Source organism: Trachypithecus francoisi, unplaced genomic scaffold, assembly GCF_009764315.1.
Source record: "Trachypithecus francoisi isolate TF-2019V2 unplaced genomic scaffold, Tfra_2.0 Lachesis_group17, whole genome shotgun sequence".
Lineage (NCBI taxonomy): Eukaryota > Metazoa > Chordata > Mammalia > Primates > Cercopithecidae > Trachypithecus > Trachypithecus francoisi.
In genome coordinates, this window is record NW_022681462.1 from 39355295 (window position 1) to 39498953 (window position 143659).

At 42.9% G+C, this 143659-nt stretch overlaps 3 protein-coding genes and 1 pseudogene across 10 annotated transcripts; 2 read left to right on the top strand and 2 right to left on the bottom strand.

The window, feature by feature from the left end:
* Nucleotides 1-1154: 1154 nt before the first annotated feature.
* LOC117062909 (mitochondrial import receptor subunit TOM6 homolog) lies at nucleotides 1155-15559 on the bottom strand. 4 transcript variants are annotated; one of them, XR_004428615.1, is made up of 2 exons: nucleotides 15092-15559; nucleotides 1155-1206 (listed from the first exon to the last, which is right to left on the bottom strand). XR_004428615.1 is itself a non-coding variant. In XM_033176776.1 (2 exons), the coding sequence occupies exon 2, from the start codon at nucleotides 13967-13969 to the stop codon at nucleotides 13745-13747; it is 225 nt and encodes a 74-aa protein (XP_033032667.1). In that variant the 5' UTR covers nucleotides 13970-15339; nucleotides 15417-15540; the 3' UTR covers nucleotides 13409-13744. The 4 variants fall into 4 exon arrangements, 3 of the variants coding, with proteins under 3 accessions (XP_033032667.1, XP_033032666.1, XP_033032665.1); XM_033176776.1 differs by lacking the exon at nucleotides 1155-1206 and having other exon boundaries at nucleotides 13409-15339; nucleotides 15417-15540; XM_033176775.1 differs by lacking the exon at nucleotides 1155-1206 and having other exon boundaries at nucleotides 13409-15336; nucleotides 15417-15524.
* Nucleotides 15560-15642: 83 nt separating this feature from the next.
* On the top strand, nucleotides 15643-71866 carry LOC117062879 (ribose-5-phosphate isomerase). Of its 5 annotated transcripts, none has more exons than XM_033176758.1 (10): nucleotides 15643-15979; nucleotides 22451-22511; nucleotides 24075-24130; nucleotides 52958-53017; nucleotides 55175-55239; nucleotides 56619-56687; nucleotides 57471-57612; nucleotides 58914-59013; nucleotides 70270-70331; nucleotides 70898-71866. In XM_033176758.1, exons 1-10 carry the CDS (start codon nucleotides 15701-15703, stop codon nucleotides 70967-70969), a joined length of 966 nt encoding a protein of 321 aa, XP_033032649.1. In that variant the 5' UTR covers nucleotides 15643-15700; the 3' UTR covers nucleotides 70970-71866. The 5 variants fall into 5 exon arrangements, with proteins under 5 accessions (XP_033032649.1, XP_033032651.1, XP_033032652.1 ...); XM_033176757.1 differs by having other exon boundaries at nucleotides 15644-15985; XM_033176759.1 differs by lacking the exon at nucleotides 70270-70331 and having other exon boundaries at nucleotides 15646-15985.
* An 11874-nt stretch (nucleotides 71867-83740) lies between these two features.
* LOC117062908 (ankyrin repeat domain-containing protein 36B-like) lies at nucleotides 83741-110658 on the top strand. The gene is made up of 5 exons (XM_033176773.1): nucleotides 83741-84291; nucleotides 89017-89123; nucleotides 90932-91066; nucleotides 93800-93872; nucleotides 110170-110658. The coding sequence occupies exons 1-4, from the start codon at nucleotides 84184-84186 to the stop codon at nucleotides 93813-93815; spliced, it is 366 nt and encodes a 121-aa protein (XP_033032664.1). The 5' UTR covers nucleotides 83741-84183; the 3' UTR covers nucleotides 93816-93872; nucleotides 110170-110658.
* Nucleotides 110659-123112: 12454 nt separating this feature from the next.
* Nucleotides 123113-125304, bottom strand: LOC117062888 (annotated as a pseudogene).
* Nucleotides 125305-143659: the final 18355 nt, after the last annotated feature.

The following is a 143659-nucleotide window of genomic DNA, read 5'->3' on the forward strand; positions in this document are numbered from 1 at the left end:
TTCAAGGGATCCTCCTGCTTTGGCCTTCCAAAGTGCTGGGATTACAAGCATGAGCCACTATGCCCGGGCCCTGCTCCTTGATTGTAAATCCCTGCTTGTCCTTTTTGGAGTTGGAATTGAGCCCAATCTCCCTCTCCCACTGCAAGACCCCTTTGCAGTGGTCCCTATACCTATCAGCATGGCTCCTCTTGGATGAGTCTGCCTCATCATTTTTCACAAGTGGCATGAGTAATTTTTTTCCTTAACAGCATTAAATGCTTAGACACTTAGCCTTATCTCTAACAAATGTTTGGTCATTTAAAAAATGCACAAAGTCATGGTGGGAAATTGACATAAAAATTGAAGGCGCTTGAATTGAAGAGACCCTGAACTTTCTAAACAACGTAAGAAAAACATCCTAAGAAAGCTAGCAATTTGTTTTGCTTTTATCCTCCCTGAAATAATAAAAACAATTTTCATTTCCTGAATCTTCCTTTTCCATGAATAGTGCTTTATGTCAGTCTATATTTAAATGGCAATCAAGACTTGCCCTGCTTTTCTAGTGAAGAGAACAAAGATAGCCGACCTCAGGTCTGTTCCTCTCTAACTTGAACCTGCCTTTATGTGATGTTGCCCTAGGCCCAGTGGCCTCAGCAGCTCCTTCCCTATAAGCTCTCACTGGGCATGATGTTGGGGAGACCAGCAAGAAAATAGTTGCTGTAAAAGTTATCAGAAACACTGTATAGAGCACCCAACAGAGCCAATGGTGTGCTTTATAAATGGCAAACTGTTTCAGAAATGCAGAAGGAGAAGCATGTTGGATGGAGTTATCTCAGTCCATTTTAAAAAATCATAGTTTCTTGGTAGGATTGTTAAATGTGAAACTGCTTGTGAGCTAATAAGAGTGAGGAATTCCAGGCTGACTGAGGTAGCATGAGGTTGAAGGTGGGGAGTTGGAGGATGAAAGAAAGGAGGTGTTAAGGGCTGGCACCCTGCATTCATTCATTCTGCAAATGCTGGGATCCAGCAGTGAATGAGGAAGGTGAGTTTTCTGCTTATATTTTAGAAGGGGGGAGTATAGGCAATAAACAAACAAAAGATTACATAATGTCAGCCAGGCATGGTGGCTCACACCTGTAGTCCCAGCATTTTGGGAGGCTGAGGTTGGTGGATCGCTTGAGTTCAGAAGGTTGAGACCAGCCTGGGCATCATGGTAAAGCTCCATCTCTACAAAGAAAATACAAAAATTAGCCAGGCATGGTGGTACGCACCTGTAGTGCCAACTACTAGGGAGGCTGAGGTGGAGGATCACTTGAGCCCAGGAGGTAGAGGCTGCAATGAGCCATGATGGTGCCACCACACTCCAGCCTTGGCAACAGAGTGAGACCATGTGTCAAAAATAAATAAGTAAATAAGTAAAAACATAACGTTGATTTAAAGCAAGAAGGTGAGGCACAAAGTGTCATTTTAAAGAGCTTACTTGAGCCATGAGGAGGACTCAGTCCCAAGTAATCTTGGATGTGAGCTCCATTTAGCCTTTGTTAACAGGCAGGTGTTTATAGACCAAAAGGAAGGATAAGGAGTGGACTGATACAAAGTTGTTTGTCAAGGATTCTCATTGGTTTAAAGAAATAATGTTGATTGGTGATTGCCTATATGTTGTTCTTTGGATGACAAGTTCCAGGAATATGGAGATAATGGGTGAGGGTTACATTATGAAACTACAGGAAAGGAAAGGAAAAGAAAATGCCTTTAAACAATTGCCTCTGGGAATGGGTGCAAGAGAGATGGGATGACTGAAGTCCCGTGCTCTCTGGGCCTGATACATTTTACACACCTCACATTCCTCAGACAGCTCTGAGCTATTTTTCTTTCTTGATAACAAGATGATGACAGAGCACAATAGAATAATTTGATGGAAGTGAGGGGGAGATGGGAGGGCTGAGGATTGGGGCAGTGGTACTTTATTAGTAAATCAGGGAAGACCTCTGTGGCTAAACCTGAATGAGGCAAGGAAGTCAGCCTTGTGAAGGTTTTAAGGGCCTAGAGAAAGTTTCCTTTTCACCCTCTGAAGGGTCACTGAAAATCAACAGACACAAGGCAGATTAATGGGAGAGAAGGAGTACAAATGTATTTGATCATCATTTTACACGACACAGGAGTCTTTAGAATGAAGACTCAAAAATACAGAGAAAATTGCCCATTTTTATGCTTAGATTCAAGAACTATGAATAGCCATGTAGAAATATGATCGTATATAAAGGTTATAATCTAATGCTAACAGACCGAGTGGGGAAACCCAGCAAGGCCTGTCTGCTTAGATGACTCTTGGCTTCTCTGTGGAGCATTCCTTCCTTCTGGATATGGGGCAGGAACTTCTCTGGAATGGTTATCCCTACATTGTAGGTCAGGCAATTTCTTTATGGCCAATTTTCACACAGAAAGGTGGGGGAAAGTTGGAGTAATATTTTCAGGCATTATGGCTTGCTTTCGGGGAAAGGGGTTCTGGTTTCTATGACCTGCTTTGGGGAAGAGGGATTCTAGTTTCTATGACTATCCTGGGGGAGAATGAGAAGCCAGAGACTGGAGGGCAGGAGAAGGTCAGAGAAAACTTTTGCTTCTGCGACCTTTATCTTGGTGTATCATTTTCTCACACTCAACAAGGTCCATGGATGTGTGATCCAGTCTTAGAAAGTGCCCCTCTGACTTTTCTAGAGAATTTATATACTCACACAGCAGAATAGTCTGTTTTCCTCCTCTCACCTCCTCCTTGAGGGCTAGAGCTGATTCCTCTGACGGTGTGGAAAGGAACGTTTGTGGATGTCTGCTCCTCACCCCTACCTCAGCAAACTGGCAAAGCTTGGTTTCCTTCATCCTTCTCCTCTTCCACCCATATGGATCTGAAATTTCTTCCAGCTCCATCCAGAGAAAACAAATGGATGGAACTAAATGACAACACTGACAAAGAGGTGAGCTCCAGAGAGTGCCTTGGCAAACCAAGGAACAACCAATGTGGGTGGGGGTACTGGGAGCTAGGGAGTTCCTTGGGGGTAAGATAGGTCTGGAGAAGGTGATCATGTGGGAGTTCTGGGAATGGATGAAACAGGTGAAACAAGCTGCACAAGATAGATGAGGTGTTGTTATAGTGGGTAGCTAGTCAGGCATGAGCGGGGCAAGAGAGGGCTCCCCATAACCCCCACCAAAAATGTCAGGGGATCATCAGGTGATGGTCAGGCAGCTGCTAACTGTTTCTCTAAAATAACTGGCTGCAGCCCATGCCAGGGAAAGGCAGTCTCTCAACAGATAGAAAAAACCTGAAACTGGTGATCAGCAGCTTCATGATAAGATATCAGGAGTTGGGCGACTGGGCTCAAGCATGCACATTGAGGCAAAATGGTGGAGTTGAACTGGTATATGACCTCCTAGGGACATTTGACTGGTAAGGGAAGAATTCCTCAAGTGAGCATGCCTACAACTCCAGTCAACACACTGTGCACGCTCCCCTCCCAAGCGCTAGCAGGCCACCATGCATGCAGACAGCCCACCCCAGGGAAGAATCAGGGGAGAACGAACGCAAGACCCTGGAAGTATGTAAACGTATAAAACCCTAAGTCAAAAGGTCAAACCACGCACTGATATTTCAAGTCACCCACTTGGCCCTCTTCCAAGTGGACTTTCCTTCCTTTTGTGACTTCTCTAAAGCTTTTAAACAAACTTTCATTCCTGTTCCAAAACTTGCCTTGATCTCTCCTGCCTTCCATCTCCTCAGTCAAATTCTTCCTTCTGAGGAGGCAAGAACTGAGGTTGCTGCAGACCTGTATGAACTCACCACCACTAACATACTTTGGTGCTGTATGACTCGGATAAGTTCCCTAGTGGTAAGAGACCTATACGCCTTGCCTACTTCAGCTGGAGGCATTCAACCACTGTTCATGGTTTCCTTCTCCTTTTTGCTCTCCTGCTTACTAACCAATTCCACAAACAATTCCTCTCAGCTACAGTGGCTCTACTCCCCCCAGCTGATCTCTCAGCTCACCCTGATGGGTAGCTCATGGGAGTGGGAAGGACCTTGGGGTCCACACTGAGTAGAACTAATGGCCCTCCTGGGCAGGAGGCTCATGAAAGTGATAGGGCTAAAGTTTAAAAGTGTGCAATGTCTGGGTTTCCCTCTGCTTTTTTCAACTAAAATCAGCTTTCCCCCAAGAACCTGCACTGCCTATTCTCCTGTTTTCTCTGTGTGTTCTGAAATGGCCTTGAACACCCAGCCAGACCATCTGCCTTGGGGGCAAGTCTGGCTCTTTGCTTTCACTTCACATGCCATGTGACTTCTTAAACACACACTCCCGTTATTCACGTGTCTGTGGCTCTTGCTGAATTTTCATGGCAGAAAAGACACAGCAGATAGCCCCTGAGATTTATACTTGTTTTTATCCTACCAGCTCAGATGACCTCCAACCCTTCCCCTGTCTGCTGGCACATTGCTGAGACAGATACTAATTGGAACTCTAGCTCTGCCAGCTCCTTATAATTTACCATATGCTTTTTGTTCCTGTTACACCACAAGGCCAAGTTTTCCAGTGGCTTTTGAAGCAATTTGTCTGCCTACATAGGACCTCACTCTGGCCCTTTAAGGATCCCACCTACTTGCTTTTTTTTTTTTTTGAGTAAGCTCCCATTGGGAGGAGGACAAATTCTTCCTTTACCATTTGCGAGTTCTTACCCCAAGCCCCAAGTACTCTGGAGTTTACTCCTTTATGTCAAGAGGGCAAATAAATGTTGCCCTCTTGAATCCAAGGGCTGCTGTATTTATGCGCACATGAAGTCTTTCCATGAGTATTCCTCTCACTTCCTCCCACTTTCTCCTGTAACTTCCATTTCTCTAATCACTTCCATGCCCTTCTTAACATGCATCAAGACATTCAAGGTCATATTTGCAGGGAGGGAAGTCTAGCCCCTTGTAGCAGTTAGCTAAAAAACAGGCTTCTCATCTACTTAAAGAACACGGAAATGGGAATATAAGAAAAGAGATAATCACTTTGTTGCTAAAATGCTGAAGTGAGAGTTACTATAGGGTCATGGAGACAAGGATATAGGCTGACCCAAGGCAGCAGGTGCAAGAGACCCCTAGGACAGAGATGAAGTTTTGCCCTAGGCTAACAGATTACCATTAGAACAGAGAATAAGGCAAGGTTAGGGGTACACAGTAAGACCAGTTCATTCCAGAACCTCAGGGATGAACAGAGAGCCCACTCTTCACTCCAGTATCTCCTCTGTTTTCAAGTGGGTAATTGTGATGAGATGGACCGGTTTATTCTGGAACCCTAAGGACAATGGGGGATGTCTCATTCAGAATAATAGGAAAGCAGAGGAAAAACTTTTTCCCCTTTTTCTCCTCTGTTTGCCCTTTGCAGATGGGTAACAGCATCTCCACATTAAAGATCATGCCCTTGGATGCACCCCCTAAAACTGGGAAAAGTCTGATTCCCCCAAACCTTAAAACAAAAAACTAGTTTTCCTTTGTAATACTATTTGGCTTAAGAATGGACTGGGAGGAAATTGCAAAAGTCAGCCTTACAACGCAGTACCCTGTGCAGGAGGTCCTCAGATTAGCCACCTCAGTCTTTTATAAATGAGAGCAGAATAAGGATGACAAGACTAAGTAAAAGGAGAAACACAGAGAAAGGAGGTGGGTTCAAGTATTGGCTCCCCTGCAAGCCCACCAGCCTCCTTCAGGTTGCCCTAAGGGCACTGGCATTCGTGTGGGAAGCCAGGCCACTGGAAGACAAAGTGCCCTAATGGGATAAATGGGAAAAAGCGTCTAATGGCTTGCCTCTCTGCCACAAGCTTGGCCACTGGAAATGAGACTGCCCTGATGGGCCAAAGGGCCCTTGGGACAGAATCCCAACCCCTGATAACCTTGAGCTGAAGGTGCTCTCTGCTAGAGCTGCCTTCCAAATCACACATCATCACCAACAGGACAAAGCTGAGGGCAACACTGCAGATGGCAAGTAAAATTATAAATTTCCCTTTTGGGTTCAAGAGCTGCCTACTCTGTGCTAATATTGTTCTCTGAGCAGCTCTCTTCCAAATCCTGTCAGGCAATGGGGGCAAATGGCACCCTCCTCCAAAAGAAAAGATTTGCACCCCTTTATATTACTTAAGGGACTGATTACTATTCTCCCACCATTCCCTGGTAATGTCCTCACACGTCTTTGGGGCAAAAATACACTTTCCAAAATGGGTGCTCACTCAATATTTAGCCAGCCTCTGAATTCATCTATCTGTCTGATAGCCCTATCTCTCCCCGCAAAATTACCTAATTCTTTAACCAATAACTTCAACCTGTACAGTCCTACCTCAGGGGTTTATAAATAGCCCACATTTATTCAGAAAAGTTCTAGTGAAAAATCTAACTGAGCAAACTCTTGAGCAGGGGATAACTTCTGCAGTATGTCGGTAACCACCTTATCTGCTCCCCCTCCACAGGACTCACATAGCAACATGCAGTACAAACCTTAACTTTTTAACAGAAGGAAAATGACTTTTGTCTAATTCAAAGGTTATAAAGGTAAAGTGGTATTTCTGGTAAAGAAGGATATAAAGAAGAGATTTTGTAGGAAAAAAAAAAATCTCATATGGTTAATTCTTATCCTAAAGTAAAATGACTGGTGGTTTAAAAAAGGGATGTTTAGGACAAGTAAAAAAGTCCAAGCATGTTGTAGGTGGTCTAAGTTGTTAAAAAAGATTTGTGAAAGGGAATTTATGAAAGAATGCTATACAATTTTAAAGATTACTATGCCTTCTAAATGCTTCACAAACTGGCACTATGGTTCTTAACTCTACAAATTCTCTGCTTTAAATAAAGCTAGGTAAGGCCTGGGAACATGCAGAGTTAGTTATGCTGAAAAGAGTCAAATCTTATCTGGATTTCTGTCTGGTGTCCTAGGCTCCAAACTTAGTACATAATTAAAATCATTTACTTACCAGTTTTTTCACCAAAAGTAAAAATTGCTGAGACTTAACAGTGTAACATGTACTTGAGGCTACTGGAAAAATAGTTTTACATGCAAGGTATGTAAGGAAGGTAGAATGTGCTTTTGGGAAAAAGTTATAAGAAGTCATGGGAATATGGATTTTTCTGCCCACTTTAGAGGGTTAAAGGATTGTTTTAGAAGGCAGTTTATAATCAGCTATGGGAATCTAACAGGTGCTCTTAAATGCAGGTTTCTGATAACTTTGGATATTGTGACATTATAATAGAGGAAAAAACTTTCAGGACTCTCATGGAGAGCTAAAATATTCATGAATATGAAGCAGAACAGGAGTTAAACTGCATGGACTGAACCAAGAAAACACTAAAACAATCCTCTTGTTACTTTTTGCTTAAAACATTGCTAATCCTTTGTTTTTCAAAGCCTAGAAAGCTTTTCTTTCGAGCTATTTACAATTTTTAACAAATGAGCAAAGCATACCTTTGTAAACAAAATTTGTAGCATATTTCTCTCTTCCAGATTCCCCAGAATTTGGAAACTATTTGTGAGTATTGCTAACTTATGGCAAGATAGTAATTTGCATAAGTGCAATAAGAATCTGTTTTCTTTTGCAAGGACAAAATTGAAGCCAAAATTGAACGGTGTGCTTTCCTTTAAGGAATCAAATTTGACTTATACAGCCAATAAAGCCCCCCTAGGGAAACATACCTTATCTACATGGTGCCTGTAAAGGGTTCCTGACCTGTAGTAAGTAAAGAATACCAGTTTCTGACAGGCCCAGGAGTCCCAGGTTATCTGGGGACCTCAAGAGGAAAGGAGTTTATTCAATTCACACAGGTTATTTGATGGCACCAACCCATGGCTGGGCAAAAGTCTTATTTGAGATTCCTTATGGAACAAAGTTTCATCAAAGCCAATTTAAACAGGAGCCTATATGGGAAATAATTATTCTTGCTGTGCTTTATGCAAATAATTAGGCCAAGTATAATAAGTCTAAAGTTTATTTTGCAAACAAATTTGTCCTGTCATGATTTGTTTTTAATAAAAATGAGAACTGGAGAGAAAAATTACGTTTATTTATTTTGTTTTTATTTATTTATTTTTTGAGATGGAGTCTCTCACTCTATTGCCCAGGCTGGAGTGCAGAAGCATGATCTCAACTCACTGCAACCTCTGCCACCTGGGTTCAAGCGATTCTTCTGCCATGGCCTTCCGAGCAGCTGGGATTACAGGCGCCCACCACCACGCCCAGCTAATTTTTGTATTTTTAGTAGAGACGGGGTTTCTCCATATTGGCCAGGCTAGTCTCAAACTCCTGAACTCAAGTGATCTGCCCACCTTGGCCTCCCAAAGTGCTGGATTACAGGCATGAGCCACCGTGCCTGGCAAATTATGTTTCAAGTACTATGGTATACCTGTTCTTAGATTCTAGTCTCATCAGCTGTTTTTGAGTTTTTCTCTGCAATTTAGACTAACTCTCATTCCTGTGAACCAGCTAGTGATCTCTGGCTGCAGCTCAGAAGAAACAAAAGGGATGGGTAACGTACAAATCTGGATGAATATTCTAATTCTGGGCACATACTGGAATTGGCTAGCAACCCAATAAACCCAAGTCTTGGCAGGTATGACTATGGCCACCAGTTACATGGGTGTGCCGGCAGGCTTGGGATTTTTTGAAGCTATCTTCACTTTCTTATTTCATTTTAATATTCTATTAAATCTAATAACCCAATTTGTCTATTTTCATCTTCAGGCCATCAAGCTCCAGATAATCCTCAGAGAGGGATACCATCCTCTCAATATTCAAGAGTCACCCTCTTACAGGGGACCCCTAGATGTCCATCAGGGATACATGATGGAGATAAAATTCTGCCCCTGCCTCCCTTGGACCTGGCTGGATACTGCTTTCATCAACCCATGGAGCCACTCTCCTTCCCTGACAGCTAGCAACAGGCCAACAGTCACAGAACCACCACTGCCCCACCATCAGCAGGAGGGATTTATGAAAGGCTGATCATCCATTTTTCCTAAAGAATTGAGGTCTTGGAATCTTGAGGGGAGAAATGCTACAGTGGGTAGCTAGTCGATCATGAGCAGGGCAGGAGAGCACTCGCCCGAACCCCTACAAAGAATGTCAGGTGACCATCAGGTGATGGTCACGCAGCTGTTAACTGCCTCTCTAAAATAATAATTGGTTGCCACCAGTGCCCGGGAAATTCAGTCTCCCAACAGATAGGAAAAACCTGAAACTGGTAGTCAACAGCTTCCCAATAAGATCTCAGGAGTTGCACGAGTGGGCTCAAGCATGTGCATTAAGAGGAAAAACGGCAGAGGTGAACTGGTATATGGCCTCCTAGGGACATTCAACTGGTAAGGGAAGAACGCCTCAAGTGAGCATGTGTACAACTCCAGTAAACACACCATGCATGGTCCCCTCCCAAGGGCTAGCAGGCAACTGCACATGCAGACAGCCCACCCCAAAGGAAGAATTAGGGGAGAAAAAAATGCAAGCCCTGGAAGTTTGCCAACATATAAAATCCTAATTCAAAAGGTCAAACCACTCACCTGTCTTTCAAGTTGCCTGCTTGACCCTCTTCCAAGTGGACTTTCTTTCCTTTTGTTCTTCCTCTAAAGTTTTTAAACAAATTTTTATTCCTGTTCTAAAACTTGCATTGGTCTTTCCTATTGCCTAATGCCTCCTTGAACTCTTTCTTCTGAGGAGGCAAGAATTGAGGTTGCTGCACACCTCTATGGATTCGCCACTGCTAACAGAACCTCCCATGTAATCCCACCTGAAGATTCTTTAAGGCAGTTTCTCAATGTCAGCACTATTGACACTTTGGTTGGGAAAATTCTTTGTGTATGTGGCTGTCTGTGCACTGAAGGATGTTTAGCAGTATCCTTGGCCCTGACTTATTAGATGCCAGTAACATTCTCTCAATTGTGTCAGTAAAAAATGTGTCCATACATTGTCAAAGATATCCATGAGGGGAGGGGCAAAAATCATTCCAAGTTGACAATCACTGGTGTAAAGACACCAAAAGGCAGGTGATCCTTAAGCAAGGAATGGTTTTATACAGCAGTAAGGGATTGTTCTATACACACTTTTTCTCAGAACCACATGGTGTTGGTCAACTAGTAGTAAGATTTGGTTTTGGTAAATGGACTGCACTATGCTGTTTTCCAGTGTTACATGCATAGCAAGGTAGTAACACTGATGTATTAACAAAGACTTGCTTTGATCATTAGACCACTGTGAATAAGGTCCAATCCTCTTTCAAGGCCCTAGTCAAGATTGCTAGTAGACAATAAACCTGCCCTTGTGAAAAGGGGATGGAGCAAGGCAGGCCAAAAGTTGAGGTTCCAAAGGGTCATTCTAACAGTGTGAGAGTGGAGGGTGTGAAGTTGGGTTGCTATGTCTAAATGAGTGAAGCTGTTGAGTGAAAGTAGGGTGAGCCAAACTCTATTCTGAGATAAATCTGAGCCAGCATCTTCAGTCTCTGGCAGGATCCTCAAATCCATTCCAATATCTAGTTTGTAGCTCTGTACAGTCTTCCATGGAAATCATCTTCAAACCGTACAAACTTTGAAGTGAGAAAAATGTACAAACTTTGAGAAAAGTGAGTGAGAAAGGAGAGGAAATGGAAATGAGGAAGTGGAAAGCAAGAGTTTTTCCTGCTTCGCTGAAGCCTGGGCAGGCACACAATGATGGCTATGTATCTTCCTGGTGGTACCTACATCCCAGCTGATATGGTTTGCTCTGTGTCCCCACCCAAATCTCATCTTGTAGCTCCCATAATTCCCACGTATTGTGGGAGGGACCTGGTGGGAGATAATTTCACTGTGGGAGCAGGTATTTCTTGTGCTGTCCTCGTGATAGTAAGTCTCACGAGATCTGATGGTTTTAAAAATGGGACAAGCTCTCTCTCTTTGCCTGCTGCTATCCATGTAAGATGTGACTTGCTTCTCCTTGTCTTCTGCCATGATTGTGAGGCTTCCCTAGCCACGTGGAACTATACATACATTAAAGCTCTTTCTTTTGTAAATTGCCCAGTCTCAGCTATGTCTTTACCAACAGCATGAAAATGGACTAATACACCAGCATTAAGTGAAGTGCCATGGTGCCCATTGCCTCCGTTTCCTCTCAGACTGGACCACGCTGGGACTATCATGGGAGTGAATAACTAAAGCCCACGCAGGCGCAGGCCCTACCTCTCACCACTATAAATAGGGTAGAATGGTGGGCTCTGCCCTCTAGGATCCTTCATTCTGGTACTGATAACTCTTTTCCAGGAGTTCCTTGGAATCTCAGCCCAATTTCATTAGGTTTCTTGAAAGAGGGAAGAATAAACCCCATGCGGTTCTTTCTAGTGCAATCTAGTTTTAAAAAAACAGACTTTTTAGTGCTCGCTTTGGCACTACATATACTAAAACTGGCAAGATACAGAGATCAGCATGGCCCTTGTAATTAAAAAAAGGCTTTTTATTGGGTTAAATTATAAAGTAGATTGATCTTACTTTATCAGACCCTGAATCTGGTCCATCATCCAAAACCTGTGCACTTCCCTTCATTTAGTACTTCCTCATTCATAGTTTTTTTCCCTCTTAACCATTTTGTCTTAAGATTTACTGCTATTACTTATGGCTTTAAAGAGAAAAGGCATTGGCCGGGCGCGGTGGCTCAAGCCTGTAATCCCAGCACTTTGGGAGGCCGAGACGGGTGGATCACGAGGTCAGGAGATCGAGACTATCCTGGCTAACACAGTGAAACCCTGTCTCTACTAAAAAAAAATACAAAAAACTAGCCGGGCGTGGTGGCAGGCGCCTGTAGTCCCAGCTACTCGGGAGGCTGAGGCAGGAGAATGGCGTGAACCCGGGAGGCGGAGCTTGCAGTGAGCTGAAGTGAGCTGAGATCCGGCCACTGCACTCCAGCCCAGGCGGCAGAGCGAGACTCCATCTCAAAAAAAAAAAAAAGAGAAAAGGCATTACCTGTGTGGTTTATACAAAGTTCATGGCTATATTGGGGGTGGGGTGGGGCAATCAATAAATCCCCATCTAGGTGATTCTATTAGGTCAGGGTTTGGTCCTATAATCAGTGGAGGTTCATATCCCAGCTTCGCTTACAAGCAGTGTGACCTTGAGTAAGTGAGGACTTTTTTTTTTTGAGATAGAGTTTCACCCTGTCACCCAGGCTGGAGTGCAATGGTGCAATTTCAGCTCACTGCAACCTCCACCTCCTGGGTTCAACTGACTCTCCTGCCTCAGCCTCTCGAGTAGCTGGGATTACAGGCACCCACCACCGTGCCCAGCTAGTTTTTGTATTTTCAGAAAAGACAGGGTTTCACCATGTTGGCCGGGCTGGCCTCAAACTCCTGATCTTGTGATCTGCCTGCCTTGGTCTCCCAAAGTGAAGACTTCTTTTATACCAATGAGGATAACAGTATCCACTTCTTTTTTTTTTTTTTTTTTTTTGAAATGAAGTCTCACTCTGTCTTGCCCAGGCTGGAGTGCAGTGGTGCCATCTCAGCTCACTGCAGCCTCTACCTCCCAAGTTCAAGTGATTCTCCTGCTCAGCCTCCTGAGCAGCTGGGACTACAGGCGTGTGCCACCACACCTGGCCAATTTTATATTTTTAGTAGAGACAGGGTTTCACCATGTTGGCCAGGCTAGTCTCGAACTTGTGACCTCAGGTGATCCACCTGCCTTGGCCTCCCAATGTGCTAAGATTACAGGTGAGAGCCACTGTGCCCAGCCAGGAGTTAACGGTATCCACTTCTTGAAGTTAGGATTAAATGTGATAAAGTCTGCAAAGTACTTAGCATCGTACCTGGCACTATTATCAATAATTATGCAAATGAAGTGTCATCAGAATGCGATACTCATATTATTTCAAAGATCGGCATAGTCTTCAGCCCTAAGAACCTGGATTTCAGAATGTCCATGAGAATCACTAGGCATGAATAACAACCTAAGAAAAGGATTAAAAGGGGTACAGAAATGGAAAGATGAGTACAACATGGAGAAAAGAGAGAAGGACAGAGAACACAAACAGGCACAGACAGACCTTGCCACCCCCAAAACAGTAATTGAACAAGGCACTGTCCACTTTATGAGCAATAGTCTCTGCCATCAAGGGACATGTCTTTTGGGTGAGACAGTCAAATGAATAGAGCAAGATAGTTATGAAAGAGAGGTTACAGGTGATTGGGAGCACTGAAGAACAGCCAACTCAACTAAGAGTAGTGTTTAGAGTTGCAGAGTAACAAGTAACAGAATGAAGTCTTGAAGAATATCCAAGAGTTAGAAGGGTACAGAGTGTACAAAAACACGGAGGTAAGAGCATGGACGCAGGGACTAAAATTTTGTATGGCCGAAGGTGGAGTGTAGGGTTAAAATATGACATCTATTTGTTATTTATTTATTTATTTATTTATTTATTTTTTTGTGTACGGTATTTATTTCAAATGTTTGTTAAAACAACACTGTTATTTCTCAGGACAAGAGCAAAGATCACCCCCTGCAGAAGCTTGGGAACTATGTACAGAACTTTATAGAACAGAGGCCATACTTTAGTTTAAGCCTGTCGGCTGACCAGAGAATGGAATTCTGCGTGGACTCAAGGAACAAAAGGAAACTAGGCAGGGAGAGGGAAGAAAAGTGCCCATCTGAATCAAACTTCAGCTGCCATCAGGGCACATCTTGTGGTGGTCACAGATTGTAGGCTGTTTTTTGGAAGATTCGGGTTCAGCACAGGATTCCATTTGTCTACTTGGCTACATCCCTGGCTGAGGTGCCATGAGGTCAATGTCACTCAAGTTCCTGGCCAGCCAAACTCCCGCAGCAAAGAGTCCCAAATTTAGTATCAAGTTCCTCCGGAAGTCATTCCTATCTGTGGCAAAGCGGTAGACGCCCCGAAGCCAGTCTCCCACGTTGTCTGGTATTTCGGGCGTTTCATTAGCCAAGCCAGCAGCGCTCACCGGGACCCCGCTGGAAGCCATAGTAGGCACCTTCGCATGCGCCTCGGTGGAGGAACCGTATCGGCGTCGCGGGTGAATACATCTATTTGTTATTTAAAGTGTTTTAGATATTTGTTGAGGACCATCTACAGGTCAGGAAGTTTTAGGAATGGAAGATTCTGTAGAAAGACACCCAAAGTCCGTCTTCTCAGAATGTTCTTTTCTACAGAGGATATATGATAAAGAAGTACAAAACGAAGGAAATGAATGATGGATGGAAGTTCTGTGATGGAAATACAACCATGGGCAAAGTGATAGAGGAGGCGTGGGTAGGAAACCCAATTTAGATGAGGTGGTCACTTAGACTTCTTTGAGAAGGTGGCATTTCAGCTGAATCAGAAGGGTAGATGGAGCAAGCAGTGCATAGATGGCCAGGCTGGCAGGTAGAGCATTTAAAATGGTTCAAAGGTCCTCAGGATGGGGGTGATGGGGTAAAGCAGAGACTAGCTAACATTTGCTTCATCATTCTTTTGGTGTGGGTGCCGAGGAGCATGAATAAGGTGAAAGACTGCTCCTAAGGAGATACATTAAAGGTGTCACACTTGCCTACAGTAGCCTTCAACTTTGCAGACCAACAGTAGTGGGAGTCCAGTCATACGGTTCTGCATGTTAGCCAGAACCTTCTGCTATGTTCTGAATTTGGCCTAAATTGAAGGATTCAAATATCATCTCAAACAACTTTTCCTCCTACAGACAAAGGTGAAGATTCAGGAGCTCACAGCCTCAGGGGGCAAAGCATAGTTAAGAAAATCTAGGTGATAAGCGGCAGTTAACAGTGGCCCATACCAGGGACTTGCGCTCACAGAAGAGTTTTGAAAGCCTGGAATGCGTTTGAAGATGAGTTCATGAGCAGACAGAAAGGATTCCACTAACAGCCGAGAAACACAAAGGTCATGTGTTTTTAGGGACCTCCAAGTGGTCGGGAAGGTTGGGGTCAGTATTAGTTTCTTTGCCTGTAAAATGGGGGCAATAAGAATTCCTCGTCCCTTAACTATTCTCAACAGCAAGAAACCTTAAAGGTAGAGAAGAAAAGATAAATCTGTTTTCACAGTAAGTCCTTGTTAGTCACCAAGGATTGCAGGATCGCTGCAAGGGCACACTCACCTGTGCAGAACCAGTTTCCAAATGGGCGGAGCAAGGTGCAGCTCCGCCTGCTCCACCACTAGGTGCAGAAGAATGTCTATGGCAGGGGGTTCTCAACTTGTAACCTTGGGTCTGCGGGGGTCTAGATGGACTTCAGCTGGCGCCCGTGTCGCATGTGAGTTTCCTGGGTAGTAGTAGCCCCCAAAGGGCCGCGTCGTCTACAGAAGTGCCACTACTTGGAATTCTCGTCCAAGGCCACGTTCTCACTGCTGGGAGAAACAACAGGGTCAGGTCTAACACTCCTTTCTCGGATGCATGGGCGAACAGAAATATCCCTGTGCTTCACCTAATCGTGGCCTGAGAACACTTCCCGCGAGTAAGCAGTCACCACACTGATACTCCCACAGAGCGAATGCCGGAGCCCGTCGCCGGCGATTGCGCATCTCGTCGCGGAGAGCATTATGGGGTTGGTAGTCCAGACTGAGACGCAGATAGCGGTCCTCGAAGCCATAGAACCACACTTCCCAGCAAGGACCGCGCAGCAGGGCACGCAGAGTGTGTACGTAAGCGACCAGATTTCCGGGGGAGCCGGGGGCGGGACTTCAGCGGAGGCCGGAGCGAGGCGTCGGGATGCAGCGCCCCGGGCCCTTCAGCACCCTCTACGGGCGGGTCTTGGCCCCGCTGCCCGGGAGGGCCGGGGGCGCGGCCTCTGGCGGAGGAGGGAACAGCTGGGACCTCCCGGGTTCCCACGTGCGGCTGCCGGGGCGTGCACAGTCCGGGACCCGTGGCGGTGCTGGCAACACAGGCACCAGCTGCGGGGACTCCAACAGCATCTGCCCGGCCCCCTCCACGATGTCCAAGGCCGAGGAGGCCAAGAAGCTGGCGGGCCGCGCGGCCGTGGAGAACCACGTGAGGGTGAGCACCTGGGGACGTGGGGCGCGGGAAGCATGTCCTCGGCGTGTTGGGCTCCTGTTGCGCTTTCTGGGTGCTGCCGAGGCGCGCCTACGTCCTGGCAGGGCGGGGGCTGAGTGAGAAGGTAGAGAGTGTGCACTTTACCCGAGTTTAGACCCCTCTTCCTTGCTCCTTAAAGACCTTTTAGATGTGGAATCGGTTGGGGGCGAATCTTCTAATATTTGAGCTTTCTAAAGACTCCTTGTCCAGCTGGAACAGTTTGCAAAGTGGAGCCTGGTGTTGTCTCATGTTTGGAATGGGGGCTAGAGGCACTTGCCTTGTGGTCTCCTTATCAATAAATGGAAAATGGTGGGCTTTGGGACTGCGGAGAGGTTTTCATTTCTCTTTACTGACCCGGAAGCTGGCGGAGAGTTGGTTTGCTAGTGCTTTGAAATTTCAGTCGAAGGAAGTTCTGGGCTTGGTGCGCGCCGGCCCGAGTGAACTCCTGGAGGAAAGGGAAGACCCGGGGCTTGAAACTTGCTTCTTTCCATAGGGCGGGGTGGACTAAGTCTGGAGGATGCTGGTTTATTTTTTAAGGCGGGGCTATAGAGATGTTTAGCTGTTACTCAGTCAGGTCGTGGTCCCTACTTGTTTGTTAAGTGGCATGGTGCTGTTAGTGGAGTTTTGTTTTTTTTGTTTTTTTGTTTTTTTAAATCCAGGTGATTTTGCTGTCAGCAATCAAGTTAATTATCTTGATTGTAATAAGGAAGCCAAGTGGAGTATATCTGCCCTGTGGTGTAGTTTCCTTGGTCTTACTGGTTTTTTAATTTCTCATTTCTACTTATTAGAAAGTGGTATTAGAGTCTCTTTTCTTCTCCAATAATAGTTCTTTACATTTGTTAATGCTTTACTCAACAAAATTATTTTGCTTAGATGATGTTTGATGAGCTTCACCACAGCGTGTTTGAGTGGGAGTGGACAGTGTGGTAACCTGTGGCTCAGCCAGTTCTGTGGGAGGGATGTCCCAGTGTTCCCTTCTACCCTTTCCACTGCTGCCCTATTCTGGTGTAGCCTGTTGCAAGTCTGATTGGCAATAGGATTTTCTATGGGGATTAACAGAGATAATGTAAAATGTGTTAATTTGACCCTACCTTTGGGATTCAGTGCCTCAGTTGTAAAAGTGAGACAATAAGCTGAAATTTCAAAATGTCTGCATAAAGTGAATAGCTAATAGTCAAATGTAATTCACATGAGAATACAATTAGAAAAGCCCCATATCTAAGTTGTCTTGTTAATGAATTTACGTTAATATTTGGTGGCACATCTCCCTGACCTTTGTGTTATAGTTATGTATTTGATTAAATAAAAATCTGCAAGCCCTGACCTTAGGCTAGAGCCCCAAAACACTGGATTCTGACCACATCTCATGAAGTTAGGTGATTTTGGAGAGATCTCCAGTGACCTTTTGGGGGCACCTGTTAAAGTCATATATGCCCTTCAGGGTTTGGCTTAAAGTCCATTTCCTCCTTTCAGTTTTTCCTTAGCATCCTAAGGAGAGGAAGATTTCTTTTCCGCGATTCTGTAGCACTTCATGCCTCTTATGTGCTTTATGTTGTATCTTATGTTTTGGTCATCTGTGTGTTCATTTCTTCCAGCCCCTTAAAGGGTAAGCTCCTGGAGGGTAGTTAACCTTCATTTAGCATTGGTCACAGTGGGGCCTGCCCAGTACATACATGTTCAATTGTGTGCAGTGTGGACACAAATATGAAAGTGTTGGGGTTATTGGAGGTTCTTTGTGTAGAATCTCTGGGGAGTAGGGCTTCCTGTTCCCTAGTCCATTGGAGTTCCAATATGTCGACCACTTCCATGTCTGGGTGGATGGAAAACATGGAGAGTTCTCAGGTGAATCCTTTGTATAGCCACCCTGGGCCCAGCTCTGTCTGTTTCTGGGGGTGTAGCTACCCAGGATGGGTCGCCATTCAGAACTAGGCTCTTCTGAACATCTGTAGCTTCATCCCTTTGTTCTCTTTGGAGCCTAGGCTTTGTTTTTTGACTGGCTTGGTTGAGGAAGCTGATGGGCGGTGGTTCTAGTTGGTTAGCAGAAGTAGTATTTCCAGAGTTACTCCATTCGACAAGCTGAGGGAAGTTCTGATGTTGCACATACATGTGGTTTAATATTGCCCATTAGAATGGGGCCACTCCTCTAGCAGGGCCTGCTTGGCAGTCTTCTGCTGTTGGGCCACCTCATAGGCAGCCTTTGGTCACCTCTGGTTGGCTTTGGCAAAGACACTGATTCCTGGGCCAGTCATTTGATTCCAAGACAGCAGGGACCACATAGTTGAAGAGCTTTAGGCCTGGCAGGGCCTTGCAATTCCTGGTCTCTTCCAAAAGGCAAAGAAGGAACCTTACACAGAGCTTGTCTGATTCATCCGAATTCACCTCTATGCCACCTGCCTGCTGGGACTGTGAGTGACATGAATGTATGGCTAAGCTTGGTAACCAGGAATCTGGTGATTGAATGACTGTAAAGCTAGAGTTCCTAGCTTCAGGTCAAGTGTGAAGGTCAGGTTAAGTCTATCTAGTGTGATATTCTAAACACACACACATATACACAATGTTTTTATCCATGGCTCCTGGTTCATAACTCTCATAACTCTTACTACAGTCTTTTGTTATATTTGGGGTGCTTTAGGGCCCAGAGCAGGCCTCAGAAAACAGAATCTTCCTCTCTTACCTTCTGCCCTCCTTCTGCTTGCTCCTTTGTCTCCCCAGTGCTTTTCTGTCTTGGAGCTGGCCATAAAGAAATTCTGTGACCTATGTTGTCTGATTGTAGGTCATTAAGATCCCCATTTCAGGCGGGTTCCTCTTCCATACCCTGGAGGAAGGAATGCTGCAGGTGAAGAATCTGAACAGACAGCCCTTGCAGGATTCCCCCAGTCAGTCTGCTAGTATTGGATCATGCCATTTTTGTCCAGTCACATTTCTAGGCCCTTATAATTCCTGGTCTTTTCCAAGATCCAATCATATCTATTCGATAAAATCTCAAAAAAAAAAAAAAAGGCTCAAGAGGACAGGATTTGGAAGCTTCTGGAGAGCAAAACATATGAAGGTCCCTGGAGGATGGTGTGCCTAGAGAGAGCATGGAAGCTCTGTGCTCCTTCTTACATGCCTTTACCTATGCATCTCTTCATCCATATCCTTCATCATAGCCTTTATAATAAACTGGTAAACATGTTTCCCTGAGTTCTGTGAGCCACTCTAGCAAGTTAATCAAACCCAAAGAGAGGGTTGTGGGAACTCCAACTTGAAGCTGGCAAGTCAGAAGTTCTGGAGGCCTGAACTTGCATTTGGTAGGAAGGAGGAGGCAATCTTGAGAGTTGAGCCCTCAACTAGTGGAACCTTATGGTATCTCCAAGTAGAGAGTGTTGAAATTGATTTGGAGGATACCCAGCTGGTGTCTGCTGCAGAGTAGATTGCTTGCTTGGGATATGGGGAGAAATCCCCATACATTTGGTTACAGAAGTCTTCTGTGTTGATAATTGTTGTGGTGTAAGAGCAGAGGAAAAAGTTTGAGTTTTTCCACACTGAGACATAGGACATTTTCTCATTGCTTGAAGATTTTTATATGTGAGATATTTAGCCATTTTGAATGTTTCTGTGCTGTGATGTGTCATTTACTTGTCTTGAAGTCCTTGCCTTTGGAGATTGTCCAGGTAGCTAAACAACTGCATTAGACACATTGCCTTCTTGAGAGCATTGGCACAGGTGGAATCCTGACCTAGTGCGAACCCTGTTCTGATAACCCAAGCACCTGATGCATTCAGTGACTTTGGAACTGTGAGCTAGTAAAAGCAGTTTCCACCAGGTCAGTAACACAAAAGTTGTTGGGTAAAGTCTTCTGTAGGTAGGAGAGGCTATAGAAGCATTTTTAGTGTACATGTATGTGGTTGTGGGGACATTAGTATTTGATTTTTTTTTTTTTTTTGGTAACTCTACTTATTGGTCATTCTTTCTAATCTTTTCTAGTTATAGAGGTAGTCTAACTGTGAGAAGGACCATATCTAACGTGAGGCCTACGTTAACTGGCTGACTTTAAGTATTCCTATGGCCTTTGTCCTATGGGGAATGAAGGATTTTAGTTGTGGCCCTGTTTGTGCTGAGGGCCGAAGCTTCAGGACTTTTCTTCTTCCTAAAAAGAAGGTTTTACTATGGGCTTTCCTTTGTCAGATAAATTAGTTGTTAATCAGTTGTTGGAAATCTTAAGAAATTTGAAGTAGATTGATGTTTCAGCAAATTGAACTTCCAGAAGTTGCTTATTCGATTGAAATGGCTCATCTTGTAATCCCAGCACTTTGGGAGGCAGAGGTAAGAGGATCACTTGAGGCCAGGAGTTCGAGACTAGCCTGGTTGACAGTGAGACTGTGTCTCTTAAAATAATTAAAAAATTAACTGGGCATGGTGGCATGTTCCTGTAGTACTAGCTATGTGGGAAGCTGAGGCAGTAGGGTTGTATGAGCCCAGGAGTTTGAGGATGAGTTTGTATGTGTGTGTGTGTGGGAGGGGGGGCATTGATATTATTTATATGTATTGTAAATATATATACAAGATATATATCTTGTATGTATATTTAAAACAGGTAAAATCACACATATATAAAATGAATATATGTCAAAGATTTTATTTAACTCACTAAATTAGGGAACTGGAAAAGTTATTAGAACCTGTTCATAGGTGTCTTAGTCCATTTTGTGCTGCTGTAATAGAATACCTGAGACTGAGTAATTTATAATGAACTGAAATGTTTTGGCTTATACTTCTGGAGGCTGCGAAGTCCAGTATCAAGGTGCTGGCATCTGGTGAGAGAGAACAGATGTTGCGGTGCTATGGGTGGGCACCAATCCCATCCATGAGGGTGGAGCCCTCTGACCCAATCACCTCGTAAAGTTCCCACTTGTTAGTATTGTTATAATGGCAATTAACTTTCAACATGAGTTTTGGTGGAGATGTTCAAAGCAAACAGGAGAAGTCAACCATAAGCTCATATGTAGTAAAAAAAAATCTTAAAATGAATTTAGAAGATCTGTTAATAATTGTATCTCATAGAACACTATTAATTTGCTTTTCTATGAACAAAAATTACTTGCTTTGTTAAAAGTTTTCTGCAAGTTAAAGTGTATCTCTATAGAGTCGTCATATATCTTAAAGACAAAGGCACATACCTTCTTCGAGTCAGACAATACAATCAGGTTCCAGCATCCCATTGGAAGGATATCCAGTAGTCTCTTTTGCTCATTTCAAAGTCTTAAGTTTTTCCTTACAATATTGAACTCATCTATAAAGTGTTAATAGTGGGTCTCTGGGTCATAAGTGATTGTTGTGAGATTTGACTTTATATTAACATTTATAAGCCTTCTTGGTAGGTGCTTAATAAATGGTAGCTGCCGCTTTGGTGTTCAGTTGACTTTGCCTTGCACCGGCAGGAGATAGATGTCAGGAAGTTGCTTAGGCACTGAACTCCATATTAGTTCCTGACTGTTAGTACCCTGGCCTCGTTTTGCTCTTTGTGGTCTAGTAGACTCAGCTGAGCTTTTACGCTGTCTTTGGTCTGTTTGTAGGTACCTTTGTTTCTTAAGGTGGTAGGCTCGGTATTGTGATGTCTGCTTGTACTTTGTACTCTGGAAGTGCTCTGCTCTATTACGATCCTTCCTGTTGCAGATGAAGACAATTTTTCATGTTCTTAACTAAGCCTTTGCCCTCTTCCCATTTTCTCTGAGGCAGGCTCATGCAAAATGAGCACCCCGTGGTGTCACCTAGGCAGATGCTGACATACTTTATTATTTTGAGGTTACTTCAGGCCCTCCCTTTATCTGCTGACTTTGGGAGAGCTCTAGATGATGGGCCTGATGTGTCTTGTGGTGCTACCAACTTGAAGGTGCCTGTGGAAGACACTGAAGCCAGAAGCCTTAGCTTTCCTCCTTTACCTAGGCTCCAGGCTCTATTGTTTGTTTTTTTTTTTTTTAAGGTGTTTTTCTAATTACCTCCCTGGGGTTGGCCAGGAATCTTTTTCTTTTCTTTCTTCTTCTTCTTTCTTTCTTTCTTTTTTTTTTAAACACACTGTTGCTGGCTTGAAATGTTGGGGATCTTTAAGTGTTTATATGCAGGCCATTTCTATGAGGGTGACACAAGTTGCTATTCAGTTGCAAGTAATTGCACCAATTATGTGGTAGAATGGAGGGAGGAAGTGGTGGTGTTGACAGTGTCAGAAATGCAGGGAGGAGGGCCTTGCTGAACATTTGTCCACCATGCGTTGGTTAAAGTACAGCACTGAGGTTCAGTGTTTATGTTCCTATAAAATAGGCACAGTACCTGTCTTGCACCTGTGTTGGTGAATTGCTGTTCATAATAATTTTATAGCTTTAGGAAGTGGGCTGACAAGGGAGTAAAATATGGTATTAATAAGTTTTGTTTTTTCTTTCCCCCTTTTGTCAGAATAACCAAGTGCTGGGAATTGGAAGCGGTTCGACAATTGTCCACGCTGTGCAGCGAATAGGTACGCTCTCTCACTGTCTGCTGGATGCTTTGTGGGTGATGATGGGGTAGGGAGGTAGAGGAAAGGGAGGAAGTGGCGCACAGGTTTGGCATTGCCCTTTTGGCTTCAGCAGTAGAGAGCTGGAGAGAGGGACTACCTGAGGTCAGTTGAGTGTTTCTGCTCTTTTGTGGAGAGAGTGAATCTTGGGCCTCTTCATCCAACTTTGAAGGATGTCCTTGCCTTTGTTTACTCTACTCAGCTGGAGGGGAGGAGCTGACTTAGCTCGAGGTCCCAATATAATTTTAATCATGTCGATGGCACTGTACCATTGAGGCCTGTGTGTGGCCTTAGACTTCCTCAGGCAGATAATTGAGGCCACAGTGGGTTTGCCCTGTCCATGACCCTGGAGTGGATCTGGGGCTCCTGCCATTGATGGCTGGTTCCTGCAGGTGCTTATTTCACACTGATTACGGTGTCTCTATGCTTAGGAAAGGCTCAGGAATTATCAGCCCCTGTGGCTGCTCAACAGGTTTTACCGCCCTGCTCTTTCTTTGTAAGAACAAAGCCCAGAGGAGAGGCCTGCCTGAATGCCGAATTCTTCTAGGTGCCAAGGGGCAGAGCCCAGGAAGGAAAGTCCAGGCACACTTTGTTATGAAGGAGTGGTTGTAGTGCTGGTGTGATGGCTTCTGGAAGGCTTCTCATTGGCCAGATTGGAGCTTTTGTGTTACATACCTTTCAATCTTTTTTTTTTTTTTTTTTTTTTTTTTGAGACAGAGTCTCGTTCTGATGCCCAGGCTGGAATGCAGTGGCCGGATCTCAGCTTACTGCAAGCCATACCTTTCAATCTTAACCAAGTATCTGGAGAATACTTTCAGGGCACAGGAGTTACTATGGATTTTGTAATAGTGGCACCCAAACCTCCCAAGATGCACTCAGTGATTAAAAAGACTGGAAATTTTAATAAGAGGTTTTTCCTGAAGTCTTTTTTTTTTTAATCAAACTTTCCTGAAAGATACAAATCCAAATTGAAAAAATAAATCTCCTTTAGCCACTCTCTGGGGCCTACAAATAAGTATCTTTTTTACTAAAATGCAAAAGTAAAGTTCTGGCTTTTTCCTAGAAGAGGCAATATAGGGGAGTTAAGACTGTGTGGCTAGACGGCCTGGGATCATGTCCCAGCTGTGCCCCTTATTAGCGGTATAACTACCAAATTACATTACCTCTCTGAACCTCAGTTGCCTTATCTGCAAAATGGGGAAAATAATTTAACCTTTTGGGTTGTTAGAATTAAGAGTTCATATATACAAAGTCCTTAGAATGTTGTCAGGCACGTAACAATAGCAAACACTGACTCTGCTTTCTGTGGTCAGTGCTTACCTCTCCAGGCTTTCTTGTGTCGCTGTCTTCTGGTGTGTGAAGTATAGTCACCAGCTTTCTCCCACCAAGGAGGGGGATGCAGGGTGAAAGGCAGCTATCCCTGGGAAATAGATCTTCCCTTGTCTGTTGGATTTGAGCAAACACATATGACAAGAAAAATAAAGTAAGGAGAGTGAAAAACTGCCAATGTGGCTTTTGTTTCCACAGCTGAAAGGGTGAAGCAAGAGAATCTGAACCTCGTCTGTATTCCCACTTCCTTCCAGGTATGTCCTGCTTTCCATCTGCATCGTGACAGCTTCTGCTGTATCTTCTGGTTCCCCGAGGTTGTGGACACATGGCCTTGTCTTGTACCTCAAGGTTGTTCTAGGTCAGAGAGTCCAGGAATAGGAGAGTTTATTGATCAAGTATTCCTTCTTGGAATTGTAGTTTTAGGTGCATTTGTTTATTTACTCGGAGAATGTTTCAGTGCATGTTGAGTTTAGGTACTATGGAGTATGCAGGGATGGCCAGGTAGTCCCTCTCCTCAAGGAATATTATTCCTGTTTATAGGTGAAAATCAGGCTAGGCCAGGTGTGGTGGCTCATGCCTGTAATCCCAAGTACTTTGGGAGGCCAAGGTAGGCAGATCCCTTGAGCCCAGGAGTTCAAGACCAGCCTGGGCAATATGGTGAAAGCCTGCCTCTACAAAAAATACAAAAATTATCTGGGTGTGGTGGCTTGTACCTGTAGTTCCAACTAGGTGGGAGGCTGAGGCGGGAGGATCTCCCTTGAGCCCAGGGAGGTCCAGGCTGCAGTGAGGTGTGATTGTGCCAGTGCACTCCAGCCTTGGCGACAGAGTGAAACCCTGTCTCAAGAAGAAAAAAAAGAATCAGGCTAAAAGGAATTAAGCAATGTGTCAGTAATACAAGTACATCATAAATTAGTAGGAGCTGATGGAGGAAAGCAGTGGAGCCAGTTAAATATAGGGAGAGATAAGGAAAGAGCAGGTTTTGGGAAGTAGAAGGGAAGACAGTTGCTCAGATGGAGCCAACTCTTATCCCTCATCTGGCCATTGCAGGGAGGAGTATGTGTATAATCTCGCGTTGGATTTGTCAAGGTGATACTATGCACTGGGGTAGGAGGTGAGATTTATGAGTGACTGATGCTTCCGGGACTTTATGGACTTAGGCTTGGGCAGCTGGGTTTCTTAGGAAACCCTCCCAATCCTAGAGGCACAGAATGCTGGCAGCCTGCAGCCAGCTTTGGTGAAAGGAGAGAGGTTAAGGTTCCTTCTAAACCAGACTGGCCTCAGCTTAATGGTAGGGAGCAAGGCAGAGATTCCAGGTAGACAGGTTAGGGAGTTGGATAGTGCATACTGTTGGAGCTTCCTTGATGTTAAATCTCTTGGAGACCTTAAACAAGGTGAATGGCCACCCAGGGGACTGAAGGCAATACCTTAAGTGTTTTATATTGCTTTTTTTTTTTTTTTTTTTAATTCTGCTGTCTTGAGGAGACACTTTTAAAGCCTCAGTGGCTTGTGGTGGATTTTTTTAGTCTTTTGGAAAGCTAATTATCTAATTTTTCCAACTGACTTGATCATCAAGTACTTTTATTTCTTAGTTAATAAATTACATTGGTGTTTATTTTTAAAGTTATATATGCACGTGCATGGAAGAAAAAAATAATTCAAGTCTTTTTATTTAAAAGAGATAAAAGCACACTCCCCTCACCTTCCCTGAGATGACCACTACCTAGAAAGCACACTCTTCTCACCTCCCTACCTCTCACCTCCACTATTTCTTGCTCTTTACATGGACATACTTTTAGCTCTTTTAGGTGATTGGATATTTGCTCCAGTATTTTGAAACTACATGCTTTTCTTGATCTTTTTAAATTTTTCTCAACTAGGTTGACCCAAAAGGTTAAAATAACAGCTACTATGGATTTTAGTCAAAGTTAATTTTATTCTGAGCCAAGTTTGAGGACTATAGACCAGGGACACAGACTCAGAGCAAACTGGGAGCATGTCTCTTTCTGTTGTAATTCAGTAGGTCAGAATTAGAGGAAAGAGTATGTTGGATAAAACAGACAATAGAAGACCACCCTTACATACATTCTGTGGCCGTAGTTCAAATTGATGAGCTAACATAATTTTGGCTGGAGTTTTATTCTTTTGGTAACATTTTTGCAGTATTTATAGTATTTGTAACATAGGAATATTAGAAAGACATTTTCCTGTCTTCTGAGCCCTCCAAACTGTTCCAACCTCTGCCTGTTACCCAGTTGCAAAGTCACTTCCATATTTTCAGGTATCTTCTCAGCAGTACCCCACTCTGCTGGTACCAATTTATTCGTCCATTTTCACAATGCTGATAAATACATACATGAGACTGGGCAATTTACGAAAGAAAGAGGTTCAATTGGACTTTTCATGTGACTGAGGAAGCCTCACAATCATGGTGGAAGGCAGGGAGGGGCAAGTCCCATTCTACATGGATGGCAGCAGGTAGAGAGAGAATGAGGAAGATCCAAGAGCAGAAACCCCTGATAAAACCATCAGATCTCATGAGACTTGCTACCACGAGAGCAGTATGGAGGAAACAGCCCTCATGATTTAATTATCTCCCACCAGGTCCCTCCCACAACACATGGGAATTATGGGAGTGTAATTTGAGATGAGATTTGGGTGGGGACACAGAGCCAAACCATGTCACCTGTATACCATATATTATTTTGAGCAGGGTATAGAAATTAAGGGTCATCTCTCTCACCACTCCTGTTCAACATAGTATTGGAAGCTCTGGCCAGGGCCATCAGACAAGAGAAAGAAAGGGTATTCACATAGGAAGAGAGGAAGTCAAACTGTCTCTGTTTGTAGATGACATGATTCTGTATCTAGAAAACCCCATCGTCTCAGCCAAAAAGCTCCTTAAGCTGATGAGCAACTTTAGCAAAGTGTCAGGATACAAAATCAGTGTGCAAAAATCATAAGCATTCCTGTACACCAACAATAGACAAATAGCCAAATCATGAATGAACTCTCATTCACAGTTGCTATAAAGAGAATAAAATACCTAGGAATACAGCTAACAAGGGAAGTGAAGACCTCTTCAAGGAGGACTACAAACCACTGCTCAAGGAAATGAAGGGACACAAGTGGGAAAACATTGCATGCTCATGGATAGGAAGAATCAGTATCATGAAAATGGCCATACTGCCCAAAGTAATTTATAAATTCAATGCTATTTCCCATTAAACTACCATTGACATTCTTCACAAAATTAGAAAAAACTACTCTAAAATTCATATGGAACCAAAAAAGAACCTGTATAGCCAAGACAATTCTAACCAAAAAGAACAAAGCTGGAGGCGTCATGCTACTGGACTTCAAACTATAGTAATCAGATCAATAACCGAAACAGCATGGTACTGGTACAACAGACATATAGACCAATGGAACAGAATAGAGATCTCAGAAATAAGACTGCACATCTACAACCATCTGATCTTTGGCAAACCTGACAAAAGCAATGGGGAACAAATTCCCTATTTCATAAATGGTGCCAGGAGAACTGGCTAACCATATGCAGAAATTGAAACTGTACCTTTTCCTTACACCTTATATGAAAATTAACTCAAGATGAATTAAAGACTTAAATATAAAACCCTAGAAAATGAAAAACACTATAAAAACCCTAGAAGAAAATACCATTCAGGACATAGGCACTGGCAAACATTTCATGACAACATCAAAAGCAGTTGCAACAAAAGCCAATATTGACAAATGGGATCTAATTAAACTAAAGAGCTTGTGCACAGCAAAAGAAACTATCATCAGAGTGAACAGACAGCCTACAGAATGGGAGAAGATTTTTGCAATCTATTCATCTGACAAAGTTCTAATATCTGGACTCTACAAGGAACTTAAACAAATTTATAAGAAAAAAACTGAACAATCCCATTAAAAAATGGGCAAAGGACATGAACAGACACTTCTCAAAAGAATACATTTATGTGGCCAGCAAACATGAAAAAAAGCTCAACATCACTAATCATTAGAGACATGCAAATCAAAAGCACAATGAGATACCATCTCATGCTGGTCAGAATGGCGATTATTAATAAGTCAAGAAATGACAGATGCTGATGAGGCTGTGGAGGCGGGAATGCTTTTATGTTGTTGGTGGGAATGTAAATTAGTTCAACCATTGTGGAAGATGGTGTGGCGATTCCTCAGAGACCTAGAGCCAGAAATATCATTTGAATCAGCAATCCCATTACTGAGTATATACCCAAAAGAATATAAATCATTCTGTTCTAAAGATACATGCACATGTATGTTCATTGCAGTACTATTCATAATATCAAAGACATAGAATCAACCCAAATGCTGCCAATGATAGACTGGATAAAGAAAATATGGTACATATACACCATAGAATACTATGTAGCCATAAAAAGGAACGAGATCATGTCCTCTGCAGGGACATGGGTAGAGCTGGAAGCCAGTATCCTCAGCAAACTAGCATAGGAACAGAAAACCAAACACCACATGTTCTCACTTGTAAGTTGGAGCTGAACAGTGAGAACACATGGACGCAGGGAGGGGAACAACACATACTGGGGCCTGTGTGGGGAGTGCAGCAGGAGGGAGAGCATCAGGATAAATAGCGAATGCATGCAGGGCTTAATACCTAGGTTATGGATTGATAGATGCAGCAGACCACCATGGCACACATTTACCTATGGAAAAAACCTGCACATCCTGCACATGTATCCTGGAACTTTAAATTAAATTTAAAAATAAAGAAATTAAGGGTCATATTTATATGATTTCAGGATTCCAAACATTTTGGGGACAGCACAAACTTCCTGAATTTGTTTACAGTGTAGAACTGAAACTGGACTCTTAAGTACTATTATTTAATATGGCCTATCAGCTCCCCATTGGGAAAATATGAGTATTATTTTTTAAAAATCTCTATTCCTACTAACACTATGTTATATGTCTATTATCCATGCAGGGTGCTAGTGCTGTAAGAGTACAGTGAATTAAGCTACATACCCTTGGTAGTAATTTTCCAGGAAGAAGAGGGTTCATAATGTTTGTGCATAAATGTATACCTTGTGTTTCTGCATCCAAAATGGTAGGGCACATTTTAGAGGCCACTTCAGTTTCCATTTGGATTAGCATGGTCAGTAAACCTTGTTGAGTTTGGACGCATGCTGTTTTCCATCACTGGGTTTTGGCATGGCCCCTTGTTAGTTGAGTAGTTGATTTACCTACTTAACAATAGTGTCATTATCTTTTTGTGTAGCTTCCCAACCCATACCTTCCTTCTGAAAGAATATTTCTTTTAATCTATTTAGACTGGTAAGTATTGACTTTTCTTGTGGGTTTTTTTTTTTTTTTTGTCGTTGTTAAATACATTTTTAGCTTGTCCTAATATCTCAAGTCCTGCCTTTATTGCACGTAAGGTTCTTTTTGCCTTAGTTGGCTAGTGCTGTTTTATCCACTAAACATGTTGTTGCCATTGAGCATTTATAATGGAAATGCAACGTGAGTACCAGTTACAAACCCAATAATGTTGGGTGCTCCAAGTTAAAGTGAGAGGAGCAGTAGTTACCCCTAGATATAGTTTAGTTTGAGTATACTGTAAGACTTCTCACATTCTCCCTGCTAACATTCCCAAGTATCCTCTGGTGGTACCCTTGTCCACCAAGTAGCTCTTACTATTTGATTTCCAGCTTCATTAGAATGTTGTATAGACCAGTCACAAAAACAAGGTCCCTGACTCCTAGGACAAGAGATACTATGGCAAGGCACATAAACTGCAGCTAAATGTCTTCCGTCGTATCCAGGAGTTTGTATAGTAAGTGATCATCTGTATTCACAGTAACATAGTGATCTATTTGTAAAGTGTTAAAAATTGCCAGACCAGCCATGGAATTGGGAAGAACTTCCTGGATATCTTTCCCTAAATGGGGGCCTCTTCATAGTTTATTACGCCTGAAAACTGGTGCCATGGGCCATGGGAACATTGGACTGATTCTAAGAAGTTGATGTCAGGGTTCCAGTATCTTCTTGATATTGAAAAAATGTCCTACTTTCATGTCAGTTAAACAATTTCCCAGTAAGAGGAATGGGAATCAAACAAATGAGGGGGTGTTAGTAGAAACTCAGTCATCATGCAGGAAAATACAAAAACAAAAGGTATATGCAGAAGAAATTCATTGTGAGTTGAGGCCTGGCCTGGTAATTTGGGCAATGTTATCTAGTCAGGTCTTGTCTGCTTCCAATCCTCAGAGGTGTCAGGAATCTTAGAGATCTTTAGTTGGAGATCTCCAGTGGACTTATAAGTTCATGTAGTTGTTGGAGCTTTCTTTAAATGAGAAATGTGGATCCAGGAGTCAGCCTTCAAGTTTTGCTGCACAGCAATTAGTTAACAATACCTGATAGAGTCCTTTCCAGTGAGGTTCAAGTGAGTCTTTTAGTTGATGTCATTTCCAGTAAAAAAAGGTCCTTTGGCTAGACATGATGGTATGTAAGGTCTTTGTCTTCCAGGAGTACACTGTAAAAAGAATCTTTTATTAATTTCTTTTGGAGAAGGAAGTTTAGTTAAGCCTTGACAATAACTGAGTATAGCACCTTTCAATAAAGCTGGTTCATATAAATTATTATCCTGTTTCATAGGTTGACTTGTAATTATCTCGTAATTGATGTTATCCAAGAGAAGTTGCTCTTGAGTTAAGCAAAATCAATGGAAGAGCCTTTGGCCCAGTATGGAAAGCTTTTGTTAATTTTGCCAGCTGGATGTTTATTATTCCATTTATTTGTTCCACCAATCTAGAAGACTAAGGATGGTATACTGAATGAAAATGTTGGAAAATGGGCCAGATTTTACAAACTGAGTGGACTATCTTTCTAGTAAAATGAGTTCTTCTCTCGCTATGTAATTTGGAAGGAATTCCCCAAGAGGGAATTATCTGCTTCAACGATATTTTCCTCCCGTGTGTACCATGACTTCTGCAAGGAAATGGTTCAACTCAGTGAGAGAACATACAAATCATAACCAGGACCTATTTATAATCATGGGCTGGAGGTAATTGGATAAAATCCACTTGCCAGATATCAAAAGGTCTGGTGGGCAAAGGAAAATGCCCTTGATATCCATGAAGAGGCTGTCCTGGATTATGTTTAGGACAAACTGCACATTTAGCATAAGACTTATGAGTGATTGTGGGTGACTGTTTCCAGGATTACTGTTTTTTCTTAGGCAGTCATTTTCTGAGGTCCCTAGTGAGTGAGCTGACAGAAATGTTGTAATACAGGAAATTGAAATAAATTCCAAAGACAAAACAAGTCTGTTGTTGAGTCCATACTATAATTTGCAAGTGGGGGAAAGGTGTGTCTCCTTTGTTGGCCATATGTGCTTTTCCTTCTCTGAACCCTTTTCTTGAGCCACTTGGAGTTCCTTTTCAGTGGAGCTCATTAAAAAAAAAAAATAACCACCTGTATAGTTTCATCTGATATTAGTGTTAGAACAGCCTTTGGCTGCTGCATCAACAAAATACTTTTTCTCGGAAGGGCTGAATTTGGAGTGTCCAAGAATCTTAATGATAGCTTCTTTTTTTTTTTTTTCTGGGAATTTCTTAGTAGGGGGCTCTAAGTTCTGCCTCGTCCTGGGGGTCTAAACTACTGAAGGGTCTCCCTTTGGGTCAGGATTTTCTCTAAAAGGTGCTATCAAAACTTCTGTGGGTGGAGGAGGGAATAAGGAACATCTGATCTGGGCAAAGTAGTTCTTTTTTTTTTGAGACAGGGTTTTGCTCTGTCACCCAGGCTGGAGTATAATGGCATGATCATAGCTCACTGCAGTCTTGGCCTCCTGAGCTCAAGCGATCCTCCTGCCTCAGCCTCCTGAGTGACTGGAACTACAGGCACATGCCACCATGCCCAGCTTTTAAAAATTTTTTTGTAGAGACGATGTCTCACTATGTTGTGCAGGCTGGTCTCGAACTCCTGGGCTCAAGTGATCCACCCACCTCAGCCTCCCAAAGTGCTGAGATTACAGGTGTGAGCCACTGTGCCCCGCCAAGGCAGTTCTGAAAGCAAAGAATAAGAGGGCTGAAGGAGCAGGTGGAGGGGAGGAGGTGAGACAGTGGGAACGTGAGACAGTTTTCTCAGTCAAGGAATAGTTTCAGGCCGGGCGCGGCGGCTCAAGCCTGTAATCCCAGCACTTTGGGAGGCCGAGACGGGCGGATCACGAGGTCAGGAGATCGAGACCATCCTGGCTAACACCGTGAAACCCCGTCTCTACTAAAAAATACAAAAAACTAGCCGGGCGACGTGGCGGGCGCCTGTAGTCCCAGCTACTCGGGAGGCTGAGGCAGGAGAATGGCGTAAACCCGGGAGGCGGAGCTTGCAGTGAGCTGAGATCCGGCCACTGCACTCCAGCCTGGGCGACAGAGCGAGACTCCGTCTCAAAAAAAAAAAAAAAAAGGAATAGTTTCCAAGATCTTGCGGTTCACCTCCTGTATGGAAGCAATTTTATCATTACTTCTTTTAGAAGCATTTAAAAACCATTGTAGTAACTATCCCATTCTTTGTGTTTAATTTTTAAGCACAACTTTCCAGTTGTGCACGTAAATAATTCAATTTGGGGGTCTTGAATGAGCCCCATTTTGGCCAAGTTAAGCTAATTTAATTTTCAGTGATGTTGGTCAATGAGTCAAAAAATTTATAAGATGCGGTGCCATAATTTTTAGTCACAAGCCTAGCTGGTATCTTGGAACATGGTAACTCTCCCTCAGTAGCTTCAACTTCAGATGTCTTGTTTTAAATGTCTCTCCTCCCTTCTCTCTTGTCTGCACCAGATTAGGAACGTGTTCAGGGTAAAAAATGTGTTGCTTATGAGCTTCACTCCTCAGGCTCTTACCCCTGTGTTGGTCTGCTCTCTTAATGTGTTTCAGGAGAAACTCGCCTGCTGTGGCAGTGAGGTGCCCTGAATGCTAGGTGACCAGCCTATTATGAGAGTTCCCTGGAAGAGCTATTACAAATTAAGTGTTTTTCTGTTGATTGTGAAGCCCTTTGGAACCACTGCATGTCATGAGGAATCTCCTCTGACCCTTCCACGGGATTGTTTGTCACCTAAAAATACCTGAGATTCGGGCTGGTGGGTGCAAGTATCCTTTATATTCGGAGCAATTTTATCTCTATTGCTCTTATATAGAATGTAAAGGATTGGTGCAAACAAAGGAGCTTTTGAAAAGAAAAACACTCAGCTAGTCAAAGACACCACCGCAAGGTGGTCAAGCAATAGCTTGGTTTGATACGTTTTAGGGAAACATAAGACATCAATCAGTATGTGTAACATGTGCTTTGGTTCAGTCTGGAAAGGTGGGGCAACTTGAAGCTCGAGGGCAGAGTTGGGGTTTCCAGGTCATAGCTGCATTCAAAGATTTTCTGACTGGCAATTGGTTGAAATAATTAGTATCTAAAGACCTGGAATCAATAGAAGGGAATGTTTGGGTGAAGATAGTGGGTTCTTTCTTATGCAGATGAAGCTTTTAGGTAGCAGGTGTCAGAATAGATTGTAAATGTTTCGTATCAGACTTAAAAAGTGCCAGACTCTTAATTAATTCTCCCCTGCGTCAAGGAAAAGACCTGGAAAGGGAAGGGAATTCTTTACAGAATGTAGATTTTTTTCCCCTGCAGGAGACAGCTTTACTGGGCTATTTCAAAATATGTCAAAGAAATATATTTTAGGGTAAAATACAGTTTCTTTCAGGACCTGCTGTCATGTGATTCTATACTAGAATCAGATTGGAATTTGGTGTCTTATTGCTACAAATAGTTTGTTTTGTTCATCTTAAGATCTGTTTTAGCTGGGAGTGGTGAGGTGTGAGGATTGTTTGAGCTCAGTTTTAGACCACCCTGGGCAACCTAGTGAGACCCTATTTCTAAAAAAATATTAAGAATAAAAATCTGTTTTAATGTTAATGGTTGTCAGTTGTGCCTGAATTCCAAAGGGAAGATGGTATAATGAGGCATATCTGACTCCCCTTTCCCATCATGATCTGAACTTGATTTTCAGGTTTTCTTTGGAACTCCCCTGACTCAGAGTAAGGGTCCATCAAGTCGGTTGGGAGGCGTAGAATTTTGTTTTTGGTTTACAATGTATATAGGGTAAAAAGTTACCCAGTGTGCAGGTGTCTCAGGATCTGGAGAGAAATGATTGATTCTCTCCTGCATTTATGCTTCATCTGATAGGCAAGAAGATTACGGTCAGCGAATGTTAGTGAAATGTTTGACAAATTCCAGCCTTGCAAGTGAGAGTTCATCTTTAATTTATAGGCCTGGTTTCTTTTACCTGTGTGTTCAACCTGCAGCCATCTTGAGCTGCTTTTAAAATTCTTTCAGATTTTCTTTTTCTGACAACTTTAGGTAATTGTAATTCTGAATGGATAAATGGAAGATGAACATTTGCTTATTCTTTACCTTGCTCTCACAGTTCATCCTCCCTCTCCTCTCCTAATTGTCCCAGTATAGTTACATTTTAGTTAGATTTTACTTGTTTTTTTACAGAATTGTAACTGCAGGAACCACACAGTGTTTTATGTATGATTACTTTTCCTTGCCTGCCCAATATTTTATTTTCCCCAAAGTGGTGAAATCTGTTTTATCCAGCACAGTGGGCATCCCACTCCATCAATTTCATCTGCTTTGTGAAGGCTTTCTGTGTCGTCCAGGATGGTCAACTGCAAGCTGCTCTACTTGGCTGCACTCTTGGGGTCTCCCTTCACAGTCAGGAGATTTCCTTCTCTTTTGTCTTGTTTTGGATTGCCCTTGCTGCTGCTGCTGCTGCTACTGCTGCTGCTTTTTTTTTTTTTTTGAGACGGAGTCTCACTCTGTCGTCAGGCTGAAGTGCAGTGGTGCAATTTCGGCTCACTGCAACCTCCACCTCCCAGGTTTCAAGTGATTCTCTGCCTCAGGCTCCCAAGTAGCTGGGACTACAAGTGCCCGCCACCACGCCCAGCTAATATTTTATTTTTAGTAGAGACGGGGTTTCACCATGTTGGCCAGGATAGTCTCGATCTCCTGACCTCATGATCCACCCGCCTCGGCCTCCCAAAGTGCTGGGATTACAGGCGTGAGCCACCGTGCCCAGCCCTTCTTCTTCTTTCTTCTTCCTTCTTCTTCCCCCTTCTTCCTTCTTCTTCTTCCTCCTTCTTCCTTCTTCTTCCTCCTTCTCCCTTCTTCTTCTTTCTTGTTCTTTCTTCTTCTTTCTTCTTTGTTCTTTCTTTTTTTTAAGATGGTGTCTTGCTCTTGTCACTCAGGCTGGAGTGCAATGGTGTGATCTCAGCTCACTGCAACCTCCGCCTCCCGGGTTCAAGCGATTCTCCTGCCTTAGCCTCCTGAGTAGCTGGGAGTACAGGTGCCCGCCACAATGCCCAGCTGATTTTTTTGTATTTTTAGTAGAGATGAGGTTTCACTATGTTGGCCATGACATTTTGGATGTCTGAATATATATATATATATATTTTTTTTTTTTTTTTTTCCAAGCTACGAGTAGGACTTTTTTTTTTTTTTTTTTTTCCGAGACAGTGTCTTCTCACTGTCACCCATGCTGGAGTGCAGTGGTGCAATCTCGGTTCACTGCAGCCTTGACCCCTTGGCCTCTGGCCATCCTCCCACCTCAGCCTCCTGAGTAGCTGGAATACAAATGTGTGCCTCCACACTGGCTAAGAAAATATCTTTATGCGACTTTTCCTCAGTCAATCATTTGACTCTGTAGAACACTATGTTAAATACTTTCTTAGGAATTTTGTAGGCATTTCTCTGTTGTCTTCTGGTTTTTAATTTGCTGTTGAGGAGGTAGATACACTTCTGATTTGTGATCCTTTGTGTGAAATCTGTTTTTAATTCTCAGAGAACTCATGTAACCTTTTGTTATCATGTTTTTCTCCAGCATTCTGAAAACACCATGTTGTGTGTCTTGGTGTGGATCTGTTTTTGTCCAGTGTGCTGGGCACTTGCTGGGACAGCTCATCATCTCTGCAGTTTTGGGAATATTTTCCCTATTATTTATTTCATTTTTCTTCCCTCTGTTTTTTTCTGGTTCATCTTTCTGGGACCTTCTTGTGACTTTGGTGTTTATGGACAGTCTTATTTTGTCCCTTTGCTTCACTTTTAGCTTTGTCTTTTTCTGACACTTTTACTGAGCTTTCTTTGTTCTCATGTGTTCAGTTTTTAACTGCTTTTTTGTGTTTTCTGAAAATTTTTCTTAGTAGGATCTTGTTTTTGTTTTATGGTTCATTTTTTTTTTCTTCAATTTCTTCTTTGAGGATGTTAATGATTTTTGTTTAAGGGACTTCTTCTTGTGAAAGTTTCCTCAGTTGTTTTTTCCAGTTCATAGGAGGTACACTTCACAGTAAAATTGACTCCTTTTAAATATAATTTTTAGTTTTGACAAGCACAGTCATTCATGTAACAACCAACACAATGAAAATATTGTTGGATTGTTTGGTCTTTTGTTCCCTATCTGCTCATTTCTTGTTTTTGTTTTGGTTTTTTTGGTTTTTTGTTTTTTTGTTTTTTTAGACGGAGTCTCATTCTGACGTCCAGGATGGAGTACAGTGGTGCGATCTGGGCTCACTGCAACCCCCACCTTCTGGATTCAAGTGATTCTCTTGTCTCAGCCTCCAAGTAGATGGGAATACAGGCACCTGCCACCATACCTGGCTAATTTTTTTGAATTTTTAGTAGAGACAGGGTTTCACCATGTTGGCCAGGCTGGTCCCAAACTCCTGGCCTCAACTGATCTGCCCGCCTTGGCCTCCCAAAGTGCTGGGATTACAAGTGTGAGCCACTGTACCTGGCCCCTGTCTGCTCCTTTGAAGAGTACTGGGCTACCTGATTGTCAGCCAGCTCTCAGGATGAGGATTGTCTGTCAGGTCATTACCTTGGGGAACTCCTGATGTCAGATCATTTGTCTTTCCTCTGGCTGGTCAGATGTCCTAGAGAAGGCTGCCCCATTTCTTTCTGGGAGGGGTATGCATGGCTACCTATGGCCTGGGAGTCAAGTGGGTAAAGAGGACTAGAAGATGTCTGTCAGTATTCTGGAAGTAAACTTGCTTTTAATTCTCTTATTTTCAATATAATACCTGTGGTAGATGAGAGAAAGTGCCTACAACATTTTGCAGCATCTCCTGAACCTAGGCATGAACATATGATGTGTTTGTCAGCCACCAAGTTCTGGTATAGCTGCTGTGCAGCAGTAGCTCACCAGTAGGGTACCCTTGACCACCCAGTCCTAAGACCAACGTTTGACCTTCTCTAGAGAATCAGCATGCTGTTTTGGGAGTACAGAGGGAGGACTAGAGGTATAACAAGTTTTTTTTTTTTTTTTTGAGACGGAGTCTCGCTCTGTCGCCCAGGCTGGAGTGCAGTGGCCGGATCTCAGCTCACTGCAAGCTCCGCCTCCCGGGTTCCCGCCATTCTCCTGCCTCAGCCTCCCGAATAGCTGGCGCTACAGGCGCCCGCCACGTCGCCCGGCTAGTTTTGTGTATTTTTTAGTAGAGATGGGGTTTCACCGTGTTAGCCAGGATGGTCTCGATCTCCTGACCTCGTGATCCGCCCGTCTCGGCCTCCCAAAGTGCTGGGATTACAGGTGTGAGCCACTGTACCTGGCCCGTCTGCTCCTTTGAAGAGTGCTGGGCTACCTGATTGTCAGCCAGCTCTCAAGATGAGGATTGTCTGTCAGGTCATTACCTTGGGGAACTCCTGATGTCAGATCATTTGTCTTTCCTCTGGCTGGTCAGATGTCCTAGAGAAGGCTGCCCCATTTCTTTCTGGGAGGGGTATGCATGGCTACCCATGGCCTGGGAGTCAAGTAGGTAAAGAGGACTAGAAGATGTCTGTCAGTATTCTGGAAGTAAACTTGCTTTTAATTCTCTTGTTTTCAATATAATACCTGTGGTAGATGAGAGAAAGTGCCTACAACATTTTGCAGCATCTCCTGAACCTAGGCATGAACATGTGATGTGTTTGTCAGCCACCAAGTTCTGGGATAGCTGCTGTGCAGCAGTAGCTCACCAATAGGGTACCCTTGTCCTCAAATGTGCTTGACCACCCAGTCCTAAGACCAACGTTTGACCTTCTCTAGAGAATCAGCATGCTGTTTTGGGAGTACAGAGGGAGGACTAGAGGTATAACAAGTTTTAAATTAGCCTTTCAACCAGTCTTCTCTTTTTTTTTACTCCTACTGTAACCACAATAGGTTCGTCACTTAATGCACACAGCAGATCAATACACAGAGATACTGGGTTGTAGCAGAGAAAGATTTAACCATAGGGCCACCAATCAAGGAGACAAGAGGAATCCTCAAATCCATCTCCCTGAGTAGTTGGGGGCTGGGGATTTTAAGGGTTTTGGAATAGGTTGAAGTGTGGAGATGATTGGAAAGAGTGCAGGTTGAAGTCAAGGGACAGGAGATGAAGAAACAGTATTCTCATGCTGATTTTGTTCCTCTTAGGGAGGAAGAGGAGCTTCAAACTGGTTGATGTCAACTATTCAGCTGGAATTCAGGATCTGAAAAAATCATAAGCAGTTCTTAAAAGCCTTATGATTCTAATTAATGTCAGAGATCCCATCTATAAGAACACTGGGGGATGCAATTAATTCTTAAAAGCCCATGACTCTAATGTCAGAAATTCTATCTATAGGAACAGTGAAGATACAAGTGATCAGTATGTAGAGCTACATGACTTTTGGTTACAAGGAAGTGGGCCAAAGTGCAGCCTGATTAATGCTTAATTATAACTGTATTTCTGTTCAGAATTCATGTTAACTCTGTGAGGTTGGCTTCACATCCTGAAGTTGAAAATATCACTGCTTCCTGAAACTTTTGGGAGGTTCTGTGGTATTTTAGTTACTTCTTAGCTTTCTTTAGTACTAGCCTAGGTTTTTTGTTTCTTATTCATGCATTTACCATTGTCCATCAGTGTTCCTTCCAGCTTTTAAAATTTGTTGCTGTTTTCTCCTCTTTGGTGAGGTTTATGCCTTTAAGAAAAAAATCCTTTATTGTAGTTTCAGAGAGGTTTTGAGAAGGAGCTGTGAAAGAAAAATAAATCTCGGGCCCCCAAATCACTAAGCCAAGGGAAAAGTCAGGCTGGGAACTATGTCAGGCAAACCTGCCTCCTGTTTTCTTTCTAAATAAGATAACTACAAAGTTAAAAAGGTACATACCTCCCTCAAAATTTGCCTACAAGGAGATTCCTTGTGGACAAAAGACAGAACTCAAAGTCATCCCTCTGAGACTCACCTGAGACAAATCCGTATCTGATTGCTTCCTCTACCCTATTGTTTATGTAAAAATGCAGATATTGAGCTACACTAAATTGTGTATTCAGTGGATAGCGGCTGGAGAACTCGAAAGAATGCAGTCTTGGCCGGGCGCAGTGTCTCAAGCCTGTAATCCCAGCACTTTGGGAGGCCGAGACGGGCGGATCACGAGGTCAGGAGATTGAGACCATCCTGGCTAACACTGTGAAACCCCGTCTCTACTAAAAAATACAAAAAACTAGCCGGGCGAGGTGGCAGGCGCCTGTAGTCCCAGCTACTCGGGAGGCTGAGGCAGGAGAATGGCGTGAACCCGGGAGGTGGAGCTTGCAGTGAGCTGAGATCCGGCCACTGCACTCCAGCCCCGGTGACAGAGTGAGACTCCGTCTCAAAAAAAAAAAAAAAAGAATGCAGTCTTTTGTCTGTTATCTACCTGTGACCCGGAAGACCCCTTCACCACCTCAAGTTGTCCTGCCTTATCAGACTGAACCTAGGTACATCTGATATATATTGATTGATGTCTCATGTCTCCCTAAAATGTATAAAAGCAAGCTGTACCCTGACCACCTTGAGGTACATGTCAGGACCTCCTGAATTTCAGTTTTTGAAATAATTTTTCTCTAGTTTCCCATTTTTACTAAAGACAAATCATGGTAGGACTGATTTGCATTATTTTACTTGGCCTTATTATTTGTATACAGTGCAGCAAGAATGATAATTACTTTTTTTACATAGGCTTTTAAATTGGCTTTAATGGAACGTTGTTCCATAGAAGGAATCTCAGGTAAGACTCAGGACACAGGCACATCCTTAACCTTGGCAAAATAAACTTTCTAAATTGATTGCGACCTGTCTCAGATACCTTTTGGTTTACAGAGCTGAGCTAAATGCAGGTGTTCAAACTGCCATCTTTACCTGGAAGTTTGATCCTGTGTTTTTAAGACAATACTCCTCACCTAACTGTGTTTTATGGTGACAATTGATAACAGTGTATCCAGACTGGAAAGTGCTGGCCCATTCCAGTTAATTGGGTGGAGGAGTCATTGAGAATTCACAGGGCCTTTTAAAATTCACTTGTTCAGGTTACTTTTTGTCCCACTCAAACATAAACTTATTTTTGTGTTAAGTTTAGCCAGATACAGTCTCCGGAAATGGTTGAAAGGAAGTCAGAATGTTTTGTGGGGGCCAAGAGAAAACTTCCCCTTTGCCCTCTGAAGATTCACTGAAAATTACTGACAAAAGGCATACAAATGTGTTTGATCATTGTTTTAATGTGGCACAAGTGCCTTCAGCATGAAGATCCAAAGATCAGAGGAAACTCTTCATTTTTGTGCTTAGGTTCATCAAAGTATGGACAGCCGTGTAGAGATACGATTGGACAAAAAGGATATGATTTAATGCTAGTAGATACCAGCTGAGTTGAGAAACCCAGCAAGACCCTCCGTTTAGATCCTTCCCAATCTCTGCAGCACTCCTTCCTTCTTGGTATGGGGCAGGACCGTCTTTGGAATGGGGGTCTTATGACCTACAGTCATACAAAAATAGGTGAGATAATTTCTTTATGTCCAGTTTTGGCATAGAAAGATGAGGGAGGGAGGAGGTTAGAGTAATATTGTTAAATTTTGTGAACCCCCAAAATATGAGCTAAGTCTCAGATAATTTAGAAAGTTTATATTGCCAAAGTTTAGGACATATGTCTGTGACACACTTCCGGAGGTCCTGATGACATCTGCCCAAGGTGGTCAGAGCACAGTTTGGTTTTATACATTTTAGGGAGACATGAGCCATCAGTCAACATATGCAAGATGATCATTGGTTTGGTCTGGAAAGGCGGGACAACTCGAAGCAAAGGCGGGAAGACTTGAAGTAGGGAGGGAGCTTCCAGGTCATAGGTAGGTAAGAGACAAATGGTTGCATTCTTTTGAGTTTCTGATTAGCCTTTCCAAAAGAGGCAATCACATATGCATTTATCTCAGTGAGCAGAAGGGTGACTGAATAGAATGAGAGGCAGGTTTGCCCTAAGCAGTTCCCAGCTTGAGTGACTTTGGGGCCCCAGATTTATTTTCCTTTCACATTTCCCCACTTTCTTTTAAAAAATCTTTTGGAGAAAGCATTTTAGAAGAAAATGAGTCTCTGGTTTCAGGTTTCTTCTGATCTCTCTTGGCTGGGATTATTTATTCCTAGACAGGTAGGTCCTGAGTTTTTAGGAAAGTTCATTTTTAGCAGGTCGTGAAGTCTCATGTCCTGTGAAGAGAAAATAGGGGGGGAAGGGAGAAAAGCAACAACAAAAAAAAGAACAATCCTGGAAAACTGATGTAGGCCACATTGCTCTAAAGTCCATACATTAGTAGACAGGTATGAAAGTGGCCTATGTATGTAAATAGGTTGCTGTTATTTTCTTCTAAAGTTTAAGTTGTCTAGCTTCAATTTGCAGGGCTTTGTGAAAGCACAGCTCAGTTTTCAGTGACTCCAAATTTGGAACAGTAGGGAAAAAAGAAGGGGGAAAAAAAAAGCCTGAAGACATTATTTTGTAGGGTTGTAGCCAAGAAAAATTAGAATTTGGTTCAAGTTGTAGAAAATAGTAAAATTGAAAAAACGTAGGCAAGACTGGAATGTAACAACAGGTGTGCTGTAGTTTTTGAAACAATTTTTCTCTAGTTTCCCATTTTTACTAAAGACAAATCATGGTAGGACTGATTTGCATTATTTTACTTGGCCTTATTATTTGTATACAGTGCAGCAAGAATGATAATTACTTTTTTTACATAGGCTTTTAAATTGGCTTTAATGGAACGTTGTTCCATAGAAGGAATCTCAGGTAAGACTCGTTTTATTGAGCCGAGCCCATCCATTGTGAATTTGTACCATCAAATACCTATGAGCTGGATGAATTCCTTTCCTTTTGAGGTTCCAAGATAAACTTGGGCCTCCTGGGCCTGTCAGAAAGTGACATTCTTTACTTACCACAGGTCAGGAACCCTGTACTGGGACTGTGTAGACAAAGGTATAAGGTCAGTTTTTCCAAGGGCCTTTTATTGGCTCCGTAAGTCAGTTTGATTTCTTTATGGAAGACACACCATTCAAGTTAAAGTGTTGGTAAAATAACCAGTTTATTTAATTGTGCCCCATTACGAATACAGATTCTTATTGCACTTATGCAAATAACTGTATTGTCATAAGGTAAGAGTAGTCACAAATACTCCCCAAATTTTGTAGAAATCAGGTAGAGAAAAACAGGTATGCCCCAAATTTGGTTCATAACAGTATACTTTACTAAATTGTTAAAAGCTATAAATAGCTTAAAAGAAGTTTTTTTGACTCTGAAAAATACAAGAAAGGATCAGCAACGTCTTAAGCAAAACGTTAAAAAGATTACTTCAGACTTCTATTAGTTTAGTCCATGCAGTTAATTCCTGTTCTGCTTGATATTCATGAATATTTCAGCTCTCTGAGTCCAGAAAGTTTTTTCTTTATTCTGATGTTACAATCTCCAAAGTTATGAGAAACTTGTATTCAAGAGCACCTGTTAGAGTTTTGTAGCTCATTATAAAGCCACCTTCTAAAGAGGACTAAACAAGACAACAGTTGTCATAGATGACAAAAAGTTTTAGGGCAGCCATAGTCAAAGACACAATTGAGAAGGAAATTTGTTACCTCTGTGGCACATAGTAATTTAACATAACAATTGTAATTATTACTGATAACATACATTAAGTCATATCAGAATTGTAGGCGTTTCCCATAATTTTGGAACACATACTAATAACATTTATACAAATACAGCCCAGAGAAAAGCACACACTATTTCATAAATGACAATGCTTCCTGTATAATTTTTCTACCAAATAAGCCAAATTATGTCATTGGATTTTAGGGAACCTGGTATCTTAAAGATTTAATTAGGTCAGAAAAAGACATAATTTATCATTTGATTTTGGAAATATTGTCAAATATCAAAGGTTTAAAACACTTGATACCACAAAAGAGGATCACAGGTCATTGTAAAATAAGTCCTTCATTTAACCAAAGTCATAACCTAAGGATTTAAAAAAAAAAAAAAGAAAAAGTCAAAAACCTTTATTTTTTGAGATAGGAAACTTAATTTTCCAAACAATAAGCCCTAATAAAAACATGAAGCTAATTAAATTTGTTTTCCAAAATTTATAAACAATTTATAACATTTTAATCTTGAACATAAGATATAACTTCTATAAGCCTTTTATAAACTTTATAACCTTTATTAAGGAGTCGGTTAATGCCTCAAGATAACCTTGCTAATCTGACACAGGTGCCCATATGCTGGTCTTGCATCAGTGTGCTTTTGACATTAATGATTTATTTATAGTGAAACTGAACTTATTTTATCTCTCAAAATTGGCCCCGACAATCTCACACACCCACCTCTTCCATGATAGTCCCTTGGCCTTGAGGAGTTGAATAACTTTAATTTCTGGCCTGTGTCTCAGTAATGCAGTTTATTTTGATTGACATCTTATATGAGATCTGATGATGAGGCTTTAATTGCTGTCGGTATTTAAGATTTCACAAGACTTGGTATCCTTTTCAGACTCAGGAATCAAAGCCCTATAACTTAATGTTACAAGAACTTTAAAAGCACATACAAAAAGATACATGGATGTAATAACCTTAATTAAAAAAAATTTAGTCTCAGTTTTTTTCCTAAGCAAACCAAAACTTAATGCCATAGAAATTATTTCCATAAAATGTAAAATCTGTTAGGCCAGTTACAGAATATTATGTTGGAAGAAAACATTTCCTTTAGACCTTTAAGAGATTGTTGTTAGCATCAGGCCACAACAAATAGAACTTCAGGGAAAAAAACTTATATGAGCTGAAAATAAGTTGGAGAGCATTACTTTGCTCCTTTTAAAAGGGGAGAGAAAACTGAAAATGGTGAGATGCAATAAATGTCAAACTTCTAAAACAAAATTTAAAAATTTTTAATTATTTTAAAATACATTATTAAATATATTTTAAATATATATTATTTAAACATATAGAAATATATTTAATAGTTATGAGATACCATCTCACACTGGTTAGAATGGCCATCATTAAAAAGTCAGGAAACAACAGATGCTAGAGAGGATGTGGAGAAATAGGAATACTTTTACATTGTTGGTGGGAGTGTAAATTAGTTCAACCATTGTGGAAGACAGTGTGGCAATTCCTCAAGGATCTAGAACCAGAAATACCATTTCACCCAGCAATCCCATTACTGGGAATATACCGCAAGGATTATAAATCATTGTACTATAAAGACACATGCACATGTATGTTTATTGCAGCACTATTCACAGTAGCAAAGACTTGGAACCAACCCAAATGCCCATCAATGATAGACTGGATGAAGAAAATGTGGCACGTATACACCATGGAATACTATGCAGCCATAAAAAAGGATGAGTTCATGTCTTTTGCACGCACATGGATGAAGCTGGAAAACATCATTCTTAGCAAACTAACACAAGAACAGAAAACCAAACACTGCTTGTTCTCACTCGTAAGTGGGAGTTGAACAATGAAAACACATGGACACAGGGAGGGGAACATCACACACTGGAGCCTGTCAGCGGTTGAGGGGCTAGGAGAGGAATAGCATTAGGAGAAATACCCGATGTAGATGATGGGTGCAGCAAACCACCATGCCATGTATATACCTATGTAACAAACCTGCCTGTTCTGCACATGTATTCCAGAGCTTTAAGTATAATAAGAAAAACATTTAATAATTATACTTTAATATACATAAATATATTAATTATATTAATGTAATATATTTTATAAATATATTAATATAATTGTATTTTAATATAATTAGTATAACTAATACATAATACAACATATTAGTATATTTTATTAGTATATTTTATTACTATAATTAATATATGTTAATATATAATAGATTTTTTAATATCTATTTTATATATATATACAAACACACACGCACATGTATGTTTATTGCAGCGCTGTTCACAATAGCAAAGACTTGGAACCAGCCCAAATACCCATCGGTGATAGACTGGATAAAGGAAATGCGGCGCATATACACCATGGAATGCAACCATAAGAAAGGATGAGTTCATATAATACATATTATATAATTATAATTATGTATTGAAACATGATTATTAATAACATTAAATGTATCTTTACATGTATTTATTTTAAAACATAATAAAAATCTCTAATTATTAAAAGTAAATCCCTTAAAAAATCAATCCCTTACTGTTCTAATAAATTCTTTAGTATATAAATGGCTTTTTAAAATAGCAAACCCAATCTCCAGAAAGACCATTATCATTTCCCTTTAATTATAGATAGCTTGATCATATAAAATTTTTTTTTAATCCTTTTATCGTGCCTTAGACTCCTCATGACATGCTTGGACTTTCTGGTTTGCCCTGAACATACCTCTTTCTTAAACAACCAGTCATTTTATTCTAGGTCCAAATTAACCATACAAGATTTTTTCTCATATAAAATTATTTATCTTTAAGCTTTTTCACCAAAAAAAAACCCTTTATTTCTATAGCTTTCTTTACATCTCTCTTATTTTGTGGTTCCTTTTACTTTGTTTTATACATAACCTTTAAAAAAGCTTTGAATCAGACAAAAAGTGTTCATCTTTTTAAGGACACTTTTTTTAGAAAGAATGTTTTCCTACAATATATTTTTATTGGAAAATATCTAAATAATGAAATATCTATAATTTAATATAACTTTTGATTCTAAATTATGACAAATTTGTCTACAAGAATTTGTCGCATTACATTGACTTATTTTAATTGTTTATCTAGATTATGAAAAGTTTGGTAGTCATTATTTAAAGTTATGAAACTCTCCATTGCAAAATTCTGAGACAGTGAAGAAGATAGGACCTAACTGACTCCATCTTGCTTCTACCTTTACGCTGTCCTTGTTCATTACTGGTCTTTGGGAGGAATTTAGTTTGGAATTGAGCTTTGAAACAAAGATGATAACAGTCCTTTGTCTCGTCTGCCATTATACAAGCCATGGTCAAATCCTCTCTCTACTGTACAAGGTAATCTCTGGTACCCCACAGCCAAGAGTTCAGGTCACGCAGTACAGGAAAACAGAGCTTTAGACCTAAGAAGAATTTGCCCATGACTCTTGAAACTCCACAGAGAAAACAGAACACCCAACTGTGGTGAGTGGCACCTTTGTTTTGAATTCTTTAAAGGTGTTCAAGTCATTATAAACATCTAGACTTTTTTTGGTACTGCAGATGGCAAAGGGGGAAGGAGAAGTATAGGGTGGAAGAAAAGTAAATGAAAGAACTTTTTTTTTTTTTTTTAAAAGACAGGAAGCAAACACAGAAACCAAGTGCATAGTTTTTTTGTTTGTTTGTTGTTCCCTCTTTTGCAGCTGTGAGGAACTTTAGCCAAAGTAGAAAGGGTTTGTTACTCATAATTTGGAATTCTTACTTGGATTTGATCAAGTCAGTTAGAGTTGGTCAAATCTGTTGGGAGAAAGACTGCAACAAACAACAACAGAAACGCTGACAATATGAACACTGAGTGCTTTAATGGTAAGGAGAAATTAAAACCAACTGGTTGTTAAACTTTAGACAAGATAAAACCCCAATTCAGCTACTTACCTAGGGATGGGTTTCAGGCTCAAGACTGCTTTCTACCGCCCTAGAAGCAGGAGGAAAAAAACCAAAAAAACTTGAACTCATATTCCATGCTGGGAGCGAGCTCAAACTCCATAACGGAGTTACCTGCCTTCCATCGTCATGGAAACAGGAAATCTTGCCTGCCTTGCCTTCCTTGCTGGAAGCAAGTAAAACTCCAAAAAAAAGAAAAAAAAAAGAGGGATGAGTTGTACAGCAAAATAAACTTTAGATTTCGACCAGATTTGGGGAGATCAGGGATTCTCGGGAGGGTGTACTCCCAGACCTCAGCAAATTGTCCTGTTGGTTTGAGCCATAAAATTAGCTCATGCTGGTCCCAGGCACTGATAGGAGATTTGTCAAAGGTCAGGGGCACCTCTACTCAGAATCCTCTGTGGTTACCAAAATGTCAACCCTGAAAATCTGAGACAGGTTTCAGTTAATTTAGAAAGTTTGTATTGCCAAAGTTGAGGGCACGTGGCTGTGACACGCCTCAGGAGGTCCCGATGACATGTGCCCAGGGTGGTCAGAGCACAGTTTGGTTTTGTATATTTTAGGGAGACATGAGGTGTTAATCAGTATATGCAAGATGAACATCGGTTTGATCTGGAAAGGTGGGACAAATCAAGCAAAGGCGGGAAGACTTGAAGCTGGAAGGGGGCTTCCAGGTCATAAGTATATAAGAGACAAATGGTTGCATTCTTTTGAGCATCTAATTAGCCTTTCCAAAGGAGGCAATCAGATATGCATTTATCACAGTGAGCAGAGGGATGATCTTGAATAGAATGGGAGGCAGGTTTGCCCTAAGCAGTTCTCAGCTGGAGTGGTTATGGAGCCTCAAGATTTATTTTCCTTTCACAGTTTTATGTCTGGCTTTGGGGAAAGAGAAAAGGAAAGTGGTTGTGGTTTCTGTGACCTGCCTTGGGGAGGAGGGATTCTAGTTTCTATGGCTATCCTGAGGGGAGCATGAGGGGCCAGAGTCAGGAGGGCAGAATAAATTGAAAGAAACTTTTGCTTCTGAAGATGTTTCTTTCTTTTTCTTTCTTTTCTTTCTTTCTTTTTTTGTTTTACTTTGTTTTGTTTTTTTGAAACAGAGTCTCACTCTGTCACCCAGGCTGGAGTGCAGTGGTGTGATCTTGGCTCACTTCAACCACCACCTCCCAGGTTAAAGTGATTCTTAGCTTCAGCCTCCCTAATAGATGAGATTACAAACATACGGCACCACACCCAGCTAATTTTTTTGTATTTTTAGTAGAGATGGGGTATCACCATGTTGGCCAGGCTGATCTCGAACTCCCAACCTCAGATGATCCACCCACCTGGGCCTCCCAAAGTGCTGGGATTATAGGAGTGAACCACCATGCCCGGCAGCTCCTGAGGATGTTTCTGAGGCTTTTATTTTGGGGTATCCTGAGCCCCAACAGTTTCATGCCCTACTTTTCAAATAAGTAAACCTGTAGGGATTTAAATGATTTTGGTGGATTTGGTGGATTAAAATTAAAGGCCTTTAATTTTAAAGATAGAAGGTAAAGAAGAAGGTAAAGCACTTGAAAGCCAGAACTGGTTTAAACCAAAAACAGCATTTATTGCTCACTCTGCCTTCTGTTTTACCTTGATTGGGTAGTAGAAGGGAAAATGTTTACGCTTCTACTATGTAAGCACCACAAAACCTGGAAACACATTTTGTGAAATAATAGAACTACATTTTCAGGTTTTATTGTCAAATTAAGGGAAAACAGAAGTACCGGTAGCCTGCCAAGTGCCACTGTCCCTAATCACAAGAGCTATTTAGAAGTACCAGCTGTGGGGTTTGCTTCTTGCCTTTCTTCAGAATCACAAGCTAATCATTAGCTTTCCTGCTCCTTGCACTTTCCAGAACTCTGGCCAGAAGATGCAGGCAGAGGTGTTTACTCTACATACTCTGGAGACCCTTTTGCTTCCCGGTAGAAGCTTCTGGTGTCTAGCAGATGCAGATCTCAGTGGAGCACCAGAGGCTGCATATGCTCACTGAGCCAGTAGTGGGTCAAAACCCTCGTGCTGTTTGTTAAACTCCATGCATCAGTTTGCCAAGGCTTCCATAACAGGGTTCCACAGACTGAGTAGCTTAAAAAAAACCAGAAATGTATTGTCTGAGAGTTCTGGAGGCTAGAACTCTGAGATAAAGGTGTTGGCAGATTTGGTTCTCTGAGACTGTGAAGGAGAATCTGTTCTGTGCCTTCCTCCTAACTCTCGATGGGTTGCTGATATCCTTTGGTGTTCCTTGGCTTGTAGGTCCATCCCCCGATCTCTGCCTGCATGTTCACATGTTGTTCTCCCTGTAGGCCTATTTGTTTCGGTGTCAAAATTTCCGCTTTTAATAAGGACACCAGTTATATTGATGTAGAGCTTACTCTAATGGCCTCATTTGAATTTGATTACCTCTCTAAAGACCCTGTCTCCATAAAACGTCCCATTCTGAAGTACTGAGGCTTAGAACTCCAATAGATCTTTTTTGGGGGGAACACAGTTCAACCTAACATTCAGGAAGGATGAGGCTCACACTGTTTGTAATCAACTTCTCTGTAGAGCTGCTGGACCACTCCTGCAGGGAGGCAAGTCACAGATGGGGAGAAGGGAGAGTTGGAGAGCTTGCTGATGGGAGCAGGCTTAAAGTGTTCTGTCCTAGTGCGATCTTGAAGTCATTGCACAGGGGCCCAGACTTCAGTTGTCCATTTTAACAAACTGGCAGAATTTCTAAGACCCGTGTTGTGAATTGGGGCACAGAACTGTTTTAAGGGAGTACAGATGTTCCTCTTGTGTTGTTGCTTATTGTCTTTTGGGGAAGATGGGAGAGTCTCAGGGCTTGCAGAGGTGGAGGGTGGAGTATGGGGGTATGCAGGGGAATCACAGAGGGCCTCCCAGCTGCAGAAATAGACAGTGCTTACTGACCAGGCCGTTTTCATGTGCCAGGCTTTGGTCAGGTACTAGGCTGGGTGGCTGGTGGTTGTGGTGAGGAGGTATAGCTCAGTTGGTTGTGGTGATCATTTAAGGCAAGCTTGTCCAACCTGTGGCCCAAGGTGGCTTTGAATGTGGTCCAACACAAGTTCATAAACTTTCTTAAAACATTGGGTTTTTTTGTGATTTTTTTTTTTTAAGCTCACCAGCTATTGGTAGTGCTAGTGTATTTTATGTGTGGCCCAAGACAATTCTTCCAATGTGATCCAGGGAAACCAAAAGGCTGGACACCCCTGATTTGAGGTATATACATTTATAAAAGAATGTAGAGGCCCTTGTGCATGGAGAGTGTATGTTAGTATCATCAGTGTCTGGTGTGGTGCCTGGCACTCCACAAATGTTCAAAGAATTAATGCTACATTCACGTATGCAATATTTTATAAGTATATCGTAGAGAAGAAGTGGAGGTAATGTGCCTTTTAGGGGAAGGAAAGCCAACTCCTTGTCTAGGACATGACACCTATTTTTAAAATGTCCTTATCAGTTAGCAGTGTGTTTTTTGTTTGTTAGTTTTGTTTTTGAGACAGAGTATTGCTCTGTCGCCCAGGCTAGAGTGCAGTGGCACTATCTCGGCTCACTGCCACCCTCCACCTCCTGGTCTCAGGTGATCCTCCTGCCTCAGCCTCCTGAGTAGCTGGGATTACAGGTACACACCATCATGCCCAGCTAATTTTTGTATTTTTAGTAGAGATGGGGTTTCACCATATTGTTCAGGCCGGTCTTGAACTCCTGGCCTCAACTGATCCACCTACCTTGGCCTCCGAAGGTGCTGGGATTACGGGCATGAGCTACCGTGCATGGCTGTTAGCAAAGCGATGTGTTAATGATTGGTTTAATACCCTGTGTGTGTGTGTGCACGCACATGTGCACGCGTGTGCTTGTGTGTATATGTGCGCGCTTGCGTGCGTGTGTGTGTGAGAGAGAGAGAGAGAGGAGCATGCCACTCTACACCCTTACCCCTGCCCTCCTTCTGCAGCATTCTTTATAAACTAATTTCAGAGGTGTCATGTCATCACCTCCGCTTTGTGCCATTGGTCACTCACACAGACCAACTCTGGGACAGTGGGAAGTGATGACCCAAAGGGATGAATATCAGGAGGTGAGGATTATTGGGGTCATCTAAGAGGTCACTTTCCAATGTTTTTATAGTCTCAGATCTGAAGTTAGGATGGTTTCTCTAATACTACTTTTACTTTTTTAAACTTTAAAGTTCAGGGGTACATGTGCAGGTTTGTTATATAGGTAAACTCATGTCATGGGGGTTTGTTGTACAGATTATTTTGTCACCGAGGTATTAAGCCCAGTACCCATTAGTTATTTTCCCTGATCCTCTCCTTCCTCCCACCCTCCACCCTCTATCCTTCAGTCAGCCCCAGCATGTATTGTTGCCCTCTATTAGCTCCCACTTACAAGTGAGAACATGTGGTATTTGGTTTTCTATTCCTGCGCTAGTTTGCTAAGGATAATGGCCTCTGGCTCCATCCATGTTCCTGAAAAGGACATGATCTCTCTTTCTTTTTGTTTTTAATGACTGCATAGTTCTAATAGTAGTTTTGGAGAAATCTAAGCATTAAGAAATAATCTAGCAATACTATTTTTGCTGTTTTCCTTTACAGTATATATTTCTCTTTAATAAGTACAAAATCATAAGTTTTTTTTGAACTTGCTTATTCAGCCAGCATTTTATTTTAGCTTTTTATTATGGAAAATATCAAAGTTTAGAAAGGAGAGAGAACTATAAAATTAACTTCCATGTACTCAGCACCCAGTTTCAATAATTATCAATTCACAGCCAATCCTGTTTCATCCATACCTAAATATCCCCCTGACTCTTGTTATTTAGAAACAAATTCCAGGCATAATATCATTTCATTGTATATATTTCATATGTCTCTCTGAAAAATAGGGAGTCTTTTAAACATCACAATACAAAAAAAAAAAGCAATAATTTCTAATAACATCAATACTTTTTAATAACATCACATCTGGGGTTCAGAGTTTTTTTATTGCCTTATCCTTTAAAAATATATTTTTTAGTTTGTTTGAATTTGGCTCCAACATTACAATTTTCAAGATCTTTATGTTTTAGTCTTAGAGGCTTAGGATCTTAGATTAGAAAGTTGACTTTGGTCATTTCATCTGTCCCTACCTTTTTACAGATGAGAAAAATTGCCAAGGGTCACAGAGCTGGCTCATTTAAGATTGGAACCTGGACCTTCTGATTCTTAATCTCAGGTGCTTTTTGTTTTAAGAAACCTTTGGTTTCTGTGCATTATAAACAATGACATGAACATAAACCCACATTGCTAGGACTTGGGCGTTCAAACATGAAGGTTTGAGGTTCCTTTATTCCAGCTACGAATCCTGCTCAGAGCCATGTGATGGCTGTAACCAGTGTTCTCCCCTTTTGTCACCTTTTTAAAAGATTAGCTGTGAAGCATGACTATGAAGTCAATGGTGCTGACTTTTTCACAAACATCCTAAATCTTTCCCAGTCTCGTGTGCTAAATTTGCCGACTTCCTCACTTAGTCTTTTTGGTTTCTGGCATTTTTAAGTGTATATATTCTGTTCCTCATATTTACTTAACAGTGTGGGCTGGAAATCACTCTGTGTCCATTCATAGTGATCTTCCTCAGTCTGTTTTTATACCATTGGATTGTTTTAAAAGCTTTTCTAAAATGTTACGGATTTGGTTCTATGTTAGGAACTTTTTGTCGCACTTGTTTTGCCAGAAGCTTTAGGATGCCATGGCATTCTCTTTCGTCACAAGTCACTGAGGAGGAGCTCTTAGCTTCACATTGGAACAGGGTCTTTGCTGCACTGAGGAGGAGCTCTTAGCTTCGCAGTGGAACAGGGTCTTTGCTGCGCTGAGGAGGAGCTCTTAGCTTCGCATTGGAACAGGGTCTTCACTGCGCTCTTTGCCTTTGTCCAGCTCCCAGGTTGGATCAGCAGTTAGTATTGCCATTCATGGGGCTAGATCTCGTACCTCTTGGTGGGCCATGCTGGGCTTTGGGAGCGAGCTTCGGCAGGACTTGGGACACTTAAATCCAGAAGAATTCTGAGAATCCTTGCCATGAACTCAGGTAAATGTTCGTGTTTGCTCTTCCCTGTCCCCCGCAGGCCCGCCAGCTCATCCTGCAGTATGGCTTGACCCTCAGTGACCTGGATCGACACCCAGAGGTAAGATCGCCACTCAGAGGCAGACCACTGAGTGTTTCTCTCTGCTTTTTTGTGGCTGTCACTTGTTCATGGGCTCCAGATATCTTGTCAAATCTAGGGAAGATGTCAGTTAGTTGTACCAAGTTTTTTCCTGGGACCTTGAGTATTAATTTTGGCTGAGGTCACAAGTGCCGAGGTGGTTCCTTTCCACCACATTCCTTGTGGTTTAACCTCGAGGGCTCAGTGTGAGAATGTAGTGAAGGGAAGTGGGCAAGCCCAGGGCTGCATCCAGGGCTTCCTGAGGTCTTTGCGCAGAAGTATAAGAGTGAGCCAGCTCATGGAGCTTGCCACTAAGTGGAAATAAGGAAGAATCATCTGAGGCAGCCATGGACATTTGAAAACATTAAAATTAAGTTTTGTGGTAAAGACTAACACGGGGCAGTCCAGGGGAGACTGACGTTGATGAGGGTGAGCAGCGTCACACACCCTAGCTGGCATTTTTTGAGTCATTATTGTGTACCAGCTTTTGTGCTGAGTGCTGTACCTGTATTAAACTTTCATCTCTAGTATTCATGAAGATAGGATACCATAATTTTCCCATTTTATAGATGTGAAAAAGGCACAGAGAGGGTAAGTCATATAGCTAATGCCACAGTTTTTAAGTGGCAGAATCAGAATTTGAACTCAGGCACATCTATTCTAGACTAATGCTAGTTTGAGTTTTTTGGGAAGAGGTAAAGTTTGAATTGGGCTGTAAAGGCCAGGTGGCAAGGGCAGGAGAGAACATTCCAGAGGGTGGTAGATGGGAACCACAGGAACAGCTCCACATGGGCAAATGGACACAGCTCAGACTGGCTGGGGTGATAGGACAGAGTGAGAGTACTGCGTTGGTGCATAGTAGGGAGAGGGAGAGCAAAGCTGGATAGGAAAAGTGGGGTGGTTTTAAGGCACCTGGAAAACCAGGCGGGGAATTGAGACTTGGTGGTGATCTAGTAGCCCATGTTTCTGTCATACACATGGGCCTCACAGGGGTTAGTAAGAACTATGGGAAGGACTTGGAGATTTCTGTGGGCAGAGCCAGGGGCACAGGCTGATCATGTGTTCAGCAGCTGTGAAGAGAGTGGTTTGGGCTAAAGGTGGGCCTGGAGCCCAGACAGAAAAGGTTGCCACTTTCCGTACCCCTGAGAATTGCCACAGTGCAGCCTGACTCGGGTTAATGCGGGCTTCCGGAGAGCAGTGCTGACTGTAACTTCAGACAAAGGCTGGAATCTGTAAAAGCCTGGAAGCAAGCATGACCCATGTGGAACTGTATTTTTTATACCTGTGCCATGCCAGCCATGCCAGGCAACTTAGTACCTGCACCATGAATAGAATTTGTACCCTGCATACTGCTGCTGTCTTTAAAAATATACTTGGGGTTCCTACGTTGTCCATGCGGATACCGTGAGTGGTGAGAAATGTGTAACTTTCTTGATTTTGATTTTTGAAAGCTAGATGAACCCATTTGCCCCTCAACCGCTTTGGGGGCTTGTGGTAGAGCTTCCTAATAGAGGGAGCGGGCAAGCCCAGACAAGTGGGGTCTTAGTGGCAATGCCCCAGATAATTTCCAGTTCGGGAACACGTCAACTTTCTTATGTGTCTCTTCATTTGATCTTCATGTCCACTTGAACTTGCCTGTGAGGTTGCTCACAGTACAGAGACTTCTGAATCCTTTTTTTTGTTTTTTGCACTTTCCCACCCCCAGTGGAATTTAGTGGCACAGATATTACTGTATTGACCCTTTGGTTGGACAAGATTCATTGTAATATCTAAGATTTTTTATTCCCCCACCAAAAACCAATTTTTGTCTCCTGGGGGAGGTGATAGCACCCACACTGAGAACACATATTCTAAATAATGCCAGCTTGTCCATAGAGAAGACCATCAATGAGAAAAGGGAACATAGTCTTGTGGGTAAGAACTGTACCCCCGTTAGAGTCCCAAGTCCTGTGCTGTTTCCCTTTGATCCTAGTGGAGCGCCTTAATCTCTTGTAGCTCAATTTCTTGATTTGTTAAATGGAAGTACTGGAATTAGCTCACAGGGCTGCTGAGTATCTGAGGAGCTATTGCATGCTCTGGCAATTAGCACAGAGCCTCCCCTCGAGTGGTTTTTGTATCTTTACTTTCCCCCCGATACAGATCGACCTTGCCATCGATGGTGCTGATGAAGTAGATGCTGATCTCAATCTCATCAAGGGCGGCGGGTGAGTATGGTGGGGGCTTCTGTGCTAAAGAGTATCTGCCAGTTAATCCTTAGCAAAGCAAGATGGATACAGAATAAACAAATTGCCACTGTGACGTATGCAAGTTTGGCTTTCTCCTAGGATATTAATAGCATATGGCCTTGGACCCAACTCAGCATTTCTGGTCATTAGCAGCAATTTAGTGACGAAGAACCTGGGCCTCTTTAGTGAGATCACTCATCATAATGGATTCCCTGTGGATCTATGTTCTTTTGTTGATTCAGACTTTAAAAACTTAAGGCCAAATCAAAATAATATTGGGCTAGATTATTAGGTCTGCGGGCACCAGTGTGTGACTTTTGCTTTAAAGCTGTGCTTACCTCTGTGAGCAGTTAGGGATATTATTTGTTCCTTTGGAAAACTTAAATTGGGTATTTCTTTTTTTTTTTTTTTTTTTTTTTTTTGAGACGGAGTCTCGCTCTGTCGCCCAGGCTGGAGTGCAGTGGCCGGATCTCAGCTCACTGCAAGCTCCGCCTCCCGGGTTTACGCCATTCTCCTGCCTCAGCCTCCGGAGTAGCTGGGACTACAGGCGCCCGCCACCTCGCCCAGCTAGTTTTTTGTATTTTTTTAGTAGAGACGGGGTTTCACCGTGTTAGCCAGGATGGTCTCGATCTCCTGACCTCGTGATCCGCCCGTCTCGGCCTCCCAAAGTGCTGGGATTACAGGCTTGAGCCACCGCGCCCGGCCTTAAATTGGGTATTTCTTAAGTGCTGATTTGGGGAGTGGTAGGAATGGTGAGTTGAAAAAGGTGAAATTCTGTTCTGCTGGCTCTTATAATCAAGCAGACTATTGAGTGATGCGGCATTTGTTTAAAATCACACTTTACTGTTTATTAGATTTTCTTATGTGTTATTTAATCATGTCAACTGCAGATGTGAGATAATTTAGCTGCTAAACCGTAGAGGTAGACCTGGACCCAAATCTGCTGATTCAGTGCTCTGGGCTGTCTCCACTTCATCACCCTCATTGGCAAATAGTCGATTGGGCAAGTTGTTCAAAGCATGCCCTCAGCTTCTAGACCCTCCCATTCATGCCATGTCCAGATGACGTCTCCCTGCACACAGTGCTTCCTCTCAGATGCATTTGGATGGAATTATGCCTGGCCTGAATGGGAACCTTGTCTGCTTTCTAGGTTTCTTCCAGACACAGGGTAATGTTTCTAGAGTCCATTCACTAGGAGCAGCATGATGGGACTGGGGATGTCCCTTTAAAAATTAAAAGTTAAGTTTCTCTTTAAGTGCCAGGATTGAGTGGATTTGGGATTCCTGTATGTGACCTTAGTTCCCAAACTGAGATTTTTGTCTTACTCCTATGTTCCTTTGCTTCCTTCCTATCTGCAGAGGCTGCCTGACCCAGGAGAAGATTGTGGCTGGCTATGCTAGTCGCTTCATCGTGATCGCTGATTTCAGGTAGTTTCTGGTGTCTGAACTGCCAACCTGAGGAGGTAGATTGGAGCCCCAAGCCTCATCCTCATTTTTGTGAAGGAGGAAATGGAGAGCTGCAGGGACTCTCTGACTTTCTGAGACTGATTGCTAGGACTTAGTACAGTGTCTAGGAGACCTTATGTTCTGCTTCTAGGCTGAAGGTAGATGTTGCTAATCACACCACTGTTATCTGCAGCCAGGATCTCTAGCGTTGTTTCACGTGTTCAGTGGAACGGGGAAACAGTTTTCACCCTGTTAGCAGAGCATGCTCTCATGTGTCATGTCACTCACTGGATCCTCACAAGGAGCCTCAGGGTGTGCCCTGCCCACGGGCAGTGACTCAGCATGCCCTGCTGCTTCTCAGGTCAGGGTTTGCCGCAGGTGACTGGTGTCATTGATAGTCTTTGACCAGGCTCTCAGCTGCTCCTTCAAGGAATCTAGTCAAAAGCACTGTGCTGAGCATGTTAATTTCAAATATGTGTATGTGTGTATTTACTTGTGAAATATAGCCACAGGATGAGCATAAATATTAAACACCTACATACCTACAAGCCAGCAATATCAGATTTTAACATTTTTGTCATATGTATTTCAAATAGCTCTTTTCCTATATAGTGAAACAGCTAATTCATTTGAAGCCCTGTATACTGCTTCTGATCACTTTCCTTGCCTTCCTACCATCTAATTAACCCTATTCCTGAATTTGGTGTTTGCCTGTACTATTGAGCTTATTTACTTTTATTGCACTTTTTGACTCCTCCTTTCCAGGAAAGATTCGAAGAATCTCGGGGATCAGTGGCACAAGGGAATCCCCATCGAGGTCATCCCAATGGCTTATGTCCCAGTGAGCCGAGCTGTGAGCCAGAAGTTTGGGGGTGTAGTTGAACTTCGAATGGCTGTCAACAAGGCTGTGAGTGGCCTGGTTGGGCCGGGGGTGTCCTGGGTGCACTCAGGTTTTCAGTGTGGTGTGCTCCCTTCTGTTCCAGTTAGGTCCTCTGTGCCTCCACCAGGCAATTGGCTTTTATTTATTTTTAATTGATGTATTTGTTTATTTTCAGAGAGTTGGCCCTGTTAGTTTCTGCATTCAAACTCTTGTAGACAAGACCACACTTAATACAGTGCATCTCCCTTGTACAGATAGGGGAATGATTCTCTGTGCCTCACGTTCTGACATCCCACAGGTGATCTGACCTTTGTGTCTGAGGCCTGGAACACCCTGATTGGCAGCTGTGAAACACTGGCTTTGGGAACCCGTTTGAAGCAGAAAGTTTTTTAGGTTCCATGGTGTAACTTCTTTTCTCCCTCTTCTTTCCTCTCATTCTGTGGTTAAATGTGACAAGAAGTAGAATTTCCTGGGTTGTGTGAACTCTTCCCCAGGAACACACTCCAGATGGTCCAGATTTTTTGTGTTTCTCTTTAGCTTCTAAAGTGGATCGCACAGAACTTTTCCCTCTTTTTGTACTTAAATAAGCAAGCAAAGAGCAATCCAGAAGCTAACCACAGTTACATGTGTAACTACATAAACAGTTTGGAGGATAGCGAAAAGATCTGTCACCCTACCCTGATACATTTTTATTTTAATATACTTTGTCCCCAGTGTTTCTATGACTTTAAAAAAAAAAACAGTAGTTCTATTCCTAGTGGTTGTACAATGCTCTGACTGACGTTCATATTGTCGGCGCATGAAAGAAATGCAGCACGAAATGGAGAAGTCGTTCAACCTTGACCCTGTCAGAGTTCTTATTTGAAAGCCACGTTGCTGCTAGTGTTCTTATTGTCTTTTGGACTCTGTTTCTTGCCCTTTTTCTTATTAGCCCAGTAGTAACTTAAGGAAGCAGATAAGAGCAATAAATTTTGGACTAAAGGAAGTAAGAACAATGAACCAGAAATCAGATAGGAATGTGGTGATAATTGTGACATGTTCACATAGTCATAGTGGGAGCTCATGTGAATAAAAATAGCTTGATACATTTGTTAAGAGGCTTGTATTCTCTCTCTCAAAAAAAAAAAAAAGAAAGAAAAAACTACAATCTAAGTCTTTCTGATTTCAAAGCTCCTGCTTATTACCACTTCACAGCACACTTTCTAAGAAAGCATAAAGTGGGAGCTGGTTAAAATGCATACTTGTCTTTTGTTGTCCCCTCTACTTTCCTGTCCTTCTCTGCCTACCTGTATCTGCATCCTTGGTCATTGTGGAAAATTATCTTCTAGGGTCCTGTGGTGACAGAGAATGGGAATTTTATCTTGGACTGGAAGTTTGACCGGGTACAGAAATGGAGTGCAGTGAATACAGCTATCAAAATGATCCCAGGTAACATGAGTGGCATTCAGCAGGCATGTACACACCCATGTCCTTCATAATTGGCCCCTACATCTGGCTAAGGAAGGCACAATGGGCATGGGCTTTGTAAGGCTTGGTTGGAAAGAAGAATTCCCTTTATACCATGTTTGGGTTTTTAACTTCACCTCCTTTGCCGTATTCCCTTCCCCCAACAATTGTTGCTTACCTAGCAGCTTTTTTGCTTGTGCATTTCACAGCCTGTTTGAGTTGGGATAGTCCTGAAGCTGATGGAAGTTCAGAGGGGACTTGCCTTGAAATAAGGCCATCATCTCTGCATACAATCTTTCCTTCCAGGAGCTGGACTGCAGCCTCTTTTTGTGGACTCTCTTAAGCAGGGGGGAAAATGACTCAGTTAATCCACATTCATTGGATGCATGCCAAAGGCAAGATGTTATGCTGTGTGTTACAGGGGATACTTCAGTTTGGAAGACTTGTAATCTGTCCTTAAGGAGAATTGATGTAAATCTGTGGAAATCTGTGTGTATGTGTAGAAGCCATGCCTACAAATAAGATAGAATGTGCTAAATTCTACTAGAGGAATACCAAGAGTCTAGAGTGCACAAAAAGGTTCTTTTTGGCAGAATGCGAGGATGTTTTATGGTGTAGAGGTGGTTTTTCACCCGTGCCTTGGCATAACATAAGTTAGACATGGTGCTAAGTGTCTAAAAATGTTTCCTTTGATTCCTACTTTGATGAAGTAGTTATAGAGGAGGACACTGGCTGAGGAAGGTTAAACTGTTTGCCCAAAGACAGCACCAGGATGGGCACCCTAAGGTGTCTACCACTAGACCCCAAATGTTTAATGCTTACTTGCTGAAGCACCAGGTGAGGAGAGTCTGTGTGAAATGAACATTTAGAGCCTTAGGGAGCCTCTAATGCAGCTGTGCCAGGGAATGATGGAATAAGAGCCAGGATGGGGCCCTGCGTGAAGGATGGGTGGGCAGTGTAGAGATGAGTTATAAGGCTGGAGCCCTAGTCCAGGCTAGAGGAGGTATCAAGGACTCATACAAGGGGATTAAAAGGAAGAGGCAGTCTTGAGAGGTATTGGCTTCTTAGGATATTGCGAGACTTAAGAGGCTAACAGGGAATATTCCCTATCATGGAATATTCTTGGGCCAGAACTGGCTGACAGGAGCTTTCAGACCAGTTTAGTGGAGCAGACTATTCTACATAAGGATCCTAACCCAGCTGTGCTCTGGCGTGTTACCTTTTAGCAGTTAGTTAACATCTCTGTGCCTGAGTTTCTTCCTATGTAGAAGGGGCTAGTTAATTCTAGTACCTACCTTATAAGGTTGTTGGGTGGATTAAATGAGTTAAAACAGTGCCCATTGCAGAAGGGAAAGTGTTTGTTGAATGAATAAATTCCTTGAAAGAAAGGTGCTATTGTTACTATTAATTAAATATACTAAGATTCTAAGATACACCTGTGCTAGTTGGGATTTAAAATAGTGTGAATATAAGATGTGTAATGAAAAGCTAGTTCTTCCAGTTCTACTTTATTTATTTTTTGAGACAGGGTCTCGCTTTGTTACCCAGAAAGGAGTGCAGTGGTGTGATCATGGCTTACTGCAGCATTGACCTGGGCTCAAACAATTGTCCCGTTTCAGCGTCTCCAGTAGGTGGGACTACAGACGCACACCACCACGACTGGCTAAGTTTTGAATTTTTTATAGAAACGGGATTTCACAATGTTGCCCAGGCTGGTCTTGAACTGGGCTCAGTATCTGCCTTGGCCTCCCAAAGTGCCAGGATCACAGGTATGAGCCGCTGTGCCTGATGCAATTCTACTTTAGTCTGTTATTTTATTTTAGTTTTTTATTGACAGTCTTTTACCATGTAACTCATCAAAAAGATGAGTTGGCTCATACTCATTTTCTTGATTAGTGTTCTCTTTTTAATGGAAGAACTAAACAGCCAAGAAGGTAGGAGGAAGAGATTTGCAGATCACTGTTAGTAAAGTGGGAGAACTTGCCCTTGGTGATAATGCAGACAAACCCAGGCCCCAGGAGGAAAGGGCTCACCAATGTGGGTGCCATATAGGTGGATTTCTTGAAGTGCCCACTAGGTGTCACTCTTGCTCCTGGTTAGACCTTTCTTGGCTTAAGATTCTGAGATGTCCTTTGTAAGGAAATTTCCCTCATGTGTGATTCTTCAAACAAAAATATGTAGAAATTGCATCCTAAAGACGTTCAGAGTTTTGTTAGGAACTTAGAGTGAGGAAAATGATAAAAGAGGCTAGCTATTAAATCATATAATGCGGTATCTACAGGACAGTCAGAGTGGTTTGCTGTATCTTTTCTCATTTTTTCTTTTCCTGATTGAGTCTATTAGATTCACGGCTGGACCAATATCAGGAGAAGAGAAGCAGGGCAAGTTTCCCTGTTTATCTCTGTTACCATGTGTATTCATACGCAGTATGTGAGGATGCTTAGAGAACAGCTCCCTTTAATGTTTTGTTGTGTTCCACCCAGAGCAGAGTGACTCTGAATGAAAGGACCGGGCTACTGGAGTTCTTTCCCCTAGGTTCACATTTAGCATCCTCTGCTCTTTCCACTATATTCGATCAGGCAGTTGGGGGAGGTCAGTCACACCCAGCATCTCAGTAATTGAAAGAGAAGTTGCTCTGAAGTCTTATCTTAGACTCCTGCCCATTCATCTCTGCTCTTTCTTTAAAGTCTTTTCTGAACCTGGTTTAACTGTCTTTTGGATCAGTGGAAGCTTTCTCCTTATATTGCAGACATTTTGAAAAGAACGGGTCTTGAGTGGCTCCTTTGCTCATCTTTGGAAGGATCCAGTTGTACAGGCACAGTTTGGTGCCAGGGACCTTTATTTGTGTTCAGCACCTCTTTGCTCTGTCTGTTGGCTTTTCGTCACTGGATCACTACTCCATTGTATTTGTTTATTGGGAGCTGTCTTTGGGAGTTTTTTTTTTTTAATTTTTGAAATTATTTCAGTAGTTGTTGGGAAACGTGTGATGTTTGGCTACATGGATAAGTTCTTTAGTGGTGATTTCTGAGATTTTGTTGTACCCATTACCGAGCAACATACACTGTACCCAATGCGTAGTCTTTTCTGCCTCATCCCACTCCCACCCTTTCTCCCGAGTCCCGAGAGTCCATTGTATCATTCTTATACCTTTGTGTCCTCATAGCTTAAGCTCCCAGTTTTAAGTAAGAACATACGATGTTTGGGTTTCCATCTCTGAGTTACTTCACTTAGAGTAATAGTCTCCAACTCCATCCAGGTTGCTGTGAATGCCGTTATTTCATTCCTTTTTATGGCTGAGTAATATTCCATGCTGTGTGTGTGTGTGTGCGTGTGTGTGTGTGTGTGTGTATCACATTTTCTTTATCCACTCATTGGTTGATAGACATTTAGGCTGGTTCCATATTGTTGCAATTGCAAGTTGTGCTGTTATCAACATGTGTGTACAAATGTCCTTTTCATATAATGACTTCTTTTCCTCTGGGTAGATACCCACTAGTATAATTGCTGGATCAGATGGTAGTTCTACTTTTGAGTTTTTTAAGGAATCTTCACACTGTTTTCCATAGTGGTTGTACTAGTTTACATTCCCACCAGCAGTGTGGAAGTATTCCCTTTTCACTGCATCCACGCCAACATCTATTATTTTTTGATTCTTGTGGGAGTAAGGTGGTATCACATCGTGGTTTTGATTTGCATTTCCCTGATCATTAGTAATGTTGAGCATTTTTTCATATGTTTGTTGGCCATTTGTATGTCTTCTTTTGAGAATTGTCTGTTCATGTCCTTGGCCCACTTCTTGATGGGATTTTTTTTCTTGCTAATTTGAGTTCCTTATATATTCTAGATATTAGTCCTTTTTCAGATGTGTAGATTGTGGAAATTTTCTCCCACTCTGTGGATTGTCTGTTTACTCTGCTTGACTGTTCCTTTTGCTGTGCAGAAGCTCCCTATTTTAATTAAGTCCCACCTATTTATCTTTGTTTATGTTCCATTTGCTTTTGGGTTCTTCATCATGAAATCTTTGCCTAAGCCAGTATCTAGAAGGGTTTTTTCAGTGTTGTCCTCTAGAGTTTTTATAGTTTCAAGTCTTCAGTTTAAGTCTTTGATCCATCTTGATTTGAGTTTTTGCGTAAGAGATGAGGATCCAGTTTCATTCTTCTACATGTGGCTTGCCAGTTATCCCAGCACCGTTTGTTGAATAGGGTGTCCTTTCCCCCTTGATGTTTTTGTTTGCTTTGTTGAAGATCAGTTGGCTGTAAGTATTTGACTTTATTTCTGGCTTCTCTATTCGATTCCATTGGTCTATATGCGTGTTTTTATACCTGTACCATGCTGTTTGGTGACTATGACCTTCTAGTGTAGTTTGAAGTCAGGTAATGTAATGCCTCCAGATGTGTTCTTTTTGCTTAGTCTTGCTTTGGCTATGTGGGCTCTTTGTTGTTTCCATATGAATTTTAGGATTGTTTTTTCTAGTTCTGTGCAGAATGATGGCGGTGTTTTGATGGGAATGGCACTGAATTTGTAGATTGCTTTTGGCAGTATATGGTCATTTTCACAATATTGATTCTACCCATCCATGAGCATGGGATGTGTCCCATTTGTTTGTGTTGTCTGTGGTTTTTTTCAGCAGTGTTTTGTAGTTTTCCTTGTAGAGATCTTTCACCTCCTTGATTGGGTATACTTCTAAGTATTTTATTTTTTTTGCAGCTGTCATAAAAGGGGTTGAGTTCTTGATTTGATTCTCTACTTGGTTGCTGTTGGTGTATAGCAGTGCCACTGATTTGTGCACATTGATTTTGTATCCTGAAACTTTACTGAATTCATTTATCAGATCTAAGAGCTTTTTGGATGAGTCCTGAGGGTTTTCTAGGTATATATGATCTTATTATTAGTGAAGAGCAACCTTTTGACTTCCTCTTTACTGATTTGGATGCCCTTTCTTCATCTTGTCTGATTGCTCTGGCTGGGACTTCAGTAGTGTGTTGAATAGAAGTGGTGAAAGTGGATATCCTTGTCTTGTTCCAGTTCTCAGGGGGAATGCTTTCAACTTTTTCCCCTTTCAGTATAATACTGGCTGTAGGTTTGTCATAGGTGGCTTTTATTACCTTTAGGTATGTCCCCTCTATGTTGATATTGCTGAGGGTTTTAAAAATAAAGGGATGCTAGATTTTGACAGATGCTTTTTCTGCATCTATTGAGATGATCATATGATTTTTGTTTTTAATTGTTTATGTGTTCTATCACATTTGTTGACTTGCATATGTTAAACCATCCCTGCATCCCTTGTATGAAACCCACTCGATTATGGTGTATTATCTTTTTGATATGCTGTTGGATTTGGTTAGCTAGTATTTTGTTGAGAATTTTTGCATCTATGTCCATCAGGGATATTGGTCTGTAGTTTTCTTTGTTATGATCCTTCCTGGTTTTGGTATTAGGGTAATACTGGCTTCATAGAATGATTTAGAGAGGATTCCCTTTTTTTTTTCCATCTTTTGGAATAGTTTCAATAGGATTGCTACCAATTCTTTGAATGTCTGATAGAATTCAGCTGTGAATCCATTTGGTTCTGGACTGTTTTTTTGTTGGCAGATTTTAAAATTACTGTTTCAGTGTCACTGCTTGTTATTGATTTGTTCATAGTTTCTGTTTTTTCCTGCTTTAATCTAAGAGACTTGTATATTTCCAGATTTTCTAGTTCATGCACATACAGGTGTTCATAGTAGCCTTGAATGATCTTTTGTATTTCTGTGGTATTGGTTGTAATATCTCCCATTTCATTTGTAATTGAGCTTATTTGGATCTTCTCTCTTCTTTTCTTGGTTAATCTCACTATTGGTCTATCAATGTTATCTTTTCAAAGAACCAGCTTTTTGTTTCATGTATCTTTTTTGTATTTTTTGTTTCAATTTCCTTTAGTTCTGCTCTTAGTTATTTCTTTTCTTCTGCTGGGTTTGAGTGTGGTCTGTTTTTGTTTCTCTAGTTCCTTGAAGTGTGACCTCAGATTATCTATTTGTACTCTTTCAGAGTTTTTGGTTTAGGCATTTAAGGCTATGAGCTTTCCTCTTAGCACTGTTTTTGCTGTATCCCAGAGGTTTTGATAGGTTGTATCTATATTATTATTCAGTTCAAATAATTTTTAAATTTCCATCTTGATTGCGTTGTTGACCCAGAGATCATTCAGGAGCAGATTATTTAATTTCCATGTATTTTTGTAGTTTTGAGGGTTCCTTTTGGAGTTGATTTCCAGTTTTATTCCACTGTGGTCTGCAAGAATACTTGATATAATTTAGATTTTTAAAAAATTTATTGAGACTTGTTTTGTAGCCTGTCATGTTGGAGAATGTTCCATGCTGATGAAAAGAACATATATTCTGTACTTGTTAGGTGGAATGTTCTGTAGATATCTGTTAAGTCCATTTGCTCTAGGGTATAGTTTAAGTCCATTATTTCTTTGTTGACTTTCTGTCTTGATGACCTGTCTAGTGCTGTCAGTGGAGTACTGAAGTTCCCCACTATTATTGTATTGCCATCTATCTCATTTTTTAGGTCTAGTAGTAACAGTTTTATAAATTTGCAAGCTCTAGTGTTAGGTGCATATATATTTAGAATTGTGATACTTTCCTGTTGGACTGATCTTTGTATCATTATATAATGTTCCTCTTTGTTTTTTCTAACTTGTTGCTTTAAAGTCTGTTTTGTCTGATAGAAGAATAGCTACTCCTGCTTGCTTTTGGTTTCTATTTGCATGGAATATCTTTTCCCACCCCTTTACAATAAGTTTATGTGAATCCTTATGTGTTAGGTGAGTCTCTTGAAGACAACAGATGCTTGGTTGGTAGATTTTTATGCATTCTGCCATTGTGTATCTTTTTATTTTTTTGAGGTGGAGTTTCACTCTTGTTGCCCAGGCTGGAGTGCAATGGTATATTCTTGGCTCACTGCAACCTTCGCCTCTCAGGTTCAAGCGATTCTCCTGCCTCATCCTCCCGAGTAGCTGGGATTACAGGCACCCACCACCAAGCCTGGCTAATTTTTTTGTATTTTTAGTAGAGACAGGGTTTCACCATGTTGGCCAGGCTGGTCTCAAACTCCTGACCTCAGGTGATCCACCTGCCTTGGCCTCCCACTGAGCCCGGCCCATTGTGTACCTTTTAAGTAGAGCATTTAGGCAGTTTACATTCAGCATTAATACTGAGATCTGAGGTACTGTTATTCATCATGGTAGTTGTCTCCTGGATACCTTGTTTTTTTTTGTACTGTGATACTGTTTCATAGGCCCTGTGAAATTTATGCTTTAAGGAGGTTCTATTTAGGTTTATTGTGAGTTTTGTATCAAGATTTAGAACTCATTTTAGCATTTCTTGTAGGGCTAGCTTGGTAGTGGCGAATTCTCTCAGCATTTGTTTGAAAATGACTGTATCTCTCCTTCATTTATGAAGTGTAGTTTTGCTGGATATTGGCTGATAATTAGTTTAAGGAGGCTAAAGATAAGACCCCAATCCCTTCTGGCTTGTAGGGCTTCTGCTGAGAAATCTGCTGTTAATTTGATAGGCTTTCTTTTATAGGTTACCTAATGCTTTTGCCTGACAGCTTTCAAGATTCTTTCCTTCGTCTTACTTTAGAGGACCCGATGACTATATGCCTAGGTGGTGATCTTTTTGCAATGAATTTCCTGAGTGTTCTTCAAGCTTTTTTATTTGGATATCTAGATTTCTAGCAACACCAGAAAAGTTTTCCTCAGTTATTCCCTCAAATAAGCTTTCCAAACTTTTTGATTTCTCTCCTTCCTCAGGACCACCAGTTATTCTTATGTTTGGTTGTTTAACATAATCCCACATTTCTTGGAGGCTTTGTTCATTTTTTTGATTTTTTTTTTCTTTGTCTTTCTTGGATTAGGTTAATTTGAAAGCCTTGTCTTCGAACTCTGAAGTTCTTTTTTTCTACCTATTCTAGTCTGTTGTTGACATTTCCTAGTGTATTTTGCATTTCTCAAGTGTGTCTTTCATTTCCAGAAGTTTGATTGTCTTTTCTTTATGACATCTCTTTCTCTGGAGTCTTTTAAAATTTTCTTTAAGTTGGTTTTCACCTTTCTCTGGTACCTCCTTGAGTAGCTTAGTAACCTTCTGAATTCTTTATCTGGCAATTTAGAGATTTCTTCTTGGTTTGGATCTGTTGCTGGAGAGCTAGTGTGATCTTTTGGAGGTACTATAGAACCTTGTTTTGTCATATTACCAGAATTTGTTTTCTAGTTCCTTCTCATTTGAGTAGACTGTTTCATTGGAAAGATCTAGAACCCAAGGGCTACTGTTCAGATTCTTTTGTCCAATGGAGTGATCCCTTGATGGGGTGCTCTTCGTCTTCCCCTAAGGATAAGGATTCTTGAGAGCTGGACTGCAGTGGTTGTGCCCTTCTGGGTGTAGCCACCCAGTGGGGCTACCAGGCTCCAGGCTGGTACTGGTGAATGTCTGCAGAAAGTCCTGTGATGTGATCTGTCTTTAGGTCTCTGAGCTGTGGATACCAGCACCTGCTTTGGTGGAGGTAGCAGGAGAGTGAAGTGGACTCTGTGGGAGTCCCTGGTTGTATTTTTGTTTAGTACACTGATTTTCTTGAATGCTGATTTATGCTAGCAGTGAAGTCATGTGGACAGACTCAGGATCTCTGGTTAGCCAGGATGTTGCAGGCAGTGGAATTAGCTGTTGTTTTCCCCTTTTTGGAGCAGGGTTGTTCTGTTACGAGTTTCTGTAGTAGCTTTAGTTGGTTGGCCTTCAGCCAGGAGATGGTGCTTTCAAGAAAGCATCAGCTGCGGTAGTATAGTGAGGATACAAGCTTGTCTGTGTTGGCCAGGATAAGTATTTTGGTTTCTTAGGTAATGGGCAGGGCCATAGAACTCCCAAGAGTTTATGTCTTTTGTCTTTGGCTACCACAGCAGGTAGAGAAAAACCATCAGGTTAGGGCAGAGTTAGGTGGGTCTGAGTCAGACTTCCCTTGGGCAGAGCTTGCTGTGGCCACTGGGGAGGGGGTTGGAGGGTAGTTCTCAGGTCAATGGAGTTATGTTCCCAGGGGGATTATGGCTGCCTCTTCTGTGTCGTACAGGCTGCCAGGGAAGTAGGAGAAAGCCAGCAGTGACAGACCCTACCCAGCTGCCACACAGCCAGCAAGGCCAGTTTCACTCCTGCCATGCCCCACCATGGTGAGCAGGGCTGAGATCTTGCCCAGGCTACAGGCCTCCCTACTGAGAAAGCAAGCGGGCCTCTCAGGCCTCGCCCCTCCCTGCCTGCCTGCACCTTCAGCTGTGGCTTCTTCATTTATATCTGCACTTCCCATTTGTCCCCTACCGGATTCTTCTCAGGAACATTTGTGCTCAGTTGCAATTATTGCAAAGTTCAGCTAGAAGCTTCCTTCACCCTGTGGCCCCTCCCCAGTTCCGCTGGCTGCGTTTTCTTCCCCAAGGATCCCTGTGAGATAAAGCCAGGGATGGCTTCTCTGGGCTCAAGCTGGGAACTGGGAGTGTCTACAGGGCTCTTTCTGCTGCTGTTTCTACTTTTATAGCTTGCTCAGCTCTCTAAATCCATTTCAGCTCTAGGTAAGGTTAAATCCGTCTTCTGTGATCTGGATTTTTCAGGTTCCCCAGTGGGGATGTATGTTCAGAAGCCGACTTTTCCCCCTCTCACACTTCGGGAACTCACAGTTTTTTGGCTGTCTTGTGGAGTTTACAGCAGCAAGCCACTTCTTTCAAAGGGTCTGTGAATTCTTTTGGTTTTCCTGATATGTTCCTATGGCAGTTCTTGGAGCACAAGTTCACAATGTGCATCCCCACGCACTGTTTTGTCTGTCCAAGTGGGCGCTGCACATTAGTCCTGTCTCCTGTCCGCCATTTTCCTGCAAGCTTTCATTGTGTTTATCATTTTGAATTTGTGTAGTTTAAAATTATGAGTTAAAGAATGGCAAGTCCTCTTTGCCACTTTTCCAACCAACTAGTTACCCTACCTGGAGGCAGCCAGTGTTACCAAAATTGGGTGGCCTTTGAGATAGACTTTCATAAACACACAAATTGAAACTCCTCCCGCCCCACCCCTTTTTACACTAGTGATAGCCTGCTTTATACATGTTCTGTTTCCTGCTTTGCCTATCTTGGAGATTATTACACATTGGCTTATAAAAGAGCTTCCTTGTTCCTTTTTCTTTTTTTCTGAATAACTGAATGTATTCCACTTTAGCTATGTAACATTATTACTTAACTGGATCACCACTAGTGATCATTTATGTTTGCAGATTTTTGCTAGCAGGGAATCACAGGATGAAAGGATTAATGTGTCTATGATTTTTGTTAGATGGTACCTCATTGCTGTCTGTAGCTTGTATTCACTACTCTTCTACCAGCAGTGTGTGCACATGTCTGTTTCCATGCATACCTGGTTCATTATACCTTTTCTCTTACAGTTAAAGTGTTATATCATTGAAGTATGTGTGTGTATATGTAAATATTCTTGGTAAAGGTTGTGTGTAGTTGTTAATTTTCACTGCTGAATCATATTCCATCATCTGTATGTGTGTGAAAAAAAGTTTATATCTATTCTACTCTTTTAGTTTTTTCTCTTTATTTTTTTGGAGACGGATCTTGCTCTGTCACCCAGGCTGGAGTATGGTGTCATAATCATGGCTCACTGCACCCTCTGCTCCTGGGCTCAGACGATCCTCCCACCTCAGCCTCCCGAGTAGCTGGGACTACAGGCATGTGCCGGCATGTTTGGCTAATTTTTGTGTTTTTTTGTAGAGCTGCCATCTCTATGTTATGTTGCCCAGACTGGTCTCAAACTCCTGGGCTCCATCAGCTCCATCTGGAGCTCCACTGAACTCCTGGGCTTCATTCCCAAAGTGCTGGGATTATAGGCATGAGCCACCGTACCCAGCCTCTATTCTACTCTTGATGGACATTTGGGTATTATCAGTTTTTAGCTAACAGGAAAAGCGCCACTATGAACATCTTACACATGTCTTTTGATGACCATATGTATGCCTAACAGTGGTATACCTAGGAGTAGAATTGCTGAGTGGTTAGGTATGAATACGTTCAGCTTTGGAAGATGTATTCACAACATTTCCAAAGTGCTTTTGCCAGCTCAGCTTTCACCATCAATGTGTATGAGTGTCTTTGCATCCCAGCAAAATTTCATTACGCTCACTCCAGTGTGTGTGTAGTGATGTCTTGTAATATTAATTTGTATTTCCTTTCAGTGAGTGAATTTGAGCATCTTTTAAAATGTTTATTGGCCATTTTGGATAGCTTCTTTTATGAGGTACTTGTTCAGTCTTTTGCCCATTTTTCTATGGGGATTCTGTCTTTTTCTTGATGATTTATAAATTGTTTATATTTTTGATATGAGTCCTTTGTCAGGTATGTGCTTTGCCAATATTTCCTCCCATTCCGAGGAAATCTTTCAAGGCGGGTGGTGTGATTGAAAATAACTGGTAGTGGGGCTCCTTGGTTGGAGTAGTCATGGAGGGTCTCTAGAGGATGACTTGCCATCTAATATGTCTGAAGGACAGAGACGAGCCAGCCCCTTGAAGTGCTTGACAATGACTGGCCCAGGGAGAGGGAACAGCATGAAAAAGGCCTCAGGGCAGGACAAAGCTTAGCATGTTTGGGTACAGAAAAAAGGCCAAAGTGGGAGGGGAGAAAGAAGTGGCAAGAAGAAATGAAGATAATCAGAATGGCTTTTCACTGCTGTGTGGGAGAGAAAGGCTTTAGGTTTGTCATTCGTGCAATGCTGTGTATGACAGTTGCTTCTAGTGACCCTGCAGTCTTTGATTTTGCTTTGGGAGACTGAAACATTAATGTTTCTTTCTGTCCTTTGTCCTGCAGGTGTGGTGGACACAGGCCTATTCATCAACATGGCTGAGAGAGTCTACTTTGGGATGCAGGACGGCTCAGTGAACATGAGGGAGAAGCCTTTCTGTTGACCCTGCAAGGAGCAGAGTGTGTTCACCTTGAGTCTCCAGCCCACAGCCAAGGTGAACGTACCTCTCCAGGAGCCTTTGCCTTAATGTATCTCTGCCAGGGTGGACAACTGGTGGCCGGGGGGGCGGGGAGGGAGAGTGGGAAGGGGAGTTAAATCGGTCTTATGAAGTATTGTTATTAAATGTCTTTTTAAAAAGAGAAATATAAACATATATTTTTACTATTAAAATGTTCAGTTTTTTTAAATAAAGTAGATCTTGATTTCATGTTTTATATGAAATATTTACCAAAAAAAAAAAAAAGGGGAGAGCTGAACTGTATTTAAAACCTTTGACTTGAGTCTGCTGGTAAAGCTTCTGAATATTGGGTTTGCTGAGAAATAAAAATCAAAACTTCTTTAAGCTGGTAAAGTGAGGGGCCCAGCCAGCAGTGATCTCCTGATGCCTTACTGGAAACTTTGTTTACTTGTCTGCTACCCTCTGTTTTGTTTTTAGTTAGTTTTCATTGTGAGCACACATAATACCTAGTTACATCTTAAGATCAGGTTTATAAAACTGTGGAGTGGAGCCGTATGATATGGAATGACTTGGAATGTAAGCTATCAGGGAGAAAATGTGGTTATACTTTTGCTAAGATCTGGGGGTTTCTTCATATCCCTGCTGTTGGAAGCAGTTGACCAGAAATGTTTGCCAGTACTGCCAAAGCACTGCTGTGAAATGTGAAGTACTTTGCTTTTTTGTTTTTAATGATTTTCTTTTTGTTGTTAATATTTTTTTCTGTTCTTTTGTTATTACCTGCATGGTTTGGCGTCAGAAGTCCTTACCTCTTTATATTGTCTGCAGGTTTAAATAAAACAGTGTGGTGCCATTTTGACTCTTTTGTCTTTATTGTAGAATTTAAATTTAAATGGCCACAGAAGGAAAGCCAAGATGGGAGGGGAATCAGTTTTGCCCACTCAGCGTACATCAGATCTGTGATGAGGGATGGAATTCACTCAAGAAATCTTGAACCAAAGAATAGGTAACTACTTTCATTATTTCTGGGAGAGCTGTCTTCCAGATAGGTCAGTTATCTAAGGAAATACACTGTAGCCTTTTGTGGCAAGGTATTAATTTTCGTCGTGCATGAAGGGTAACACAGATGAACAAAAGTCACAAATTATCTCCACATTTTATATTAGTCAAGCCTTCTTTAGTCATGGAAGCTGATATGCAGCAAAACAGGTAACCTGAATTTCTTCATTAGCGCCCCCAACTCTGTAATCTGCAGACAATCTGCTTAATAAACAGCTCTCCAGAAAAGAGCCTCATAGACAGGGAAAGGAAAGGCCTGACCAGCTCAGTGAGCATTCTAGACAAGGCTCAAAGGAATCCATCCTGCTGTTAAAGGGTGTTGATGCTGAGAGCCCTGATTTCCCCCTGCTAACTTTGCACGATACTTGAAACAGTCATTTCCCTCATTTTACCCTCTGCTTGGGTAATAATGATCAGACATGTTAGCATCTAAATTCTTGCTAAATCAAGTAGTAAAATAGAAGTTAATCAGGAGAGAAGGCATTAAAGATGCTTATTTCAGAATTCCCTCTTCACTTTTCAAGGTGCTCTTTAAAAATAGTTGCCTCACATATTGTTAGGAAATGTATTGTCAGGAGTGCTTTATTTTCTTTTAATTTGGGTTATAATTTTTGCACAAAACGGGCACTACAACTTAGCTGAGATCTTGATAGAACTAATTTTTGAAATAATCCTTTAAAGCTCCTTGGCATGGATTAAATTTAGGAATAAAGATAAACAACAAAGTTAAGCCGAATTTCTGAAAAACACCTGCATGTACTACATCACATGTAAATGTTCTGTGGTTTCACAGGCATTCGCACCTGTGATGGATCTGAAGTTCCTTTGAATGTCGATGTTAGGCTTTCTTCTCTTGAAGAAAACAAAACACCTGCTCTGCTTTACACATGCAGCAAGGTACATTTTGACTAAAGATTCTTCATTAAAACTCATTAAATGCGATCTTTCTGGGGAGTTAGATGGAATAAGTTAGATGGAAAAAACAGTTTTTTTCATGTGACCCACATGCCTGTACTTGTGATTAATGATGAATCTCAGGGACAAGGGTGAGCTGCAAGTTTGGTTTTTGAGAAATGGTTATAACCAAGGTAAGCAGTCACACTTCTGGAAGGTATCAAAGGAGGAAAATCACTCTGATTTGAATAAAATCTATTCAATTTGGTTTCAGCTACAACCTCTCATTAAGTTTTTATATTCTTCATTGATCAGACTGTTTGAACTCCCATCATGGGCCAATTCCTAGTGGGCACTAGTGGGAGGGAGAGGATGGGACACAGATGAGTAAGATCCTCCTGTGCTCCAGGGGCTTCCAGCCTGGTCAGCCTGACAGGCACCTTGACAGAGGAATGATGTAGTGGAGGAACATAGTGGGCAGGTGGGCAGGAGGTGAGTCATGTATGGGGAAAGTGGCTGACAGATGACTGGTGACAGCTTCCTACGTGGAGTCTTTGCTGGCTTTGACTCCATTAAAGCACTTCTAATTAAAGTTAATAAGCCGTCAGTTGACGGCGGAGAAAGAGGCCTGAATAGGATAAGTCACTTGTCACAGACACAGCTAGTTAGTGACTGAGCCAGCCCTGGAACCCCTGGTCTTCAGGTTGGGGGTTTTGTAGTATCTGGGAGGATATTCTTATGTTGGTCTCAAGAAGTGCCAGGGATGGTGTGTTGCGACTTTTTATGGGAAAATTCTAATGGAGACAGGCAAGTTCCACAGAAAAGCTAAGTTTGGAGTAATCGTTCCAAGAAGCTATCTTTTATTTCAGGGGCAGGGCTTTGCTTTGATGTACTATTTTAATTGAACTGTTATATTTCAGTAGTTTCAAATTTTATCCTAAAGTGGCACGGAGGGGAAGCAGGGAGTTATCATATTTGAACTTGAATGTGTGCCAGGCACTATTTGAGTTTTTGCCCTGTTAGCTCACAACATCTTTATGGTGTTTTTGTTCTTATAATCTGCTGAGTGAGAAACTGAGGCTTAGTTTAAGTAACTTGTTCAGGTCACCCACTGGAAAGCAGACCAGCCAGACTTCTCTGGCTCTAGGCCTTGTTCCTACTTCAAGGTGGTTATAGGGCTTGGAATAGTTTGTGTTCCTTAATTGTGTCCATAAGTTGTAACTTGAGTGACAAGTAATTTGTTAAAGTACTGGAGTTAGTGAATGGTTGGGTCGTGTGTGTAGCTCATGGTTAATCCTATAACAATCCATTTCTGTCTTCTGATGCACTTTCTTTGGTAGGAGGAAGGAGGAGAACATTGCACATAGCGTTGGGTGGGCCACAGGAAAGTGCCCTTTGTAGAAGTCACCTTTCTTTGTCACTCTGGAATGGAACTGGACAACCATTGGTTTCTGTCTCTCATCTGTTTCCTTTTTTCCTCCTTTCTCCCTGTGATTTAGGCAGGGTGGCTACCAGAGGCATTGCTAGCCTGCGAAGGGGCATTTATGACTGAGGACTGTTAATTCCTTTTAGCCAAAGACCATTCAGGAACACACACACAGTTGAACAAAGCTGGAGTCATTTACCCATTGAATAAGGGAAATCATACTCCATGGGAAGTTGCAGTTATCTCACCGTTAGGGTTTAGGCCCAAGGAAGCAGAGCTTAGCTCTGGATTGGATACATTCAGGAAGCAGGGCTACCTCTGTAACTGGGTATCTTAACAATTCTTACCTAGAAAGTAAGAAGAATGGGGTGAGCCTAAAGCTACCATTGGTAAAGAAGGGGCAGTTACTCGTTAATGATGTTGGCCAGTTTTTGTGATGTGGACGGTAGGTTTTGTCTGTGCAATTATGGTCTTGGTTTTGTCTTCATCGTGATCACAGAGTGGCCTTGTCTGATGTTGATATTGGTGAAACTGTTCCACATGAGAACATCATGGCCTGGCTGTGGGTGCCAGGCCAGCTTGTAGCAACACTGAGGCCTGACTGATAGAGCCAGGCCAGCTCCCAGCCATCTCGGGTGACATCTCTGTCTCTGAAGATATGGCAGAAGCCCCTATGATCCAGGGGGCCTGAGCATTCTCTAATCAACTCTTCCACCCTTTGACTAACTGATACTGAGTTTGTCAGTTCCTTTGACTAACTGATATTGAGCAGTTGTGTGTACCTGGCACTGGGGTGCAGGAGTCAGGTCCCACATACCCAAGATGTCACTCCAGCCCTCAGACTTCACTGGTGTCATGACAACCATTTCTTGTGACTTGCTTCTCAGATGCCTGACTTTGCTCACTTCCTGTTGCACCTGGTAGCTGAAGCTGCCAGATTTAGGATTGCATCAGCCTTCACTCTCCACTAACCCAGTAATCAGATGAGCTGAGGTTTTAAACATAGGTTCAGTGCCTTTGCTTTATTAGTAACTGTGTTGTATTGCAGGGCAGCAAAACACTCCAATATAACCTCGTATTCAAATGTACCCAAGTTGGCCTCAGCAGATAAACATCTGTAATGGTGTTTGGAGAGGGATGGAAGTGTGACAGTGCACGTGGCCAGTGCAGTGGAGGCAGAACCCAAAGAGGGAAGGAAAAGACTTCCCAGGAAAGGAAAGCCTGGTGTCTGCAGACAATGCATTACGTAGACAGATGAATAAATTCAGTGCTGAAACCCCATTCTACTATGTCTGATCACTGAGAACCATCTGCTCAGCAGCAAGGTGGGAGAGGAAGCAGCTCGGAACTGAAGTCCTGGCCAGTTGCATCCCTGTCAGCCTCAACGCAGTGGCAATAATATCTCTGAATGCTCCCTCATGGCAGAGGGAACACATTTTGAGAGTGCCCAGGTTTGGGGATTTTCCAACTTGAGTTTCGAATAGGAGAAGGTCTGCATCCTCATTTATTCCCGAAGCTGTTCTTAGTGGACGGTGAGACCAGTTTCCAGTCACCGATGAGTTCATATGGTTCCAGGGCTTGATTCTCTGGGCTTAGCTGCATCTGGCCCCTGTTCCTCTGTGCTAGTGATGCTGCTGCTGGTCTCCTTGTGAACCCAGGGGAAGCACTCACAAGGCAAGAGCCCACAAGGTGCTAGACCCAGAGCAGCACAGATGTGAACAGGAACAGCACTGCCTGAGAGAAATGCCAGCCACATAATCTTAAATGTTCTAGTCTCCACACTGGTAAAGTGAAGAGAAACAGGTAAAATTAAGTTTAGTAAAATATTCTATTTAACACAAAATATCTAAAATATTACTGTTTTAACACATAAGGAGTATTTCATATTTTTTCTTTGTATGAAGTCTTCAAAATGCCACGTGTACTTAATTTTGGCACATCTCATTTTGAACTGACCGCTTTCCCAGTGCTCCATGGTCACTCATGAGTGGCTACGGCATCAGAGAGCACACAGCTAGAATTCAAGGGGTACACACATAGCCCCTGTTCTGGCTTATTTAAGGCTCTGATTTCTTGGAGCAAGTCTGGAGTTCTATAGCCTTAACATGTTTCTAGAACCCACAGAGTTGAGTCTAGTGGAAAGCTACCCCAGGAAGGACCACTCAGTACCCTGAGTTTGAACTGAAACCTTCATCTGTGCTTCCAGCAGATAAGCCCTTCATTAGGCACCAGGTCACTTAGTCCTGGTTGGTTGACTGCCTGCTTGGCTCTCCCCAGCTGACCCCCAGTCTATCTATGACCAGACCCTGAAAGGCAGGGACCAGCCCATGTCACCTCCTCTAGGAAGCCACCCTTGACTACCAAGCCCCCCAGCCTACCTCCCTTAGGGTCACTCTCCACTTTCATTGTCTCTCTTTGTCTCTTCCCTGCCTCCTGCTGGGACTCTGAGCTCCTGGAGGCAGGACTGTGCCCTGAGGTCTCTGTCCCTGGAGTAGAGCACAGAGCCTGGCATAAAGCAGGTGCTTGGTACATGTCACTGACTCACTTGAGAAAAGAGGAGGGGGCTGCTGGACACACCACTCACTAGCTGCTCATGCCCCAGCTTCCTGGGACAGATGCCTAAGAAGGTGGCACTGCCTGCTGCCTTCTGGGCCTTCCACTGTGGCCCGGCCACAGACTGGCATTCCTGCCAGGAGCCTGAACCAAATGGGGACAGACGTGTATTTGTTTGATCCTCACCTATTTCCTGCTCCATCACCTCCCAGGCCCCAGAAATTCTCCCAGTAGGGTAGGGAGCAACCTTCCCTCAGGATTCCCCAGGAAGGCTTTTCCCACCACCCTGCCTCCTCCCTGACCTCACCGGCAGCCCTTGTCATCCTGAGATGCCACACTGCCCTCATACATAGGACAGACTACTAAAAATTGTGCTGTCAGAGAGGACGGTGCTCAAATAAACACACCTCCCCCTCCACATCTCCCCCAACATCACTGGGGCAGAGAGTCCGGATGGGCCGTGTTGTGGGGAGGCTGGTGGGGGGGATCTGTGAATAGTGCTGAGGTGAAAAAGCAAAGCTCAAAGAATCCAGCCTTTTCTGAAAGAGGTCTGAAGACTGGAGTCCCGGACCCATGATATTCGGTCCCTCTGGATGGGGAACCCATTGGTATCTTCTAGGGACAGTTTGTGGCCAGGGGACAGGAAGTAGTGCCACAGGGAGCTAGTGCTGTGGAATGTGGTACAAGGGTTGGCCCTGTCCAATGAGGTGGGCCGTGTGTGGGGCCTGAGCAGCCATCCGTTCTGGCTGAGATGGGGGAGCCTGACTAGGTAGTGACTGAGGGACAGGTTGGTCTCTTCAGGAGGCAAGAGGGCCCGAGGCTAGGGGCTGGCTGGCAGGGATGGACAAGGCAGGGGAGGGGCTGGAAAGAGATGAGGGGCAAAGGCCAGGGTCCTCGAGCTCCTCCCCACTAGGGCCCTTTGCCCTGTGTGTTATTAATCTGGACAACTCTCTAGGAGCCTCTCCTGACTCCCACAGATCTGCCCTGCCCAGGGGAAGGCTCTCCGGGGAGAAAGCTCCTGGGAATGGCGGAGAGAGCCAGCACTTCTACTGGCAAGGCTCCTTATCTGGGGCTCGCCCTGGGTCCAGTGAGTCAGACTGCCCGGGCCTCTCTGTTAGGCTCCATGCCAGCAGCCGGTGGCTCCTTCAGGGCAGCCGTCAATTCTGTGTACCGCAGGTGGGCTGGCCTTCTGACCGTGTGCTTGGTTGTCTGTCCTGGCCGAGTTGAGAGAGGCCACTGGTTCAGGGACGGCTGCTCATGGTCCTGCTGGACGGCCAGGGAAAGACCAGGGCTGGAAGTTCAGACAGGGGCCAGAGTGGCCAGGGATGTGGGGCCAGGCCAGGTAGTTCCCAGCGTCTCTTTGCTATGTGGTGTGGGCTCCCTCGGTGACTGGGTGCTTGCTAGGTTCTGGCAGGGGAGGACTTAGAGGGAGGCTGGGATATTAGGAGAGAAGTGGGGGAAAACTTCCTGCTGCCTTTTCCAGGTCTTGCCATTGTCTTTCCAGAATCAGCAGCAGCAGCTGGAGATGAGGGTCCCAGTGCCCTTTCTTTCGGGTGAACACTGTCTCCCAGCACCCCCACACTGGTCTGAGCACTGACAGGGCAGGGACAGCTTCATCTACAGGTTTGAGTATCAGTGTCACTGCCCTTCTGTCCCTGATTCTGGGGGTGGGTGGCAGCTGCTGTGAGCGCTTATTATTCTCTGGATTGTTCAGTGGCCTCTTTCTGTTCATCCAGCCTTCCAACGACTGTGTCAACAAGTCCCTGCATTGAATCCCCTCCGTGTGAAGCACCTGTTATGGTTTCTGTTTCCTACTGGATCGTGACAGGCACAGCACCGTTACAGATTTGTTTGGCTGTTCTCCATCGCCCTCATTATGCATCAGGCTCCATAGGCAGGGGCCATGTCTGTCTTGTTTATTTTGTATCACCAGTGCTTGGCAGAGAGACAGTAGGTGCTCAGCTTGAATGAATACTTGGGATTTAATTTTTTGAAATGTTTTCTAGAGATAGGATCTCACTTTATGGCCTACGTGGCCTTAAATGCCTAGCCTCAAGCAATCCTCCCATCCAAAGTGCTGGGATTACAAGTGTGAGCCATTATGGCTTCAGTTCTTAATGCTGGTTAATAATCCACTAAGTGGAGTCACAGTCCATGAATGAGTCTCACTCACAGTTTGCCAGTCCCAGGGCTCGGGAAACTGGTGGAGGCTTGGCCAACACGGTGAAACCCCATCTCTGCTAAAAATACAAAAAATTAGCTGTGTGTGGTGGCGGGCACCTGTAATCCCAGCTACTTGAGAGGGTGAAGCCGGAGAATTGCTTGAACACAGGAGACAGAGGTTGCAGTAAGCCAAGATCATTCCATTGCACTCCAGCCCGGGTGACAAGAGCAAACCTCAGTCTCAAAAAAAAAAGAAAAAGAAAAAAGATGCTCAAGTGACACACAGAAAGTGATATGGTTTGGCTGTGTCCCCACCCAAATCTCATCTTGAATTGTAACTACCACCATTCTCATAGGTCATGGAGGAACCTGGTGGGAGGTGACTGAATTATGGGGGCAGGTCTTTCCTGCACTGGTCTTGTGATAGTGAATGAGTCTCATGAGATCTGATAGTTTTAAAAATGGGAGTTTGGTTTTCTGTGGACTGTGTGGGGTGTGGAGATGTCGTGACGATTCAATGGGATAGAGGACTGGGTGTGGGGGTTAATGGGATGGGGGACAGGGGTGCAGAGGTGAGGGGGGCGAATCCTGTCACCAAAGGGGCTGGACTTTCTTCCCTGGCAGGCTCAGCCGCACCTGGGATATGGAAACCTTGGTGGGGACGAACACCCAGGCCATTTTCATGAGCAGCAAAACAAAAACAAAACTTCAGCTGGTTTCCAATCGCTCACCATGCTGCTTCTTTATAAATCATTTTAAAGTGATTTCACTAATAAAATTCAGTATGTACAGCGTTTTATTCTTAATGTACACATTTTAAAGCATAATATTACATACATTTTGGAAGGTGCATAGTGAGAGAAATCATTTCCATAATATATCAACTTCCTGGCTAAAAATTCTTTGGATAAAATCCAGTATTTATTTTGTATCAATGGACACCCATGTCAATATGGTTTTCACTGAGGGACCTTAGAGGGAAACTTTGAAGTGGGAAGGTGGTCTGTGTTCTTGAACAGAAAGACACGTTTTTCTAAAGTTCTGAGCTCTTTCTGTGTTTGTAAATTTGACATAATCCAAATAAAGTTATCAGAGTGTTAAAATTACTCGTGCTGTCTTTTACTATTGTGATGGCATTAAGAAAACTTTTTAAATGGAGTCAGAAAAACTTGCCTTTCTAGATATGAAAATGTGCTTAATTTCCACAAGTTATTTACTAACAGCTGAAACAACACATCAGTGAATGGAACAGGTTAGAAAATCCAGGAACACCCCAATATGTGTAAGAATTTATTAGGTTGGTGCAAAAGCAATTGCGGTTTTTGCCGCAATTAAAAGTAATGGCAAAATCGCAATTGCTTTTGCACCAACCTAATAGAATTCGATAATGGTGACATTTCATATTAGTAGGAAAAGATGAATTACTCATAAATGAAGTGCCTGCTAACTATTTGGAGAAAACTGGCTAGATTTTTATGTCACAGAAATAAGTTCGTTATGGAATGTAGATTAAAAATTTTAAATGCACAAAATAAGAAAGGTAACAGAAAAAACACAAATGCCTACTTATATTGATACATGTTTATGTTCCTACAAATATCACAAGCACAGATTTTGAAGGTCGATTTAGCAAAATAAAAAAGCATCCTGTTTATAAGAAAAAAATTAACAACAGACAGTATGTATATATACATATTAGATAAAAAAGTGATTTTCATTTTACAGAGAATTGTTCAAATCAACAAGAACTCATTTAAAATAGAGCAAAGCTTTTTTTTCAGATATTCAAGCAACCTATGCACATATGAAAAAATATTTAGTGTTCCTGGGAGGAGAAGGTATTTAAGTTAAAAAAAGGAGGCCGGGTGCGGTGGCTCACGCCTGTAATCCCAGCACTTTGGGAGGCCGAGGCGGGTGGATCATGAGGTCAGGAGATCAAGACCATCCTGGCTAACATGGTGAAACCCCATCTCTACCAAAAATACAAAAAATTAAAGATCATGCCACTGCACTCCAGCCTGAGCAATAGAGCAAGACTCCATCTAAAAAAAAAGGAATGAGATACTGAAATACTGTTTCTATCCACAAGTTTGTGAGGGTAAAGAGTAGCAGTACATATACTACTGTTTAAAATTTACGTTTCTGATGACTTTTCAAATTTGTTGGTAAGTATTACACTTTAAAATAATGTATGTGCCTTTCACCCATCAATTCCATTATACTAAAATATCTCTAGGAAATAGAGATACATGCAATTTGTTTTTCTCAGCACTGCTTAAAATAGCAATGTATTTGGAAAACCCCTTATAATGGATTTTATAAATTTTATAAATTTACCAATAAATTTCAGTGCATCCATAGGATGGGACAATATGGGACCTTTGCAGGTGTCAGTAGATACAGATGTATGATGAGGTGTGAAGATGTACTTTGGTTATACATATATACAGTCTGGTGTTTGTAAGCCAAATATGTGTACAAAATATGCATTTCTTCTTTTCTGGCAGGTGTATTGTGATATTTTTTCTTATCTGTGATGTATAAATGATCAGTATGTTTAAAACTTCTAGTAAATGTTTTTTATTAATGAAATTATCCTTGGGAAAAGAAGAAATATAAATCTTGCACAGAAAAAGTAATTCTCACTTTCTATTTTATTTTATTATTTATTTGTTTGTTTGTTTGTTTTTGAGATGGCATCTCGCCCTGTTGCCAGCCTGGAGTGCAGTGGCATGATCTCAGCTCACTGCAACCTCTGCCTCCCAGGTTCAGGTGATTCTCCCACCTCAGCCTCCTGAGTAGCTGGGATTACAGGTGTGCGCCACCATGCCTGGCTATTGTATATTTTAGTAGAGATGGGGTTTTACCGTGTTGGCCAGGCTGGTCTCAAACTTCTGACCTCAGGTGATCTCCCTGCCTCTGCCTCCCAAAGTGCTGGGATTACAGGTGTGAGCCACTGTGCCCGGCCTTATTTTTAATTTTTTGTTTATTGGTATCTTCTGTGAACTTTTAGCCTCTTCAGAGGTAGAGAGAATATTTTTATTTGTGCTTGATTATTTTATTTTATTTTATTTTATTTTTTTTGAGACGGATTCTTGCTCTGCTGCCCAGGCTGGAGTGCAGTGGCCGGCTCTCAGCTCACTGCAAGCTCTGCCTCCCGGGTTCACGCCATTCTCCTGTCTCAGCCTCCCGAGTAGCTGGGACTGCAGGCGCCCGCCTCGTCGCCCAGCTATTTTTTTGTATTTTTTAGTAGAGACGGGGTTTCACCGTATTAGCCAGGATGGTCTCGATCTCCTGACCTCGTGATCCGCCCGTCTCGGCCTCCCAAAGTGCTGGGATTACAGGTTTGAGCCACCGCGCCCGGCCGATTATTTTATTATGCATAATTTTAGTGTACAAATATGTTTTTATTATAGTTTTATTACATATATGTAAACAATTTTAAATTAATCATTTTAGTTTACCAGTGTCCTCATGAAAATGAAAACGAGCAAATATAAGTGATTATCACTATTCCAAAAGCACTGCTTTATAATTTTTTTCATAATAAACTCCCCAATTGTATATATGCATTCTTTCAATCCAGTTATTCATCAAGCATAATCTGAATATCTATTATATAGCAGACAGAATCCACCATCTCTCAGGACTCTTCCACCCTTAACAACTTGATGTTTACCTGCCCAGCCTGAGCAAGCTGAGAGATTTAAAAAGGAAGCATTAGGACTGAATCTCAATTGGATCTTTTATTCCTTTCTTTTTTTTTTTTTTTAAACAAAAGCAATTCTGAAGTTAGAAAATAGTAAAAGATAACCTTTAACTGTCCTTTCAAAAACTTACGACAGTCTCAAATTTACTATTAATCATTGCAAATACCTAATTTACATAAAATTCTATAAGTATTGAAAAAAATGAGCCATACCTATTCATTTGAATACTGAGTTTTCTTTGGATTATTTTTTTTTTTGAAAATTGAAGTAAGAATTACTTTGCTTTAAAAATTTGTTGTTTTTATTTTTGCCTTCTTTTTCCACAGTACTTTATTTAGGTGCCAATTATATGAGTATAAGTGCCTGTTCTATGTACTTAATGTAAGGCATCATGGATTGGGTGATGCCACATTATATATCAATAAGATAATGTTTAAAATGTTGCCAGTTATAATTGTAATAAATAATTGTAAACAGTATTCCAATGTCAGGAGATGCTACTATATAAGAGAATAGTGAGAAAATGAGCATCTGAGAATGACTGAAATACAATGATACATCTAATCTTTAATAGATACGTCAATGTAGATATGATTGTATCATTTTACTTAATTAAAATGTCTTTATAAGAAGTAATATCTAAAAACTATTGAGCTGTTATTTGTGTTAGAAAGTGTTCTAAATGCTGTACATAGATTCTCATGTAAGCATCACAGCAGTGTTCTGTGGAATAGATACTATGCTCTTATATATTTTATTGATAAGGAAATTGAAGCAAAGAAAGGCTAAGTAATAGCTAAGTGACAGAGCTTAAAGTAAATTTTAAGCCCCAATTAAACTGAATTCAAAAGTCAAACTTTTTCTATTAAATAGCCTGCTCTTTCATTAATGTGGTGAGTAATAAGCGCTAACAAAGGTTGTACTTTCTTCACAAGAAAATTAAATATTTGTTTTGAAGACAGAGAAATAACATGCTAATTAATGCTTACAGTTACCTGTTTTAAAAAATCCTCTCAATCTCACAGGACTGTCCTACATTTGGCCCGTGCCACTGGCCAACTGGAAGTCATATCTCTCCTGGTGTCCAGAAGATGTGAGCTTAAACTCTACGACCGTGAATGCAGGACACCTCTGATCAAGGTATATAGTAGCTGACTCTTTGAGCATGAGATGGATTTGGTTTAAGTACATAGAATAAAATGAACTTATCTCATTGGATACCACTATATAACTAGTTAGTAAATCATATGGAGTGTTTGTTTTGATTTTTCAGTATTTGTATGTTTCTTGGTCTAATACTGACAGGCTGTACAACTGAGGCAGGAGGCTTGTGCAACCCTTCTACTGAAAAATCGTGCTGATCCAAATATTATGGATTTCTATGGAAGGACTGCTGTACACTATGCTGTGTATAATCAAGATACATCCATGATAGAAAAACTTCTTTTTTATGGTACAGATATTGAAGAATGCAGCAAGGTATAGATCAACCAACATTATTTTCAAACTATCTGAAATGCATTTATTTTAACATTGACACACGTAAGGGTCAATTTTTCATATTTGGAAGCTCAAACATTCCTTGAATGAAAATATTTTGAAATGCCTTAACTGTCTAAGATTTTACTTTAAATATTGGAACTTTTAAAGAAGCATTATAGAGTACAACTTTTCTTCATGCACTTATGGTAAATAATGATAAAAACAAATGAATTACAATAAATTTATAATTCATGACCACTGAATTTGGAAAAGGGAATAGTTAAGTATTTTTCCACTAAATTACTTTTTTTCTAATCAGTGTGAAGTGACACAAGAAAGTAAAATTTTCCCTTCTAAATAGACTTTATTTTAAATTTCAAAGAAAATTAAAGCATTTCACAATAAATGTACTTCTTGCTGCTGTTGACAAGTATTGTGTGTGAAGGTGATTTCATTTGAAAGTGATCCCTCTGTGGAAAGGCTTAAGAGGGAGACATGAAGAAAAGGAGAGCAATCAGAAATGCACAAGCTAATTCGGAAATCAGGTCATGAGGGAAAATACTGTGGAGAGGGTTTTTGTGTGTTTTGTGGTTTGTTTTCTATTTATATGTTTAGACAAGGATCTCTTCAGTTTTGGGGATAATTATTCTTACTTTGGGAAAGAGTTTGTGAGTTATAAAATTGCCTAGGGATCAGGTTTGGTAGGACTCTGAAGAAACCAGGTTGGCAGTGAATAGAGGCGATGAAGTGGCACACAGTTCAGCAGAGAGAAGAACACAGAATTAATGGACGTTATTCAATTCTGGCAGAAACAGCCACTTAGATAAGCATCTAAACTCTACTCTCAAGTCCAGAATGTCTTGATGGGCAGGTGGGAGATAAGGAGCTTATAAATAGTAAAATCAAGTTGGATTTTGAGTTTACTAGTCTCTTCTCTACCCCTACCCAGGAAAAGTAAATGGAGTTTTCAGTGAACGGCTCTATCTTTTGCTCTTTCCTCTTTTTGGCCAAACCCCAAATGATAAAGGGCATTTGCCACATGGATGAGAGATGAGACTGAAGTGATTATCAACTGTGCTAGTCCGCAGTTAGAATTGTGCATGACAGTAACCTGGGGAAATTAAAAGCAAATCTCTAAGTCTAGGATATCCCCTGAAGATTTTAATATAGTAAATCTAATATTTACTATTAAATATTACTGGACATGTATGTTGTAAAATATTTCCTTGAAGCTGGGCATGGTGGTGCCTCTAGCCAGAACAACAGAATAAGACACTGTGTCTAACAACGACAACAACAACAACAACAACAAATTTCTTGAGACACTGATAGGCTGCTGGTTAAGAACCACTGAATAGATAAGTATATTGTAAATTCCCATATCTCAAAAACGTAAAAAATCTCTAGAAGAGTTGGATGATAGGTGCTGCTTCCTTTAAATTTCTCCTTTCCAATAATATTAGCCTGACTGTTACCTGTCTCTACTTCTGTGGTTGGGAAGTTAAAAGGACTATTATTTGCAGTATCTATCAGCTTAAGAATAACACCTTTTCTTTGCCACCATCACTTATTCACTGCCATTGACAGGGCTGTTAGAAATTTACTATTGGGTACTCTTTTAATAAGTAGAGACTGACTCTTTCAGGACTTTGGATCTCTTTGTTATCATTCTGGTGATTAGGTCAATACATCATTATTAAAAGCAGGGTTCTCTCAATTATGATATAAAAAATTCTAAACCTTTTTTTAAAGCTGAATCTCTATTATGGACTGCCTCAGTATGTCTGTTAAGTACATAGAACTATGGCATAATCAGGATAGCAGTTTTAAACACTGAAAACCATGAAGTTAGTAAGAATACGGAGAATACATATAGGTCATTATTAGAGCTTTAATTGATAAGCCATTGTATTGTTATTTCTGATTTATATTTTACCTAAAATAAAAAAATTAGGTAACAGTATGGAAACTGGAATAGTAATTTAATGTTATTTTAATAATATAGTTGCAGCAGTCCTATGAACTAATTACCCATTTGATGAACAATCTGGGAAAATTAAACATAAATTATAAATGCATGCATGTTGTAAAAGTGCTTAAAGTGGGTATTATGACTCTTTGTAACAATTTTTATTGCATTCTTGGACCCGTTTTGGAAAAAAAAATTCAGAAACTAAAGAAAGGAAGTATTTTACATGAAAACACTTGCTTTACATACAATCGCTTGGAGACATATCCACAGCAAATATAAAAATACAAGGTCTATAGTCTCAATGTGTCCCATAGATGTGTTTAGTTTGCCTCTATAAATTGTCTCCACATGGAAGGTTTAGGAGACTCCCGCACAGATCTGGATTCCAGGCTTCTCTTCAAGAATCCAATCTGGTGTCCCTTGAGCCTGTCTCACGTTTAGGATGCTGTGCAGAGGTTGCCCCTTTCTATGAGGCGTGTGGTCTCCATTCTGCTACTGTGCCCACCTAGGTACTTCACTTCCTCAGGTCATCTCCCTTGCCTCTGTAGGGATGACTTTACAAGCCCTGTTTTATAGTGTATTTTAGTAGATATTTCAAAGCTTTCAAGACATTTTATATTTATTTAAATAGAGTCCATATTTTATATAAATCCCTTAGTAATGGGGTTGAACTTTTGAATTTAGAAGGTGGTGTTTCTATAAACTATTTTTCTTTATATATGCCATAAATAATCATCTTCCCATTAGAATACATGTAAGCTTTTTAAGGTGAATAATAGTATAGTTGCATAGCTTATGCATATTGTAGACAACATTGTATTTTTCTCTTCAGCATTGCCTCCTAAACATGCAAGTAATTGGCCCTGCGCAGTGGCTCAGGCCTGTAATCCCAGCACTTTAGGAGGCCGAAGCGGGCGGATCACGAGGTCAGGAGATTGAGACCATCCTGGCTAACACAGTGAAACCCCCTGTCTACTAAAAATACAAAAAATTAGCTGGGTATGTTGGCACATGCCAGTAGTTCCAGCTACTCCGGAGGCTGAGGCAGGAGAATGGCGTGAACCCGGGGGCGGAGTTCACAGTGAGCCGAGACACCGCCACTGCACTCCAGCCTGGGCGACAGAGTGAGATTCCATCTCAAAAAATGAATGAATGAATAAATAAATAAATAAATAAATAAATACATAAATAAAAGATGCAAGTAATTTAGCGGCTTTCATTATGCTATAAATAATTCATATAGGTCATTATTAGAGCTTTAATTGATAAGCCATTGTATTTTTATTTCTGATTTATATTTTACCTAAAATAAAAAAAATTAAGTAAGAATTAATATGGAAACTAGAATACAAATTTTTAAAGGAGTTATGTACCAGGATCCTAAGATTATAATTACATAAATATTTGCACCAGGTTCCTAAGATTGTAATCGAGAATAACATTTCATACAGAGCTTTCTGACAGCTAAGATAAAAATATTGCTAGAAAAAACCCATGGACTATTTAATAACAAGCAGTGACAGTTCATTTGAATCCTATCTCTAGTAATTCAGAGCTCAGCTCTCCGAATTAAAAAGAGATAGGCTTCAAATGAACTGTCAATCGTGTCAGATTCTCAGATGACAATGTCAGGTCCTCCTGATCCATTTGGAACAGGAGCACCTGACATTGTCATCCGAGATTCTGACACCATCGATAGAAGGGAATCAGGCAAGTGTGTGTCAACCAGAGGAAACCTCCACCTTTACTGGTAAGCTCTCACAACCGTATCCCTGAAACTCTCATTTCTCAGATGTTAATCTTCTCCATAATAAGTATTTACAAATAGGGATCAGGTGAAGTTCAAAAGATTTCTCAAATACTGGACACGTAATGCACAGTTTTGTAACATTTTTCAAACATGGGTGATCATGGAGTCTTTCTTTTGGGGTATAATGTGCAACTTCTGGTAAAGTAAATATCCTTTGGAATACATTAATAGTTTAAGAAACACTGCTCCATAAGTATAATTAAATCATTAATAAAAATACCTGAAACATTTATTACTATGTCTTAGAATTTGAGGACATAGAGAAAAAAATAGAGCTCCTGCCCTCAAGAAGCTCCTGGCTCAGGTGGGAAACAATGAAATCCTTGAAATGTGCCATGCTAAATGCTGTGACAGAAGCAAAGATTCTTGGAACTGGTAAATGTTTCAAGTGAGCTTTGGAGATGACCAGAGTTCTTGTGGTGAGGCAGAGAAGGCTGTTTCCAGGGGAAGGAGTAGAACATAGAAAAGCGCCGAGGAGTGAAAAGAAAGGGTTGGCCGGGCGCGGTGGCTCAAGCCTGTAATCCCAGCACTTTGGGAGGCCGAGACGGGCGGATCACGAGGTCAGGAGATCGAGACCATCCTGGCTAACACGGTGAAACCCCGTCTCTACTAAAAAATACACACAAAAAAAAAAAACTAGCCGGGCGAGGTGGCAGGCGCCTGTAGTCCCAGCTACTCGGGAGGCTGAGGCAGGAGAAGGGCGTAAACCCGGGAGGCGGAGCTTGCAATGAGCTGAGATCCGGCCACTGCACTCCAGCCTGGGCCACAGGGCGAGACTCCGTCTCAAAAAAAAAAAAAAAAAAAAAAAGAAAAGAAAGGCACCACCTCTTATGTCCTTTCAATAGTATATATTCAAGCTCATAGGATCTTACGTAAGGTTTTCAGTTCAGTTGATAAATATGTAATTTTGTGATTATAAATTGTTGCTGTTGTTTTACAGGATGAATATCAACCACTTTTACTTGCTGTGAGTCGAGCAAAAGTGAACATGGTGGAATTTTTATTAAAGAACAATGCAAATGTAAATGCAGTTGATTTTCTTAACAGGTACAGACCTTAGTTCTTAATGTGTTGTTTTTAAACCTGAGTGTCATTTTAGAGTGGTGGCAGTCACTCCAGTCAGAAATATTACATTAATAAGAAGACTAACTTTTAATTATTGGGATATAGTGAGAAATATCAACACGGATCATCACTTAGGTAGAAAAACAACTATTTGAACTGAGTAACATAAAGAACAGTATATAGCAGGATTCATCTCTATAAACATTATACACATAAAAGGCTATATATAGATATATAGAAATCTCTGTATATTAGTAAATGTTTATTTGTAATATGATGTGGTGTTATTTATAATGTAATAATGTGATGCTTTTGATTGTATGATCTTATGTTAGCTAAAGGGGTTTCATGCTAGTTTTTCATTTCTACTGTGTTTTGATGTTGTTTATTTTATTTTATTTTATTTATTTTATTTTATTTTTTTGAGACAGAGTCTCACTCTGTCGCCCCGGCTGGAGTGCAGTGGCCAGTTCTCAGCTCACTGCAAGCTCCGCCTCCCGGGTTTATGCCATTCTCCTGCCTCAGCCTCCCAGTAGCTGGGACTACAGGCGCCCGCCACCTCACCCGGCTAGGTTTTTTTTGTATTTTTTAGTAGAGACGGGGTTTCACGGTGTTAGCCAGGATGGTCTCGATCTCCTGAGCTCGTGATCCGCCCGTCTCGGCCTCCCAAAGTGCTGGGATTACAAGCTTGAGCCACCGCGCCAGGCCTTGATGTTGTTTTTAATTGATATGGGGAGAGGGAGAAAAGATAACTTTAAACGGATAAAACTTTAATGAAGACAAGCTTTAGGTTCACACAGGACTGGGTTTAATCCCCAGCTTTCATACTTGCTAGATGTGTGACCTTGATAACATTACTTATCACCAAGCATGTTTTCTTCTGTGAAAAGGAGGGTAATAATATATCCTTCAAGGGTGGCTGTGTGTAAGTAACATTATATATATATAATGTTAGAATGTATAGCTAACAGAGCAAGGTGCTGATGTTTTGGAAACAATGGCTGAGCATATAAGTATGTGCTCATATATATATACACACACACACACACATTGTAATGTGTATGTAAGTCTATAATGTAAGTAACATCATATATAATATATTATATATAATATATATTTGTAGATAATATATAATATACAATATGAATTATATATTTTATAGATAATATATATAATATTACCATCTACTATAGCCTGATCCTTGAATTTTTCAAGAACCTAAGGAATTCTTGAAATATACTATATATTATATATATGATGTTACTTGTACACAACCATCCTTGAAGGATACATTATTATCCTCCATATATATATGGTGTTGAATGCCTAGCACATGCTTATAAGCATCATTAACTGAAGCCATGACTACTACTATTAGCATTCCTGTTAATATTATTGTTTCAAGCCTGCAGATAGCTCTTATCTGACCCCTTAGCTGATTTTGCATTATAATATATAATATTAGACTAGGGAAGAAATGAATAATTTTTCACTTAAATTTGCCTACTGTAGATAGGTGGCCTGAGCATAGTTTCTTGCCCATCAAAGGACTTTAAGTTAGCAACTTTATGTCATACCACAGTGGGACAAGAGGCTTCCTTTTTGTTCCTTGCTTTTAACCTTTGTGGTAATTTACAAAGATAAACCCTTGAGCACCCAAGATGCTTGTTTCTTACTACATGTAATTGGGTTAATTCTACATGGACAGGCAACATATTAAGTTGATAAAGTATTTAAACTTAGCTTTTAAAATGTCATTAAAGTTTTTAATTACCTCTCTGTTATTTTAGATCCCTCATACTTGCTGTTACCCTTGGAGAAAAAGATATAGTCATTCTTCTTCTGCAGCATAATATTGATGTGTTTTCTCGAGATGCATATGGAACGACTGCAGAAGATTATGCGATCGAGACTCAGAATAAAGTGTAAGTCTTTACATAAAAAGGCCAGTGAACACTAAATTGAAGCTTAAAATAATTGTAACAATTGCATCTTATATATCAGGTGAGATTTCATAGTTTGGTTTAAGTAGTTTTCAAGTGACAAATTTTCAAGTTTTTAAGTTTTCAAGAGTTGTGCAACTTCATCAGCCAGAAATCAAGCAAAAGGCTAGATAAGTAGCAGTAGGTGTGGGATTCTTGATATTGAAACTTTTAGGACTTTTCTCCTTAGAGATTCCAATGTTGTTCATTTTATTTCAAGTATAACCCCTATGCATAGGATAAAGTAGTTTCACATCTTTGATTTTTCTAATTAGTTATTTGGGCCTCAAAATGTCCAGCTTATCAAAAAACCTTGTGCTGTTTACTGGGGACCATCTACTATAGGGGTTCCCTAAGTCCAAGGAAGACAATGAGTTTCTACAAGTCAGAAGGAGAAGGGGAAAGGACATTCTAATCATTGCTTTGTTTTCATTGATTCTGTTGCTGCTTTCTTGCCATTGAAAGTGCTCCTGCAGTCTGGTAATGATTAACCTTTGCCACCAGGATGCCCTTTCTGTTTGGGATCCCTTAATCTTCATGTTGATCCATAAAAAGGCTTCAAAGTTACACTATTTTTTTTTAGTTCACTTGCACATACTTATATGCTTAGCCATTGTTTCCAAAACAGCAGAACCTTGCTCTGTTAGCTGGATATTCTAACTTTATCAACGCACATAGTGAGCAAATTGACACTTTCACCCACAATCAAAACCTGATGTAGGCCGGGCGCGGTGGCTCAAACCTGTAATCCCAGCACTTTGGGAGGCCGAGACTGGCGGATCACGAGGTCAGGAGATCAAGACCATCCTGGCTAACATGGTGAAACCCCGTCTCTACTAAAAAATACAAAAAACTAGCCGGGTGAGGTGGCGGGCTCCTGTAGTCCCAGCTACTCAGGAGGCTGAGGCAGGAGAATGGCGTAAACCCGGGAGGCAGAGCTTGCAGTGAGCTGAGATCCGGCCACTGCACTCCAGCCTGGGCGACAGAGCGAGACTCCGTCTCAAAAAAAAACAAAACAAAACAAAACAAAAACCTGATGTAAAGCCTACATTTTAACCTGGGCTTCTAGACCTTCATGGTGAGTTATTTTTTGGGTCCTTTTTTTTTTCTCTTTAAAGCAAATATTAGTTGGGGTAGTTCTAAGCTGTCAGAGATATTCAAATAATGTTGAAGAAAGAGATCACAGTTTTTTTTTTCTTTATTGCTACCAGATCTGTATGCTGAGACTTTAAAAATAAACAGTGTAAGCCTTTTCTCAGGTAGAGGAAGTTTCTATGCCATCCTTCCTTAGAGTAGTAGGCATCTGCTTGTGATTGGCCCCTCAAGTGATCTGTTTTCTATAATAATGAAGATCTCTCAAGCTACTTGCATCACTACCTCAAGTTTTAAAAATATTTTCAGATTCTACCTCATAGGAAGCCATTCATCAGAATTATTTGAGTCTCAAGTTGGTGTGTTAGATTTAACAGAGCTAAGCCTCATCCATGACTTATCAGCATTCATATGTAAAAGTAAGGCTTTGTGCTTGCTTTGGCAGCACAAATACTAAAATTGGAACAGAATGGAGAAAATTAGCATGGTGAAGCATTTCATATTTTGCAGTCACAGGAAGGTCACTTGACTGTTTGCTGCCTAGCTAAGTAACAGTTTGAATCAAAACAAAATGGGTGGCACCTTATATTAGAATTGTGAGTTTTCAGTACAAAAACATTTGTGTAAAGTGATCTATAAACTGAGAATGGAGGTAAGTAACACAGGGGGTGTTGTGTAAATATTTTGTTAGTATGTATCTTGGAAATGAGAAAATGTCAACTTTCATCTACTTCATGGAACTTAAAAAACATGAAAGTAGGGTTTTGTCTTCCATGTCAGTTGGAGATAACATCACTGATGGAGATTAACCATCATTCTAGCAAACATCTGATGTTCAGTTAGAGTCTGTAGAGAAGTAGTAGTGTTAGCCCAAGCCAGATCTTGACATCTGTTAATTTTCTGCCCTTGGAACTGATGAGCTCAATAATAATGAACAATCATGTTACCTATTTTAATGAAATAATGTATTCATAAATAAATTTATTCATAAATTATGAAATAGTTGAGATGCCCTGAATTATAAGCCAGAAATATTAGAACAATAAGCAAAATTAGGACTTACCATTTTTCTTAAACTGAAGCATTTGAATATTAGAACCTATGAAAAACTACACATTGGGTTTGATTTGGGATTTCAGAATAGTTTCAGCAATAAAGTTCAGGAACAAATTCCACTGCTTTACTATTTCTCTGTGAATGTTAAAAATACTACTTCATTAAACCTATATAACAACCTAGTGAAAGAGGACAGTAAAATCTAGAAGACATGGTGCCTAAGAGAAGCAACTTGTTTAAGAGCAAATACCTGTTGGCTATAGAACCAGGACCTACCAGTAAGAGCCAGGAAGGTGACTTTCCATTATGTCAAGCCGACGTCAGATAGTTTGCTGCGCTCACTTCATGAGTACTTCACCTGTTTTTATTAATTAGAAAGGTACTAAGAAGTTTGTAGAGCTTACAGAAGAGAAGTGTAGAGAATAATTAACATCCTGATATTGTTTAAGATACTCTAATAATTTAGTATATTTGGTAAATATTTTTGATAATAGTGTTAAAATATTAATTTCATTTATTTTTATACAGAACATTTTCAAAATAATTTCTGAATACAAAAGAGGAAATAAATCTGAAGAGCTTTCTGTAAATAGCAATCCAGGTAAGATTTCTGATAGTGAATTACTCTTGATGGTACTACCATAGATAAAAAAAGAATAAAGATGTTTTGATTACAAAAAAGCAGTTTAAAAAAATCACTGTTTAAATTGCACACATTTAAAAAATACTTTCTTAGTAGTCTAGATTTTATAATTATTTAAAAGGTGAGTTGTAGGTAATTTATAATCTCAGTATTATTTGTAAAAAATTATTATTTAATTATGGTTCCTAATATTCTAGATGATCTGTGTAAATAAGAAAAAAAATTTTTAAGTTATTATGTTGTATGTTTTCTTTATAGTCACATTATACTGAATTAGACTTTTTATATAATTAGAACTTCTATTTAATTTGCAAAATAAATTCTTTGCAGTTACTAAATAAATCAACAATTGCAGTTGACCCTTGAGCAACATGGGATTTAGTGCTGCCAATCCCCATGCTCTTGAAAATACATATTTGGTTTGTTATATGTATTTTATATTATATTCTGAGTACAAGAAGGTAAGCTAGAGAAAGGAAGCTTTTGCAGTAGTTAAAGCTGTAGTTTCCTTGTAGTTTGATCCTTGAACTACTATCAGTCTAGTGTAAGGTATTCACCCATCCATGATAAAATAAAGTAAATTTACTCCATTTACTCATTTTAAAATGTTGGTCTTTTTCTTGCCCTTATGCCTTCTTTTTTATATTATTATTATACTTTAAGTTCTAGGGCACATGTGCACAACGTGCAGGTTTGTTACATATCTATACATGTACCATGTTGGTGTGCTGCACCCATTAACTCGTCATTTACATTAGGTATATCTCCTGATGCTATCCCTCCCCCCTCCCCACTCTCCACAGTAGGACCCGGTGTGTGATGTTCCCCTTCCTGTGTCCAAGTGATCTCATTGTTCAATTCCCACCTATGAGTGAGAACATGCGGTATTTGGTTTTCTGTTCTTGTGATAGTTTGCTGAGAATGATGGTTTCCAGCTGCATCCATGTCCCTACAAAGGACACAAACTCATCCTTTTTTATGGCTGCATATTGTTCCATGGTGTATATGTGCCACATTTTCTTAATCCAGTCTGTCACTGATGGACATTTGGGTTGATTCCAAGTCTTTACTATTGTGAATAGTGCTGCAATAAACATACGTGTGCATGTGTCTTTATAGCAGCATGACTTATAATCCTTTGGGTATATCCCCAGTAATGGGATGGCTGGGTCAAATGGTATTTCTAGTTCTAGATCCTTGAGGAATCGCCACACTGTTTTTCACCATGGTTGAACTAGTTTACAGTCCCACCAACAGTGTAAAAGTGTTCCTATTTCTCCACATAATCTCCAGCACCTGTTGTTTCTTGATTCTTTAATGATTGCCATGCTAACTGGTGTGACATGGTATCTCATTGTGGTTTTGAGTTGCATTTCTCCAATGGCGAGTGATGATGAGTATTTTTTCATGTGTCTGTTGGCTGTATGAATGTTTTCTTTTGAGAAGTGTCTGTTCATATCCTTTGCCCACTTTTCGATGGGATTGTTTGTTTTTTTCTTGTCAGTTTGATTGAGTTCTTTATAGGTTCTGGATATTAGCCCTTTGTCAGATGAGTAGATTGCAAAAATGTTCTCCCATTCTGTAGGTTGTCTGTTCACTCTGATGGTAGTTTCTTTTGCTGTGCAGAAGCTCTATAGTTTAATTAGATCCCATTTGTCAATTTTGGCTTTTGTTGCCATTGCTTTTGGTGTTTTAGACATGAAGTCCTTGCCCATGCCTATGTCCTGAATGGTATTACCTAGGTTTTCTTCTAGGGTTTTTATGGTTTTAGGTCTAACATTTACGTCTCTAATCCATCTTGAATTAATTTTCGTATAAGGAATAAGGAAAGGATCCAGTTTCAGCTTTCTACTTATGGCTAGCCAATTTTCCCAGCACCATTTATTAAATAGGGAATCCTTTCCCCATTTCTTGTTTTTGTCAGCTTTGTCAAAGATCAGATGGCTGTAGATGTGTGGTATTATTTCTGAGGGCTCTGTTCTGTTCCATTGGTCTATATCTCTGTTTTGGTACCAGTACCATGCTGTTTTGGTTACTGTAGCCTTGTAGTAGAGTTTGAAGTCAGGTAGCGTGATGCTTCCAGCTTTGTTCTTTTGGCTTAGGATTGTCTTGGCAATCCAGGGTCTTTTTTGGTTCCATATGAACTTTAAAGCAGTTTTTTCCAATTCTGTGAAAAAAGTAATTGGTAGCTTAATGGGGATGGCATTGAATCCATAAATTACCTTGGGCAATATGGCCATTTTCACAATATTGATTCTTCCTATCCATGAGCATGGTATGTTCTTCCATTTGTTTGTGTCCTCTTTTATTTCACTGCACAGTGATTTTGTAGTTCTCCTTGAAGAGGTCCTTTACATCCCTTGTAAGTTGGATTCCTAGGTATTTTATTCTCTTTGAAGCTATTGTGAATGAGTTCATTCAGGATTTGGCTCTCTGTTTGTCTGTTAAGGGTGTATAAGAATGCTTGTGATTTTTGCACATTAATTTTGTATCCTGAGCCTTTGCTAAGTTGCTAATCAGCTTAAGGAGATTTTGGGCTGAGACAATGGGGTTCTCTAAATATACAATCATGTCATCTGCAAACAGGGACAATTTGACTTCTTCTTTTCCTAACTGAATACCCTTGATTTCTTTCTCTTGCCTGATTGCCTTAGCCAGAACTTCCAACACTATGTTGAATAGGAGTGGTGAGAGAGGGCATCCCTGTCTTGTGCCAGTTTTCAAAAGGAATGCTTCCAGTTTTTGCCCATTCAGTAGGATATTGGCTGTGGGTTTGTCATAAATAGCTCTTATTATCTTGAGATACGTTCCATCAATACCGAATTTATTGAGAGTTTTTAGCATGAAGGAATGTTGAATTTTGTCAAAGGCCTTTTCTGCATCTATTGAGATAATCATGTGGTTTTTTTTTTTTTTTTTTTTTTTTTTTTGAGACGGAGTCTCGCTCTGTCGCCCGGGCTGGAGTGCAGTGGCCGGATCTCAGCTCACTGCAAGCTCCGCCTCCCGGGTTTATGCCATTCTCCTGCCTCAGCCTCCCGAGTAGCTGGGACTACAGGCGCCCGCCACCTCGCCCGGCTAGTTTTTTGTATTTTTTAGTAGAGACGGGGTTTCACCGTGTTAACCAGGATGGTCTTGATCTCCTGAATCATGTGGTTTTTATCTTTGGTTCTGTTTATATACTGGATTGCAATTATTGATTTGCATATGTTGAACCAGCCTTGCATCCCAGGGATGAAGCCCACTTGATCATGGTGGATAATCTTTTTGATGTGCTGCTGGATTCGGTTGACCAGTATTTTATTGAGGATTTTTGCATCGATGTTCATCAGGGATATTAGTCTAAAATTATCTTTTTTTGTTGTATCTCTGTCAGGCTTTGGTATCAGGATGATGTCGGCCTCGTAAAATGAGTTAGGGAGAATTCTCTCTTTTTCTGTTGATTGGAATAGTTTCAGAAGGAATGGTAGCAACTCCTCCTTGTACCTCTGGTAGAATTCGGCTGTGAATCCGTCTAGTCCTGGACTTTTTTTGGTTGGTAGGCTATTAATTATTGCCTCAATTTCAGAGCCTGCTATTGGTCTATTCAGGGATTCAACTTCTTCCTGCTTTAGTCTTGGGAGAGTGTAAGTGTCCAGGAAATTATCCATTTCTTCTAGGTTTTCTAGTTTATTTGCATAGAGGTGTTTATAGTATTCTCTGATAGTAGTTTGTATTTCTGTGGGGTCGGTGGTGATATCCCCTTTATCATTTTTTATTGCATATATCTGATTCTTCTCTCTTTTCTTCTTTATTAGTCTTGCTAGCGGTCTACAATTTTGTTGATCTTTTTAAAAAAACCAGCTCCTGGATTCACTGATTTTTTGGAGGGTTTTTTGTGTCTCTGTTTCCTTCAAATCTGCTCTGATCTTAGTTATTTCTTGCCTTCTGCTAGCTTTTGAATGTCTTTGCTCTTGCTTCTCTAGTTCCTTTAATTGTGATGCTAGGGTGTCAATTTTAGATCTTTCCTGCTTTCTCTTATGGGCATTTAGTGCTATAAATTTCCCTCTACACACTGCTTTAAATGTGTCCCAGAGATTCTGGTATGTTGTATCTTTGTTCTCATTGGTTTCAAAGAACATCTTTGTTTCTGCCTTCATTTTGTTATGTACCCAGTAGTCCTTCAGGAGCAGGTTGTTCAGTTTCCATGTAGTTGAGTGGTTTTGATTGAGTTTCTTAGTCCTGAGTTCTACTTTGATTGCACTGTGGTCTGAGCAACATTTTGTTATAATTTCCATTCTTTTACATTTGCTGAGGAGTGCTTTACTTCCAACTATGTGGTCAATTTTGGAATAAGTGCGATGTGGTGCTGAGAAGAATGTATATTCTGTTGATTTGGGGTGGAGAGTTCTGTAGATGTCTATTATGTCCATTTGGTGCAGAGTTTAGTTCAATTCCTGGATATCCTTTTTGATTTTCTGTCTCGTTGATCTGTCTAATGTTGACAGTGGGGTGTTGAAGTCTCCCATTATTATTGTATGGGAGTCTAAGTCTCTTTGTAAGTCTCTAAGGACTTGCTTTATGAATCTGGGTGCTTCTGTATTGGGTGCATATATATTTAGGATAATTAGCTCTTCCTGATGGATTGATCCCTTTACCATTATGTAATGGCCTTCTTTGTCTCTTTTGATCTTTGATGGTTTAAAGCCTGTTTTATCAGAGACTAGGATTGCACCCCCTGCTTTTTTTTGTTTTCCATTTGCTTGGTAGATCTTCCTCCATCCCTTTATTTTGAGCCTATGCGTATCTCTGCATGTGAGGTGGGTCTCCTGAATATAGCAAACTGATGGGTCTTAACTCTTTATCCAATTTGCCAGTCTTTGTCTTTTAATTGGACCATTTAGTCCATTTACATTTAAGGTTAATATTGTTATATGTGAACTTGATCCTGTCATTATGATATTAACTGGTTATTTTGCTCGCTAGTTGATGCAGTTTCTTCCTAGCATCAATGGACTTTACATTTTGGCATGTTTTTGCAATGGCTGGTACCTGTTGTTCCTTTCCATGTTTAGTGCTTCCTTCAAGATCTTTTGTAGGGTAGGCCTGGTGGTGACAAAATCTCTAAGCATTTGCTTGTCTGTAAAGGATTTTATTTCTCCTTCACTTATGAAACTTAGTTTGGCTGGATATGAAATTCTGGGTTGAAAATTCTTTTCTTTAAAAATGTTGAATATTGGCCCCCACTCTCTTCTGACTTGGAGAGTTTCTGCCGAGACATCTGCTGTTAGTCTGATGGGCTTCCCTTTGTATGTAACCTGGCCTTTCTCTCTGGCTGCCCTTAACATTTTTTCCTTCATTTCAACTTTGGTGAATCTGACAATTATGTGTCTTGGAGTTGCTCTTTTCGAGGAGTATCTTTGTGGCATTCTCTGTATTTCCTTAATTTGAATGTTGGCCTACCTTACTATGTTGGGGAATTTCTCCTGGATGACATCCTGAAGAGTGTTTTCCAACTTGGTTCCATTTTCTCCATCACTTTCAGGCACACCAATCAGACGTAGATTTGGTCTTTTCACATAATCCCATATTTCTTGGAGGCTTTGTTCATTTCTTTTTACTCTTTTTTCTCTACACTTCTCACTTCATTTCTTTCATTTGATCTTTGATCACTGATACTCTTTCTTCCAGATGATTGAGTCGGTTACTGAAGCTTGTGCATTTGTCACATAGTTCTCGTGTTATGGTTTTAATCTCTATCAGTTTTTTTAACGACTTCTGTACATTGGTTATTCTAGTTAGCCACTCGTCAAATCTTTTTTCAAGGTTTTTAGTTTCTTTGCGCTAGTTACCTAGTTCCTCCTTTAGCTCTGAGAAGTTTGATCGACTGAACCCTTCTTCTCTCGACTCGTCAAAGTCATTCTCCATCCAGCTTTGTTCCGTTGCTGGCAATGAGCGGCGTTCCTTTAGAGGGGGAGATGCGCTCTGATTTTTTGAATTTCCAGCTTTTCTGCACTGCTTTTTCCCAACTTTGTGGTTTTATCTGCCTTTAGTCTTTGATGATGGTGACGTACTGATGGGGTTTTGGTGTGGGTGTCCTTTCTGTTTGTTAGTTTTCCTTCTAACAATCAGGACCCTCAGCTGTAGGTTTGTTGGAGTTTGCTTGAGGTCCACTCCAGACTCTGTTTGCCTGGGTATCAGCAGCAGAGGCTGGAGAAGATAGAATACTGCTGAACAGCGAGTGTTGCTGTCTGATTCTTGCTCTGGAAGCTTCATCACAGGGGTGTACCCCGCCATGTAAGGTGTCAGTCTGCACCTAGTGGGGGATGTGTTCCAGTTAGGCTACTCAGGGATCAGGGACCCACTTGAGCTGGCAGTCTGTCTGTTCTCAGATCTCAACCTCCATGCTGGGAGATCCACTGCTCTCTTCAAAGCTGTCAGACGGGGGCATTTACCTCTGCTGAGGTTTCTGCTGCTTTTTGTTTAGCTATGACCTGTCCCCAGAGGAGGAGTCTACAGAGGCAGGCCGGCCTCCTTGAGCTGTGGTGGGCTCCACCGAATTTGAGCTTCCCAGCAGCTTTGTTTACTTACGCCTCAGCAATGGTGGGCACCCCTCCACCAGCCTCGCTGCTGCCTTGCAGTTAGATCTCAGACTGCTGTGCTAGCAATGAGGGAGGCTCCATGGGTGTGGGATCCTCTGGGCCAGGTGTGAGATATAATCTCCTGATGTGCCATTTGCTAAGACCCTTGGTAAAGTGCAGTATTAGGGTGGGAGTTACCCGATTTTCCAGGTGTTGTGTGTCTCAATTTCCTTTGACTAGGAAAAGGAATTCCCTTCCCCCTTGCGCTTCCCAGGTTAGGCGATGCCTCGCCCTGCTTCAGCTCTTGCTGGTCGGGCTGCACCCGCAGACCAGTGCCAACTGTCCGACACGACCCAGTGAGATGAACCCGGTACCTCAGTTGAAAATGCAAAAATCATCCATCTTCTCTGTCACTCACACTGGGAGCTGGAGGCTGGAGCTGTTCCTATTCGGCCATCTTGGGCACACCCTGGCATACTCTTTCTCAGTTGGTTGGTGGCCAATCTCAGAACGGTGCATCCATATGTTATGGATACCCATTTATGAATGGCCTATACCTATAGACAACTGGCCTGATCTTTCCAGGTCCCTTACTAAGAGTATTGTGGAAAACACTAGAGCTTTTGGAAAATAATTGGACTTTTAGCTAGAAGAAATGAAGAAATTGACCAAAATATCATCAGTTAGAGGTAGTTCTCTGTGCCTAGATTTTCTGACATAATAGCCAGTATGGCTGAACCCAACCCCAAATTTTATGCTCTCGACAGCTTCTGTTCTGTTTTTTTTTTTTTTAATCAATCATTGCTCTCTGGAATTCCAATGATGAGTTCAACTCCATCTCCTTTCTAAATGTGAGGGTTAAGGAGTTGGCAGTAATTCATATAATAATTAGTTTGAATCAAATTACTTTCCTTCGGAATAAAATAAGTCAGGCCAGCCACTCTGAAAGAAGGTGAGTTTTGGGTTGGAGTCAGAAAGTCCATGCTTTTGGAGGGTGAATCCTTTGGGAAAGGGGATAGAGTAAAACCAGTCAAGAGAGATAAGGTGAAGGGTTCAGGCAGCTCCATATGGAGGACAGGGGTAGGGACAAGAGGTAGTAAGAGGAGAAAGATGAACTTTTGCTTTTTCAAAATATTCCTAGGCACTATCCTAATGTTGATACCAATGGTACATTCATACCATGGGATATTCTGCAGCCATTAAAGAAGTAAGGTATATTTATGGGTAAAAAGAAAGTATACCAAGACAAGGATGCCTTCTCTCACCACTCCTATTCAACATAGTATTGGAAGTTCTAGCCAGGACAATACGGCAAGAGAAATAAATAAAGAGTATTTGAATAGGAAGAGAGGAAGTCATACTATCCCTGTTTGCAGATGACATGTCCTATATTTAGAAAACCCCATCATCTCAGCCCCAAAGCTTCTTAAGCTGATAAGCAACTTCAGCAAAGTCTCAACTTACAAAATCAATGTGCAAAAGTCGCTGGCATTCCTTTATACCAACAACAGGCAATCAGAGAGCCAAACCATAAATGAAGTCCCATTCACAATTGACACACAAAGAATAAAATACCTAGGAATACAGATAACAAGGGAAGTGAAGGACCTCCTTGAGGAGAACTGCAAACCACTGCTCAAGGAAATCAGAGAGGAAACAAACAAATGGAAAAACATTTTATGCTCATGGATAAGAAGAATCAATATCATGAAAATGACCATACTGCACAAAGTAATTTATAGATTCAATGCTATTCCCATTAAACTACCATTGACATTCTTCATAGAATTAGAAAAGACTATTTTAAAATTCATACAGAACCAAACAACAACAAAACAAAAAAGTCTCAAATAGCAAAGACAATCCTAACAAAAGGAATAAAGCAGGAGGCATCATGTTACCCAACTCCAAACTATACTACAGAGCCACAGTAACCAAAACAGCATGGTACTGGTATAAAAACAAACACATAGACCAATGAACAGAATAGAGAACTCAGAAATAAGACTGCACACCTACAACCATCTGATCTTCAACAATCCTGACACAAACAAGCAATGGGAAAAGGACTCCTTATTTAATAAATGGTGCTGGGAGAACTGGCTAGCCATATGTGGAAAATTGTAACCCCCTTCCTTAAACCTTATACAAAAATCAACTCAAGATGAATTAAAGACTTAAATGTAAAATCCAAAACTGTAAAAACCCTAGAAGAAAATCTAGGCAATCCCATTTAGGACATAGGCACGGGCAAAGAGTTCATGACAAAAATACCAAAAACAATTGCAACAAAAGCAAAAATGGACAAATGGGATCTAAGTAAACTTAAGAGCTTCTACACAGCAATAGAAACCATCACCAGAGTGAACAGACAACCTACAGAATGAAGAAAAATTTTTGCAATCTTTCCACCCGATGAACGTCTAATATCCAAGGTCTACAAGGAATCTAAACAAATTTACAAGGAAAAAAAAAAATTAAAAATGGGCAAAGGACATGAACAGATACTTCTCAAAAGAAGACATTTTTACAGCCAACAAATATATGAAGAAAAGCTCAACGTCACTGATCATTTGAGAAATGCAAATAAAAAACCCCAATGAGATACCATCTCATGCCAGTCAGAATGGCAATTATTAAAATGTCCAGAAACAACAGATGTGGGAGAAGTTTCAGAGAAAAAGGAATGCTTTTATATGTGTTGGTGGGAGTATAAGTTAGTTTAACCATTGTGGAAGACAGTGTGGTGATTCCTCAAAGATCTGGAAGCAGAACTATCATTTGACCCAGCAATTCCATTACTAGGTATATACCCAAAGCAGCATAAATCATTATATTATAAAGATATGTGCACGTGTACATTCATTGCAGCACTATTCACAATAGCAAAGACATGGAATAAATCCAAATGCCCATCAATAATAGACTGGATAAAGAAGATGTGGTACATATACTCCATGGAATACTATGCAGCCATAAAAAGGAACAAGATCATAACCTTTGCAGGTGGTTGGAGCAGGAACCCATTATCCCCAGCAAACTAATTCAGGAACAGAAAACCAAATACCTCATGTTCTCATAAGTGGGAGCTGAACGATGAGAACACAAAGACATATGGGTGGGAAACAACACACACTGGGGCCTGTCATGGGAGTCGGGGGAGGGAGAACATCAGGAAGAACAGCTAATAGATGCTGGGCTTAATACCTAGGTAATGGGTTGATCTATACAGCAAACCACCATGACACACGTTTACCTATGTAACAAACCTGCACATTCCACACGTGTACCTCTGAACTTAAAATAAGTTGAAAAAAAAGTGCACAACAGACTGAATTCTTCCATTTCTGCCTGTAATTTGAAAGGTGATATATGCATGCATACGTTTGAGTATGTGCAGAGAGTATTTCTGGAAGAAATGTAATAAACTCTGACTTTGTCTCTTTGAAAAGAGCCTGGAGATATGGGTCTGAGGTGGGATTTTTTTTTTTTTTTTCAGGAGCACATTTTTAATTTGTATGTACTTACAAATTAAAGCAAAAAAACTTGTTAAAGGTTTTCTAGGATTACTCTTAGCTCTGAGAGAGGTGGTGTAGAGCAGGGGACTTAGAGAGCTGAGGAGAGAAGAAACAGATAATCTCTTTGTCCTTCTTCCAAGAAAGCTCAGGGCTTGTGTATCCCTAGACTCCCGTGGTTTTGGCACCTCAGCTGGACTGTGGTTCAGTAAGCTCTGCTGGGCTGACCTGGAACTGAACTACCATTTGTAAAGTCTTTCCGTGGGGGAAACGCAACAGTGTTCCAGAGAACATACTAAACCACATGGCCTCCACCCATTCTTTCTCAATTTTTTGTCCATTAGCTTCCCTAAGAAAAGAAAAAACAAAGACTTCAGATTGAACCCAGGAGACCTGAGCCATCCGTAATTCTAACTCATTTCCTCAGATATGACAGAAACACTATGTGCATTTCTGTGCTTGGCTACCTTCTGGATTTTTTGTTTGCTTTATTTCTTTGAGAAGATACCCTCTGTTTTGCACTTTCTTTTCTAACTAACTTCTATGGTTTTATTTGGAGGAAAGTTGTTGCTTTTTCCTTGCTTGCATGCCTGGTAGACAGCTACAGGCATTTGGTACATCTGTTGTACCGAATTTGGTGGATCTGTTGACTTGGTATATTAAGGTGTGGACACCAAAGCAGGTAGGTTACTATAAGTTGTCACCGGTAAGACTTTGGTCTGAGAAGACACTGTAGAAGAGATTTGAATCTAGCACAGCGCTTCTCAATTGTGGCATTATTGACATGATTCTTTGCTGAGATACTGAGATGATTCTTTGTTGTGGGCCACTGTCCTGCAGGCACTTTAGCAGCATCCCTGGCCCCTACCCACTAAGTGCCAATAAGAACTGCTAATTGTGACAGTTTAAAAATATGTCTCTAGGTGGTGCCAAATGTCCTCTAGGAGCAAAACCATCCTGGTTGACAATCACCAGTTTAGAGTGATTTTGGATTTGCTGTTCAGGGTCCAGAAACTGGTCTCTATATTGATATAGCTCTTCAAATCCTGGAAACCTAGAGGTGTGACCCAGCTAAATCTTCTGAAAACTTACATGGTGTCTTTGTGAAGAATTGGAAAAGGTACCTGGATGAATTAGAAAAGGGCTAGATAAGGAAGGTTAGGCTGAGTTTCATTCTCTATTTCTCCTCTCTTTTTATTCCTGCTGTGTATATGAGGCACTCTAAGTCAAGAGTCTTGCTGTGTTGATAGAGAACAGATTCTTGGAGCCAGTACCCAGGTAGAAGGATGAAATGCTGACTTGATGGCTTTACCATTAAATCAGCTGTAGTATGGTCACTTCCAAATAGTGTATCAAGAAAACATTTCTCATTAATATGGATAAGGAGACTGTCCTTTCTAAGAATGCATTCATTTAACAAATGTTTATTGAGGACCTACTATGTACTGGGAGGAAAAATGTTTCCCTCTATCTCTTCATCCCCTTCTTTCTGCCTAAAGTGTTCTATTTCTGTGTGTTTGGTATTGTTTCGTTTTGCATTCTTCAGAATCTGTCTTACTGGCATAAATTCTTCTTTTCCCTCCCCCTTAATGTACTTGATTTCTGAAGGGTCAATTGCAATTAAAAGGAAGAGGAGTGATGAGAGGGATGTCTTGAGTTTTCACAATGCTCCTTAGCCATATGTCAGGGCTCCATGAGTGCACACCATGCTGGACTGCATTCTGGAGGCCCTCCTTGGCTCTGACTGTATAAGTTTATCGTACATTGTGCTAGCACATCAGCTGCCAAGGCTGTTTGTAGAATCTGCCTCCCTGGAGGTCTTCAGAAAGAGAACAAGATGCCAATATCCATGATGGTTTCAGTGCAGTACTGCTGATTAGAAGGAACAGGCTAGATTTTTCTGTAAAGGTTTCATACAGTCTTGAGTGCTCTTAGATGGATGAGTTTGCTTTTTGGTGCAGGAGGGAGGGATGAAAAGTGACACTCTGTGAACTTACTGGCATATCACTACACACATCCTGGGTATTTATGTATTTATTTCTTTTGAGATGGAGTCTTTCTCTGTCACCCAGGCTGGAGTGCAGTGGTGCGATCTCAACTCACTGCGACCTCTGCCTCCCAGGTTCAAGCAATTCTCCTGCCTCAGCCTCCCAAGGAGCTGAAATTATAGAAGCCTGCCACCACACCCAGCTAATTTTTGTATTTTTAGTAGAAACAGCGATTTTGCCATATTGGCCAGGCTGGTCTTGAACTCCTGACCTCAAGTGATCTGCCCGCCTCAGCCTCCCAAAGTGCTGGGATTACAGGTGTGAGCCACTGCTCCTGGCCCATCCTGGATAGAGCGTAAAACATACAGTTTTCATGCTTTAAATGTTTTCAAAGTACTTAGTTATGCCATGTGAGGGAGTAGGGCCTTTCTTCAGGTCCCTATGGCACAGAGGAGTCAGCAAGGCACAGCATCATTTAATTATCAGAGTGGCAGCCTGGCTTACACAGAGCAGAGGTGGTGTTCCTGGATGTCTGCTCTCCAGGTGCACGCTCTTTTCTCTTGACCCTATTACTTCTTTGTGTTTGTGGTTTTTGCTCTGTCATATAAGGGTCAGACATTTGATTTGAAGCCATAATATTTTAGAGCTATAACAATTTGGGGAACCTATTTAGTATAAGTATGTCCCATACAGGCATCCTATATTTTATCTGGCAATCCTGGCCCCAGGGCAACCCTATGTGAGAAACTTGTAGGTCCATTTTACATGTGAGGGAACTGAGGCTCAAAGAGGTTAAACATCTTTCCCATGATAACATCTGAGATGGAACGGCAGGCAGCTGAGTCCAAAGCCCCCCAACATGGCCTTTGCTTGTCTGGGAGATGGAGCTCCAGGCGGAACTGGTTAAGGGGGTGAATCCATTGGCTGGGAGATGTCATGAGTTTGAGACTGTGTTGGGAGCACCTGGCACATGGTGACCATCAACCAAATTTTAGTCTCCCTCTCCCTTCTTTCCCTGCATCAAATTGGAAATTCCCTTGAGACCCTGCAGGCAGCGAGTCCTCTACAAACACATTGAATTGCAGTCCTCATAGGAAAGCAGATGGAAGAAGGATGATGTTGGAGAAGATCCCTGCCATTTGATTTACTACGACAGTCTGAGGCCTCAGATAGCTCAGAGCAAAGGACCTGGAATGCAGCCCCAGATCCCTGGAAGAGACTTTACGGGTGCCACGTTGGAGAGTGGAGATTGAGGGAGATTATCTCAAAGAACAGGAGGAGAGATTATTAGAGACACTGCCAACTTGAAAATTCAGGATAGGTAGGACTTGGGGAGAAAAAAAAGTCTTACCTTTACAATAGCTTCAAGGACCACAAATTTAAGGGCTCTCTACCCAGTTATTTCCTTGCCTCTTGTCTGTATCACCAAGATAACACACTGCAAACGTGAAAAAGGAGCTTGGAAAGAACCATGGGAAGAAACTTGATGTGATCAGAACACCCCCACTGAGGGCAGGTGCTCAGCAGGGCAGCTGTCTCTGAGTTAGCAGCATCAGGAAGCCTCCCCTGGAAGCCACTGGCTGCAGGATGAGGCTACCAGCCTCCACCAGGGACATCTGGAAGTCACTGGCTGCAGGATAAGGCTACCAGCCTCCACCAGGGACATCTGGAAGCCACTCTTGCTGGCTTCTGTGGAGGCCAAGGGCAGCCTTCCCAGCAGGCTGCCAGCTCTCTGGAGGCTCTTGGAGCCCATCCTACTCTCAGGGGATCTGGGCAGGAAGCATCAGCTGACTGTGCTCCTGGGTCACTCACAGATGGCCATTTTCATGCCCCAAAATGAATGTGAAGAGAAGAAATCCTAGCCTCTGCCAAGCGTTATCACCCAGCCTTGCAGCATGAGCACATCCAAGGGGCCTGATGAGCAGCACCTGGTCTCCCACTGGCTCAGACACTTGAAGCTACTGAATTTACATGTAATTAAAGGCTCGAGTACAGACCGCGTTTGAAAACAGACACTTGGTTAGAGATAGGAGCCCTCCCCATCAGATGGTTTTGTTCTGCTTTTCCTCTGCATATTAACTTTACAATTTGCCAAGGAAAGGTTACAGGGGCCACCGTTGTTTAGTTTGGAGATGAGAAAGCTCAAGAACGACCTACTACTGTCTTCAACTATGCGGGGCATTTATTACAAGGAGGGAACAGCTGGCTGTTTTCTTCTTAAACTGCAAGAAAAAGTGGCTCAGTTTTTCTAAAGACCTGCACTCACGGCCCTCCACACTCAGCCCTTCCCCAGAGCACTTTGCACATAGGAAACATTTCTTGCCATAAAACCCAGGCCTGCCTTTGAGAAGGAAGCTTAGGTCTTGACCATGGTTGAGGAAGGAGGCCCCAGTATCTATTTTGGAGAAGTCTAGTCGGTTCTGCCTGGTGACTGGCAGCCAGGACACTGACTTTATGGCAGAGGCGTAATTATTTAAAAAAATTAAGGATCCTCAGTGAGGGAGGCCTTATTCATGTCAGGGCCCTTTGTGTGGCTGATAGGTGGGGCGTCAAAGCTCTGGCACAGATGTGGCTGAGCTGAACTCCTCTGAATAATAGAGGTTGGGAACATGGAAGCCTATAGCTATGAGAAACTCCAGGAGGAGATGGGAGAAGCTTTTACCCATCCAGAAGGAGGGGCAACTGAAGGAAGGAGGAAGGAGGGAAGAGGGTGGTCCAGTGCAGGCACAGAAGGTTCCAAACAGACTGTGCCTGCACAGGACCACTCTCTTCCCTCCTTCTTTCAGCTGCCCCTCCTTCTGGACAGGTAAAAGCATTTCCATGTTTTCAGTGGCATGGAGGGAGCCTGAGAAGAGCAAACATTGACATCACCACCGCTGCCACAGCAGTGAGACCACGGGCACGGTTTAAAAGGGTCATATCCTGGTACATGATTTCAGACACCCCAGGGAGAGGTGCCTCTACTGCACAGCTCCTGGCCCGGTCTCAGACTAGACCATAAGCTCCCTCATTTTTGTATCCCCAGTGCCAAAAACTATGCCTGGCACTTGAAGGCACTTTATGCGTATTTTTTGCTTTGTTGACTAGTTTAATTAACTCGTTAGTGATGCAAAGTTCTAACTGCATATTTACAGATATTTATGTGTGCACCACATTATGGGTGGTGAGAAGTAGGAATTCAAAGAGACAAAATCATACTTTCCCTCCCCAAAATGCTTATAAAGCCACCAAGAAGACAAGACATAGACACATAGAATATATAAAAGGGTGTACTCTGACATGCCAAATATGTGTTCACAGAAACAAAGTTCCTCTTGCCAAACTCCTATTGTCTAAAGCAGTTTTTCCTAAAACATACTCTTCAGAACACCAGTTTCTCAGGGTGTCAATGTGAGGAAAAGCTTTGATGGTCAGATGAGTTCAGGGCTGGGTTAGGCTAATTTCTTTACCAGAGGGTTTCTTGAAGACTTAAAGAAATCTGTATTGAGATATAATTTGTATAGTATAAAATTCACCCACTTTAAGTAAACAGTTTGTGGCTTTTAGTATAGAGTTGTGCAGCCATCCCAATATCACTGCAGAACATTTCCATCACCACCCAAAACACCTCATGCTATTTGCAGCCATTCCCGTCCCCTTCCTTCCTAGCCCCTGAAAACCAATAATTTACCTCCCGCCTCTATAGATTTGCCTATTCTGGACATCTCATATAGATGGAATCATTTACTGTGTGACCTTTTGTGACCGGCTTCTTTCTTTTAACTTAATGTTTTCAAGGTTCATCCACATTATTGCATGTATGCACCGATGGACATTTGGGTTGTTTCTACTTTTTGGCTATTATAAAAAACATTCTTATAAACATTCATGAACAAGTTTTATTTGACCATATGTTTTCAGTTCTCTTGGGTCTATACAGAGGAGTGGAATTGCTGGGTCATGTAGTAATTCTGCATTTAGCTTTCAGAGGAACTGCCAGACTCTTTTCCAAAGCAACTGCATGATTTTACATTTCTACCAGCAATGTACATGAGTTCCAATTTCCCTGCATTCTTGCCATCCCTTATTATTGTCTGTCTTTTTTACTACAACCATCTCAGTGGGTGTAAAATTATCTATTGTGGTTTTGATTTGTGTTTCCCTAATGACTAATTGTTTTGAACATCTTTTCATGGGTTTCATGAATCTTCAAAAGAGGACACAGTGGGCAGCAGTTCCTAAATGCACTGGACCATGGAACCAAACTTGCAAGGCAGCTCCTGGAATGCAAGTCCACACCCCAAAGCTGGGAAGCATTGGCCTGAAGCCAGCCTGTGCCTGGAAATGTGAGTTTGGTGAATATCCTTAGGTCATTACTTCTGCAAGTTTTGCTCAAAGGAAAGAAATCTTAACTCTCCACTGTTTTACCTTTAAAAACAAAACAAATTAATTTTACCCCAAGATATGGCACTTTAGTATGATGAATATTTTGGAGACAAGCAGATGCTGGGTGAGGCTTTTCACTTCTCTGTCTAAAGACTGGATCCACCACAGACAGCAATTGCTTTCCATTCATTCCCTGAAATCCCATACCTGGTTAGACCTTTTCACAAGATAATGTCTGTCTCTCAGGCTCATTCAATTCCAAAGAGAATCATTTACAACTTAGTTTTTGTCCCCCAGGTCCATTCATTCTCCCTAATACTCATTCATTGCCCCTAAAAAGAATTACCTACATTCCCCACCTCCTCCCTCTCTTATGAAGAACGTTAGATAAGCGTCTAGACCCCACTGCCTGTTATTGAGTAGTTCTTCTGCAATTCCCCCATGCTATGCATTTTAAAATAAATTTGTATGCCTTTTTCTCCTATTAATCTGCCTTTTGTCAAATGGTTTTTCAGCAAACCTCAGAGGGTATAGGAGTTTTCCCTTGATCCTTAAAACATAAAACTTTATCAAGGGTGATTTTAGCTAAAACAAAAAGAGAAAAGGAGACAAAAATCTATCTCTTTACACAGCAGGACTTAACTGAGTAAAAAAAAAAAAAAAGAAAGAAAGAAAAGAAAGAAAAAATATCTACCTCCTTGAAAAACTTTGAAAATTCTGTAGTTCGACAGGGGAGAGTGGAGGAAGTTGGACCCAATATGTTCCATCTTTGTGGCTGCCCATGGCCAAGTGCTTCAGGATTGTCCTGATACCTCTTGCCTCTGAAATGGTACAGCCACAGCCTGAGACATGGAGTAGGTGTCTTGGACATGCTGAGTGGCTTCAGCTTGATTGGAGACTCCAGGTTTGGAGGTGGCTGCACTGGGAACTGGGACATTGGGACACTCTAGTCCCAGCTCTGTTCCAACACATGCAGTAATGAGGCCACCACCACAATCATCATCACCATCATCAGCACCACCACCACCACCATTATGACCACCACCATCACCATTACCACCACCACCACCACCATTATCATCACCATCACCACCACCACCATCACCACCACCACCACCATCACCATCACCACCATTATCACCACCACCACCACCACCATCATTATCACAACCACCACCACCACCATTATCATCACCGTTACCAGCACCACCACCACCACCACCATTATCATCGCCATCACTCACCACCACCACCATCACCACCACCACCACCATTATCATCACCATCACCACCACCACCACCACCATTATCATCACCATCACCACCACCACCATTATCACCACCATCACCACCATCATCATCACCACTACCACCATTACCACCACCACCACCACCACCAACACCATCATCATCACCACCATGACCACCACCACCATTATCACCACCACCACTATTATCACCACCACCACCACCACCATTATCACCACCAACACCACCACCAACACCACCACCACCTCACCACCACCACCACCACCACCACCATTATCACCACCACCACCATCACCATTATCCCCACCACCACCATTATCACCACCACCACCACCATCACCGTCATCACCACCACCACCACCATCACCATCACCACCACCACCACCACCATTATCACCACTACCACCACCACCATTATCACCACCACCACCATCACCATTATCACCACCACCACCACCATTATCACCACCACCACCACCATTACCACCACCACCACCATCACCATTATCACCACCACCACCACCATCACCATCATCACCACCACCACCACCACCGTTATCACCATCATCAGCACCATAACCATTATCACCACCACCACCACCATTACCATCCTCACAACCACCACCACCACCATCACCACCACTGCCACCACCATTATCACCACCACCACTGCCACCATTATCACCACCACCACCATCACCATATCTCCACCATCGCCACCACTGTTACCACCACCACCAGCATCACCACCACCATCACCATCATCACCATCACCACCACTGCCGCCATCACCATCACTGCCACCACCATCATCACCACCATCACCACCACCACAATCACCATTATCACCATCACCATCATCACCACGATCACCACCATCACCATCACCATCACCACCACCACCACCACCACCATCACCACCATCATCATCACCATGATCACCACCACTGCCATCACCATCACCACCACCACCACCACCACCATCATCACCATCATCACCATCACCACCGCCATCACCATGACTACCACCACCATCATCACCACCATCACCCTTACCACCACCACCATTTATTGAGTTTTCATCTTGTGTTAGGCAAAGCAATCCACATTTACAAATATTATTTAAATGATCTTATGAAATGGGTAGTATAATTATTTTCACTCTTTTCCAGAGTTAAATTGAAGACTAAAATTTCAGATGCTTTTAGTGCTGCACAGTCATCTATGAACAGGGTCTCTTTTAGATTAACATTGTATCCACATGTATTAATGTGCTATATTAGGCAGGCCCACTTAAATCTCTTTTGTCTCCCAGTTGGTGTTTTCTGCCTCCACTGATACAAAATGGCTCTCCCAGGAAAGGGACACCCTCAAAGTTCAACTTCTTACAGGGGCTTTTGCCTCTCTCAGGGTAGCTTGGAGAACGGGGGAATTGACCCTCATGGGACAGAGTGGAAAAAGGGTCTATCTTGTGCTGAAAACAGACACTTATATGACTATATGGGGAATGGGTGCTGTACAACATGCCAAACTCTTGGATTGCTTTTTCTAGAACCAAGGAGTAGAGGCAGGGCACCAACCCTATTCCAGCTGGGCCTCCAAATTCCTGTCTGTAGGATGGCCTCTGCCCGAGGTCAGAAAGGAGGAGCACCGTAAGGTTCAGGACCATCTTCTGCACACTGGCTACCAAGACCAGGAGGCTATCCTATGCTCTGTCCATCCTCACTGTTTAACCAGAAAGGGCGTGCCCAAGCCTACAGCAGGGGCTGACGGCACCTACAGGTTAGAAAGAGATGGGGTCCATGAGGGTCCTATGTCCAGGGACTGAAAACAATCCCATGGCCCCAGAGACAAAATTACAGCTCAAGTCACCATATTCACAACTCTAACATCAACACAAGGCTCCCCCAATCGCCTCGCTATAAAATAGGTGAATAGTTGTCGTTGGAGATTAAGTGGCCAAGCATGAGTCCCAGGTAAGGTGATCAACCATCCCAGTTTGCCTGGACAGAGAGGCTTCCCAGGATGCAAGACTTTGGGTTTTAAAGTCAGGAAAGTCCCAGGCAAGCCAGGCTAAGTTGATCACCCTTGCGGGGACCTAGTTCATTCAAGGGTTCAAGCAATATTATGAATAATCAAAAGGTTTTAAAATCATATGGCCCTATTGGATGTTTATTTTATTTTATTATTTTATTTTTGGTACAAATTCTCACTCTGTTGCCCAGGCTGTAGTGCAGTGATGTGATCATAGCTCACTGCAGCCTCAAACTCCTGGACTGAAGCAATTCCCCAGCCTCAGCCTCCCAAGGTGTGGGGGTTACAAGCTTGAGCTAGTTCCTGGCCAGATGCATGCTGTTAATAGGGTGTCAGATTGTTTGTCAATTAAAATATCTATGGCTGAGATGGGAGCTGCAGCATTAGCCTGTAGGCAAGCCTTCCAATTTAGCCAATCTCTATGGCCCTTTCCTCAGTTGTCAGCTTGGTTGGTGATGGGCAAGCCAGCAAGACCTTTGGGTTGCAGGGCTTGTATTATCTAAACTCACTGGAATGGCACGTGGGCCTTGGCACTTGCCATGTTTAATTGCAACAATGCCACATCAGGAGGGTTTGAACCTCTGGATTGCAAAGCTGTGAAAATAGACCAGTTGTAGCAAGGCCAACAATCAACACAAATGGTGTGTAGCTGCCCTTGACAGGCTTTTGTTGTCCAGTGTTGACATATATTATTACCAAGGTGGGGTTGTCTGGTTTAATCATCTTGGGATATGGTATTAGCTCAGAATGTGATTTTTATTTACTAAGAAGAGTTTTAAAAATCTGTTTTTGGTAGTCTACTTGTCTGTGGGAAGGGTTCTGGGGAACTAATTAAAATTCCCTAAAGGGAGTTAGAGGGAGAGTCTGGATTAATTATCCATGCTTTACAAAACAAGTATGAAGGAAGGAGTTTTGAGTGGTAGAAATATAAGCTGAAATAGGTCCTGTTCCAGATGGACAGCTGTCTGACCCTTGAGACAATCTATGGTTAGTGGTTCCCAGAACAGTATGTGCCATCTATCAGGCCTTCAGTCCTCATTAGATGGGGCAGGATAAAAAATCCATAAAGATGGAGGAGACATTATTAAGGGGACTCATTATATAATAAGTCCTCAGATGTATGGAGGCCTTTAGTGTATACTCCTTTAAACACAGGCAAGGGCAATAGGAAGGCTCTAAAAGTCAGTGTGAGTTGTGAGTTGATCAAGGGGCCTTGAATTAAGAAAGATTAAGACCTGGGGCAAGATAGAGACCCATTTTGAAGTTTATTTTCATTTTGTTTCTGAAAAAAAGAGTCCTTTGAGGCATCTGTTAGGCCTTTCCATTAAACTGGCTACCTGGGGCCTATTGTTTAAATGAAGGTTTAATTGAATATCTTTTAAAGAGCCTAGCCTTGTGTATTATGAGAGATGAAATGTGTGTTGGTCACTATCAGTAATATGTGAAATTTGGAAGGGGTGGGCCTTCTGGTGAGGCCTTGTATTGCAGCCTTAGTATATATGAAGACTGTGTGACCTTGATTTATATTTCGGCTGTGAGGCAAGAGAGTCCCAGAGTTTTATCCTGTAGGGGCAACTTCTAGGCAATAGCCCAACAGTTTATAAAAATATGCAGTTGAGGCTGTTTGCTGACCATCTCATGCTGAGATGACCACCTGAGGCTTGGCCAGTCATGCTGGCTCTTGGGTCCCATTAGGCATCCCTTAGGGACATGCTGGCTAAGGGGTGGAAAGCAGCAACATTCCATTTCATGCCCTCATTTTTATGAGGGTTGGCAGTGCCATCTATACAGTCTACAAACTCTTACTGCTGTTCACTCAGTTAATCCAAGAGACTTCCAGATAGCCAAGGGGTCTGTGGTAGGTGATCTTACAAGGGACTGAGGACAGGGGAGGCCGCCTTTCTGCAGGTAAAGTAGACCAGAAGGTGCAGACTTGGCTCCATATAATATCAATGAGACCTTATTAGCTGTGCCAAGCTGTTTGGGATGCTGCTTTCATGACCCAAAGAATAGTGGGCAGCTGGGCATGGAGTCCCACAGGCTCAGGGTCTCTGAGAGCCTCTATTTTCAGAAGAGCCCAGTATGTGGCCAGCAATTTTTTCTTTAAGGTGTACAGCATGGAGCCAAGAAGGGCAGTTTTTTTGCATCAGAAGCCCCTGGGCAACTCATGGCCAGCATAGGTGGTCCAGACACTCTGGGAGGTTGGAGGAGGCTGCCAAAGTGTCTGCAGGGAAGGAGTCTCCAAGGGTACTAAAAGGAGTAGTGGCAGGGATCAAGAGAGCATGAAGTTTGCTGGTGACAGCAGCAAGGTATGCAGCAAAGGAGACAGGTAGGCTGCAACCCCCACCTGAGCAATATCGACAATGAGGCTGGGGTTTAATTTCTCTACTGTGGAGAAACCCAGGCAACACCTTCCTCCGTTGGGGTTGCTCAAAAGGCACAGACAAGCCAGGATTCTACTCCAAATAATGATGAACACTGACGCTGTAGAAGTGATGGGCTCCTAGGACAGGCCTCCACCACACACACCAGAATGCCTCACCCCGGGAAGAGCGGCTCAAGTAGCCCATCACTCTCCTTGCCCTAGGGTAAGCCCCACTCTGGACTACTGTTTAGTCTTGGAGTTTAGCCAGTTAGCTCTGTTCACTTTGAATGAACGTCGAGGAAAATTTGGGTAGGGAGAGACTTAAAAATTGACGGCAGGCATAGCAGGAGGCAACAGGGCTGAGCTTGAGCCCTGTGCAAGCTTGAGTTCTGTCCCAAGCCCTCTCAAGGTGGCCTGGAACCAAGTGACAAGCCAAGAGCAGTCCCCAACAAAGCTGCCCATGAGTCGGTGCCATTGCCATGCCCCCTGCTCACAATGCCAGTTGTTTTATAAGATTTAAAAGTTCTTTTGGCAGTGGACACAACACAAAGACTCTGAAATAGATGAAAGGCAGAGCTTTTTGTTACTCACAGTTCCAAAAGAGAGCAGGCTGCCAGGCAGGGCCATGCAGGGGGTGTACCCAGGGGTGGTTGTACCAGCACATTGGAGGTTTCAGGGCAGCTTGTGTATGGCAAGTAGGGCGGGCTTAGCAGGTTTCATGGGGTCCCTGGGAATTGATTTATTTACACAAAATTGCAGTCTCAGGAGGATAGGAGCTGTCCCTAGTTGTCTAATACTTGACCCCAGGCAATTAGGACTGGTGCATAGTGGTCTGGAGAGACTGTCATAGTGGGAGCCCCCAAAGGGAAGTGGTTGAAATGTAGGCTTAACTGCTCAAGAAAGTAAACTAACTGGCCTCTAATCAGGGCCTTAAAACCGAGTCAAGACAGTATTTTCTTTTTAATTACATTACAACTGGTACGGGTGGCAGGGTCCTCTTCCAGGCCCAAGGAAGCAGCACCTCCGGCTGCCCATCCCTGCACACCAGAGGAGGAGCCCAGGTCTAGGCCAGTCACCGGTCATTGTAATGAGAGTCCCTGTGCCAGTTTTTAGCTCAGGCTTGGGCATGCGACACAGCCCTAGGCAATGACAGAGTTGATTCATTCTATTTCCATTTGCACATTTATTCCACTTGCTTTGAGCACCTACTGTTTACAAGACACTATTGTGGGCACAGGGAATTCGCAGGGATAGAACAAAGTCCCTTCCTCATGGAGCTTTTGCCCTAGGGAGAGAGCTGCTACAATGGGCCAGGGTGTTTTAATCACCTTCCACTCACCCTGTTGGTGAGGGAGGGATTCTCATCCCAGAGATAGGGGGATGGCCCAATACACAACAGTGACATGCCAGACAGACAAGATGGACAAGAGTTTATGGGTCACATATGTTCACAGCTTGGGAGAGGAGGATGCAGGGCCACATGGGGGCTACAACTGGGAACAGAGGGAACCAGCAGGTGTTAGGAGAGGCAGGCTTTGCAGTATTAAGAGGATGGGGTGACCCTAGTTCCCATGTGATGATGTGATTGGCTTGTTTGAATAATTCTGTGGGCAGGCAGGGAATGGAAATACAGGGACAAGGAGGAACTGTACCTGGTCCCCTTGAGAAGGAGGGTGGAGGTGTGCATAGGGGACCTTGCAGTTAGCCCATTCAAGGCCCTCCTGGTTTCACCAGATGTCAAGGCAGCACCTAATATCATTGATACTAGTTTTAGGCCTTATACCCCAGAGGACTGCTTCTGGGACATGGCTTTTTTATGTCCTTGAAACTTATTGTGTAAAGATATGCTTGGAGCTGTAGCAGCCTCTGTGAGAAGATGAGTGAAAAACCATAGAAATGACAGAGAGGCTGACTTGGGCCCTGAACAGGGTTGAGCTATTGAACTACTCAATCCTGGAGGTGCTCTGCCTCCAGCGTTTCCATTAAATGGGATGTGGCACTCAGTTCCTCTCTGGGTTGGGATTCTGTTCCTTCCACTCAGAAGTAGCCTGGTCCTGTGCTCATACTGCATAATCCTGTGTGTATCAGTGGCCCTAGCTTCACAGTGCAAAGGAGCACAGAGCAGATGTGTGTTCCTTCTGTGTCCGTGCATGTCTCTGTGCAGGTGTGATGATGTCTGGTGTGCATTATTTTGTTTTGTTTTGTTTTTTCTTTTTAGAGACAGGGTCCCGCTCTACTACCCAGGCTGGAATGCAGTGGCACAATCATGGCTGACTGCAGCCTCAAACTCCTGAGTCCAAGCGATCCTTCCATCTCAGCCTTCCAAGTAGGTAGGACAACAGGTACACGCCACCATGCCTGGATAATTCTTAGTTTTTTGCAGAGACAGGATCTCACTATGTTGCCAAAGCTGGTTTTGAACTCCTGACCTCAAGTGATCTCTCACTTTGGCCTCCCAAAGTGCCAGATTACAGACATGAGCCACTGCGCCTGGCCTGATGTGCATTTTACACAAAAAATACAACAAGCCCCAATGTCTCATTGGAGGGTACTGGGAGGAGGAGTCTACCAGGGGGCTGGCCAGTCCCGGAGAACCAGAGTGTTGGCCTCTTAGGAGGGACGTCATGGGCCACTCTAGCAGCAGGAGAGGTCAGAGTCAGTGACCCACACTTGGCCAGATCAAAGGAAGCTTTAGAACAGGGGAGTGTCCCCTCTGTTGTCACTGATGACCTGAAGACCGAGGAATAGTCTAAGTGCTGATGACCAAGAGGCCAAGGTGCTGGTACCAGTGACCTGGGCCACCATGAGCCACTGCACCTGGAGATAGGGGAGTTCCTACAACAGATGGCAGCCTTTCCCATGGCCAATGATAACTCTCCCGTGGGCTGGTTGGAGCTTGGGGGCTCTTCCTTACAGCCCATGACCTACATGCAAGGTCTTTTGTGCGAGGAGATCTTTGCCAGGTTTATGGTTGGTGGTTGGAGCCATCTGATGGCCACTTCTGTCCTCCAAGCCCCACCTGCCCTTCTGAGGATTAGGGGATAGATGTGGCCATTTATTGAGCATATATTAAGTGTCAAAGGCTTTTTACTCATGATCTCTAAATCTTACAACCATCCTTATAATCAAAGAAAGTGATGCTCAGAGAGACTTAGTGCCTTTCATAAGCCCATGGAGCAAGGAAATGGTGGAGCCTGATTTGAGCCCAGGTTCGTTCTGGAATGCAGAGTCTACACTTTCCTCTGGCCACCATTCTGGGTATCCAATGCTTTGAGGAGTTGCCTTGGTGGCAGGCTGAGCTGTTACCTCCTTCCTAAGCCTCAGTCCCCTCATCTGTAAATTGGGGTCACAAGAGTTCAGAAGGAGGCATCTGGTGCCTGGCACAGATGCCAGACCCTCTGCATGATCCATCTCCTTGTCAGACTTTCTGTTTAAAAATCCACCTCCATAGACTGGAGGCAAATGAGAGGATGGAGCTCATGATGGCAGCAGGGAATCAAGCCCAAGGTCTTAGAGAAAGTGATAGATGACCCCATAGTCTCATCTCTTCCATCACAGAGCCCAGGGTACAGAAGGCCTCTCCCCCTCATGGCTCCCAAGTGCTAGAGCTGGAGGCACACAGGCAGCAGTGTGTGTGGGGTGGGGCTGCCGATGGGCTGCAGGCTTTATGACCTGATGAGAGACCCTGGAATGTAATCTGGGCTTTCATCACTCTGCAGCCAGAGCAGGGCAGGCCACTAGACCTCTAGACCTCTAGAGACCTCTAGACTTCTGTCCACAGCAGACTGCCAGGCTCAGAGCCCAGGGAGCCCAAGGCAGGACTGATGGGCTGGGGAGTGGGGAGGGGTGAGGCCCTGGCTCCTGCAGCTCTGCAGGCTCCAAGAGCACTAGATGGGAAGCCTGTTCTAATGGCCTCCTGGAGGTGGAGGGAATGCTGTTTAGGGGCAGGAACAACAGAGGCCTAAGAAATGGGCCCTTGATGAGCCCTGTGAAGCCTGCTGGCTGCTGGGTCACATGCATGACCTCTAGTCCACCTCTACCACCTGAAAGCTGTCACAAGTTATTTCACGCCCTAAAGCCCAGGCTGCTCACACGGGGAGCAGGCATCCTGGTGGCACCTCCCCATGGGGTTGTTGAGAGGTTAAAAGAGTCTTTCCTATTCTGAGCCCATCCTATATAAGTGGCTAATAAAGGACAGCCTCAGCATTAGTTAAGCCCTGGAAGGGCCTACCGTTTCTCCTCTCTCTGCATAAGCTGCTCCAGTTGCATTCCCACCCAACCTCCAGACTTCTGGCCTCCAGAACTGGGAGAAATAAATGTCTGTTGTTTAAACCACCCAACCCCTGGTATTTGGTTATGGCAGCCTGAGCTGACTAAGACACAAGGAGAGCCCACACCCTCTGATCTCCACTGTGAGGTGGTGACAACAATGCTAAGAGCTACCATGTTTTCGTGCAGCAGCCCCTGGGCGAAGTCTTGATTAAGATGAGCTCACATCAGCTCTACCAGGGAACAATGCTGGCATGCCCACTGTAAGGAAAAGGAAACAGAGGCACAGAGAGATGAAATATAACTTGCCCAGAATCACAACGGTTAGAAAATGGCAAAGTTGGGATTTGCACTTTTGGAGCCCAGAAGTGAGGCTTTTTTTTTTTTTTTTTTTGGTGAGGTTGGGGAGGGTCTCACTCTGTTGCCCAGGCTGGAGGGCAGTGGTGATCATGACTCAGTACAGCCTTAACCTCCCTGGGCTCAGGTTATTCTCCCATCTCAGCCTCCAGAGTAGCTGGGACTACAGGCACGTGTGACCGTGCCTGGATAATTTCTTTGTATTGTTTTGTAGAGATAAGGTTTTGCTATGTTGCCAAGTCTGGCCTTGAACTCCGGGCACAAGCGATCCTCCTGCTTCTGCCCCATAAAGTGCTGGGATTACAGGTGTGAGTGATGGTGTCCAGCCCAGAGTCCAGGGACTTAACTGCAGTGTTCTACTTTGCCCCAAACCGGCTCAGTTGCCTCTGGGTCTCAGTAATTCAAATTTTACAATTATTGTTTATATACTCACAGTTTGTGAAATTTATACAACACAAAATTATGTGAATACACTGCCAGTTCCCCTTGCAGGGCCAGCGAGGGACCCGGCCAGCGAGGGCCCAGCTGCCGAGACTGCACAGCTCCACAGCAAACCCTCCCCTGCCTCGGGGAGGCCATCAAACCTTACAAAGAATTGAAGAGTAGATTTATTAAATAATAGGATACATGATGGATTAGAAAATTATTGACCAGATAGTGCAAATTTAGAGCCATATATAAAAATTGTGGCCCCTAAGGATAAGTAGGCCTTATCTTGATTGGACTTTCCCTGTGTTACTCATGCTTATTCTTTTAATTATTTTATTCTACTTTGCCTACAGTGCTCTGTGCTTTGGGGTCATTCTGATTCCCTCTGACCGGTCCCCAAAAGGAAGCCTTCTTCATGGCATCTTTTGTTGTCCTTGAAGAAAGTTTTTGGTTCAGGAAAGGTTAACCAGAGGTTACTTTGCCTTATAGAGTTAATATATTGCTCATGAAACTCACAAATTCAAAAACCCAGTTTTTACCTCAGCATTTAATTTCAGCCAACAAATTTTAAAATCATATGTATGTATATGTATATACACACAGATTTTTAATCTTACATCTTTTACATTTTTAGCAATCATTTTAAGGGCAACTTTATTTCTTAAGAATTAAATTCCCTTATGCCTTTAAAATTGTATTTATAAATGTAATAGTTTTTATTTTTCTTTTAAGTATTCCAATCATTTGACTTATTAAAAATCTTTCTGAATATCTAAATAATTCTTATGAATCTAATACACTAAATCTAGAAATATGATGTGTTTTAAGTTCTTTCAGGCCTTCTAATACTGTTTATATATTTAGGACATTTTAATTGAAAATCATAAATCTTAGCTGATGACATATTTTAAACTAGAATAAAAAAGGTGAATTTTTACTCCATTAGGGCCAATTTCTTTTTTTTTTTTTTGAAGCAATAAGTAACAATTTTATAAATGAAAGATGAATATGAGATTTGTTCAAAATAATGATCTTTCTAGCCAGTCTTTTTGTTTTAACCCTTCTTGAAAATTCTGGCTAGTAGAATGTGACAAAAGTACATGTGTGTCTTTATGGCTTAAAACAAAGCATACTTGAAAAGTGGAATGGGCTTAAAACAAAGCATACTTGAAAAGTGGAATGGGCTTAAAACAAAGCATACTTGAAAAGTGGAATGGGCTTAAAACAAAGCATACTTGAAAAGTGGAATGGGCTTAAAACAAAGCATACTTGAAAAGTGGAATGGGCTTCCTTTTTTACAGAGTTGTTTTTGTTGTTCATATGCAGGCACTTCAAAAGACTATGGAGGCAAAGCACCTGACCCATCCTTTCCAAAATATTTTTTAATCATCAGAATGACACTAAAGAGTAGGAAAATTCCAGAGAATCAGCAAAGTTGAATACAAGAGACTAATGTACATAGAGGGCATAGAGTGACCCACTTTTTATTGCTGGGTGTCTTTTGTTTTAATCAAAGAGCAAAGTAATCACACAGACACCATTGCATGGCACATCCATAGTTTTCTGCTTAAGGGAGAATGTACTCATTCAGCAGTAGGTTTCAGTGAGATTTCTTTAGGCTTCCACCTTATACATTGCAACAAGATTCATAATCACTACTTCTCCTTAGCGTATTTCTTTATAACTCCAACATATATCACTTCTCAAAGTATTCATTTCTTGCTGTCTAACATACATTCTTATTTGGAAGCATAAAGTTACATTACACGAATATTTTGCATTTTTTAAAATAAGCACTTTTGCCACTTCTGCAACACAGTACTTCACATAGTGGTGCAATAAAAGCAGAGCACATGAAACCCCATCTCTACTAAAAATACAAAAAATTAGCTGGGCGTGGTGGCAGGTGCCTGTAGTCCCAGCTACTCGGGAGGCTGAGGCAGGAGAATGGCATGAACCCGGGAGGCGGAGCTTGCAGTGAGCCCAGATCGCACCACTGCACTCCAGCCTGGGCGACAGAGCGAGACGCCGTCTCAAAAAAAAAAAAAAAAAAAAGCAGAGCACATATTTACCACACTACTTAAGATTAATTTTACCACTACCATCTACCGAACCCATACTGCTTTTTCCTCCGTACCTCTGGGCAGTGACTGTACCATGATTTTACAGACAGAATGTTAATATGACTTATGAATAACAGTACCATCAGTAATACTGAAATCAATGAAGATGGCTGAAAATGTGAACTTCTCAAGGAGTAACTTCTTTTAAATATTTGGGCAACTCTGTTTTCTCTGTTGTATTGTCCACTGAGAAAAAAAAATCCTGTTCAATTATGCTCTTACAGAAGTTATAAAAAACCAGATTAGATATATAACTGGTTGACACTTAAGATACTGTATTGCTTTCTACAACAGAAGAACTTCTGAAAAATGTTCTATAGAACTATATTCATCAATACCACCTCATTGGTCCATTCCATTCATTGATGGGCAAAGCACTCATGTTTTGACAAAACTTTAAAGCTTCCATAAAAGTTAAATTGGAAAAAAAATGAATATGAGCCAACCACAGAATGAAGCATGAAAGTATGACATTTTTGTTTCTAAGAGTGAGTCCTTGAAAATATATTTGGTCACTATGCTGCGGGATAATTAAGGAATCAGAGAGACCAAGGGGTTGAGGAGGAATTATTTAATTATTTAGGTGCACCAACCCAGTCGGATAAACATCCAAAGGACTGAGCCCTGAACAAAGAGTCAAGCTACCTTTTAAGCATTTCGTGGGACGGGGGGAGATCTGTGCAGGGGGAAGCACATTACAGAAGCAAAAAAAGACAGTTATTCAATTAAGACATGCATTACATTATTTCTTACTTTTCAAGGAACAACATGTTTTACGACTTGAGATGATCTGTCTAGTGACCTTGCGCTGTGCAGCTAGAGAAACAGGGTCTTCACAATGCCTGGGAAAGGGAGAGATAAGGCTCACTAGCCACAGAAGAAAAAACAGGCAGTTTATTTTAAAGGACTCCAGCTCTTTCTCTTCCTAAAGAGGAACTGGGTTTTCTTACATACAACTGAGTTTTTTGCTTACACATTCTTTGATTTCTTTTAATTCCTGTTCCACCTACAGAGATGATTTTAATCACAAGACAGCAGATGAACATGTAAGTAACTCCCCAGGATCTGTCGGTGTCCAGAGTCATTTGTGGTGCTGTATGGTTTTCCTTTTCCTTCATTTGAAAAAACAGCAGCACTTGGTTTCATCCATTACTTCTACTTCAGTAGGGGCTGTGATGGGTGCATTTGAACATCCTGCGGTGGGATCATCTGTGTTCAACTCTCCATTTGTAGAACTTACAACCTTGTTTTTGGATTGTTGCATCTTATCTCTGTGTTGATGTGCTTCCCTGTTTGATGACAGAGTAGGATCTTGCTGAACCGCACTCACTGGAGTAGGCAGCTGTTCACCAATCCAGTCATATTCATAATCAAACATATATCCTTTTCAATCAAACAAGTCAATAAAAAGCTCTTGTAAGCAGTCATAGTCTGGTTTTGTTTTTAAAAAAAGTCTAACCTTCTTACATAACGACGATACGTTGCCATTTCTGGAAATTTTTCACCTAACACTTCTACTGGTGTAGCCCATTTTGTATCTCCAATTTTCTGATATCTCTCTTTTAATGTGTCGGCCTTTAAGTCTTGCCAAGGAAGACTGCCTCTCAGAAAATACATGAACATGTGACCTAAGGCTTCTAAATCATCTCTTCTACTTTGTCCTTTTCCTAAATGTGTGTTTACGCTCGTATATCTAGCTGTTCCCATAGGGCCCTTGTGTTCTCTGTATGGTATGTGTTTGTCTCTGGATCAATATATTTCTTTGCCAAACCAAAATCTATAATATGAATAACTTGCTGGGCTTTGTTTCCTGGTCGTCCTATTAACAAATTCTCAGGTTTTACATCTTTGTATATCAAGTTCTTTGAATGGACATATTCCATGAGAGAAATCAGTTGTAGAGCTATCACCTGAAGTGTTTTAAAAGAAAATGTTCTGTCACACAAGTCAAACAAATATTCCAAACTAGGTCCCAGCAGTTCCAGCATCATAGCATTGTATTTACCACAAGGCCAGAAATAGTAAACTTGAGGTATACAATCTCCAGGTCCTAACTGCTTATAGAATCTGTTTTCCAAATGTAGCTGTGGTGCTTTGATTTCATGGGCTCCAGCTTAATTGCCACATATTTATTTGCGTATACTTTTTTTCCCTCAGAGGAGCAGCCACCAGCAGCGGGGTCGGTCCGGGGCGCATGCTGAGACCCTAGCCTGTCAGTAAGCTCCCGAGGAGGCAGTGGCGGCCGCATATCTCACCCGCGGGCGGCCGGACTAGGAAAGCGAACCACTCAGGGAGCTGGCGAGCGAGGTAGAGGGGAACGCAGCGAGAGAGGGAGGTAACGCAGCGAAGCTCCGATTCAGTCCCTACACTGCCGCCGGTGCTTCCTACCGCCGCCGCTGGCCGGAGAGTCGCCGCCCGAGCCGCTGTGGTCGCCACAGATGCAGCCGGGAATGAACGCAAAGGGCGCCTCGCTTATCCGGAGGTCAAGCATTCTATTGCTTCGGGCATCTGGATCGACCCCAGACCTGGAAGTGAACACATGGAAAAAAAAATTAAAAGGCACTACAGGGCCGGGCGCGGTGGCTCACACCTGTAATCCCAGCACTTTGGGAGGCCGAGGAGGGCTGAGGAGGGCGGATCATGAGGTCAGGAGATCGAGACCGTCCTGGCTAACACGGTGAAACCCTGTCTCCACTGAAAATACAAAAAATTAGCCGGGCGTGTTGGTGGGCACCTGTAGTCCTAGCTACTCAGGAGGCTGGGGCAGGAGAATGGCGTGAACCCGGGAGGCAGAGGTTGCAGTGAGCCGAGACCGCGCCACTGCACTCCAGCCTGGGCGAGAGAGCGAGACTCCGTCTCAAAAAAAAAAAAAAAAAAAAAAAGAACGAAAGAAAGAAAGAAAAGCCACTAGGATCAATTTCTTTTAAACTTGACAAGACACCTAGAATTTGTGAATTATGTGCGAACTTACATGAAGAATTAATATTATTTGGGGTTTGGCTAGTTCTCAAATAATTCTGTACTTTATTCTAAACCTTCCTGGGCCATAGTGACTCAGAGACAGGGAGGAGAGGGATGGGCAGTGCAGAGGGGAAGCTGGTGGTGGTGACCCTGGGGGACTGGCAGCCCTAGGTCAGGCGGGCGGTCAGGGCACAGGCTGGGCACAGAGCAAGACATCCAGGGCTTATCGAAGGCTACTGGCCAGAGCCTGCTTCGCTCGCTGCTTTTTAAACGACTGTAATAGAAACAGGTTGCCTTAAGCCAGACTGGGAGGGGGTTTCATTACACCTGCCTTGTAGGGATTCTGGGATCCATTATGAGGAAACACTACAATGTGTACACTGCACTACAATCACATGGAAAGATGTTCAGATACACTCTATAAATATATACATATGAAAGGGAGTGAGTCCTTTTTGCTTTGCGTGTGTGCAGTAGATGCTTAAACGGAAAGTTCAGGGGAGGCAGCCAGAGATAACGACGCCACGTTTCAGGAAGGGTTAGACCCCTCTAGTGTCAAGGGAGGAGGGCCAAGTACAATCTATTAGAAGCTGAGGACCGGGTTCTCGACTTGACCATCTGAGAGCACAGAGGGTGTTACCGCGCAGGTGCACAGCTTTGCCGAACAAAATTGTTCTGTAACAGAGACTGGAGCCCCTGCCGAGAGCTGAGCCCTCTCCATGTGCTGGATCACAGCCCCGTGACGTCAGGTGTGTCACGCGCTTACTGGTTGATGAGGCCCACAAAGGGAGATTGGAGATGGCCACGGAGCAGCTCTGCTTTAGGATACACTTATAAGGGAGATTTTGGCAGAAGTGGGCGGGCGGCTGTCATGGGAACTCGCAAATCCACTGTGCTTCTGACTTTCCTCAACATTAGCGTCTCCTTTCCTGTCAAATATCCCGAGAGGGCTTTGCGATTAATTGTGTTTTTCATCGGGGGCAACCACCTGCAAAATCTCCATGGAGGGACTGGGGAAAACGCTTCTCAGGGCTCCTCAAAGCTCACTCTCATTAAGGGAGGGAAGGCTGAGAGGTGGGCCTCAGAAAGAACTTTTTGGGAGCCAGGATCCATCCCGAGGGGAGGGAGAGGGGTGCGGCTGGTCTACTTCATCTGAAGTAAAGGCGTTAAGGAGCTTGCTTGAAGAGTTTAACTGGGACCCGCGCAGCTTGAGGGACATAGGACTGGCCTCAGATCCAAGCTTGGACAAGCCAGAGAAGGAACAACAGGCTATTCATGGCGGCCAGCTCTCACGTTGGAGTCCAAGTGGATCATGGGAAAGAAGAACCAAAATGTTCACATCAAGGAGACCCCAGGTAAGAGAGTGAGGTGGCCCGAGGTGGTGGCAGCTCCTGTGGAAAGGGACCATCTGAGGGGCTGGAGGTGAGGCTGGCTGCCCAGGGGCTGAGGGAGTAAGCAACCAAGCTGATCAGAGCGCCTGCTCCCTCCTCAGTGTTTGCACCCAAAGGTTGCAGTGCAGCACCTGGAGGGCAAGGGTGGTGGGATGAGGGTGGGGGGGAATCTCCACAGAAGTCAGAACACTTGTCTGAGAAAGAGGCCACCTCCACCTCTGCCAGGGCCAGACCACACCGCAGACCCCACCAAGTGAAACCGTGCCTACCGCCGTTCCGTCCTCCCTTTCCTGTTTCCACACTGGGAGGGTTAGAATTGCTTTGACAAGAAGGCCTGAAGAAGAGTGATGCAGCCTACCATGCCTCCCCTTGGCTGCAGCAGGCTGGAGCAGGGGTTGGGGACTGGTAGAAGAAGAGAAGGAGACTCAACATTGCATCCAGTTTTTGTCACCCAAGAATTACCAGACCACCTGCCCATGCTTTCATCCAGAACAGTGACTGATCCAAACAGTAAATTAAAGAGCTGGTGGGAAATTCACAAGCAGCTGCTTCTGATGGCCTGTGTCATCAATGCATGGTATGGTCTGTTGGGAAAATGGGAAAGTAACTTTCCTTCTCCTACGCCACCCCCTTAAATGCCAAGCAGAGCCCTCCTTCCAGCCCTGGGAGAAATCTCGGCTCTCTCCTCACGGCAGCAGTGCCCAAGAGAAAGATGACCTGAGCCACAGCGGCTGCATACTTAAGTTTACATGCTCTAGTGGCTCATTAGGAAAAGTAAAATAGAACTGGTGGAATAAACTTGAATAAGTATTTTATTTAACCCCAAGATATCTAAGACATTATCATTTAAACATATACATTAATAGAAGAATTTTTTAGATATGTTACATTTTTCTGTGCCAATTCTTTGGCATTCAGTGTATATTTTACACTCACAGCACATCTCTATGTGAAATTAGATTAGCCTCATTTCAAGGGCTCAGTAGCCACACGTGGCTCTCAGGTATTAAGAAATGTTTTTGTTTTTCAGGTCTTAGAAAATCCAGTGCAGTCTGAAACCAAAGCTGCAATCTTCCAATCCAAACATCCCCCTCCCCAACCCAGGCTTAGAAACCTTCAGTAGAAGGGGCAGCCGATGGAGGGCTTTTCTCTCGTTCTCACTTTACCTTTTTTTCTATTTAATAGAAGAACCGTTCTTTGGCCCCACCCTCTCTCTCCACCCCTTCTCCTCCACCCAGGGCCAGTGAGCTGGGGAAAAAGCTGAACCCTGGGCCTCTGGGCTCTCTGGAGTTCTCTCTGCCAGATTGTCTCTCATGCTGTGGTGCTTTTGTGATGGGGACCCCATCCGTGGTTCCTTGATGGGACTCTCCCTTTGCTGGCTCTTTGCACTCAGCTCTGGCCTGCTGGCTGCCCACACACCCAGAATTCCCCCGGTGGGGGGACTCACCTTGCCTGTCCAGGCCTTCCAGGCCCTTGGAGATGCCAGTTTGTGCAGCTGACCCTGCTGCCCACGCTTGGCTTATTTTTTTTTTTTTTTTTTTTTGTATTTTTAGTAGAGACAGGGTTTCATCATGTTGGCCAGGCTGGTCTCAAACTCCTGACCTCAAGTTATCTGCCAGTCTCAGCCTCCCAAAGTTCTGGGATTACAGGCATGAGCCACTGTGCCTGGCCTCAATGTTATTTCTATAAACAAATGAGAATTCCTGATGCATTTGTATCAGTCCACTTCTTGTCCCCCCTTTTTGCCTTTAAAAAACTGCTTGTAACAAAGACCCAGTGAAGCTCATTTCCAAGCTTACTTGGGTCTGAGTCTTCCAGGCAACTGTCCTCACTTTGGCTCAAGTAAACTCTTTATATTTTCTGCCTCAGACTCTTCCTTTTAAGTCAACACTTACTAGTGCTGGGCCCAGAGCCAGAGGTGGTCTGGAATCAAGCTGGGCCCTTCCTCAGCTGGCCAGCCTTCCCTACAGCCAGGATAGCCTTGGCTGTGCATGGTGCATGGCCCTGAAGGGCCACCAAAGCTGGACTGGGTCCTGGCGGTGGCAGGCCAGTCTCTTCCTCTTTGTACAGATGGGAAGCTAGAGTGAAAGGAACTAATCCCCCATAGTGCAGGCCAAGAAGAAAAGGAAAGAAGCAGAGAACACCCCTTTTCCCCTGAGATGTAGACCATGGGTTGAGGGTAAGGACTGGGAGGGCTTAAGAGCCAGCCATGTCATCCATCCCTGTAGCCTGGCTATAGCTTTTGCAAGTCCCCATTCCTGTCAACAGTGTGAGCAGAGCACTCAGAGCTGAGGTTGGTGGGGTCAGGGGAGGATGCTGGGCATAGGGAAGGGCAAAGATGATAAAAACATCCAAGAACCAAACCTCTGCTCATGGAATCTCATAGTCTTGTGGGGGAGACCAGCACTGCATGAGTGGGTAACGCAGCACAGCACAACATGCACCCCAGGTGCAAAGGTGCCCAAGGAGGCAATGATTAACTGCATGGAAGGGCTGGGGGGTTGAGAAAGACTTCGAGATAAAAAGATAACAAGAGTTTTTCATGTAGATAAGAAGAGACAAGAAGAGGGCTTCATGTTCCCAAGGAGAGGGAATAGAATGTCCACTGCGTGCACGGATGCAGCAGCAGGGCTGAGCTGGCCACAGCTGCTGTGCTGACACTGAACCATCGGGGCTGGGTGATGCGGATAGCAGGAGATGCAGCTGGACATACGGCAAGGTCATACCTGCAATTAAGGCCTGGGAGGTCACTTTCCAAAAGGTTTGTACTTTATCCTGAGGGCAGGGAAGGATTTGGGGCCAGAGATGGACTGAATCTGACCATGGCTGAGAGACTGGCCCAAATCCTTAGAGATGTTGCCTGACTCTGGGATGCAGGTTCTGCAATACCCAGTGGTGAGGGCATGGGCAGGGCCTGGGAGGTAGGAGGAAGAAGACCAATTCCAGGTCCATTGTGGACGTAGAGTCTCTGAATCAGGCCTGAGGGAGGACCAGGCTTTGGAGGGACGACCCTGGTGAACCTTTGGAGGAAGTGGAAGGTGGGAAAGCTCACTTCTACCAGGCTGCAGTGCATTCAGCTGCATGTATTGTGACCTGAGCACAGTGGGGAACGGATTTTGTCATCTTGGACTTCTTACGCAGTTCAAACAAAGAGGTGGCTGGTGTTGGTTGAACAGCTGCCAGCATCTGGGCTTCTATTTTTGCCATCTCTTTGGCTGTGAAGTCCTTGTCCCAGGCAGGAAGAGGAGGTGGCAGTGTAGTGGATGTGATGGCACCTTGCCCAGGTCACCTGTTCAAGCTAAGGCATTCCCTACAGCTGCTGGGGAGAGCAGCTGCTACAGATGCCTTCACCCCTGCCTAAGAACTACTGGCTGAAGTGAGAGGCGAAGGCTCTGCCCACTTGACTCAAGGCAAGGCAGCTACAGGGCCAACCAGCTCCAGAGCTCCCTGCAGTGTCAGCCACAGCCTCACTTGCAACCTCATTGCCAGCCAACTTTTCCCACTGCCCCATCTTGCCTCCCTCATCTGTCCCAGGTGCATCTCCCGAAAGCCTCCACAGTAAACCTGCATGCACAGGGTTCTCAGTCTTGAGTCTGTCCCTGGAAAGTCAGTCTAAGACAGCAGTTGTATCTGACCACGGTATCAGGAAAGCAACCCCAGCCCTGGAGCAGACCTGGGTTTCTCTCTCAGTGGCTAGAATTGAGCCCTGGCTGTAAGGGAGGCCAGGTACATTACAATCTCAGGAGTGTGCTAGCAAAGGAGAATGCAGGAATAGGTGTCAGGGGCACTGACTGTCACAGAAGTTTCAAATACTTAAAACCGCACATTTAATTTATCAAATCACAGATAATGAGAAAGTGAGAAGACAGAATGCCCCGGGACAGTTAATGTTCCTGGGATGATGTTTTGCATTTCTGATGAGCTATCCTTTGAAAACTTCTTATGGCTAAGGGCTGAGATGAGGAAGAAAAGGTGGGGAAATACAGAGGCTGGCATTTAAGAAGCCTTGATCTAAGTGTTGACTGCAGTGTGTTCTGGATGTGAAATCTGGGCTGTTTGCTCATCTGTCAGATGAGGACGTGATGCCTCTGAGGAGTGGCTGTGACCCAGCAAGGGAGGCGACATTGTCATTGTACTGAGCAGGGCTAAGGATGGCCAGGCAGGAATGAGGCTGGGAGGAGAGGACTGGGGAGCAGGGTGGAGTTCCTCGGGGGCTGTGTCAGGCGAGGCAGGGCAGGAAGGAGACAAGCCAGAGATACTCCATCTGGCTAGAATCTCCCACAGGTGTGACCCAAGGCACAGAAACTGGGGTGGAATGAGGGTGGACTCTGGTCAGTGGGACTCAGTAAAGTGGGTTGGAACCAGTGAGCTGGATGTGTGATCCTGAGTCAGTGGGACTCAGAAATCAGTGTGTTTCCTGGACTCTGCTGGCAAGTAAGTTAGAACAGAAGAGTCATCTACGTGGGGCCTTGACTCACCCCAGATATTTTGCCACTAATTCCAACATTCTTTCTCTGAGAACACAAACATACATGGGAGGCAGAGGGGTTTACAATCCCATTTTACTCCTATACACAGAGCCCTGGGCCACTGAATCAGTAAAATTTCATGGTGATTAAGCTTCTGCACGGGGGTGGTCCAGCATCACCATGGAAACATCACACCCTTCTCCCAGCCCAGGAAGTGATGGAGGGTGATGGGTAGGCACAGTGTCAGGAATCAGGCTTGGACAGAGGTACGTGCAGCACTGGAGATGACTGATGCAGGGAGAGAGAGGCTCTGGAGCAAGGGAGCTCATCACCTGCTGGTGTCCCAAGGAGGAGCAGATCTAAGTGAGTGAATCTAGCGGCACAAATTGGGATCTGAGCTCTGCAGATTTGGGGGAGGAACTGGTAATGCTCCCTCACAGCCCCTCCCTTTGAACAGGAGCTCGTCTTTGACTCTCAAGTCCAGCATCTAGTTTTTACTGAGACGTGCTTCCCTGCACCTGGCTGTGAAGCAGGCTCACCTCCACCCCGGGCCTGGGCCCACGTCCCACGCTGACCTCCTGCCCGAGGCCCGCTCTCCTTTGCCCACCTCCAGAAAACCCATGCTCTGACCGCCCCTACAGCTCCACTTGCTGGCCCAGAGCTCTGCTCTGAGCGGCTCATCAGCTCCTTGTGAATGTTCAGACCTCCTCCAGCTCTTCCTGGCTCACACGGAGCCTCTGATGTTTCTTCAGCCTCACAAGCTCAGTGGGCCCCAGGGTCCTCTTCTTGCCCCAGTCTCCGAGCCTGATGCCTGTGGCCCCCGACTCCTCCTGCCTCCCTTGCCAGCCATGTGCAAAGCCACCCCAAAGGCTACTGATTTCCCTGCCTAGCTCATGGGACATGCATTTCTCCCTTGTCTCAGCCACTGGCATCCCAGGCCAGGCCCAAGATACCTCCCTGCCCAGAAAGGCCAGTTGTCCTCACCCAACCCAGCACATCCACCCAAGAGGAGCCATGCTGCTGGTTCTTACCAGAACTCTCCAGGATTCAAATCTTTTGTAAAATCCAAACAAGGAAGACAACAGGAACCTCAGGGAGGTGAGAAACGAGGTGAGTGAGACATACATCACCCATCCTTGCAACAATGGGTTTGCTACTCAGGTGGTGGCCACCAGGATCCAGACCTAGAACCCAAATATCTGGAAGATAAAAGCATTAAAGGAGGGGCTTCATTAGCTAGTGTGGAGCATGTTTCCTTTTGCAGGGCATCTCTTTTCTGTCTCTAGTTAAACGTTCAGGTGAAGTTAGGAGGTAACCAAGCGGGAAATGGGGAAGGAAGGCTGGCCCCTCTGAGTCATGGTAAAGTCAGATCCAGTTATTAGGAAATTCAAGGGATTAATGCAGAGGTTGCAAACAGAGGGACTCTCGACCAACTCTGGCCTGTGAATGTGTCTTCTTGGCTCAAGCAGTTTTGGCACATACACTTTTAAACAATTCAGAATAAGTTGCCAACATTTAAAACAGGATATTTCACATGGAAAATCCAGATTTGGGTCATTTCTTTAGAAATCCATGGGTCCTGGCCACAATCTACCCATTTCTCAGGTCAGAGTAGGCTTAGAGTAGGCTGGAATGAGTTGTGACTGTCTCTTTAAAAAGGACCTGCAGTCCTCAGTGGACCACATCCCCTCACCCAGTTAACCTCACAGCACGCTGTGACACGTTCCCTGTTGCTCACTGACAATGTGGAATTGTTTACTAATGAGATAGAGCTTATTTTTGCATATTTGTTAGCCATTAATATTTCCTCCTCTGTAAAGTCTTTTTAATTTTTTTATCAGTTAAGTATTTTAAAATAGATTTTTCCTTTTCTTATTGATTCATAGGAATTCTTGATAACAGTGCAGATTTCGTGGGCTGTCATAAACATTGCAAACATATTCTACTAGCACTCACATACTTTATGGCTTCCTTTGATTAACTAAGCCTGTAATTTTAATGAAGTTGAATATGTCAATCTTTTCCTTTATTGACTATGTTTTTTATAAAGTTTAAGAAATTCTTCTCTATTTTGAGTCATGAAGATATTGTTGCATTCCAGATTTTCCTCCTGACACAATTTTCTTTCTTCCTGAAGTGCACCCTTTAGTAATCTCTTTAGTGAAGGTCAGTGGGTAGTAGTCAGTTTGATTTATTAGAAAATGTCCTTAAATTTCCCCTGACAATTATTTTCTCTCCACACTTCCGAGATGTATTTCCACCGTGTTGTATATGTTCCGTATGCTTCTGTTGTGTTCTGGCTTCCATGGTTGCTGCCGAAAGGTCAGCTGTCAGCTGAACTCTTGCTTTGTAGGAATCTGTCTTCCGTATTTGGCTGTATTTAGTCTTCACTCTGTCTTTGGCATTCTGCAGTTTGTGAAACAGTGATACCATGTGTCAAGATGTGGATATCTTTTTATTACTCCTGCTTAGTGTTCATTCTACATTTAATATCTGAAAATTCCATTCACTTGGCCTTAATAAGCTTGATTCTGCAGTTTGTGGCTTCCATTAACTTCCATTCTTGTTCACTTGTTTCCTCTTATGTTTAGTGAATTTTGATTGGGAGCTCATGTCTGTGGAAGTAGCTCAGTTCTGAATGATGTATCAGAAACTTTCTAGACCAAACAACTTCACTCACATTTTTTTTCTTGAGGGAGTCTCTCTGTGTCACTCAGGCTGGAGTGCAGAGGTGCAATTATGGCTCACTGCAGCCTCCAACTCCTCAGATCAAATGATCCTCCTACCTCAGCCTCCTAAGTAGTTAGGACTACAGGTACATACTACCACACCTGGCCAATTCTTATTTTATATTTTGTAGAGACAGGGGCTTGCTTTGTTGTCCAGGCTGGTCATAAACCCCTGGCTTCAAGCAATCCTCTTGCCTTGGCCTCCCAAAGTGCTGAGATTACAGGCATGAGCCACTGTGCCCTGTCTTCAAGCCCTTGTCTATAGCTCAGCCAAAAGATATACAACTTGAGTTCTGCTTTCCAAACTATATCCCTAGCTTTCTGGGACCAGCAATTCTTGTATTACAACTGGCCAATACATAGACATAGATATGTCACCCTTTCCCTTCTGAGGCTTCCACTTGCTGTTGTCTGGCTGTTGTCTTTGAATTTATGGAGTATTCATGGTCTCTTAAGGAGAAAAGGGGAAAAGGAGGTGAGAAGCTAGAACTGAAGCTAGAATTTGCTCCCAAAACTGGTACCTCTTAAAGCACCAGTTCTGGGAGCAAATTCCTGTTTAACAATCAATATCCAAGTGAATTTTGGAAGTCCTAGGCTGGTCTGAGACTGCCGAAGAATGAGTCAAGGCTGGCTTGCCCTAGAGAGGGGGCGGGAGGGATGGAAGCTGCTGTCCTGTGGCTCCCCCTTAACTGTGCTGTTGCATGTCAGTCCCAGTGGCAAGGGCTGCTGATGCTTCAGAAAGGGCTGCTGATGCTTCAGAAAGGTACCAGGGCTCAGCTTTAAGGCACTTACCAAGAAGCTATGAGAAGTGCATTAAAATGCTGGCACATGAATAATGCTGGTTATTAGTGGTTCACCAGGTACTTTACAGTTAATAAAATGCATTCACTCAGACTGCCTTGTTTAGTCCACACAACAATTCTAACTCCCTTGGAAAGACCAGAGAACTACCATTTGATACCTTCCACTGCTTACTGCTAACTCACCTGTGCCAGGCATGGGGACAGCAAGGGAACCTCAGCTGCATCTTGCCAGTCAGTGCCTGCAGAGAGGTCCCAGTCTCTGTCTTTCCATCAGAAGCTTCCTTGGCCAGACAGAGCGATATGCATGTTACTTACATTCGCACATTTAATCTTTGCCACAGTCCATGAGGTAATACTGTACTGGAGGGGACTGGGGCCTGAGGTCACACAGGCAGTGCGTGGTGGGGGACTTGGACATGGTGTAGGACACTTGTGGTTTTTGCCCTGAAACCAGATTTCACGGCCAAGGGCAGGGCCAGATAGAGGCTCCTAGAATGTGCCGTAGGGTGGCCTGCTAGAGCCTCAGCCAAGTTCTCCCTGGGGCATTAGGGGCCTTGATGGGGATATCATATCTGCAGTCTCAGGGAGCCCATCAGTGGCCTTCTCTCTCTGGGTTCCAGCTACGGCTTAGGGATCCTTGTACTGCCTTTCACAACAGGCCAGGGGCCTCTGAGCATTTGGGAATCTACTCAAATATCACGGGAACCTTCCTGCAATGGCTTCAGTGTTGCAGAATTAATGTTCTGCAGCAGAAAGTCACTCATTTCTTATTTCCACACCCCTCTACCTCCTGAACAGTAGGAGGGACCAGAGCCAAGGGCTGCAGGTGGATTTAAACCCAGTGGAGTTCGTGATCTCATTTCTGTCTCAAGTAGTGTAGCTTGGATTCCTTATAGTTGGGAAAACTTTGAGTATTTGTTTTTACTTTTTCTTAAAGCTCATATGGTGGCCTAAACTGCTTTCCCATTTTAATGTTTTTTTTTTTTTTTTTTTTTTTTGAGACGGAGTTTCGCTCTGTCGCCCAGGCTGGAGTGCAGTGGCGCGATCTCGGCTCACTGCAAGCTCCGCCTCCCGGGTTCCCGCCATTCTCCTGCCTCAGCCTCCCGAGTAGCTGGGACTATGGGCGCCCGCCATCTCGCCTGGCTAGTTTTTTGTATTTTTTTTTTTTTTAGTAGAGACGGGGTTTCACCGTGTAGACCAGGATGGTCTCGATCTCCTGACCTCGTGATCCACCCGTCTCGGCCTCCCAAAGTGCTGGGATTACAGGCTTGAGCCACCGCGCCCAGCCTAATGTTTATTTTTGTATTTCATCAGAGCTGAAGACATTTTTCAATGGTTGGGGCTGGCCCTCAAAGTGGAGAAATATTTGATTAGGGTGAGCCCTTTAGAGCAAGTAGATTTCAAGCACAACACCAGCAAAATCCTTTTCTATAAGAAACACACACACACACGATCTTATATAAATTTTCCAAAAGGCTGAACTGACACTTGAAAGGACGTTTTAAGGAAAGATGGATAGTAACAATAGGTTTTTAAAACCTATTCTTCTCTAGAACATGAAGAAGAGCTCCTTCATGGTTAGAAAGTTGGTTAAGAACCAGAATATAATAACTGGGGTAACAACACCCAGATTGGAGTTCAGGAAGAAAGGGCTGACACCAGGTATGGAGAGGGAGGTTGAGCCTGGATGTTACCACACCAGATAGTGAGAAAATTTCCAAAGGCTCTTGAGGTCCGGTCAAAAGGAATCAGAAGGCTCCTGCTGTCCAAAGATGGGACCGCTTGGGCTTCTTACAGCTACAATGGATTGGAATGCACCAACTAAGGTGAAATTCACGAGTTCAAAATGATACTTAAAACAAAAACTTCTTTGGTCACTTTTGGAGGATGCTTATTTTGAAAACTGCTTTAAAAGAAAAAGAAACTGGCAAAAAATGTGGTGTGGGGGCAAAGAGCTTCTCAAATACACGCATAACTGAGCACTACCCTCCGGGCAGCACTCCAAGTCCTGCTATTCCTAGAACCCTTTGGGGACTTCAAGAAAGTCCCAAGGTCTGGGTCCTGCCCCAGAGAGTCTGCTTGAATAGGCAAGGGAGGCTGCGTTGTTGAGAGTTCCCCAGGTGGAGTGGCCAGGGCTTAGAAAACCTGAGGCCAGCTCTCTACTTCTACTCTCACCTCCACTCCATGCATCATGCAGCACCATTCCTTCTGGGTTTGAATCCCAGCTCTGCCTGGTGGGTAGGTTGTTTAGCTTGTCTGTGCCTCTGTGTCCCTGTCTATCAAATAGAGGAAGCAGGGGTCTCACTGGCCCCTCTATCATCTGGCCCTTGTGAGGGTTTTGTGAGTCTGTCTGGTACATGGTGAATGTTGGCTGTAGTAGCCATAACCATTTGGAATGGCACAGAGGGCAGGAAGGGACATTCCATGAGAAGGATACAGAGGAAGGAAGGTCCAAGAGGGGCCTCTCTAAAGGATGGGAGGTTCACTTTTGGAAAGGAGGGGTGAGGGATCAATTAGCTGGGTGGGCAAGATAACATTTAGAGGTCACAGACCCTTCTTATGAGTTGATGATAGCTTTAGCTACCAAGAAAAATGTACCTATACACACACACAACTTTTGCCTACAAATCTAAGGACTCACAGACCCCCCAATGTCCATCTGCAACCCTCCAGTTGAAGACCATTGCCACCTCCAGGTTAAATAACTGTGTCATCAACGACTCTATTATTTTGGCATTATTGATCAAAACATTACATGCCCATACTCTTCAACTAAGTAATTTCGCTTAATGGAATTTATCCTACAAATGATGCATGTGAGCAAAATGACGAATGTAAAAGTTGTTTATTGCAGCCTGTTGATTACAGGAAAGCTAGGAAATGACCCCTTCATCCAGAGGGAGACAGTTAAATCAATTATGTCTGCAAAGTGAAACACTCTGCAATCTTCCAAAAAAAAAGAGAAAATTCTGTATTCCAAAATGGAACAAGCTCCAAGAATTTGTAAAGGCACAGACCAGTGTACCCAGTGTGCTATGATTTGTGCAGAAAAATAAGAAAATGCATATGTGTCTGTGCATATGTGCATTTGTTGCAGGTGAACAGAATGTTTCCAGAATGAGACGCAATAAGCCAGTCCATGCCTTGGTGTCAGGGGAGCAGGACCTCTTGGCTTGGAGACAGTTTTGAATGTAGGACCATGTTCATGTTTACATTAATCCAAAACAAATAATATGTAAATTTAAAAAGAAAAGAAAGCTGCGTGGGCATTGGAGGCTCACTGGAGAATTCTGAATGGGAAAAGATAAGGAGGATGGCCTTTGGGGACAGTGGATCTGTTCACCTGCACAGAGCAGCTGGAAGCCCCTCATGGGCGGAGAAGGGCTGCTACAGGGGCCAGGTTCACCCACTGAGAGGTTCTGAAACAGACACTGCCTGAGTAATGACGCCCTGGGAATGGTGAAGGATATGTCAAGAAGATGCATGGTCTCAGGTCTGTGTGGCCAGGGCTCCAGGCTGTGGCTGGGAGGTGTGAGTTTGGGGTGGGGCAGACAAGGAGCTGAGAAACAGGAAGGAGTGCCAGGGGTGGGTACCTGGTGGCAGGTTTTTCTGCATAGCTGGGCGTTGCTTCAGCATGGCAGATTTCATGTACTGCCAACCCCAAATTCCTTTTCTTACTGTGTCTCTTTTTTTTGTTTTCTGGGTCATGATGAAAAATGTTTATTTTAGTGCAGATTGCTATCAAAAGTTTTACAGCTTTTGCAGGAAAGGGTTGTGTTAGTCCAGCTTTCATGACAGCTTTGCCTCTCCTTCTCTTCCCTGGTATTCAGGTGACCACAGGCTTCATAAAGCCTCAAAAACTTCAGGCCGAGAGGAAGAGACCCCAGTCAAGATGGGTGCGGCTCATGTCATCAGCACACAAGTGAGCTGGGGTCTCCTGGTTCCACTACGGGCCAGGCAGGCGTGGGCTCTGTAAAGGACACACACGGGCATTGCCCACAGTGGGAACCTGGATGCCCCAAAGGCTCCCTCTGCCACTGTGATGTTTCAGGATGAAGGAAACGATTGTCCCTCGCATTCAGGTGTGCAGAGTACATGCTGTTTAAGTCCAGGCTCTCTTGTCTACTATATACCTCCCTCTCTTTTTAAAAATTGTGGCTAAATACATATAACAAAATCAACCATCTTAACCATTTTTCAGTGTACAGTTCAGTGGCATTCATATTCATTCACACTGTCATGCAACCATCACCACCATCCATCGCCAGAGTGCTTTCCATCTTGCAGATCTGAAACTCTGCACCTGGTTAAATAACAACTCCCCATTCTTCCCTCCCCACAGTCCCTGGCAACCACCATTCTACTTTCTGTCTTCTCTGGGTACCTGATATGAATGGAATCATGCCTTGTTTGTCCTTTTGTGACTGCCTTTTCTCACTTAGCATAATGTCCTCAAAGTTCATCTGTATTGTAGTATGTGTCAGAATGTCCTTTTTCAAGGCTGAATACTATTCCATTGCATATGTGTGTCACAGCTGGTTTATCCACTCATCTGCTTATACACACTGGGCTTGCTTCCACCTTTTGGCTGTTGTGAATAATGCTGCTATGAACACAGGTGTCCAAATAGCTCTTCGATGCATACTCCCGAAAAGGAAAAAAAAACAGCTGGGTGCAGTGGCTCACGCCTGTTATCCCAGCACTTTGGGCGGCCAAGGTGGGGATCACTTGAGCCCAAGGGTTCAAAAGCAGCCTGGGCAACATGGCAAAACCCTGTCTCTAAAAAAAAAATACAAACATTACCCAGACATGGTGGCACATGCCTATAGTCCCAGCTACTCAGGAGGCTGAGATGGGAAGACCACTTGAGCCTGGGAGGTGGACAGCCTTGACTGTGCCACTGCACTTCAGCATGAGTGACAGAGTGAGACCCTGTCTCACAAAAAAAAAAAAAAAAGGGAAAAAACAAGACAAGGCCTGTCCTGGGGCTGTGCTTCAGACCCCATCAGGCAGTTGCCATGCAAAATGCCTCAAGAGTCACAGCTCTGTCAAACAGATGTGTGCATGTTCCTGCCACTGTAGCATCCCTTGGGAGTTTGGTTCTGTTCATGCAAAATGAGTGGGAGTTTGGTTCTGAACACGCAACACTAAGGGGACCTCGAAAAGGACACCTTACAGCACAAGAACTCAAACAGGAAGGCAGAGTGTCACCTTGCTTGACCTCAGCTGGGAAAGTGTGTGCATGTGTGGCAACTCAAGTTGTTTGCTGCTCTGAGCATGTCAGTGACTGTGAAAGTGCCAAGTGTATTAATTTGGGGGTTACAAATACATCTTAGCAAGTGGATGAATTTGCAAATACAGAATCTAGGAGTTATGAGGGTCCACTGTATTTTCAATGTCAAAATTATCTTCCATCAATTTGATAAAACCTCATTTACTCAATTAGGCCCTAGTCAGGGTATGTGGGGTTTTCTAGCTTTTTCCTCTTACAGATGCTGCTGCAGCAAACACTGCAGCTGGCCTAGAGCTAGCCTCAAATACCTAGCCTCAAACAATCCTCCCAACTCAGCTTCCCAAAGTACTGGGATTACAGGTGTGAGCCATTATGCCCAGTTGGCTTCAGTTCAGAGAGCATTCTCTCATTATAAACTGTTGCAGAGAGCATTCTCTCATTATAAACTTTCTGTGGAATGAGCTCCCCAACTGGGCTTTCTGGTGAGAGGTATAGGCTCTCACCAGTAAGGGGATGTCACTGCCCACGCCATTAGGTGGTTCACATTCCCTAGCTAGGGACACATACTTGACTATTCAATAAGACACAGGGAAAGTCTTCCTGGTGCCTAAGAAGGGGGCACAGGGCACAATGGTCCTTTTCTTGCTCTGGCCATTACTGTGCAGTGGTGAACCTGGAGCCATGAAATGGAGGAGGAGAAAGATGAAAGGAGCCTGCATCACAGATGACATGACCAAGTTGCTGACCCAGATTGCAGGACACAAGATAGTGCATTTCCCTTCTGTTAAGGCCAGTCTCAGCCAGCGACGGCCCTTTCACAGCACTGCTGAGGAGTCCATGGGATTCAAGTCTGTGCAGGTCACCCGTACGCCTCGCCCTCTCTTCAAACACTGCACTGGCTCCCACAACTCCCAGGCCAAACTCAGGGCAACCACTCTCTGCCTTTATGCCGGGCTCCCCAAGCCTCCACCACTTCTCCCAGTCCTGAGACTGGCAAACTGTGAGTGAGACTCATTCATGGATTGTGACTTCATTTAGTGGATTATCAACCAGCATTAAGAACTGAAGCCGGCCGGGCGCGGTGGCTCAAGCCTGTAATCCCAGCACTTTGGGAGGCCGAGATGGGCGGATCACGAGGTTGGGAGATTGAGACCATCCTGGCTAAAACGGTGAAACCCCGTCTCTACTAAAAAATACAAAGAACTAGCCGGGCGAGGTGGCGGGCGACTGTAGTCCCAGCTACTCGGGAGGCTGAGGCAGGAGAATGGCGTAAACCCGGGAGGCGGAGCTTGCAGTGAGCTGAGATCCGGCCACTGCACTCCAGCCTGGGCGACAGAGCGAGACTCCAACTCAAAAAAAAAAAAAAAAAAAAAAAAAAACTGAAGCCAACTGGGCATAATGGCTCACACCTGTAATCCTGGCACTTTGGGAAGCTCAGGTGGAGGATTACTTGAGGCTAGGCATTTGAGGCCAGTCTACGCAACAAAGTGAGATCCTGTCCCTAGAAAACATTTCAAAAAATTAACTGAGCATGGTGACACACACCTGTAGTCCTAGCTACTTGGGAGGCTGAGTGGGAGGATCCTTTGGGCTCAGGAGTTCGAGGCTGCAGTGAACTATACTCATACCACTGCACTCCAGCCTGGGTGACAGGGCAAGACTCTGTCTCTTAAAAAAAAAAAAAAAAAAGAACTTAAGCAGACTAGGATATAAAGTATAGGAGTGTATTTTGTACAGGAAAGGGAAATACTGTTTCATGAGTATTTTGTTTCACTCACACACACCCACACCCGGCTGTAGTGTACCAGGTTGCCATGGAAATCTCTCTCTTTCTGTGAATGAGTTTGTGGGAGCCTTTGCTCCAGCATGCCTTCCTTCCTGCCTGTCCCTGGACCACTCCTCTTCTTCACAGCACTGTCCCATGGGTAGGCCACAGCCCAGCACAGGTCCCAGCCTGGCAGCTGCAGCAGGATCCCCATCCCAGGGCCTCAGGGGCCATGTGGGGGCCTAGGTGGGAGTGGGAGCCACTAAAGAAGGTAAAGGGAAATGTGGTGAGATGACAGGCCCGTTGTCAGGGAGAGTGGGAGAAGCCCTGGAGTGCCCTACCTCTGTGGGGCTGGAATTCCCTGTACCTGAGCTAGGGTCTTCCACACACATGTTCCCACCCCAAGTGCCACAACTGGAGGCCAGGGACCCAGCCAGGCTGTGCTGGGTGCTCCTGGGCAGGGCTCACCTGACTGCAAGTCTCCCTGTGGGTGGCTCAGAGACCCAGAGCCCACCTGGGTGCTGCTTACAGCTCATGAGGCACCTCCCACACCCGTGTCATTGGCCCTGCAGCCTCATGAAGCCTTCTGAGCAGCCATCCTTATCTCCTTTGTGCTTTGAATACAGGAGGATGCTGGCTCTAAAAGGCAGAGGGGCATCCTCAGTTACCCAGTAGGGGCGTGGCAGGCCTGTCTCCTGTACCCCAAGAGGACGCTGCAAGCAAGTAGCATTGCATGGAAGTTCCACACTCTGCAGTTCAACCAGCACACTTCCAAACTCCGAGTCACTGTGTCCTGGCCATGGAGGGAGAATTTCCTTTATCTGTGGCTTTAAGGCTAGTAGGAAATTGCAACCCCAGGCCCCTTAGGCCTCCAGTGAGGGCCAGGTCTCATCTCCCACTGGAGAACAGTGTGGGTGGGAACTTCCATCCAGCACTGGCGGGAACTCGCATCCACAGCTGCTCCTGGCTGAGCAAGTCATATAACAGGGTCCTTGGCACTCATAAGCACTCACAGAATGCGGCTGGCAGTGTGCCAGGCCTCCCTGGGGTGGGTCCAGAATGCCAGGAAACGCAGTCTGGGAGGGGCCCTGAGTTAGGATCAGGCCTCCCCATTCCTGCTTCC

Bases quoted from the DNA above. Each gene is read 5' to 3' on its own strand.
- LOC117062909 (XM_033176776.1), bottom strand. From the start codon at position 13,969: ATGGCTTCCAGCGGGGTCCCGGTGAGCGCTGCTGGCTTGGCTAATGAA.
- LOC117062879 (XM_033176757.1), top strand. From the start codon at position 15,701: ATGCAGCGCCCCGGGCCCTTCAGCACCCTCTACGGGCGGGTCTTGGCC. The intron at 15,986-22,450 runs GTGAGCACCTGG...CCCTTTTGTCAG, and splicing joins CCGTGGAGAACCACGTGAGG to AATAACCAAGTGCTGGGAAT. The intron at 55,240-56,618 runs GTGAGTATGGTG...TCCTATCTGCAG, and splicing joins AATCTCATCAAGGGCGGCGG to AGGCTGCCTGACCCAGGAGA.
- LOC117062908 (XM_033176773.1), top strand. From the start codon at position 84,184: ATGGATTTCTATGGAAGGACTGCTGTACACTATGCTGTGTATAATCAA. The intron at 84,292-89,016 runs GTATAGATCAAC...GTTGTTTTACAG, and splicing joins ATATTGAAGAATGCAGCAAG to GATGAATATCAACCACTTTT. The intron at 89,124-90,931 runs GTACAGACCTTA...CTGTTATTTTAG, and splicing joins GCAGTTGATTTTCTTAACAG to ATCCCTCATACTTGCTGTTA.